Raw genomic sequence first — 144,179 nt, 5'->3', positions numbered from 1 at the left:
TGTTAAGGCAAAAAGTCATAGCTGTGATCAAATGCCATTCATAAAGCTTATTGGTATTTAAACTTCGCAATAGATCGCAATGTCTCAGAGGAAAATTATGCTTTAAAACCCTTTTTCAGTGGACATTCAAAATAGATTACCATTCACGATCCTTGTTTTATCATAAATACCCTTTGGAGAGATTTTTAAATTTTTTGTTGTAAGCCAATTTTCCTTCATATACATGACTTTCCTGATCAACTACGAGGAACCTCTGTTTCCTTGGGGGATATATGGTCATATTTTGGTTACTTCACAATATAAATTTAATCACTCTGAATATATCCTAGGGGATCCAGACCACCTTTCCAAATAACTATAGCTAGATATCTAAAGCTTTGTATGGTGAATACATGTAGTATTGTTTGTTAAGGTAACACAGTATAAAAAAAGATAAGAATTATAATTCACAATAAGATAAAATAAAACTTTCTGATGTCTAACCTTGGGTTCTTCAAATATTTTTGAGTAGATATCTTTCAATTCGTCTAAAGTTTGCCATGGTCCATCACCAAAAATCATCTCCCACGTCTTACCGGCCTTCAGAATGAGGGTTTTCTTCAGCAGATCAAACTGTGATTATGAACACATTATTTTATGAACATTTTATGAAATTCTCTCTATCTAAACTTCCATTTTAACCTGACAGAAAATATTGTTTATAGCTCTTGATCAGACTAATCTATGGCGTATGTGAAATGAATTCCTGTAGAGGATTTAAAGACTTTCTAAGTTCCTCTTACTTGGTACATATTTTTCATACCAAAGTAAAATGATACAACTATGTAAAATTATTTTTATTTGTATTAATCTTTACATTGTAAGAGTTGCAACATCGTATATTTAGAAAAATAAAGGAAAAAATGACTTAAGGAATATCACTCGTCATTAAAATAAAAAGGTTAGTTAGAGCCTTTAACTTCAAATCATTTATTGCAATTTAACATTTAATTTTTGCCCATAAAAACGTAAAAGAAACAAGATTTATGAGGGACTATTTCTTTTTTTGGAAGGATGTTTCAAAAGAAAATTCTTCAAACCTACACATATGTTTCATTTAATATCTTGGAACTTTAGCACTACATATTTTTACACTGGGTATTTTTTTCGTAATTATATGGTAAGGACTATTAAAAAGAGGTTTAAAATATTTTAATTTTTTTTTACACATTCAAATAATAGACCCCCCCCTCCCCCCAAAAAAATAAATTGAAAAAGTGCACATAAAATTTACATTGTTTGTTTGCCTGAAACTCGCATATTTTGATCAATATCTCAAAATTTACATCACTGGCCCCAACTTTTTCTTTCATTATTTTAAACTACACGATACGCTCAACCGATCAGCTCTAAAGTTATAAAAAGCTTTATACAAGAAATTGCTTTATTGCCGGTTTAGATTTCCCATACCCCCAATATGAATTTTAGTGCAAAAAGGTCACACAATACTTAACACGCATATTTTTGCATATTTTTAAAAAAAAAAAATCATAAATATTATTCAAACTATTTTACATAATATAAGATTATATTTATTGCCATGATCACATCTGGTAAAATACGAAAAAGGTTAAAGTGATTAACTTAAAAGTTACAATTTAAGTGCAAAAAGGTCAAGTTAATTGCATCCTTGCTCACTAAGATGCACACTGACCCCCATTTTTTCTCTGCAACTGAGTCATGCTATACGAGTAGTTAACTAAAATATACATCTCAAAAAAAATCCTTGATATCACTTATGTCAAGAGTGACATAAATTAATGATTTTATTTACAGCTTATGGATCCATGCAGTCGAAAGCCTTCAGTATAGGAGATTTATGATAATTAGTAAAGGCCATAAGGAAAAAGGGAAAGGTATCACCCATTTGAATAATGTTCAGATTGTCAAGGAAGAAGTATGACGTCACCTACCTTGTGACAAAAAGAAAACTCCTCGTCATCAGGGACGTTTTTAACCTAATAAAATAGCAATCAATTAATAACATAGCAAAACAATCAATTAATAACATAGCAATCAGTTATTAACATATCAATCAATTATTAACGTAGCAATCAATCAATAACATAGCAATCAATTTATAACATAACAGTCAATTAATAGAGAACGACTAACACACACGCACACACCCTCACACACCACCCGATCCTTACACTTATCACCTTTTACTAAAAGAAATTTATCATCATACTTTGTCTGTTAGCAGAAGGCCATGGAATTCCTTCCTTCCGTACGGATTGATAAAATACTGTTAGAAAAAGGATTTTGTATGTATAATGATAATCTATGAGAAACACAAGAGGATGATAAATCCTTTTACTAAGTGATGTTTATCTCCCAGCATTATCATATAGGAAAGGTTTTAACTCTGAACTACATTATTAGCATAATAAACCACTTCCTCGATTTTTCTGAAGGAAAAAATATATTTAAATCCGATTATATTTATTTTTCTTTTAATTTCTTATAATATTTTCACTCAATTCAAAAAAGAAAATATTAAAGTTTGCAAGCATCTCATGAATCATGACGTCATTCTTGGAGAGTATAAAGCGAGGGAAATGACGAATGACCAAACATCGCGTTACAAGGTGCGCGCACGAGTGTTGGCAAATCAATTGTAAACCATATAGTTTTGTTGGGATTTATAACTGTACCAAGGTATGTATTAATAAGCTTTGTTTTATAGTCTGAAGTGTACATATGATATGACGTGCGTCAATCCTTCTTAACACCTCCCATAAAGTCATCTACCTGAAACTTATTTCGAATTTCCTCAGTCGCATTTTCGATCATAAGGAAAATTGAGAAGGGCCTATACTTCAAATTAATTACCCAGAACAAAGTTGAAACAAAGCGGAAAGATATACCATGTTACCGTGTCTACTTTCGCTTTAGTTAAGACAGATTCTAGAGAAATTGTTTTATTTTGCTTGCACATAAAATTATGTATATAATTTTATACAATTTTGAAAATACATGTAACATGTATGCCCCTACAAACTTGATAATTATATAGGGATCTATATTTTATATACATTACAAAACTTCCTAGTATATACGTCCCTGCATGAAGTAAATATTTCAGTGCCTAAATTTTAAAATATTTTCGTTAAATTTGCCTTTTGGATTAGATGGCATTCTTGTGACCCTTGTTATCAAAACATTCTGGCTCCAAACCATAAACTGAGAACAGACTTAATTCAAAATTTCATATCAATATAACTTTTAATAATCAAACAATATTTTCTTCGGATGTTTGTATTTGAATATTACACAAAACTACAATTTTTAAAACAGACATGCAAAATTAATATTAAGATAGTATAAAAAATTTTACTTAAGTCTATATTCTCAGGTTATGGTCTTTAAAATTTGATATAATACAAAAATGTTGTTTGTGTTGTATGTTTTTTATTATTAGTGATGCTGAAATTATTTCTGTCCTTGAATGCTTACATAAATTTCTATTTAATTAATGTGATGAACTGCTAGCCAAACCTAACCAAGATTGATGACCATTGCCCATCTCAAATTGTTACCAGATATTCAAAATGCTGAATTAAAGTTAAATCATCTCAACTGGCCTAAGGAATTATGATTCCGACAAAGTCCGTTAACTTTCAGCAATTTTAACAGATATATCAAGCAACATGTTTGTTTACAAGATTTCCGAGAACGAGAGACCCTTCGCATGCCATCTGTAAACATTATTGTGATTTTGAATGTTTCTTTTCATGATGCTATTTTTCAAATCCTTTTTTTTTTTTACACTTTTCACTCCGTATGCATTTAACTTTTCCGTAATAATTTATATTTTCTTTAATTAAAGTTTAAATAAAGTCTTAAAGAAACAATATAATATATTTATATATATAAAATATGTTTATATATACTAGTCCAAGTATACAATTAATATTACATTATTTTTTCTAAATATACTATTACTTAAATGTAAGAAACAATCAAAGTCACCAATCAAAACCACACATTTCATTTCTTGCACAAATTAAACTTATTTATGAACATTTGAAATTTCATACTTTTATGAACATCATAATATTACCCCTTAAAGAAGTTTTCGTTTTTACAAATCCTTATACATGTACATGCTGTTTGGGCAAGGTCCTCTTTCACAAATTTACGTCTCTGCATTTCAGGACAAGAAATATTAGCAATACACTGTACATGTAATTCCTCCTTATTTTCATACTGCTATACTTCTGACTACAAAGCAGTAAGAGATTGTTCCTTCAATATCAAACTGAACATTCATGAATTGCTCAAGGTTGATCAATTATTTTCCGTTAACTGTATGGATTTTTCTTTCTTACTCCTTCCTTTTTTTGCAATATGATCAAGCCTCCCATGTAATCGTACCTTGTTGGCTTAAAAGTTTTTGGCTGGTAGATCCCCCCTTTCCCACCACCACTACCACCACTAATTTCTAAGTTATGGAAATTAGAATTTTGTGAAACACTTTATTTCTTGGGGTGTTATAGTTGTTTCTTTTTTTCTTTTCAATTATCTATTTGGTTGCACCCACTTTTGAAGCGAAGTTGCGTGCCTGAAAAGTGAACTGTAGAGATTCAAAATATACAGAGCCAAGTAGACTGGTGCTTCAATGCATTACCTTGAAGTTTATATATATGAAATCTCTAGCATGGGTATATTTTTCATTGAAGTTTGCCAAAAAAGTCTGGGTCAAGTGCAGTATACGGTATTGTAGTTCCTGCGGATTTTCAGTTTTAACAAAATGAGTAAATAGTCCTCATATCTACCCTATTAAAGTAATGAATATTTATTGTAGTTACATATTTATTCATAACATTTACATAATATACATATTCATTAAATTTTGAATTAACAATAAATATGGGGAAACAGGTCGACAGGTAAACAGGTCGACAGGTAAGCAGGTCGACAGGTCAGCAGGTCGACATGTATAGATATTCACCACAAATATTCAATTAAACTTGACCCGTTCAAACTTGTTAAATTTCGTTATTTAAATTCTTACTATGGTATCAAAGTTATTTAGATTTAAGGATATCGCATATCATAAATCAAATTAATTTAAGTTGATATATTAATATACAACTGAAAGTTTAAATATATTTTTACCAAAATACCACTATTTCATTTGCATACTTGCTGGCTATTCCCGTGTCTGCCTAATAAAATTATTGACCTGCTGATTTGTCGACCTGCTGACATGTTCACCTGCTTACCTGTCGACCTGTACACATGTTTATTAGCTAATATGCCTACCTGTAGACCTGCTGACCTGTCGAGCTGCTAACCTGTCGACTTGTTGACCTGTCGACCTGCTGACCTGTCGACCCGCTGACTTGTTGACCTGTGCACATTTATTCACTAACCTGCTTACCTGTCGACTTGCTGACCTGTCGACCTGCTGACCTGTCGACCCGCTGACTTGTTGACCTGTGAACATTTATTCACTAACCTGCTTACCTGTCGACCTGCTGACCTGTCGATCTGCTTACCCTTTGACCTGCTTACCTTTTGACCTGCTGACTTGTCGACATGTATACCTGTTGACCCGCTGACTTGTTGGCCTGTACACGTTTATTTACTAACCTGCTTACCTGTTGACCTGCTTACCTGTCGACCTGTACACATGCTCATTTGCTAACTTGCTTATCTGTCGATCTGTCAACCTGTACACGTTTATTTGCTAACCTGCTGACCTGTCGACCTGCTGACCTGTCGACCTACTGACCTGCCTACTGTACACAAATTCATTAGCTTGCCTGCAATTCCCTCGACCTGTATTTTAAACTTTCAATAACAGTTACTGCTTATCTCTTTCACATTGATTTAATTTATTGTTTTAGTTAATACAAATTATTATTCAAATAATTTAAAAAAAAAATGAATACAAATTAACGTCACATTTTTTAAATAAATGCGCCATGTTCACCGGAACTACTTAAACATATAGTATACTTGGGCCAAAAGTCTCATAAAAAATCTGCAAATCTGGCATACCCTAATCACTCGAACATATGCATATGTACTATATGTATAACTGAAGCGTAATATTTATGTTGACGTCAAATATTATGTGTATGTCAAAATTACGCGTACACATTGTGACGTCACTTGTAACTAAACCTCTCTCTATATATATATATATATATTTGTACTATAGTTAGGTGAGATTTCTTAAGTTAAAAGTGTGGGTTTTCTGTACATAAGTCACACTTTTCTATAAAATCTGCCCATCGAGTTGGGACAAAAGAGCATTTCAAAGAACTAAGCCACACTTTTTTTTAAATCAAACAATCATTCAGAATAGGTATACCAAATTAAAGAGGGAAAAATTATAAATTTTAAAAAGCATTAGATAATCATTATCAGTAGAAAACTTGCATTTAAGAGTCTGAATGTCTTTAATAACAAATGAAAAACAAGTGCAGATATCGCTTGATATTTTTTTGATGTACTGAGACTGACCTATTAAAATTAACCCTACCCATTTTTTTCCCAGTACTTTAAATTTTTTATTTTTAGCTCACCTGAGCTGAAAGTAGTGAGCTTTTCTGAACACATTTTGTCTGGCATCCTCTGCCTGTCCATCTGTCTGTCTGTCTTTCCATAAACTTTTCACTTTTTTCAACCTTTTCTCCAGAACCACTGAGCCTATTTCAACCAAACTTGCCAGAAAGTATCCTTGGGTAAAGGGGATTCAAGGTTGTTCAAATGAAGGGCCATGCCCTCCTTCAAGGGTAGATAATGAAGAATAAGTGAATATTTGGTGTCATCTTTTGAAAATCGTCTTCTCAAGAACCATTCGGCCTGAGCAGTTATAACTTAGTTACATGAAACTTTCATTACATGGTGTTCAAATCATGACTTCCAGGGGAAGGGTGGGTTCACAATGGGGAATCAAAGTTTTACATAGTCATCAAATTATACAAGTATCCTCAGATAGTTAAGATTTAAGTTTGTTCAAATCATTTCACCGGGAGTAGCTTGGGGCCACAACAGGGGATCAAAGTCTAACATATGAATAGATAGGAGAAAAAAATCTGCCGATGATGAATGGCAGGGGATATTTACTCATGTGAGCATTGTGGCCCATGGGCCTCTTGTTTTTTCCTGGGTATCCAGGGAAATACAGATTGTTTTAATTTTAAAGTTAATTATTTCTTAGATGATTTTAGATGAAAAATGCTGGTCTGAGAACAAAGAAAAATATTTTTAATGATGGCCTAAGTATCTAGTGGACAAACAGAGTACAATATAATAGACAAGGGTATTTTAACCAGATACTGTGGAATTATTCTAATTTGTGGTGGGCCGATTTTGTGGGCAAACAAAATCATATATATATATATATATATATATATATATATATATATATATATATATATATATATATATATATATATATATATATATATATATATATATATGTATGTATGTATGTATGTATTATATATATGTTTGTTTGTTGGGATGTAATTTCGTGGTTAACTCATATATAAAGCAGATTCAATTAATATATATGTTGACAAAAAAATTGTTCATGGGGTTGTAAATTTGTGAGTAAGGCTGACCCACGGGATCCATGAACCCACAAACAATTTTCTGGAAATTCTTGAACACTTAGTCAAGTGTTCTGGTGCCGGGAAAGGCTCTATTAATTTGCATTTTTCTGAGAGAAGTTGTTCCCTTTTGCTATTCACCTATGATAATTAATCAAGTGCTGTAAATAACGATCAAGAAAGCTGTAAGAAAGGTCAATTGAAAAACGGTATTATACCAATCGCATCTTCTCAGGCCTTTTCAGTGAGCTTGGAAAAACACCTCAGATGTATTAACATCACCAGATGTTAAAATGTTATACAAAATGGAGTCACTACCTATTTATCAAAGTATTGGAAAAACAGAGTTGAGTGTAACATCTGTAGTATTTTTAAAGTCACCTGAATTTCTCTGGTGACCTATTGCTATCGGTTGTCATCCATTATGTGTGAACATTTGATTACATTTTCAGCTTCTTCTCATGAACCACTCAACCAATTTCAACTAATTTTAGCATATACAGCATCAATGAGTGAAGGAAAACAAAAATTTTGAATTTCATAGCCCTTGTCCCCTTTGGGCCTGAGAGGTGGGGCTAAAAGCTTCAACATCAATGAAATCTTTAAAAATCCTGGGAATTAAGCAAACTAACTAAATGCATGGTTATCATTAAAAATGTGTATCTTCCAAAATTGTGAATTTCAGGGCTCCCTGGGTCAGAGGTTCTGGTATTAGAATGTGGCTCTATTGAGTATATGGTGAAAATGCATCAATTGTTTGAAAATCTTCTCCTCTGCTCCTGGATATTATGCAGATGAACTAAGTTTATGGTTATGATAAGCAAGGGTGCCTCTTCCAAAATTTTGAATTTCAGAGCTTCTGCATCAGAGGTTTTGTTGTTAGGATGGGGCTCTTTTGATTCTATAGCAAAAATGCATCAATGCTCTGGAAATCTTCTCCCCTGTCCTGGATATTAAGCAAACAAACTAAAATGCATAATATGATGTACAAGGATGCCTCTTCCAAAATTATGAATTTCATGGTCAGAGGTTCTGATGCTAGTGCAGGGCTCTATTGATTATATAGTGAAAATGCATAATTCGTTGGAAATCTCCTCTTCTCTGCTCTTGGGAATCAAATTGATGAACTAAGTGCATGGTATGATGATCAAGGGTGCCTCTTCCAAAATTGTGAAATATGTGGCCCACCCTAACAAAAAAATACTACAGTTTACTATAGTATCAAAGTTTTTACTATAGTAAATCAAAGGTTTTACTAGATAGTAAATCAAAGTATTTTTACTATGGATTTCAGATTGTTATATTTTATGTTCTCCAATTCATACATACACGTTTTTTTTTTTTTATATTAGATGAGACTATTACTTGTATATTCACATATTTTTTCCAACTTTTACACCACTGTTATAATTATCAAGTTTTAGAGATTTTAAGAAGACTTAAAAATATTTCCAGTGTAAAGTGTCATAGTAGAGCTGAAACGAATGTTCGAATATTCGTGAATGAATAGTAAATGGCAAACATTCAAATGGAAATTTAGCATTTGAATATTCAATATCATGATTTATGCTTCAATGTTTACTTTGTTGGTTAAATTATATTGGTACTTAAACAATGAAAACTTATAGAATTAATTAATAAGGATTTAGCACTACTTTATCCTTTCCATGCTCCACATGAAAGCAACAATATTGATCAATATTAATTAATAACATACACTGGACATAACAACTAACAATTGATTTTACAGAAACATTTATTCCAAGTAAAACATGAGCAAATTAAAAATATTAAACCCTATCTCTTACAGGTTACAGTATATAAGATATGACAGACAGGCAAACAGACATGCAGACAAAGTGCAACAAAGAAAGCATGTTTTAAAGAACAGCAAGGTAATTATTCATTTACATGTAGGTATTCCATGATATGAAATGTATGATGTAGATGCATATATTTATTTGAATTATGGTCTCATGTGAAATGGACTTGAAAAGGATTTGGTGACAAGTTTTTACTAGGAATATTTTGAATTTCTTAAAAATTTCAAGCAAGATGGCTGCAATTTTGCAAATTGCATTAAAGCCTCAATTCAAATTTCTGAAATTTTGTGCTTTAGCAGTCTATGCTAAAGTCTTAAAATATTTACAGGACATAATATCTGGTAAAAATGTATATTTTACCAGACCAAGCATTTACTTACCAGACCAACCTTTTTTCTTTAAATTCAATCATACATCATTATGATACAGAGATTGAAAAAAAGGAGGGGGATTCTCACTGTTAAATTGAACTTCAAATAGATCCAGATTTGAGATTAAAAAAAATTATTGTCAAAGATTTTTTAAAAAATTAAAATGCACTTTAAAATATATTTATTTATTTTCTGAAGTAACTCATTACGGTTATTCTTGTTTATTAATGAAAATAATTTCGCCAAATCGAATCTATGTATGAGCTATCTGTAGATCTATACTCCATGACAGAGGAAATTTGAGTTAGAAATAAACGATCATGACAGGATTCATATAGATTAAAATTAATCATGTATTACTGCTAAATGGATCAAATAAAGGAAATGGTGGAGAATAAGACCATATATACATGTAAATTCAGATTTTTAGGCTTTAATTTTTCATCGGACAATTGGTCCTGTAACCTAAATTTTTTTACCGACCCGAATCAAATTTTACCGGTAAAAACCGATGGTCCAGTGACTTTCGCATAGACTGCTTTAGTCAGACCATAATTCTACATGGACATATTCTTATTTTTCGGAAACAAAATGTTGACTCAGTTGAGCATTAAATAAAACACATTGATTTCTATTTTTCTGTCACTTGTCCTTTACCAAACGTAGTCATCAATACTCTTGATATTCTGTCATTTTACTTAAATGTAGGCCTGCTGTAGGTCATCAATAATTTTGACCACCCTTCAAATGTGGTCATCAATGTTGAATTCAGCAAAAAAATTGAGTTTATATGCATAATCAAGCCCCATATATTTTGCCTATCCCAATTTTTTTTTTTATTCAGATCCATTAGATGCAAGGAGGTAAAACTTTTTTTTGAAGCTCTCAATAGCTCACCTGAGCAAAGGCTCAATGGAGATGTTCTTATCAAAGTTTGTTGTTTATCTATCCATCTGTGTGTTTGATTTTGACATTTTTTACTTCTTCTCCACAACCATTGGATTAATGTAACAGGAGAGGAGAAAAATGCAGGGGACCAGAATTGGATTCGAACCTGGGCCCCCTGAATCTCCAGTCAGGTGCTCTACCAACTGAGCTATCTGGCCACCGGCTATCGAACCCGTCTGACCGCCACACTCCTCCCTCCTTAAAGGTCTTTGGCCCCCCAAAGACTCCAACCCAGGCTCATCCATGGCAGGCCTCTCACCTGTCACTTCCAGGGCATGGCTCGGCACCAAATGTAACAGGAGAGGAGAAAAATGCAGCGGACCAGACCGGGATTTGAACCCGGGCCCCCTGAATCTCCAGTCAGGTGCATGCTCTACCAACTGAGCTATCTGGCCACCGGCGATCGAACCCGTCTGACCGCCACAGATTAATTTCAACACAACTTACCGGTAGTACAAAACATACTTGGGTAAAAGACATTTAAATTAGTTCAAATGAAAGGCCATTCCTCCATTTAAAATGAGATAATCAAGATAGACTAAAATAGGGTGTGGTCATTTAAAAATCTCAATAACCTCTGGGCCATAAAAGATTAAAGTATCTGGCATAGTGTAGATTCAAGTTGATCCAAATCATCTGGGATGGGTTGTGTCACAGCAGACAATTAAAGTTTTACAATATATTTAGACATGTTTAGGAAAATTCCTTTAAATCCTCTTCTCAAAAACAACAGGGCCAATAAGTAATTTTTTTAAAATCTTATCTCAAACTTTAAGGCCATATATTTTCATTATGTAACTCATGTTGATGTTGTTTCCTTATAAATTCTACCCAAGTAATCTATATCCGGAAATGACTTGCAAACCTCATAGGATTCACAACTGGATTTTTATGCCCCCGTATCGAAGATTTGGGGGTATATAGTTTTTGCCCTGTCTGTCCGTCTGTCTGTCTGTTTGTCCGCAAAAACTATAACCTTGCCCATAACTTCTGATTGGTTGGAGCTATGGCTTTCATACTTCACGTACATTTAATCCTTGTGACAAGACCTTTCTTTTGATACCAACAACTTTGGCCCTTTGACCTTGACCTCGGATTTTGACCTTCTTTTGGAAAACTTTAACCTTGGTCATAACTTTTGAATGATTGGTGCTTCGGCTTTCATATTTCACCTGCATATTTCTTGGGAGAAGGCCTTTCTTTGAGCACCATTAATTTTGACCATTTGACCTTGACCTTGATGTTTGACATACTTTTGAAAAAACTTTAACCTTTTTCATATCTATTCAATGGTTGCTGCTAGGGCTTTCATATTTCACAGGTTTATTTCTCAAAACAAGACCTTACTTTGGGTACTAACATATTTGATTTGCATTTGAGAAAGTTTAACCTTTGCTATAAGTTGCCATATGGGGGTCATCATTGTTTCACAAACACATCTTGCTTTCTTTTTAATTACAATTTTTCATCAAAATATAAATGAAAGTAAGTTATTTTACTCATGAATGGTGCTACTTGTAATTTATGCCACAGTGAATTCCTTTTATTTGTTTGGGAATGTACATTAATCACAAATACCTTGTAGTTTAAATTCAGGTTTTGTTAAATCATGACTTTTTGGGGCAACTATCACTACGGTAGATGTAGAATAGGCCAAATTTTTCATGAAATATTAAGAGGTTATGGTACTATCCTAAAGAACAGCGGGATCAGTTCTACTCATGTGAGCATTGTGGCCTTTGGGCCCTTTAGTTTTGAGCGTTGATTTATTTTTATTTTTTTTCAAAATATGGACCCTATAGAGCTGGACGGGCTTAAGTACATAGTTATGATGAGCAAGAGTGCCTCTTCCAAAATTGTGAATTTCATGGCCCCTGGGTCAGGGGTTTTGGTGAAGGAGGGGGGGGGGACTCTATTGATTATATAGTGAAAATGCATTAAATCTTTGAAAATCTTCTCCTTTGCTCCTGGGTAAGAAATAAGTATTTAAGTACATAGTTATAATGAGCATGGCTGCTTCTTCCAAAATTGTGAATTTCATGGCCTCTGGGTCAGGGGTTCTAGTGTTAGGGCGGGGCTCTATTGATAATAAGTGAAAATGCATTATATCTTTGAAAATCTTCTTCTCTGCTCATGAGTATTAAATAAATTAACTAAGTACATTGTTATGATCAACATAGCTGCTTCTCCCAAAATTGTGAATTTCATGGCCCCTGGGTCAGGGGTTCTGGCTTTAGGGTGGGGCTCTATTGATTATATAGTGAAAGTGCATTAAATCTTTGAAAATCTTCTCCTCTGCTCCTGAGTATAAAATAAAGTAACTTAGTACATAGTTATAATGAGCATGGCTGCCTCTCTCAAAATTGTGAATTTCATGGCCCCTGGGTCAGGGGTTCTAGTGTTAGGGCGGGGCTCTATTGATTATATAGTGAAAATGCATTATATCTTTGAAAATCTTCTTCTCTGCTCCTGGGTATGAAATAAACTAAGTAAGTACATTGTTATGATGATCAAGAGTGCCTCTTCCAAAATTGTGAATTTCATGGCCCCTGGGTCAGGGGTTCTGGTGAAGGGGGGAAGGGGACTCTATTGATTATATAGTGAAAATTCATAATTTCTTTCAAAATATTTTTTCTACTCCTGGTTATAAAGCAAAGAAACAAGTGTATAGTTATGATGAGCAAGGATGCTTTTACAAAATTTTTAAAACTTGTGGTCTCAGGGGTTCTGTTGTTTCTCTGAAGGGGGGGGGGGGGGGGCTCTATTTGATAATATAGTGAAAATGTGTGAATTCTTTGAAAATCTTCAACTAATTGCATAGTTATGATGATGAGGGTACCTCTTCCAAATTTGTAAATTTTCAACATCTGGACCATTTAGTCAAGTGTTCTGGTCCTGGCCAGGGCTCTATTAATTTGTATTCTATTGAGTGAAGTTATTCCCCTTTGCCATTCACTTTTGATAATTAATCACTGTAGATAATGTATTTGAAAGGTTAATAGAATAAGAGAATTATATGCAAGAACATTTATTGTATAATATAAAAAGTACTTTCATAGTTTTAATAATCAGGTAGACTTGGAAATAATAGATGAATAAAAATGAAACAAAAATAACCTATCTTCTTGAATGTTCTTCAAAGCCCAAGTGAGGCCAATGTGAGAGGTAATAATATAGACATTTTGTTGAAAGTCTGCATGGTAATAGTAATAAATGGGGAACAGATAGAAAGATACTAGACCAATTATTTTGTTGATCTTAATTGTACCAATTTTCTTGCTATTGGGCAACAATTAAAGCTTCATTTATCAGTTTTTGGATCCTCTAAATTGTTGAACTCAGGTGACCGTTAAGGCCCTTGGGCCTCTTGTTTATCATTGATCTTTGATTTCAGGTCATTTGATACAATTTTACAATTTGTCATTTGTGTGCATAGGTACTAACAACTTCAAATTAAAGCAATATCAATATTTTTTTTTTTAATTTTTGAATAGATTATGCTGAAAAAAAAATGTTTAAGCAAGTTTCCATACAATTAATTCTAATTCTTTGCCTGTCTTTGTATACTTGATTCTAATTATGTAACAAGTAACTTGCTATTTAATTTTAATCATAATTTAAGGAAAAGGAAGATACCCAGTAGTTTGTTCTTCTGCAAAATAATTATTTATGCCTAAAAAATGCATTATATTTTAATATTTCCATTGAGAAATCAATCTAATAATATGTTTTTTCCATATTTTTCAGGAACCTTATTCATGGATCTTGGTGCTTGGTTAGACCCTTTGAGAAAAATTATGGTGGAATTTTCAACAAAATATTAAGCTTACAAAAACAAATGTGTATGTGTGTGTTATCAGAGGCAGACTCTTGAAAATATGAACTCATCTGGTTCTACCAATTGAAGAATATCTTACTGGCACATTTGCATATAAAATATAAAATTAATAAAGAATTATAAATGGCTCATTTTTGTTTTTCATTTCTTTTTGCAAGAGCTTAAGGTTCACTCAAACAATTATTCCTTAACACTTGATTTTCCTAAAGAGATTTAATTTATAATTAAAATGCACACAATTTCAGCATACATTGCAGGGCAAAATTTGGTAGGAGTGGCCTGTTAACTCGACAATTTTTCAAAGGAATAATAGTCATGTATCCCAATGAGAGTTATTTCTCTTATCATAGAGTCAATGAACCTTAAACATGGAATAAAAGGAGTACATGTTCTGTGATATCATTTTAATTTGTAAGTGGTCAGTGTTCTTGGAAACGTAATTTGTGGGTACAGTGTAACTTGAAGGTTGAATGATTCAAAACGGTGATGTAAATTCATGGGTACAGGGTGACATGAATTCCACGAACATTGGTCCCCTACTACAAGTTCTCTTTTAGGCTAAATCTAGGAATTTTGTAAAAGATGGGTGCAACATTAAGAGAAAAAAAAGAGAAGTCAAACTGGGTGTCAGTCCACTTACTAGTACTAAGTTGCAGCCCCCCCCCCCCCCCCAGCTCTTTTGCCTATATTCTTATAATCAGTGTGAGGTAAATATGAATTTTTTAAACATTTATTTTAATTAACTATGTATTGCCATAGAGTTTATATGACCTCAAGATTTAACCATGCTTTGTGATTGGTTATACCCCGGGACCCTGGGAGGTGGCTGAAAAGAAATATGTTAATAAAAATCACACCAAATCACAAAATGTAATATTGTAATCTGCAATTGAGTAAACTGATAATGCTCACAAAAACGTCACTGAATTCACAAAGTATTTGTCTACCCATGTTATATTCTTCAAAGTTTATTAAATGTAATTATGTCATACTAGTATAGGAAATATTAAAAATTTAAATGCCAGTTATATTTTAAAGAAATATGAGCATCCATTAGGCATTTTCTATTTGATCAACAAATATATTTTAGAGCAAAAAAGCTATCGGTACCGAAGCATCCGGGAAAATAGCACTTCTAGTACTTATATGTGATATTTTGGCTATTTCTTTTAATTCTTGTAAAATATGTTGTATACTGTACATATCATTACAGTCAAGAAATCACAGATCACTCCCAATCTTATTCCATGCTTATATACAATCAGTGGCATAGAAGCCCAGTTTAAAGCAATTTCGTTTTCTATACAAAAAGAAAAGAAATTCTTAGAGAGTCCAAAGATTGAATCAGATTTCTTCCAAAATAAATAACATCAAGATGCATTTTGCAATAAAATGGAACTCCGACATATCTTGTAATTTGTCATCTACAAAAATATTTGATTAAAAATCATACTTATCGTACTCTGAAGTTGAATTGATATTAAAAAGATATGGTTGTCATTTACGTGTACATAATCTACGAAGTCTTTGGATATGAGGTCTTCCAACATATGTTGAAATTTTGGTGGACACTAATTATGCTCCTCCGTTATTTGATCTATTTTTGTACTCTTATGAAGCAGAAATTATTCAAAAAAAATTCTACGTGAAATCAAATCAACATTAATTTTACAGTCTGTAGATATACTGTACATGTACAAGTATCCAAGACGTTTTATCAATTAACATTAATTTGTCGACTCGATATATCCAAGTGAACTTAGAATAAAAACACCACCGAGTCTACCATATCTGTTTCATACATGAGTATTTACTGACACCAATGGCGATCAAACAGCTTAACTATATGACAAAGGGGACTCAGCTTTTCCGTCGTCATTTTCCCATATTTATGTGGTAATATTCCACTATAGCCTCTATATGATATTTATGTCTTCCAAGTGAATTGATACCTAGGAGCATGTTGTGAGTACGCTGAATTTTTAAACAAATTAGGCTATTTACAAATAAGCTGATTTCACAGGGCTTTCTACAATATCTTTTAAAGAAATTCTTTTACAAATTTTATGGTCTTATAAGATGAGCAACCTATCAATGGGTCGGATTTAGGCTATATTTTGACTATGGATTACCTCATCAATACAGAGTGCTCAAGGCGGCGGGTTTTACCAGTTCACAGGTGATGCTTACTCCTCCTAAGCACCTGTCAAAGATCTGTGTTTTTTCCTTTAACACCTTATGCATTATTAAAGGATTTATTCAGGTAAAAATTGGACTGACCATGGCCAGGAATTTGCGCACACTTGAAAAAGTAAAATGTCATTGATGCGACACATTAATTAGGTCCATGGGAAGCAATTTCAATGGAAAGGGGGGGGGGGCATTTTCAGTCAGAAGCACTTCCTTGACAAGCCAGCCAAAAATATGTCATCAGAGGTTAATACATGTACATGTGTATTGAGGGGACATGTGTTCGCAGATCCTACGCCTAAGATATTATGTGTTTGGATTTGGTAAATTATGCCTTGATATTATGGCTAGATCAGTCATTTGCAACAAAGTAATACATTTCTAAATTTACCATCTCTTGGTTATCCCTCCGCGATTTTAAAACGAATAAGCATGCGTAGATCTATGGGGAAGGGGACAGGTCCGGATTTTCTGCGATTTGCAGTTATTAATGTGCATGACAAATGAACTAAAAGATGACCTTGGACCTCCTTAGAAAGTGCAAGGAATGAAAGAGTCATTTATGAAGCTTAAGAAGTAACGGAACCCCCCCCCCCCCACACACACAAGAAATAGGTTTTTCACGTCTGGGAAAGGAGTTTTGGATTTTGTGCGATGTTTTGGTTCTATTCTGGCTTGGGTAATTTGCTTTTGTTTTTCGTAAACAGTTTAGTCATTTGTCACTTTGATTTTATACAAATTATTCATAATTTTAACCGAGATCAAAAGCAATTCTTCCAATCCACTGAAATTTTAATTGTTTTGAACTTATTTTACTGACAATAAGTTCCGAAAACTCCTCCCCCCCCCCCCCCCACACACACACACAAATTATTTTAATTCGTTTGCATTTAAGCTATCTTCTTTTATATCTGATAGCTGTTTATAATCATGTCGCACGTAACCTATATTACCGGAACTGTTAGATAAGCATGCTTACATAGCCTATATTTGTGGACAAGATATTTCAATGTGATGAAACGTTTTTCCATCTTCGTAGCTTTCCTAAAGTCTGCCCAACTGTGGTCAGCCGACCAAATCGCTTGCTTGACTTGGACGTTGATTCTTGCAGATTATACGTCAAACACGCCCCTCTTCTTTACTTTTAATGGATTATGCTAACGTACGTGGCCATTATTTCGAAAATAAGGAATTGTAAGTTTAAACAGTGATAAACACCACGTGCTTATGAAGCAAAATTTGTATATAAATGAAAATATATATTTTTATTGGATATATGTACATGTAGCCCTTAATACAGCCCTGTAGCGAATATCAACAATCTGTTGGAATTCCCATGGGTACCAATTGCGACCCGTTGTTAGCAGACTTATTTTGTATTAATAAGGAGCAGAATTTATTCTAAATCTTATACACGAGAAAAAGAGATCTCTCGCTGTGGCCTTCAGCTCGACATTTATATATATATCGACGATGTATTATCTATTAACAATAGTTATTTCCATTCATATGTCGACACGATATACCCCGGTGAGCTTGAAATAAAAGATCCCACAGAGCCTGACACATCTGTTTCATATTTGGATATTTTACCAGAAAAAGACGTTAATGGTAATTATATAACAACAAAGCTTTATGATAAACGTGATGACTTTAACTAATTCCCATACAAGTTTATGTAGCAATATACCCTTATCACCTGCATATGGGGTATACATATCTCAGTTGATTCGATATGCAAGAGCATGCTCTACGTATGTACAATTTCTAAAACGAGGTAAGTTATTGACAAACAAGTTGATGAAACAAGAATATCAACAGTCGTTTAAAGTCATCATTTCGTAAGTTCTATGATCAATACAAAGATCTTGTCAGCAAATACAATTTATCCTTAAGTCAGCAAATACAATCTATCATTAAGTCATATGCAGACTGACGTTTTCCATACTAATTGTTAGGCCATTATTTACACATTGAATTGTAGACGGATTTTTCCGTTATTTCCCGATCATGACACGGAGCACGGTCGGCAGGGGATGCTTACTCCTCCATGGCACCTTATCTCATCTCTGATGTTTTTGGAGGTCCGTATTTGCTCTGCTCCCGATTTGTATTGTTTTAATGGACTTTGAGCTTGAATACTGTTCGTTATCTCAATATTTCACAATAACCATTTACCGGTATCTTAATATATTTTCTTACTTAGTAACAGTGTTGTTCTTTTGTTTACTGATACTTATTTAAAAATTAAAATAAATACATGACTTTATTTAGTTGTTTACTTATTTTGATTTTCAGATAAAAATCAGTAATGACAAGGTGAAGATAACGGACAGTGATCGATCTCATAAAAATCTACAAACAATAGAAATTTGTGAGTAGGGCATAAAACACGGACTCCTGGAAATTCCAGATGTTGGATCAGGTGCCTAGGAGGAGTAAACATCCCCTGTTGACCGGTCACACCCGCCGTGAGCCCTAAGTATTGATCTGGTAGACGGAACATTCCGTAGTCAAATTTAGTATAAAAACAAAGACCTAACAATTGGTATGAAACACGTCAACCAAAATATGACCCAATAGCTAATAAAGTCGTTACAACAGCCATAGAATGTACGAAATGCTGACCTTAAACGAGGTTGTTCAAAGTATCCCTGTATCTTGTCTCGGTTTAAAAATTGATCGTACTTAGAGCATGCTTTTGAGTATCGAATAAGATGGAAGTCGTGAACACCGTATGCAGGGGATAGCGGAATGTTTCTACATAAAAAAAGGAAAGTTGACGATGGAAAAGGTGAAATCTCGTTTTCATACAATTTAGTTGCTAGTTGACCCCTATGTCTATAGTCAGTGAAACATCCAAATATGAATGAGATGTGGCAGACTCTGTGGTGTCTGGTAACTTGCATGTAGTAAGTTATTTTGAACTTAGAGATCTTTATTGATCAAATACATTCACATGCATACAAGTTGCATTTGTTTTTTTTGTTTTTTTTTTGTTTTTTTTCCCCTTAATGCAATAACCATGAGATTTGCAAACGATACATTTTGTTTTAATTTTCTTGATTTCAGGACATTTCAGACATTGTCTCTCCGCGAACTATTTGACCTACTGAATATGCTGAATGACCTTGAATACACCGCTATGATATAAAATTAAACAATAAAATGCTTTCTTTGCAATTGGTTGTTAGTATGGAAATTAATGTCGCAGCTATTGCAGAAAAATACATAACCCGCGTAAGCGGGTTATGTGAATTTTTTCTGCCATAGCTGCGACGTTAATTCCCGTACTAACAAACAAAGATAGGCATTTTTTGTTTATATTTATATCATTATAAAAAAAAAAAACATTCAAATTAAATTAAATATGTTAAATATTGTATTATAGATGTGTATGTCATTGTATGTATAATTGATGGAACAGCCATTGCTTAAGAAATCTATGCTGGTGGCTTCCTTAGTATTGTTTATGGACTGATTAACGGCAATGATTTTTATAAGACATAAAGGAAATTATATTCAGTGGATGTAAATATTGTACGTGTACTTGTACAATTCCTCTTGGCGTGATATCAAATTTCGCATTGCTAAGAAGGCAGGGAATCTAGATCTTTATCATAAAAAAAAGTTATGAAAAAGAGGCTTTAACAGTACTATGTCCGTGTATATATGATGGCGGCGTCATGAGACCAAAATTGTAATGCATTCATTAGATAATTATGATGGAACATTTTGTGACTACATCAAGATACAAAATTCATTGCATTTTTTTTATTTCGACAAACTATGTTGCCGTTATTACCTTTTTTTTGGGGGGGGGGGGGTCGGAGTTTACACTACATACATACATGTATATACTGGTTCAATAATCCCCTGTTTGGTTACCTCAAAGGTTCTAGCTCCCAAAGTTAAGCCCAGTCATTTTACCCTTTCCTGAAAGTACAAACGCCACAATGATATTTACACAAGATACCATATCACTGAACCTGTCCAAGTTGACTGTAAATACAGCGATTCAGTGTCTTGCTTAACGCAGTACACAGGTACACTTTATAAACCAAGTTTTTCACCATCTTTCATGCAAACTGACATTACATGTATTGAAAACAGAACATGTTACTAATTTTTTAAATCTGTGCAAGTTGGAGATTAGTTTCAATTGTTTTTGTTGCATCTATTATTAGTCTACCATACCTGCTCCAACCAAATAAGGATTACCCAGGTACATGTATTTACTTGTATATGCATGTACAGCGATTAACTTCTATCAAATATTCTGATCCTCTGCTTTTGGTAGTCATTTAAACCATGACTTTACAGACATGACATAGAAAATGTGAACTTGCTCTCGAGTTACTCAGTATTATATCAGATGCAATCGATGAAGTTAAACGTACAAGTTCCTACATTACTTTTTACTACAGTCTGTGAGTCAATTGATGAATGTGTTTGCAACTTTCAGTAAACTTGAAATTTCTGTTCAAGGGTCAATATTATACACACCAATTTAAAAAACAAATTACATGCCATAACAAATAACATGTCATGTATTTTACAATAATTTATTCCAAATCATCAGAGGGAAAATGGTTAAAATATTTCAGTAAAAGTTCAAACCATCTTTTCCAATACATTCTTCTGGTAAGTACATGTACTTTAATGAATGACTAAAAATTTTAACATCTATAAATATATCAAAAATGTTTCATTTATTGAAATGGCACAAATTATTTTGCACACAAATGTGTACATGTAACAGCTTTCAATCTCTATTCCTATGAGAAATAATATATTTTCAGCACCTTTCATACTATATTAAGATGTGTAATTACAGTTTACCTTTATATTTATGTAGTTTTAATTTAAATCAACCCTGCAGAAACAATTCTCAAAATTTTAGTAAAACAAAATTAAGTCCCAAATGAAGTTTAAACTACACGCCCATATGGGGAAAGGACAAACCACTATGAAAATGACTAACAAACCACTATCACAAACTACTTACAAATCATTTTAACAAAGTACTAACAATCCACTATGACAAAATACTAAAAAATCACTTAAACAATCTACTAAAAGATCACTTTAACAAACTAGTAACAAATCACTGATAAAATACTAAGAAATCTTTTTTAACAAACTAATAACAAACCACAGTAACAAACTTCTAAAAGTACCTAGAAATCATTTTAACAAACTACTAAGAAATCACATTAACAAACTTCTTACACTTTACTTTAACAAACCACAAAGAAATCACTTCAACAAACTACTTACAAATCCCTTTAACAAACAACTAACAAACCACTTTATATAACTGCTAACAAACCATTATAACAAAATACTAAGAAATCACTTCAACAAAATACTAACAAACCGCTTTAACAAACTACTACCAAATCACTATAACAAAATACTAACAAACCATTTCAATGAACTACTGTAACAAACTACTAAGAAATCACTTTAATAAACTAGTACTACTAAGAAATTGCTTTAACAAACTACATTCAAATCAATTTAACAAACTTATACGTACAAGCCAATTTAACAAATTACTAAGAAATTACTTTAACAACTTATTAACAAACCAGTATAACAAAATACATACAAAACACTTTAACAAACTACATACAAAACATTATAACAAACTACATACAAATCACTATAACAAAATACTTACAAATTACACTTACAAAATACTTACAAATTACACTTACAAACCATCAAGACATCACTTATGCAAACTACATACAAATCATTTTAACAAACTATTAAGAAACCACTTTAACAAACTTCTTAACCATTAACAAACCACAAAGAAATCACTTCAACAAACTTATACTTACAAATTCATTTAACAAACTACTACCAAACCATTTCAACAAACTACTTACAAATTCCTTTAACAAACTACTAACAAATTCCTTCAACAAACTACAAACAAACCACTATAACAAACTATGAAGAAATCATTTCAACAAACTATTAAGAAATCACTTTAACAAACTACTAAGAAATCACTTCAACAACTTAAATCACTTTCACAAACTACTAACAAACCAGTATAACAAACAAACTTCTAACAAACCACTATAACAAACTAACAAATCACTTTAACAAATACATACAAAACATTATACAAACTACTAACAAAGCACTATAACAAACTACTAACAAATCATTGGTAGGAAATCATCAACAAAACACTACATTTCTTAACAAAACAAGACTTTATTGGGTAAAAAATCACAAATCTTTGAAAAAACAGTTTTTAATTGTTACTAATATGCAGTCACTTTTAAAAATTTGAATTTAATTTCCTGTTTCAAAGTATTTTAAATTCCAGTACTGACAAGTTAATCAACAGCTCCAAATTCCAAAATTAAAACACTGAATTCACATTATACATGTAGAATATATTATTTTCTGCAGTTCTTCTGGCTAAGGAGATGGAATTCTCAAGTCATTGGTCACTAGTACATATATTGTGTTCTCCAATCACATCTTCATAGAAATATTCGCAAAGAGGATGTTTTCTTATGCTTTAATACATGTATAACAGTTTACTGATATTTAAATATATATTCCTTGCCTTGTATATTCATGCAATTATATCTTCAATATTCTGTTCTTAAAGTCATTTGAATTGTTCACTAATCCTTAATTGAGCTCCTGTTTTGGTTTAATTAGATTATTTGTTATGATTGTATTATATATAATAGCACATCACTTTATTTAACGTCTATAAGAGAACATTTCGGAATTCTTCTGCATCAGCTTATATCCTGCATTTGAAGACTTTATTTAACCTCTATAAGAGAACAGTTTGGAATTCTTCTGTGTCAGCTTATATCCTGCATTTGAAGACTTCCTGGACATTCTGAAACAGAATAAATAATTTTATTATCATAAAATAATAAAACATAATAATAAAACATTACCATGTTTTTAAACCAACTTGATTCTGGGATTATTTAGGTGATCAGAGATCTCCAAGCTTGCCTTGCAGAATAAAAGTAAACATAAATTTAAATCAATGTTCAGTATGAAATCAAATTTCTTTACATGTATTTATTAACTTCCTCATTAAAGGCGTTCCATTAAATAACTTAAAAATACGTCATTTACAGTCTTGATCAAAGTGGTTTAGTATAATAGATCTATCATAAGATAAAACAACCATACAAGTTTAGTCCTGGTAATACCTAATTATTTTAAGCAGATAATGTTAAATGATTCAATTAGCTCCAAAAAACTTTTCAACTGAATCAAACTTTCTAAAATAGAGTTAAGTGAATATTAAGCAAGTTCACAAAATTATAACACCCCTACCCCCTCCAAAGCAGATTCTTTTAAAGTGCCTAAATAAATTTTTGTAAGTGATCTTGAATTTACTACAATGAATCAACCTATGGTCATGAGTAATCTTATAGTGTGCAGTATGAATTTCAAATTTTTACCCAAAAGAAAATTATGGACCAGACATGAATTATACATTTTTTAGGCAAGTGTTACTGAATACACCAAAATGACCATTGATCAAAGTTATAATACATCCCTTTAAAACATTTCCATAAGAGAAATAGACTAGATTTGAATTTTATATTTCTTTTCTGGGTGACCTTGATCTAGATCAAATATCCTTGGGTGAAGGTCATAATACACTTTCAGGACATACTTAGAAATATAGTGCAGTGCATTGAACCTTGAGGACTGCTGATTTGTGTCCAGAGTGACATAACAATGTTTTTAATTTGCTTTATCCAACCAATCCAACCAACTGATCCAATGCTTTAGACCAATACTCTCACTACTTCACTAACAAATAGTAAAACTGGAACCACACTTTCTATTTCCGAAATGTGATTTTTGAACTATATTGGTTTGACTTTTACTTGACGTTTTAAATATCTGGTAATGATTTTGCTTTAAGTCAGTTTCATCAATAAACTTACAAACATTGACTATACAGTTTAACGAGAAATTAATTAAAAAGGGAAGACTGAAAATAACTTTCGGTTGACAGAGGCACAATTAGGTAATAAGGATATACATGCACATGATATATAAACGACATTTCTGAGGATGAGAATATGCCGATAACATGGACCATGAGTATGACGTCAGCGGACGAGTTTAAGCTAATACTGAAAATTTGCAAGAAAAGGAATTTCTACATTTTGATAGCAACAAATTTAATGAATTTTATTATTTCTAACATTACAATGTTTGTTTTGAATAATAATTATCACAGTCAATGCATAATACCCCCCCCCTTCTCCCCAAGCCCTGCAAACTCATCACAATGTAAAACTATCTTTGGAAAACTAGAAGATGAAAATGGTTGATTCACTTGCAGTACACTTACTTTCTGTAACTTGATCATTCAGTTTGTCAGAATAAGTCAATATGATTCATTGTCTCTAATAATTATAAACCAAATTGTTTTTTTCTCTTTTTTTAATGTAAAACAAAATAAATTTTAGAGACAATACCGGTAGATATTGGAGGTAAATAAATGTTTTTTAAAATATGTAAAACTGTTAATACAAATGTACACTCATGCAAACTACAATTGTATAGTAAAGTGTAAATGGCAAAATATTTTTTGGGGGAGAAAAATTTCATGGGGGTCAATTTAGTAAAGAGCTCATACCATCAAAAATGTTGCGTCAACATATATAATATTTTTTAGCTAATTCTTTTTCTTATATGTTACTTTGTAAAAAGAAACCAAGGTTTTGAAGACCGAGTCCATAAAAATATTTAAATATGATTGAGATTGACCTGTGAAGCAATTTTTTTGTACTACATTTTGATACCTTAGCCTAACAAAGTGCACACATTTGAAATAATTCATACAAAAGAATGTGATTATATATGGTTTATTAACATGTTTCGATTCTATTTTGTGTATTTAAGTTGACTTTAGATTTTAATTGTTATAGAAAGACAAATTTGTGGACAGGTACATTTTCATAAAGTTCAGTATTTAGCACTTCAGGATATGTACTGCTGAGAGGCAATAGCAAGAAATATATCTAGGAAAAATCTTTAAAAATCTTCTTCTCAAGAACAGCAAAGCCATGATTGGTCATATTTATATGGAAGCATCCTCAGGTGGTGTAGATTCAAGTTCGAATCATGACCCCCAGGAGGGGAGGGGGTGGGGGGCCACAATGGACGATCAAAGTTATACATAGGAGTATGTAATATATAGGAAACTTTTATAAAAATCTTCTCAAGAACAGCAAAGCCGTGATTGGTTATATTTATATTGAAGCATCCTCAGGTAAGGTAGATTCAAAGTTATTCAAATCATGACCCCCTGGGTTGGGTGGGGTCATAATGGACGTTCAAAGTTATACATGTATAGTAGTATAAATAGGAATTTTTTTTAAAAATCTTCTTCTCAAGAATAGCAAAGCCTGCAGAATTGATCATATTTATATCAAAGCATCCTCAGGTGATGTAGATTTAATTTTGTTCAGATCATGACCCCCAGGGTTAGGGTGGGGCCACAATGGGTGATCAAAGTAATACATAAGAATATGTAGGAAAAATCTTAAAAATTCTTTAATTGTTTAACTAGAACTGTCCAAAAGGGACAAATACCCCCCGCTGGGTTTTTCAGAGAAAGCACCAAACCACTAATGTTTTCTAGATGTGAGAGGTGTTCACAATTTGCTTAAACATTTACAGTGAAAATTTAATTACTCATTATATTTGCATCCTCATAAAGTGTAGATTCAAATTTGTTCAAATCATGACTCCCACAGGTAGGGTGGATCCATAATGAAATTTCAAACTTGTAGGGGAAAAATCACAGTTAGTCAAAGAAATATGTAAGCATCCTTAGTTAGTGAAGATTCAATGTAGGGGAAAAGTCACAGATAAGTGTAGTCAAAGAAATATGTAAGCATCCTTAGTTAATGTAGATTCAATTTTGTTCAAATCATACACCCCCCTCCCTTTTAGGGTTAGGTTGGGACCACTTATGCATTAAAGCTTTTCAATACTGAACTGATTTTTGCTTTTTTTCTAGCCACACTGCTCGGCTGAGCAATGTGGCCCACAGGTCTCTTGTTTAGGGGAACTTAGCAATAATTTGCAGTGATGTTGTGTCATAAAAACACTAGTCAGTGACCTTGAGGTTGTAAAATGACCTTGGGTCATTGATGAATAGATATTTGACATACATTTATATACATATTTCATAATTATGATATTAAAAGATATTCAAAAATGACTCAATTGGAACAGAGACCTATAAACTACTAGTACATATATATATGACTGATGCTAGGTTCTTTTGAAACTATTAATTCCCAGTGGATAGACAACCATGGTATACTAGGTACATGTATGTCCAGGTCATTTTTTTTTCACAGAAAATTATATGGGCAAACTGACTTATATGTTTTTCATATTTACTTGCTAAATCTACCTGCATTTAAATCAAGTAATCCTTATACTTGATCAGTATATTAGATCAAGCCTATGATATACTTCCATGTACATTCATCAAACTTTATTCACTTGCCCATGGGCAAGTACATGTACCTTTGCAAAAATTTGTCACTCCCTGGGTGTAAAGTATTAGTATGCTATGTTGCAGATCAGGACAGGAATATCTAAATGATCTCTAGTATAAAGATCATGGCATGTACACCTTAAAGAATTTTACAAGCATTCTTTGCAAGATGTACTGCATGTATGAACTTCCAATGTTTCTCCATTACGAAATTATAGCCTGCATGGGCCTAAGTGCACAGACAGCCAGAAATGGCGATATACAACAACTTTTTAAAAAAAAGTATATATATAATTGAAGAAAATTTTTGGCAATTATGATACCAATGCTTTTTAATTTAATTATTACCACATCAAAAAGATATTTACATGTAATTACCTGTAAAAAGTAATCTTTACATTTCATCCATTTAAGTTGACACTTGCTCAGAGGTTCATTGCTGCCAAGTTGACTGCAGTACAATGTATAACAACTTAATGGTTTTGAGTGGTCCAATTATTCTGGCTTTTTTTCAAATATTGAGCCATTATTCCAATTTAAGCATGAGAAGCACCTACAAAAAACATAGTTTACATGAATGTAGATGAATATACAGGTACTGAATTTTAAGGTCAGACAACATGTTCCTCAAAAATATATAATTTTTCACAAGATTTTGTGATTGAAATTTTGCTACTTTAAGGAGTTTCCTCACAAAAATTACCAAGCATTTGTGCAAGATTCCGAAAGTATTTCCTATATATATATTTCCTACAGATATTAGAGGAATGTGTTGTCTGACTTTACTACTTTCAACAGCTCAATTAATGAAACTCTTATATTTTCTGACGTTTGAAATGAGGTAACTGTGTTTGGTCAAAGCACCTCTGTGTGCCATAATCACAATATCCATATAAAGGTAGATTACTTGACCTGTTAAATTGGTATGCATCCTAGCCCAAGAAAGTCATACTGATTTGAATCACATTTTTATATCCAGATCTAAAAACCATATTTTGAATGAAAATTTCATGAGGATGCATACAAATAAAAGAAATAATTTTGAAATTGTTAATAAGCACTTTAAAATCTGCACTTATATACTGTTTTGCTCTGAATTCAATTGATACAGAGGCCCAAGGGCCTTTAAAGTCACCTGAGTAGGATACAAGACTAAGAAGGATCCATAGATTGAGTATAAAATAAAACAAAATGAACTGATAAATGAAGCTTTGTTTCCAAATTGCAAGAGAAATAGGATGATCATCAACAATATAATTAGTACTCCATAACAAATATTTTAAAAAGTAGATCATTTACTTGCCTGTACTTACCCCAATTTGTCACTTTCATCATGCAGACTAAACATGACAATAAAACTTGAGCACTTTTCATTGCTATTAGTACATCAAAGCTTTTCAGGTCTTAAAATCCAGGGCTCTCACTCAACTTTTTGGGAATGAGGCCAGGGCCGTAAAAATTGGGAAAATAGCGACTTTTTGGGAAATTTTGGGATAGCCATTTTGGGATAATCATGATGTATTGGGTTTCTGGTCTTTGTTATAAACTAAATTTTTGTTTTGCAATACAGAGGAAGCAAGTTTAGTTATTATATATCCAACTATAATTTTCTTTAATTTTGGGAGAAATTACCATTGAGAAAATTAACACATTCAATTGGGAAAAAAGGTACTTTTTTGAATTGGGAATGGGGCCCTTGAATGGCCCCAATTAAAGACAATTGAGAGCCCTGAAATCAAATGCCTGGGCTTCCCATTTGGGAAAAAAATTAGCTGTTTCTACTTTTGCAAGGCATTTATTGACTTAATATACATTCGGTCAATCTTTGTTATAAATCAATTTAATTTCCTGCTGTCATGAACTTAAGTTTTCTTTTTATAATATTTAGAATTATGTGACATTATGGAAAATGGCAGCCATTTTAGAGCATGTGTTTTTTTAAAGAATTTTCTTGAACACTGATCCTGATAGACATGTGACTGAGCTCGGCCAATTTTTTTAGCAATAAAGTTTCATATTGTCTTTTGGGAATTTTCTTTGATCAAATTGGGAAATTAAAGCACATATTCTTTTACATTGGGAATGGGGCCTAACAGCGGCCTCCTACCAAAAACCTGTAAACTCAGATTAGCCTCTATTGATCTTTAACTTACATTTAACATGTTTAATGTATTATACATGTTATGATAAGTATTATTTAAAAAGTTCCTATATGTAAATTTTTTATTCAATTGACCTTTCAATTATATTTTCTACTCTATAATATTTTTAATTATCAATCGATCTGCAAAGAAAACTTGCCCCCTTCCAAACACCTAATGAAGTACATGCTACTGATTATGTTGCTTTCAAGCATTTTCAAGCAAATCTATATGGAGTGATGAACAAATCTGTAAAAAATGACACCATTTAGGACAAAAAGTTGTCTGGTTATTTTTTTTAAATTTTTTTTTTTTTAATTTTTTAAAAGCTGCCTCCTTATTGAAACGAGAGGCCCATGGGTCACAATACTCATCTGAGTCAATATGGCCTTGATTCTAAACTATCTGAGGATGCTTCCATATTCATATGACTAATCATGGCTTTGCTGTTCTTAAGAAGAAGATTTTTAAAGATGTGTGCCATCCTACCTTGGGGGTCAACTGATTTAAATAAACTTGAATCTTACACTACCTGAGGATGCTTCTGTATCAATATGACCAGTGATGGATTTGCTATTCTTGAGAAAAAGATTATTAAAGATTTTTTTCATATACATGTATATTCCTATGTAAAACTTTGATCTATCATTTTGGCCCCATCCTAGCCCTGGGGGGTCATGATTTGAGCAAACTTAAATCTACACTACCTGAGGATGCTTCCAGACAAATATGAATTATCATGACTTTTCTGTACTTGAGAAGAAGAATTTTAAAGATTTTTCCTGTGCATTCCTATGTAAAACTTTGATTGCCCATATTGGCCCCACCATTCTCCCAGGGGGTCATGACTTGTACAAACTTGAATCTTACACTACCTGAGGATACTTCTTTATCAATGTGAGTGACTGGTAATGGCTTTGTTATTCCTGATTTGTTTGTATATGTTTGATTCTATGTTGTTTAATGTCCCATTCGAGAATTTTTCACTCGTATAAAGACGTCACTGGATGACGGTGAAGGGCTTCAAATTTAGACCTATATTCGGCATTCAAGGCCATTGAGCAGTGTGGGTTCTTTATCATGCCATCACCTACCCTGACATGGGACCTCAGTTTTTAAGGTCTCATCCGAAAGACCCTTGACTTTCACTTCTAGTGCTGAGCGCTTGGTGAAGGAACAGTCACTAGCTTTATTACGTCTTAGGTTTAACCCGAAGAAGTGAACCCTTGCCTCTCGTTTACGAAGCCAGCATCCTACCACTAGACTATGGTGACCAGTTCTGTTATCCTTGAGAAAAAGATTTTTAAAGATTGCTTCATATATATATTAATTTCATATGTAAACTTTTGATACCCATTTTGGCCACACCCTAGCCCTGGGGGTCTTGATTTGGACAAATTTAAATCTTACACTACCTGAGGATGCTTCCATATCAATATGACTAGTAATGACTTTGATATTCTTTGAAAAAAAAAAAGATTTTTAAAGATGTTTTCCTACATACTGTACATGTATTCCTATGTAAAACTCTGATCCCCCATTTTGGTCCCAAACTATCCCTGGGGGTCATGAAATTTGAATGTTCACTACCTGAGGGTGCTACCATATCATTATGATTAATCATTATAAGCTTTGTTGTTCTTGAGAAAAAGATTTATACAGATTTTTTCCAAAATATTCTTTGTAAAATTTGATCCCCCCATTGTGGTGCCACCCTGCCCCCAGGGGTGATGATTTGAACAAACTTAAATCTACACTACATGAGGATGCTTTCATATCGTTATGACTAAACATGGCTTTGTTGTTCTTGAGAAGAAGATTTTTAAATATTTTTCCTATATATTCCTATGTAAAACTTTGATCCCCATTTTGGCCCCATCCTACCCCCAGGGGTCATGATTTTAACAAACTTCAATCTATACTACCTGAGGATACCCTCATATCAATATGACTTATCATGGATTTGTTGTTCTTGAGAAGAAGATTTTTAAAAATTATCCCTATATATTCCTATGTAATTTAACATAGATTCACCATTGTAGCCCCATCCCTACCCCCAGGGGTCATGATTTGAACAAATTTAAATCTACACTACCTGGGGATGCATTCTGATCAGTATGATTAATCATGGCTTTGTTGTTCTTGAGGAGAAGATTTTCAAAAATTCTCCTTATATATTCCTATGTAAAACTTAGATCCCCAATTGTGGCCCCACCCTATCCCAGGGGGTCATGATTTGAATAAACTTGACCCCCTGGGATAGGATGGGGTCTAGTAAATTAAGGTTTCTGATAAGTTTCAACTTTTCTGGCTCAATTGTTCTTGAGAAGAAGATTTTCAAAAGATGACACCAAATAGACTAAATATGATCAGAAAAGCTCACTAGCTCAGATGAGCTAATAAGTTACACCCCTCCTTCCATTATCATGCTTATTGAGAAAATTTTAATGCCCCCCCCCCCCCCCCCAAAAAAAAACCGCTTTTGTCATTTAAAAAAAAAAAGTTTGATATATAATTTAGGATCGGTTTATGCATATGAATTGTGAAAATACATAGTTTTTAATCCTCTGGTTTGGTTTTTAATTTATTTTAACATGCCAGGACAGTAAAACCCTTCCTTTTGAGTGCACAAAGTATTTAAATAAAAATTTAAAGCATAATTTATGAAGGTTATCTTTGACAAATAGAAGCTGCAAAATGTCCAACAAAGACATGACTGGAAAGCACCATGCCAATTATCCTGACACTCTATTTGTTTTGTGCAAATTAACGAAGAAGTGAGAGAGAGCTAAGGATTCAGAATACATCAGTATTGTTCAGTATAGAAAGACAGACCCCCCCACCCCTCCCACCCCACCCCTTTCTGAAACTACTAGGTGGCAATTCCAATCAAACATTTTTTTAAGGATGGCATTTATTTAACATTTATTAATGCTTCAAAGAAAATTTTTCAGTATTTTTTTTTTCTGTGAAATAAATTAAAGCTGGTGAAAATACAGTCATTTGACCAGTTCTGAATTTTGATCAGTTCCGAATAATTAATAACTTAAGAACTGATAATTAGAAAATTCAAAAAAGTAAAAATAAATTTATACCTATGGTATGAAGGTCTATTTTTGAAGGTTTGAATTACGTGAAGTTTTTGATTTTTCGCCGACAGTTTGGGTTCGCTATCACACTTGAAACAGTCAACATATTTTTACAGTGCAACAAATCTGAATCACCATGACGTGTTTGTCTGCAGAAAAACCTCTGTAAAGACACCAATTTTTCACATAAAACAACATTCCAGCTATGAAAAGTAAGTTTGATATAATATATTTAATGAACACCAAAAGCTTGCCGAAAATAATCTTACAGTTAGATCACCAGAAGATATCAGAATATTTTCGTGTTGTCATTTTACTAGTTCCAAATACCCATTATAAACAGTAAAATATTTTTTGTTTTCTGTTGAATATAAAGCTGATATGGGTTTTTTTCTGGAAGTATAATAGTTTCTTTCAATTAAGATTTAAATTACTGGGATAATCTTGATGAAAGGAGTCTGTTTGAGCTTCATCTTATATGAATTCCTATTAATTATTTAAAATCAAGACAAGTCAAGTAAATTTTATTTAAAGTTGGCTTGTATCCCACTATAACAGATTCCAATATAACAGATTAACATGAGCTGTGATATAACTCTTTAACCGACAAAGAACTGATGCTTAAATGCAGATGATAACAAAAATAAGTTGCAACTAAAAACTTTGTGAAAATTTCAAATATAGGGTCTGTAAATGATTACATAATAAAAATTATAAGTGTGGATATAGTTAAGGTTTCTGCCTTGAGTATATTCCATACCTAAATATGACTGAGGAAATTCGAAATGTGTATCATCATGCAAATGTTATATTTCATCTCATGTATCATGATACAAGTGTTCTGAAAGAATAAAGAGCTTGAATATGTAGTTCTACATTGAAAACAAAGCTTGTTGATACATACCTCTGTAAAATCCTGTCAAAAATGAATGGTTAATTTGTCCACAATCACAAAATTATTTTCCCTCGTTTTGTACTCTCGAAAAATGACGTCATATGGGACGCAAATTTTTAACAGTTCTTATATTTCTGAAATGAAGACTTTAGAAATACAAGGAGAAGGGAATATATATAAATATATATTTTTTTTTTTCTAAAAAAAAAAAAATCATAAATTTTAGGTCACCAAAGGTGGTCCAGAGGGGTCAACTATAGGTCACCCCCCCCCCCCCCTTGTTTTCTTCTTGCGAGGAAAAACACACAGTTCAGTTATGAGCTCTATAGATCAATAGAAGAAGTCGTAAAATATGACAAAGAACACTCCCCTCCCCTTTACGTAAGGAGAGTCGTATGAAGGAAATAAAGCAGCCCCCCCCCCTCCCACAATATTTTTTTTTTTCGATTTTAGAGAAGTTGTTTCGGTTTTAGTTTTTTGCTTAGGCCTATCCAAAAATTTCAGACTAGGATACTTTTTTTAAGTGGGTGTGGACCCCCCCCCCCCCTCCACTCTTTTCCACCTCTTTGAAAAATTCCTGGATCCGCGTAAAGTCACAGGAAGTTTCCTATATGATAATGCTGGGAGATAAATATCACTTAGTAAAAGGATTTATCATCCTCTTGTGTTTCTCATAGATTATCATTATACATACAAAATCCTTTTTCTAACAGTATTTTATCAATCCGTACGGAAGGAAGGAATTCCATGGCCTTCTGCTAACAGACAAAGTATGATGATAAATTTCTTTTAGTAAAAAGTGTAAGGATCGGGTGCACACACACACATACACACCCTCACACACACACATATATATATATATATATATATATATATATATATATATATATATATATATATATATATATATATATATATACACACACACATAAAATTATTTATTTTGTGATGACAGAATATGAATATTAGATTTATATGTTGGGACGAGGGCAGATTATAGTATACAATTATGGACTTTAGTGTAGGTCGATATGTAGATATTAGGACCCTGTCATGTGATATTGACCAAATACGACGTCACTAGCATCTTCTTTTCTTTTGTGGGAAATGTGTCCACTGCGAAATCTCTATGCCGTTCTTGAGACGACTTGTTGAAAATTCTCCTTATTTACGGTATAAACATGATTAGCAATTATTCCCCTTTATGAAAGCAAACTGAATGGATCCAGTTCTCTGTTTTTCTCTAACATTACCTTCAGGTCATTTTCCAGAGATCTTGATTTATGTGTTGCTCTGAGCTCACAGATTCCTGCTTCTTCATCATAGTGATTGACTACAGATTCTATTACTGGTGCAGCTTTAGATATTCCAACAATACCATTAGAACCAAGTCCTCTGAAAAGCTTCTTTAAAAGTTTTACTTGATTCGCTTTTTCAATGTCTGCTGGTTTGTTTTTTCCAATGCGCCCACTTTTTTAATGAATGAAGCAGCTCTCACTTTAATGGACACCTTTGCAGAAAGCAGAATTTCAGTATTCAATGCCTTCTGAAAGATATGTTGATAGCTCTGAGTGACAGTAAAACAAAGAAATCATTTTTTGTGTGAAAGGCCAGAGGTGTTCCGGATGATGACGTCTTATGTTAGCGCCATTTCCATAAACGAAGTTTGAAAAGCGCATAATTTTAACAAAGAACGTTTAATTTAATTTATCTACTATCCGTATGCAACATCCATACAATCAAGGTGAGTTTATTTTTTTGTGATTTTTTTTATACACACACTTTCTAAAGAAAGTTCGGGTATATTGTTGTTACTCTGGTCCGTCCGTCCCTCTTACTCCTCCTTTATTTTAAGCTGTAACAATTAATTCTTTAGAATATGATAGGTGATGTCCTGTAGATGTGCAAAATGGTTTTAGAATTTCAATATAACCCTGGGGGTTAACTGGGTTAAAAAAAATGACGTTTTTTCTACAAAAGCCTGGTTCCCAGAACTCCTACATTCTACAGTAGCCTAATCATCTTTTGAAAGATGATTGGCGGTGTCCTGTAACATGGTTTCGGAATTTTCATTTTCACCCTAAGGGTCAAATGCGGGTCGAAAATGATGTTTATCTACCAAACTCTGGTTCCCAGAACTCCTCTTCCATTTTAAAGAGTAGCCAAATCTTCTTTTGGAAGATGATTGGTGGTGTCCTGTAAATGTGCAATAAGGTTTCGGAATTTTCATTTTTCATCCTTGGGGTCAAATAGAGGTCGAAAATGACTTTTATAAATACAAAAACACCCTATAGTTCCCAGAGCTCCTCTTACATTTTATGCAGTAGCCCATTTATCTTTTGAATGATGATTGTTGGTGTCTTGTAGATAAGCAATAAGTTATCGGAATTTTCATTCTCACACTGGGGGATCAAATGGCGATCGAAAAATAACTTTAAAATTTTTTACATTGTCCCCACGTTGGGCGCCATTTGTTACCGGGTTCACAAAGTAACAAATATTGTTGGTGTTTCAATCCTTTATATATCCAATATTCAATATTCAATATTCAACAGTCCAATATATGGTATCAGACCCTTGTTATATATACAGCAATTCAGCTACATGTACATCATATCAAGTGGATCTTCTATGGATAAATAAAGTCCAAGATCAATATATCACAAGAACTGAATGACCAAACTGATCATTCCAGACTCAATTTGAAAAATAATAATATTAATAGAAACTTCAAGATAAAAATCACATGACTTAAACTTTCAGCCAACCAAAACAAGAATTCAATGATCCATGAAAAACTGACCAGAACTGGTATGGAAATCCATTTCTGACATATTTAAATAGAATGAGAATAAATTTATGGAAAGCTGTTACTGTAAATGATAAATGTTTTAAATTAAATTTATTTTATAATCTGTTAAAATAAATCAACTCACACACTACTACATACTCCCCCTCGTTCAATAAATGACTTCCATGTCATTTCATGCTAATCATCCTGGTAAATGAAAACATTAAACATGATTTCCCTGAATTACATTTTGAAAAAAAAATGTTCATATATCAGCAAACATCCATTACGATTTTAAAATGATTTGTAAAATTGCATCGGTAGAATTTGGTGTCTCTAATTACACCACTCTTAATTAATTGCACAGCATAATCTGCTTTTTCTCTCCACTCACGATCTTTTGTTATAGAGGATTTCGACACAAATTCACCTGTAGTCATCCACTTTGGCTTTCCTTTCTTTCTGATTGAACGCCTAGGGACTACTTCCTCTTCATCAACTACTTCTGCTGCTTCAACTTCAGTGTCAGTTTTGACTGCAGAATCAATTTCCTCAGCCTCGGCTTCAACTTCAGTGTCAGTTTTGACTGCAGAATCAACTTCCTCAGCCTCGGCTTCATCTTCAGTGTCAGCTTTGACTGCAGAATCAACTTCCTCAGCCTCGGCTTCATGTAACTCATCATCATCAATATTCCCTTCATCAACATCTGTAGCACTGTCTTCATCTACAACAGTATCTTCAATACTATCTTCAACAGTGTCGTCCATACTCTTTTCAACACCGGTGTTTTCTGTTTCATCTATCTCACCAATTTCTGTATCTGAAGCGCTTCTTTCTAATTCTGTAACAACATCTTCTGTAGAAAACTGAACATCTTTGTCATGACTGGATGAAGTCAGACTATCCTCAGTAACTACAATGACTTCTTCTGAATCATCTTTTTCTGATGAGCTTTCATGAATTATAGCTTTAGATTTTGTTCTAGGCTTTGGAATTGGTCTTGTTTTCCTTTCTGTTTGTGTTGAAATCTTTGTGGAATTAACATTATCCTCCGATATGAATCCGATAGGAAATAAAAGGTTCCTGTGTAGTGTTCTTTCCTTGCCTTGACCATTCTGCTTCTTCACTGTATAAACAGGAATCTCTGGATTAGGCTGTTTTATCACTACATATATATCATCTTCCCATTTATTGGCCAGTTTATGCCTGCCATCAAATGCTACGATCTTTACAAGAACTTTATCACCAGGTTGTACCACTGTTCCTCTGGATCTTAAGTCATATCTGTCTTTTTGTTTCTTCTGCGCTCTCTGTATCTGTTCTGTGGCCACTCTGTATGCTTCCAATAGTCTCTCTCTTAAATCTTGAATATATTTGGTATTAGGTTTTTTATTTTCTTTTCTTGTTAAACCAAATGCGATATCCACTGGTAAATTTGGTTCTCGCCCAAACATGAGGAAATAAGGTGACTCTCTTGTAGATTCATGTTTAGTACAGTTGTAGGCATGTACCATAGTTGCAACATGTGATTTCCAGTTCTGTTTCTTGTTTGCATCTAAAGTTCCAAGCATATTTAATAGAGTGCGATTGAATCTCTCCGTCATGCCATTGCCAATCGGATGATAGGGAGTAGTTCTGGATTTATCAATTCCTGTTAAGTTACATAATTCTTTGATTAAGTTGCTCTCAAAATTTGCCCCCTGGTCCGAATGAATTCTTTGTGGTATTCCATAATTTACAATAAAATAGTTGAACAAAGTTTCTGCAGTAATTTTTGCTGTTTGGTTTCTGGTCGGTATAGCTTGCGCATATCTGGTGAAGTGATCTGTTATAACTAAAATGTTTTCATAGCCTCCTTTAGATTTTTCTAGCGAAAGAAAGTCAATACAAACAAGTTCTAGGGGTTGAGTTGTCTGAATGTTCACTAGTGGTGCAATACTAGGTTCCTTTTTCCTCTTGATACACTTTTGACAGTGGCTAATCCAGTTGTCGATGTCAGTTGTCATTCCAGGCCAATAGAATCTGTCACGAATAAGGCTGGTTGTTCTGTCTCGCCCTTGATAGCCCATTTCGTCATGTAATGCTTCTAGTACATTGTTAATATGTAGTGATGGCATCATGTCTCATATTCATCTGAAGATCTATCTCAGCTGGGCATAAAGTATTCTGCTCACAAGATATTGTTTCAATATATGGAATGCATATCCTATTACAAATAGATTTGATAGAATCTGCTGAAATGTGAGTACTATCTTTTGATGTGGGTAATCTTGATAAACTGTCTGCATCCACATTACTTTTTCCTGGCCTGTATATGATTTCAAAATTGTAGACTCCAAGAGCAGCTAGCCATCTATGTCCCGTAGCATCCAAATTAGCTGTGGTTAACACATAAGTTAATGGGTTGTTATCTGTGACTACCGTAAAGGTGTTTCCGTAGAGATAATCATGGAATTTATCACATAGAGCCCATTTTAACGCCAAGAATTCTAACTTATGTGCGGGATAGTGTTGTTCAGACTTTGATAAACTGCGGCTGGCATATGCAATAACCCTCTTTATCCCATTCTGCTCTTGATATAAAATGGCTCCAAGTCCTGAACTGCTAGCATCAGTGTGAATTTCAAATGGTCGATCATGATCTGGATAACTTAAAATTGGTGATGTTGAAAGTTTCTTCTTTAATGTTTCAAAAGCTGCTTGTTGTTCATTTCCCCAAATCCATTCTTTCTGCTTTACTGGTTTCTTCTTGGTTTTCTTCTTATTGTTGATTGGCATAAGTTCAGTAAGAGGTTTTGAAATTTGGCTGAAGTGTTGAATAAATCTTCGGTAATAACCTGCAAATCCAATGAACTTTCTGACTTCTTCAGGACTAGTTGGAGTAGGCCAATTGATGATCTTTTCAATCTTTTCTGGATCAGTCTCTACACCCTCTTCTGATATAATGTGTCCTACATATTTGACTTTGGTTTTAAAAAATGAGCATTTCTTTGGTGATAGTTTTAAGTTGGCATCTCTGATCCGATCAAACACTTGCTTCAGTCTTGTTAGGTGTTCTTCAAATGTAGATGAAAAGATGATAATGTCGTCTATGAATATGCAACAGATCTTCATGTGCAACTCTCCCAAAATATCCTGCATCAATCTTTGATAAGTGGCTGGCGCTCCTGTCAGACCAAATGGCATTCTGTTGAACTCGTACAGTCCAAGTGGGCCGACTGTAAAAGCAGTGCGTTCTTTATGAGGTTCGAAAATTTCTACTTGATGATATCCTGATTTCATATCGATGACTGAAAAGTATTTGTTGCCTGCCATGGAATCTAAAAGTTCTTCAATACGAGGTAGTGCATATGCATCTTTCTTTGTTCTCTTGTTTAACTGTCGAAAATCAATGCAAAAACGAAGAGAGTTGTCTTTCTTCTTGACTAATACAATGTTGGAAGACCATGGAGAATGAGATTTTCTAATAATGCCAGATTGTAGTAATAATTTCAGATGTTGTCTAACTTCGCCTATCATTGATGGTGGAATTCTTCGATAACGTTGCTGGAATGGATATTCATCCTCTAACTCAATCCTGTGTTGTACTGTTCTTATATGTCCAACATCAGTATCTCCTGTTGAAAATATATCTGCATAATTGTATATCATATTTCTTCCTCGAACAAGTTCTTCCTTTGTCAAAGTTTTCTCATCTATGGTGATTTTATCCATTTGTTGTAGTGATTCATTGTTAGTAGCATGGATGGAGTTCTGTACAATGGATACTGGTTGTATTTCACAGATAATAGCCTTCTCTGGTATTGATACAGTTCTGGTTGTTATATTGCTGATTTCTACTTCTATCAAGTTGCTGTCCATGTATCTGTACTCCATAAGAGATGGTACAATATCTAAATCCTCAGGTACTACTGATCTTTCTGTTCTCTGTAACATAGCTGCTGTATGGTGATAAGGAATCTTCTTGTCCAAATATCCTGTCAAAGTTATATTACTGTTTGGTGGAATAATGATTCTCTTTTGTGCATTTCTCACAATGGCCAACTTTGAACTGTTTCTCTGCAACTCTTTTTCTCGTAAGTGTATGGATCTAAATGTAAGGTACCATTCGGTTGTCAAGTTAGATTTCTGTAGATATTTTTCACCTTCTTGTTGTTGAAGTATTTCCATAATCACACCCAAGACATTCGTTCCAAGCAGTAGGGGTACTGAGTTGTTGTAATTACTCTCTGGAATGACTAATAAAATGGCACTAAATTTATGTCTGATTTTAGGTACTTCTAATTCAGCTTCAATGAATCCTTCATAGGGTAATGATTTTCCATCTGCACATTCAATATCAAGTAATAACTCTAATTTCTGGATAGGAATGTTGCTCAAATTTTCTTCATAAAACTTTCTGCTGATAGTCGAAACGGTTGATCCTGTGTCTAAAAGTGTTTGAGTTTCTATTTTGTTGATAATAATACTGGTTTCTGTAGGTTTACCGCATATTCCAGGTGGTAAATATTTAGCCATTTTTGCAATCAAAGGGTCCTTAGGTTGTTTGTCTACGGCCGACCCTAGCGCATAGACAGCATCTAGTTTAAATTCTTTCCATGGACATCAGTGTTGGCACGACATCCTCTCTCGATGTGTCCCTCTCTTCCACAACGTCTGCAGGTAATGCTAGGAAAAGTAAAATGTTCCTTACTGCTTTGCTTCGTTCGAGTAAAATCATTTCTCAATCCTCTACCCCTGTAGGTCTGATCTCGATACCGTGATCCTCTGAATGGTGTTCTAAATTTTGATCTACCTCGTTGTGCAGTCTCTAGATTTTCTAATCTGTGTGTAATTTGCTTTAATACTCCTTTTATCTCATCTGATGATGATGTATCTTCAACAATGGCCTTCTTTGATAGCTGTTTAGAAATTTTCCCTTCACTTTCTTGTTGATTTTCTTTATCAATTTTCCTCAATGCTACTCGAAGTGAATCAAATGAGTGGTATTTCTCTCGCTCATAGTGTGTAATGTCTTTCAAATCTGGTCTTAATCCTTTCCATAGCATATCATGTAGCATCTTGTCAGAACTGCTTTCAAAAACTTGACCTGTCATTATCGCTCTTCCCAGAATATCTTCCAATCTGCAGCTCCATTCTGTGATGTTTTCAGTCTGTTTCTGCCTTGCACCATAGAATTCACTAAGGATAGATTCTTTCTCATCTACGTCTCCATAAACACTTGTAAGTTTATCCAATATTTCTGGAATCTTTGCTTTAGGTCCAAGTCTCATTACAGTCCGTCCTGCCTCGCCCTTCAATGATTTTCTAATTGCCTGAGCAATTGCTTCTTGTGAATGGGTTTTCTCAATCATAAGACACTTGACTTCATACAGCCATAGGTCAAATGTAGTAGCACTCTTTCCTGTTGGATCTGTTCCTGAAAATGTACTAATGGCAGGAGGATGAATATAGGTAGTCGTTTTAGGAATGGCACCAGCATTCGCACCAGTTCCAGGTTCAATCTTGATTTCCACTTTCTCTTTTTCCAGGTACGCTTTCATCCAATTGATTAATTCTTCTTTAGAATCAGCTTTTGGTACTACTTCCATACCCTGAAGGGTTTCAACTAATTTCTGGTATTCCTCTGGCGTTCCCATTTTGTACAGTTATGTAGGGTTATTTCAAAAGTTGATATGGACAATTGTTCTTGAGGGTCTGGTGGTTAATATTGCTTTTACATTGCTATTTTAAATTGTATTTTACTCGACTAAATGTATTTAATTAAAGTTTAATTTATTTCAATTTAGTATAGCTATTTAAATTTTATTTTATATCCTGATAAATTTATTAATAGCTGTCTTTAAATTTAATTTGATTTACTATCAAGTTATTCCAAGTTCACTTAAATTTAACTAAGTTTTAAATCAACAATCAGTTTTCAATTGACACCAATTGAAAACTTATAAAAAAAAAAAAATAAACTCAATGTAAATGACACACCTCAGTTGGCAATAACCCAAATAAAAATAAACACCAACTGAACTAACTTTGTACTACTTAATTAATTCCTCTATATATGACACCTACAGACTGTATCTGATACTAAACTCTTATCAACACCTTGTAATTAAATAGCAATATTCTTCTTTGCTTGTAAAATATTTCTCAAGTGAAAAAAAATAAATTCTAATAATTGCTTTCTAAATATGTACAAGTTGGTTCTCAATCAGGAAATACCAGGCCTTTTGTCAATAATGTAAATTCAGGTTACTTCCGGTCAAGGTCACTCAACTTCAGAGTAGATAATCTTAGCATATAAACATGCTCATATTGCACCAAAAAGTTGTAAAACAGATGCTTATATATTATTACCTTCTAATGCACACACACACAAAAATATATCAGTTCATGCAAAAGAAAAATCAATCTATATGTATACAATATAGTGTAGACCAATATCTACACACACGGTCAAAGTGTATGCTAAATTATCAATATAAGAAATGTCAAATGACAAAGTCTTTCCTGCAAGTTTGCAAGCAAAAATCAAATATAGACAAAAAAAATAAATTTAAAAGTCTTGAACTTTATCCATAAGTTTAATCATTCGGTCTTGTTGTCCACCAGTTCACTTACGTTGTAACACACACTGTAAGTTAATAAAACAGTACCTCAAATTCAATGTGGTTCACAGTTTACATGTGGAACTTCCGGAAATTCAGCTAAAGGTCACTTCCGTTTGAAGACCATGGCGAATGACGTCACTTTGCGGGAAAACTCCTGGCGGATGAATACCGAAATGGCGATTCGTTCACAGTCGTAGTCGAAGTCGAGCCAAAGCCCCACGTTGGGCGCCATTTGTTACCGGGTTCACAAAGTAACAAATATTGTTGGTGTTTCAATCCTTTATATATCCAATATTCAATATTCAACAGTCCAATATATGGTATCAGACCCTTGTTATATATACAGCAATTCAGCTACATGTACATCATATCAAGTGGATCTTCTATGGATAAATAAAGTCCAAGATCAATATATCACAAGAACTGAATGACCAAACTGATCATTCCAGACTCAATTTGAAAAATAATAATATTAATAGAAACTTCAAGATAAAAATCACATGACTTAAACTTTCAGCCAACCAAAACAAGAATTCAATGATCCATGAAAAACTGACCAGAACTGGTATGGAAATCCATTTCTGACATATTTAAATAGAATGAGAATAAATTTATGGAAAGCTGTTACTGTAAATGATAAATGTTTTAAATTAAATTTATTTTATAATCTGTTAAAATAAATCAACTCACACACTACTACACAAAAACACAATGGTTCCACAGAGTTCTTGTTTCATTTTACGCAGTAGCCTAATCATCTTTTGGAAGATGATTGGTGGTGTCCTGTAGTTGTGCAATAAGGTTTCGGAATTTTCATTTTCATCCTAGAGCTTAAATAGGGTCGAAAAATGACGTTTTTTCTTTCTTTTTTACACAAAAACACCCTGGTTCGCAGAACTCCTCTTACATTTCATGCATTTGAATGATCATCTTTTGGATGGGTCAAAAAGTGACGTTTTTATTTTAAAACAAAAACACCCTGGTTCCCAGATTTCCTCATATATTTCATGCTGTAGCCTAATCGTCTTTTGGAAGATGATTGGTGGTGTCCTGTAGATGTGCAATAAGGTTTCATTTTCACCTTGGGAGTCAAATAGGGGTCGAAAAATGAGGTCATTTCTGCATTTTTAATCTATTTTTAGTAACCATGTCAACATCATTCATGAAAATCAAAAAGTGATAAAACCTGAGTTATGTATACTTTTTTAAGGCTGATTGCGCACAAAGTCATTGAAATTCAATCAAAAGTATAGGAGGAGTAGCGGTTTGAATGAATTTCACAAAAATATCTTTTTTACTTTTAAACCATGGCAACAGTGTTCAAGGAAATCAAACAATGGAATAAACAGAATTATGTATTTTAGTATAGTCTACTTGCGCTCGAAATATTAAGGTCAAGATCTAGTAAATGAAAGGTGCCTACAGATTTCTCAAATTTGAGCAATAAATTCCTTTACTGATGTTTTATAACTTAAGCTTTGTCAAATAGGGTGTTTCGGGACATAATTTGTAGGTAAACAAGATGAAAAATCATATTTTAAACTGTGATTTTCAATAAGAAATTAAGAAAACCAGTCATGAATATGGGAGTTTTTTGATTATCAGACAAAGGAAATGTATCCATATTGCCTACAGTCTCTCAGAAAACGGCAATTTGTATGTTCTTGGCCTCTTCTTTGAAATAATATCAAATTTAATATAGGTATCGGGATTACTTTTCATATGATTTCAAATTGAAATCCATGAAATACTTTATTTTCCTCATAATTCTATTAGAGCCGTAAAGTACGGGAAAAGGAAAGATGAAATGGATTATGACGTCATAATGGATCTAGCACCAAAATGTTAGTCTAAAGTCATTTACTAGATCTTGACCTTAATGAAATCCAGGATCAAAGCTGTAGTAGGAGTAGAGTTTTGAAAGAACAAGTTTGATTCTACACTATGATATGAAGCTTTCACATAAGTTTAATTATTTTTCTTGTCCAGTGGTTCTTGAGAAGATTTCTTTCTTATACATTCCCATGTAAAACTTTGATCCCCTATTGTGGCCCAACCCTACCCATGGAGCCATGATTTGAACAAACTTTAATTAACATTATGTGATGAATTTCACATAAGTTAAATCTTTTCTGGCCCTGTGGTTCAGGAGAGATTTTTGAAATATACCATTCAATGTTCAGCATTGGTATCTCCTCTTGAAAGAGGGTGTAATCTTTCATGTATAGAATTTTAAATCCCTTTCATCCATGAATACTTTGAGGCAATTTTATTTAAAATGTCACAGTTGTTCTTGAGAAGATGAAATTGAAAAAAAATTGAAAAAGAAAATTATATTTGATTATAAAAATTTCATGCATTGTTTTCAGAATATTTCAAAGCTGAAAATGTATACCAAGTCACCAAAGTGTGTTTTAAAAACTGCACATTTTAGAAACAGTGTGATTATAAATATCTATTTAAGATGTTTTGAAAAGGAAAAACAAGCTATACCGGTATAACTTATTCAGCCACAGAGCTCAATCAATTTTAAGATGCAAAACCTGTTCAATTTTTGAAGTATTTATATCATCATTCCTGATTCAAGGGAAAACTAGGAAAATGACCAAAAGTCTATATCTATTGACTTATAAACATATACATGTATGTTGTGAGAAGAGTAAATAATAAAGAATAAATAATAAAGTCAGAAGTAGGGTTAATATTTACAAATTTTAGGAGTTTTCAACAATTAAAACAAGCAGAGATAGCTCCTTCCCATTTCCCCAATTCCAAACACCCAGTTTGTTCATGTATGCAAACCAATACTTTGTTTTGATACAAAAAATGTGAATATATTTTCAATTTCAATTTCAATTCAATTTATTGATTCACCAAACATGTTGGCATACAACCATGTTACAAACAAAATGAAAAATACAGTGTGTTTTCAGATTACTAAAACATACTAAAGTACATACATACATGCAAGTGAACAAATCAGTGAAGTCAGCTACATTTACAACTTGAAGTTATACATAATCATTATGCAAATAGTATAAACAGTATAATATGGAAAGAGATAAACTAATTATATACAAGTTTAATGGTGAATCTCTCTTAATGATTTTCATTCCTAATTCCAGGAGGGTGGGTTGACCCAAAATCATTAATGAAATGTAATGCAATCTAAACATTGATGCACTTTTGAATTTCATGCAGGTCATATTGTGAACATTTCCAGTTCAAGGGTGTAAAGGATGACCCCAAGGGGTTCATAATCTTTATACCATTAAATATATAATTACACAAGAAACAAAATTATGAATGGTCAAGAGGAAATTTTTCAACCATTTTTGAGTTACATGATCATTTTTCATTTCAGGGACAGGGGTTGGCCAGGGAGACCTCGGGGTGGGGTGGGGGTGGGTGTAATGACCCCTTATACCATTTAATGTGTCATAATACAAGGAAGGCTTTGGGATTTCCAATTTCATTTAAAGCTATTTGTTTTCTTATCCAGGGAATGGGAATGACCCCCAGAGACTTGCTTCAATGTGTAACTTGCATGTGTCATGCGATGACCCCTTCATCGGTATATGGTGACGTCTCTATATGAGTGAAAAATTCTCGAATGGGACGTAAAACAAGATAAAATCAATCAATCCACGGTTACTAAAAATAGAAATATCTCTGAAATTCTTTCAAAACGCTACTCCTCCTACAGTTTCAATCCAATTTCAATATAACTTGGTACACTAAGATACATAATTCTATTTATCGTTTTTGATTTCGTTTAATGGTGAATCTCTCTTAATGATTTTCATTCCTAATTCCAGGAGGGTGGGTTGACCCAAAATCATTAATGAAATGTAATGCAATCTAAACATTGATGCACTTTTGAATTTCATGCAGGTCATATTGTGAACATTTCCAGTTCAAGGGTGTAAAGGATGACCCCAAGGGGTTCATAATCTTTATACCATTAAATATATAATTACACAAGAAACAAAATTATGAATGGTCAAGAGGAAATTTTTCAACCATTTTTGAGTTACATGATCATTTTTCATTTCAGGGACAGGGGTTGGCCAGGGAGACCTCGGGGTGGGGTGGGGGTGGGTGTAATGACCCCTTATACCATTTAATGTGTCATAATACAAGGAAGGCTTTGGGATTTCCAATTTCATTTAAAGCTATTTGTTTTCTTATCCAGGGAATGGGAATGACCCCCAGAGACTTGCTTCAATGTGTAACTTGCATGTGTCATGCGATGACCCCTTCATCGGTATATGGTGACGTCTCTATATGAGTGAAAAATTCTCGAATGGGACGTAAAACAAGATAAAATCAATCAATCCACGGTTACTAAAAATAGAAATATCTCTGAAATTCTTTCAAAACGCTACTCCTCCTACAGTTTCAATCCAATTTCAATATAACTTGGTACACTAAGATACATAATTCTATTTATCGTTTTTGATTTCGATGAACGGTGTTGCTTTGGTTACTAAATATAGAAATCTCTGTGAAATTCTTTCAAAATGCTACTTCTCCTTTGGTTTCAGACCGATTTCATTATAACTTGGTGCACAAGCGGAATGCAATAATATACATAATTCTGTATTACGTATTTTGATTTTCTTGAAAGGTTGCCATGGTTACTAAAATAAAAATCTCTGTGAAATTCTTTCAAAATGTTACTCCTACTACAGTTTTTGTCAAATTGCAATTAAGATTGACTCAGAAAGAGAATAAACAAAGGATCATTATTTTATTTATTGGTGTTGTCATTGTTTCAAGACCAGGTGCTACTTTCTCGATTTTTGTTAAGTTAAAAATCAGTAGAGCTACAGTCTCGTCAGAGACTGGTTAAACTGTTGTTACCACGAGAACGTAGTTAGCAGCGAGATGCATTCGCGTTACAATGTACATGTAGGTCTCGAGAAAACTGCAGAAAAAATCATTTGGATCAATGTATGTTGACTCACTATTACCTGAACGGGAAATCCCGGTCTTTTCTCCTCGTACTCATATAGTTGTCTTTTTTCATAAAGTTCAGCCCTGCGTTGTTCTGGTCGAGGATCAAACTGAGGCAGAAAGGCATCATATCGTCCAAATTAAAGGTCAACATCAGGACGAATCCATCGAAGTATTGGAAAAACAGAAGTATATCCGCTCTTCCTATTCGTTACTAGGATCTTTTCGACAAACCAATCGCTGAACGAACCCGCTTTGTCTCTCCGCAGTTTGATTTCAGTTACTTCAGGAATATCTGTTTTATCTTTTATGGTGAAGACATCTGTCAGGCATCTTTCAAAATCATTTCTAAACCTGTTATCAAGAGTGGCGGAATGCGTTTGCTTCCCAGCGCTACCCAGTAAAACTATCTCTACGTTGGCATCTGTACCCGCCCCCTGCACATCCCCGGTCTTCACCTTAATTTCGTAAGTGACCATTGTGGATCTTAATCAGTATATACTCAGGACTGAAAATTTATGTTATATAAATATATATAGGATATAGGGGACACAATTCCTATTTCTACATTGATACGTTGTAATCGCTCACTATCAAGGACTTACACAAGGAGCTACTTCCGTTATCTGTTGTCTGTTGTAAGCTTTGGCGTTCAGGAAATGAGAATCCAAATAAAGAGGCTTAATTAATTGTCTCTTTTCATTATATGTGCATCCAGAAATATTTAAGACAATCAAAAAATCAAGCTACAATTTGAGTTTGATGAAATATATATATATATATATATATATATATATATATATATATATATATATATATATATATATATATATATATATATATATATATATATATATATGACGCGTCATGAGTTTTTTGGCCCAAATGCGGCATTGATAAAACAGAGATCGAATTGACGTCATAAACAACGTACGTTTTTTTTCTCGGTTTCCCCCCATTTTTTACCACCGGTAAAAAAAAAAAATAAAACTGTCAAACATTATGGGCTTCCTGTGAACAAAATAAAGGAGAAAAATTCTGAATCTTTTTTCTTTATTATTTACTAATTTATACTATATGTTATTTGACAAGGAATTTTGTGAGAGATCATGACTTTGGTAGGTTCTTCTTTGGTAAAAGCACACAGGCACTTGTTTCGTATACGGGGCACCCCTACTTATTTTAACCACAAGGTACCTAACTCAATTTCAGGCACCCCAGCTTCAAGCTCGTATTTTGTTTATATAACAATCATTAACCTACTTTAAAATGACATCGTTCGCTTCGACTGACTTTTTTTCTTGTCAAATTAATCGTTTCGGACGTCTCTGGTCGAGCCTCTTTATTGTAAACCACTCATTTCTTCCTCGAAAATTATCTCAATACAAAATAAGACTTCGAATCGGATACTTAGACTTCCGGTTGGGTTATAAATGAAGGATAAAACCAGAGACCTCGGAAAGGAAAACTCGTACGTTTCATCATAAGTCGTAAATCTAAGCCTTAACTTAGGTGTACTTCCGGGGCTTACGCTATAATTTAGTCGGGCATAATTTGCATTTCACGAAGTGGCGTAAGTCTAGTCGTTAACGATACGCTTAGTCTCAGGACCATTCTATTTCCACAAACCCGTGGCTGTCTCCTACAAATTTCTCTCGTTCCCATGAATATTAATAACATACATTCAACCAATGGAATAACATCTGACGCTTCAAGTCATAAACAATGAAAATGATCAGTCTATCTTGTACTTGGATGTAACCATAACCACGAGCTGTACATCAACTTCGGTTCGAATTTCCTTTCTTAACGAGTAACGCTATTCAGCGTTCTCACACAACGTCTACATTCGAAACCCTGTATTTTAATGTAAAACTAAGTATTTTAGAATATACGTTACTCATCCCTGTTCTTCAGGATCTGTCGTATTTTTTTTTCAATAAATCTGCCACGCATAGCAAACATGATTTCATTATGGGCGCCGCCATTTAAGCGTACCAAAAATTGCTACAGAGTGATTTCATTGGTCAAGGTAAATCTGGCGTCACTTAATAAATATTCAATGATTTAGTCGCGAGAACGAGAGAATTTGGTATGAGGCAGTCACGGGTTTGTGGAAATAGAATGGACACAAAACCCGTGGCTTGCGACGATGGCATTTCACATGCGCAAAAAACGTACGTATTGTGAACAATGTATATAGAACAACACACATGAATATACATTAACCTAATGTAGATAACATGCTTTTTAAATCTAATTATTATAAAATATTAACTACTTACAACATACCATCTGATTATACTCCAAAATTAAAGGTCTTAGAAATAAACGATCTTGTAAATTTTTTTCCCGATAAAAAAGGCAGAAATTTATCATTCATTGTTAAAACATTAATATATTGTCATACATGGGCGTTATAATTGTAAAATTACAGTCATTTCCGAGTCAAGTTTCTCTGATAGATGATTCTCAGAACCATTCGAGTGACTTTGTTGCCCCCTAGTCCCTAAGGTAAAATCCTCTTTGATTTGTATTCAATATCAGGATATATTGACTTTCAAGTATATTCACGAATTAATGGAATCTTTTTCGTCTTTTGAACTTTTACAACTTTTTCTGGACGCAGGCAAGTCATTTTCATTTTTTACTTACTTAACTCTAGATTTGTACATAAATAACTCTGCAAATTGCAGCGAAGGGGACTGGACTCCCTCCCAACCCCCCTCTAGATCCATGCATGTGGACCTGGAGTATATAAGAGTTTTTGAGCACGATACTTTAAAAAAAAACGTACTTGGTCTTACGATGAGTTAAAAAATAATTTTAAAAAAAATATATAAATATTAAAGCTATATATGGCGTATCGGAGCTAAAAAATAAAAATACGAGATTGAGCTTAGATAAACATGATTTATGTTATTATGTTCAAATTAAAATTTCCACCGATCGCGATTTTGAACTTGAATAACCTCATGTTTCCCTAATTAAATTGACTTTAAACTGTGTCTGTTATTATTTAAATGCGGAGTCGGTACATAAATCGGTAATTGTTTTAAATTTCTAATATCTTTGAAACGTAACTGATTTAAATTGTGTAATTTACAGGAAAGTCTTTATACATAAAGTAATAAAACAAATAGAAAGATCTTTTTGATTTAATTTTGAGTTGGTCTGAACTTATAAAAAATACACCATATATGACTTTAACCAAAGCTAAACAAGATAACTGTGCTTTTGTGGAAAAATTACTTTTTTCAATAAAAATATGTTCGGAAAAATAGTTTTGTTTTTTTTTCAAAATAGACATTTTTAATAGGTTCCTTTTCAATGAATGACACAAAATGTATATCGTATAGTCGATTAACAATACCTCATACTCAAAATACAACAACCAAATGTGTATGAATGCAGTATTGTCAAAACTTAAGAGATGGTGTTAAAATGAATCCCTAATAAGGCAATCTTTTATAAAAAAAAAAAAATTATTAAAGTAGATTATGTAAATACTGCATGTCAACTTCCTCCCCTTTTTTTGTTTTTGATATTAAATAATTTAATTTTCTTTGTATTCTAGCCTCTGATTGGTTTATATCCAAAAAGGAACACAAATTATTTCTGTATAACCTGGTTTGGTATGGGGACCCCCCCCCCCCCGACAACTAGCTGAATCATTCATATCCATACAATCCTCTCATTTCCAGTCCTCGGGATTCATGGAAAATTCCAGATTTAATAAAAGTACCTTTTACTTCAAACAATAATTCGATCTACCACATGTAAACAAGCAACAAGGCTGCTAGGCCTATATATCAGTTTTTACCTCCCCTCGCTTCCCATCACGTCCGTTACTTCCGTTACTACGGTTGTATTATCGAGCGGCAAATTTGAACTAAAAAAAAAGCAAGGAAATTTTACACCCATAGTTATTTAATGATTTTAAAATTAAATTATAAGGAATGACTCTAATTCTTGGCCAAATTATTCGAGTATAACCTGGTTTGGGTCAGTTTACGCATTTGATTGGATAAAAAATTTAGAATATAGCGTATAACCTGGGTTGCCTACGTCACAATGACTTACGTCAAAAACGTATCAATCCGCTTGACGTTACATTTAAAATACGTACAATTTGAAGGCATTTTTGAAGGAGAAATTTTATTTTTTACACTTAATGATGGAAAATTAAATTATACGGAATGAATTTAATAGCTACCCAAGTAATACTGGTATAACCTGGGTTGGAACAGTTTACGCTTTTTTATAAACCGCTTCGCGGTTTATAAAGCGTAAACTGCCCCAACCAAGGTTATACCAGTATAACATGGGTAGCTATTAAATTCATTCCTTAAATAATTTGGCCAAGAATTAGAGTCATTCCTAAAATAATGCATCGTTTGTATTAAGGAAAGGCCATAGTTTTTCGCTTCCGGTTTTAAATTTTATACACCGACTCTAGACTTCCGGTTATGACTCGGCTTTGGCGCAAAACATTCAGTCTGGTCATTTATCATAAATTTCGTGTGATTATATAAAAATACAAGAATGCCCCGGTCTAAAAAAGGAACGTTCGTGAAAGCTTCGTTCCTCCGGAGACTTGAGGGTCTAAGGAGAGCAAGAGAAGCCCGTGCGTTAAAAGGTAAACAGGGTAAGTGTCTGTATTAATAATTATTTTGTAAGCGTTCTGCTATGGACTGTTGGAATATGTAGCAAAAGATTCAATCATTTATTGTGTAAATATTAGATGTTGAAAATGATGGCCTATGCTTGGAGAATGATTCTTCCCCTGTTCTACGAAGTGTTGAGTGTCAAAGTGCAGAAAGTTCATGGCGTGTTGGAAGACGAATTGTTGAACTTGGCACTCTTGTAGATAATCTGAAAAGAGGTTGCGCCATGTGTGGGAATGCACTTCAGCTTGTTAACACTATAGGTGAAAGGAAATTTGGACTAGGGCAGGTATTTATTATTTTTTATAATATTGTCAATGACTTTGTATTTCAAAGATTTGTTTTTAAAGATGTTGTATACCCTTTACATTAATTTTTGACCAAATGCAGGTTCTTCAGATAAAATGCACACATTCCACCTGTGCCCATGTTAATGACATACCCACGGGCAGTAAGCATAGGGTTAAAGCAGATATGAAGCAATATGCTTGGGATGTCAACACAAAACTTGCTGCAGGTATAAATCAAAAATTTTATTTTGTAAATAAGCAGATAAAAATAAATTATTTCCAGTTATACAAAAGTTTACATCTGAAAGAACTATTTTGTTTTCATTTTATTTCTGTGATATCTTAGGTATGCTAAATGGTGGTTATGGAATAACTCATGTAAATGCATTACTGGCTGCACTGAATATCCCAGGGATCACAAACAGGAGTCTAAAAAGCAGAGAAAGAGAGGTTGGGGAACACCTAGAGGAAATGGCAGGGCAGAGTTGTAATAAAGTTCTTCAAGAAGAAATGAAACTGTAATTTTATATACCAAATATTGATATTTAAATTTTGCTTTGTATTTACGTGTTATTTGTTAATATTTGCACATTTGTGTTAATTACTTTGTAGGAGTGATGGAGACATCACTGTGTCTTTTGATGGTGCCTGGCAGAAGAGAGGTACTGGTAGAGGATACAATAGTCTTACTGGTATGCCCTGGTGATAATGTTACATGTTTTGATTCTCCCTCCTCAAGAAGGATTGAGATTTCTTATAGAGTAACATATTTTAATACACATACATGTAGTTATGTACTAGCAGTATTTATCTTGTTACAGGTCATGCATCTCTAGTAGGAGAAAAAACTAAAAAGATAGTAAGTTTCTCGTCGAAGAGTAAAAAATGCAGAACCTGCTCAGCTGCATCAGGTAAAGGAGTTCCACCCAGAAAACACAACTGCCGAAGGAATTGGCATGGATCGGCAAAGGCAATGGAGCCAGCCATGGCCTGTGAAATGCTGATTGCAATCCAAGATGAAGGGTGCAAGGTAACTTTTCATTGAATGTCTGATTCTTATTAGAGCAATGCCAAATATGTCTGTAAAGTTGACTACATTATATATTAAAACTTTGCTGTTTTAATTAAAGTACATATTTCCAATGTATTTTACAGATAGGAACTTTAGTCATGGACAATGACTCAACAACTATTGCCCATGTAAAAGCCACTGTGGACCCAACCATCAACAAAAGAGCTGACAAAAACCACACAAAAAAAGGTTTCACAGGAGCTTTGATTGAGCTTGCCAATACTCACAAAATTTTGAAAAATCAAAAACTTAGAGGTCACATTGAAAGGTTTGTGTTTTTGAAGTGTAATATTTCAGTAAAATATCCCTTGATCAACTGTGGTCCAACAAAAACCTTGTTAATTGTAAGTGCGATAGCTAATTATTAAATAAGTATCTTTTCCTTCTTTGTTTTAGATGTTTTACATATTGTGTACAGCAAAACAGGGGCAAGGCTAAAGAGCTTGAAATTGAACTTGGCAAAATTGTTCCACATTTATATGGTAAGTGTATCAATAAAAAAGTCATTACAAAATTAGGAATGAAGAGTGAAAATATTTTAACTACTTTTTTTTTTTGAAGGTGAACACGAATACTGTGGAACTTGGTGCCAGAGTAAAAAGACTGACTATAAACCACGAAATTTGCCATATGGAAAGCCTCTCTCCTGCACCTTACTTCGAGAAGCTTTAGAAGGTCTATTCAAAAAGTATTGCTGTAAGGCAGAAGAGCTAGCCATGATGGGGTCCACCCAAGTCAATGAGAATTTCAACCATATGGTCTCCACTAAAGCCCCCAAAAGATTGTAAGTACTTTGGTTTATTTCTCTTTGTTTAAAACAAAAATTCTAGGTATAATCTTTTAAATTGAGTCTGAAATATGAGATTCAAATTGCAAAAATATGTGTTGTTAGGTTTTATGGAGGTTCAGAAAGTCTACATGCTAGACTCTCAGCCACTGTATGTCAAAAGAATATGGGTTATGGTTACATATCAGAGGTAGAAAAATGTGTTAAAAGTTTCAAGTTGATCATTTTTAAATTTGTTTTTCTCTACATTTATTGTTTGTTATGTTTTGTTTTCTTTCTTTTTTATAGCAAACCTAAGAAAGTTATGTTCACATGTGTTTAGTGTCCTAGAAGTTTATTTTGATTTTAATGGTTTTCCACAATAAATATTATAAACTATAAATACATGTAGCTTTTAAAAAAGATGTTTACAATCATGTTTATCTAAATAAACATGTACATAAAGTACATAAAGATATGGATTTACTAAGAAATTCACATTCAAAACTATAATCCCTGTTCTTATTAACCATTTGATTTGAATATGGAACACTCACAAAATTAAAAATTTACTGAAACATGAATTATATTTTACAGTTGAACAAGAAAATGGCATTGTCACCAGGCAATTTCACAATGAAACATACCATTAGACTTGCCAACAAGCTCAAACGGAAGCGTCTGATGCAGAGTTTACCCACCACAAAGAAACGTCGATTGGAATTAAAAGCTGCCAGGTTGTCTAAAGAAGCAGCGAGGAATGTACTAGAAGGTAGTGCTTCAGTTAAAACAGAATTGAATGTAATGTTTTACTTTGATTTATTGTGTATTTTTCACACCTTTAGAGAAGCCATTGCTAGTGGAATTTCAGTATTATTTACTTGAATTTTGTTTGTAACAGGTCAATCATATAAGTCAGATATTGGTCTTGAGGAGGATGTTGATCTTGATGACATTGATCCAGAGCCTCTTAGGATTTCTCCAGAGAGCAGCTGCTTGATGTATTTCGATTTAGAAACTACTGGACTTAGTAAGATTTTTTTTTAGTTTACCTTTTCCCTACTAACAAATATAAATATTCTTTTATTTTCGAGTTTGGTATAAAATATAATTAATAATTTTGCTTTCAGGTAGAACATCTGACATCATACAGATTGCTGCAGTTTGTGAAGATAGGTCAATCAATGTTTATCTCAACCCCAGTGTACCAATCTGTAAAGAAGCATCGGCTGCAACAGGTCTCAGATATGACATGGGACAGCTCACTCTTCATGGAGAGCCTGTGCCTTCAACAGATCAAGTCAGTGGTTTGACCCAGTTTGTAGACTTTACAACAGATTGTGCTTCAAAACCAGTCATTGTGGGCCATAATATTCAAAACTTTGATCTTCCAATTCTTCAATATCACTTGCAGCGACATGGTCTACTTAAACGATTTGATGAAAATGTTTTAGGTTTTTTGGATACATACAAACTTGCACAGAAAGTGTTTGACAAGAAAACAATGGGAAATTTTAAACAAGAAACATTGGTCAGATTGTGTTTAGGGAAAAGTTACGATGCACACAATGCTCTAGCTGATGTTTGTAGTTTACGAGAACTGTACGAGTCAAATTTAGCATTCAAATGTGAATCTTCAGATATATTTAATATGAATTATTATAATGTCAAGTCCTCACTAATTCCATTGATACAAAGCAAAGTAATTTCTACACTGATCTCTAAAAGGCTTACAGCTAACAATCTAAGCTTAAACAAGCTAAAACTCATACATAAGCGTGACCCCCATTGTGGGATTCAGACTGTCTTTAGTGAGGTTGTGTCTGGTTCAAAGACACCAAGAATTACGAAGTCTCAGAAGATCATTGGCAAAGTTGTGGAGTATTTGAACTCTTGTTAGTTCACATCATAATTATTTTCATTCAACAAAATTATTTGTTTATGAGCTATACTTGCTAGAATCTACATGTATGTTTGTTACACTACATTTATTCTCTTTATATGTATTAGATTATAAATTGTTAAGAATGTGTACTTGTATGTAAAAAAAAATTGTGAAAAAAGGAAGGGGTTGCCCCCCCCCCCCCCCCCCCACCACCACCACCCTACCCCTTAAGTTCTAAGTGTCTAGAAGGACCAAAATTTCAGTATTTTTTAATATTCCATTTGTATTTCATTCTAAGACTGTATTTGTTTGTTACATTTTGATATTTTTCACAGTGTGTAAAATATAACTGTAAAACATGCTATTACCAAAGTGGGGGTAGGGGTATTCGAGATATGATTTAATAAAATATCTCTGGTCTACTGTGATAAAATATGTTTTTTTGTTAACCTTAGATATAATTTTAGATATTTTTAAAGAAAAAATGGCATGTTAACAATATAAATTTTGGGACTTTTGAAAATAATGATATTTTGTGATTTTTTTTTCTGATGGATTTGAGCAGTATAAATGTTAAATGTGCATGTTTTCAATTGAATATCTCGAAAAATTCTCTTTGTAGTTAATTATCTATTAGATTTAATGAATTATAGCACAATACAGTGTGCTTTGGTGCATATTTGAATAAAATATGAAATTATACATCCTTGTGTTAGAATTTGGCTGTTGAAGTTGGGGGTATATGTGCTCTATAGCACATAGTATGAAAATAAGCGTGCAAAGGTATGTGTAATATGGGTTTTTTTGTTGGCTCAAGAGTTGTTTAAGATATTTAAATGAAAAAATAAATTGTTTGACAGAAAATTCTGATAGTATTTACCTACCTTAAAAAGACTTCTTAGAACCGTAATTCTTCTTAAGGAATGGCTAAATCGTTTTCAAATCAATAAACTTGCATTATTTTATGTTTACGCCCGAACTTACGCCTACCCATGAGTAGACGTAAAATTTTGACCTAACTTTAGTCCGGTGTAAAGATATGCTATTTAATGAAACGCAAATCTTGGTGCTAGTCCCGACTTTACTCCGGCGTAGCGCTACGACTGGGCATACGACCTTTGATGAAACGGGCCCCTGGTTTTTTTTCTCTGGGACAATTTTTTAGCTTTTCGAAAATTAAATTTATATTTATTGATTAGGAATACATGTATTATATTTAAGGTATGTCACTCGTCAGCCTTTTAGAAAAGTTCAGTCAGAACCTCTTACTTAAAAATTATTTATTACAATTCAATCTTTATAACATATTTCAATTAAACAATCTAAAATGTTCAACGTTCAATTAAAAAACTGCTCAAAAATTCATAAAGAAGCAAGATTTGTAAGGGACTATTTCTTGTGGTGGAAGGATATTAAGCAGAAAATTCTGCAAATCTACACATTTATTAAATCTAATATCTTGGAACTTTAGCCTCACATACTTTTACTCAGGGAATATTTTCCGTTATGATATGCCTGGAATATTAAATATAGGTCTCAATTTATATTTTTATAACAAAATTTTCACCTTCGCTCAACAAAATTTGCCAAAAAATGAAGATATATTAAAGAAGTCGAGATAAAAAATTACACAGTTTTTTGCCAGAAAATCCATATTTTGACCGATATTTCAAAATTTACATCACTGACCCCAACTTTTTCTTTCATTATTTTAAACTACTCGATACTTTTGACCGATCAGCACTTAAGTCGTAAAAAGTTTGATACAAGAAAATATTCTATTGCCTATTTAGAATTTTAATACCCCAAATATGAGACTTTTTTAGTGCAGAAAGGTCACACAATAATTTACGCGCATTAATTTGCATGATTTGTTCAATGATAAATATTATTCAAACTATTTTACGTAAAATAAGATTATGTTTATTGCCATGTCTACATCTGATAAAATATAATAACTGTTAAAGTGATTAACCAACGAGTTACAATTTAAGTGCAAAAAGGTCAACTTAATTGTACCGTAGCTCAGTTAGATGCACACTGACCCCCCATTTTCTCAGCGATTTTGAGTCATACTATATGAGAACTTATCCAAAATATACTTCTCAAAAAATCCTTGATATAACAAATTTCACGAGTGACATACCTTAAGATCTAAGATCATCTGTCTGGACCCACGTTTTTTTTTTTTTTTTTTTAAATTTGATTGATCTGCTTCTGTAATGTCTGAAAGTAAATGTGACGGTCAGACGTGTTCGATCGCCGGTAGGCAGATAGCTCAGTTGGTAGAGAACCTGCCTTGAGATTCAGAGGGCCTGGGTTCGAATCCTGTCTGGTTCGTCGCATTTTTCTCCTCTCCCATTACATGTCATATGGCAAGCAATAGAAAACGATAGGGAGCGGAAAGCAAATGTCATCTTTAACATCGATATCCTCTCTTTAAAATGAGTTCCAAACTATACTCAAGTATTTGGACCTCTCACTCTTAATTAAACTTAACGTTTGATTTCTAACCCTCCCCCCCCCCCCCCCCCAATGCATGTGTATATTCTCCTAAGCTAGGGCTTTGACTGGAAACTTTAAAACTAATGATATTATTTACTTAAGTTTGATTGATCATGATTTACGAATCATTTCCGCCATTAAATTTCATATTTAAGAATGTAAGTGCTGTTATAATAATGTCGTGCGAACGAGATAAATCGTGCAAATGACATGAAAAATAATTTTCTTTTCGAAATATACTCTCCTAGATCATTTAAAAAAAAAACAAAAAAAAAACATGTCTCTTCTTACCAAACTTAAGAGGGGTCCGTTGTTTTTGGAGGGAGGGGGAGGAGGGTGAAGCATGCAGGGATGCTTTGAAATCTAACTCTAGCATGTCTAGAGAGGCATGCTAAAACCACTTTCTTATTGAACAATGTAGATCATGCTGATACGAAAAAATTAACTTGTTTGATTTTAAATATATTAAAAATTCATTTTCATATTTTCTTTCCGTTTTTAGTTCCGGTTTCCGATCCGCGTTTTAGCAACACCCCACTACGATGTTATCTCCCTTATCAAAAAAGTCACTTCGTTGTCAAACTAAACAACCTTCTACTCGATTTTCCTTCGTAAATTGACATAATGAGTCAAAACATTATTGTGTTGAGTGCCAGTACAATTCCCTGTTAACAATGACGAGTGTAAGGAGTAAATTTATCTGATGAGTCAATAAAGTTAAGGGGAAGAAAATTTGTCCAAATATTTAGGAAAAAAATGTATCTCTGTTTGTGCTGTTGGGTGCGGGAGGGATTGGAAAGGTATCCCTCTATCAACCACCCTCTCTAGATCTTTGCTATGTATGTTTAACAAAAAAAATCTGTCTATTGTATACTTAATTGTGAAATAACCCAAATCATAACTTCTGAGGAAGCTGTATCACAAAATAGTGATGTATTGAAATGCATGAAAACAACAAATGGCCTTCATTAATCCTATTGTCGATTGTCCGAATAATCCAATTGTGACGTCATACCTGTATCTCTTAAAATAGTATGCATATGAGGGTAAAACTTCGTTTTAGTAATTTTGGACATCTAAGCTACAAGATTAAGTAGAAAATGTCATTTTTGAAAAATTCCTCATTTGGACCCAAAATCTCATGGCTGGTCACATATATATATGTGATCAGCCATGAGATTTTGGCTCCAAATGAGAAATTTTTCAAAAATGTCCATGGTATAGGTAGGTTATACATTAAAATTAAATCCAAAATAAACAAACAAGTTCACATTTAATTATAACACTTAGAGCTTTCGCCGTGAGGCTCTTCAGAGTGTAACAAAGTTTATAAAAACAATACACAGAATAACGATATGATACTGCCAGTATAAAAAGGCGTCACTTTTTTGAGTCTATAAGGGACACAGACTCGAAGAGTTCATTCGATGCCCCTCGGATAATCCTCAGGGATATTAAAAATTTGTCATATGTGCAGTCTTCAGATTCCCAGTTTTGGTATAAAACCGATAGTTCATACAAAAATTTGAAAGAATGTAAAGTTTCTATGAGAGACCTTTTCCGATCCTGTCTTCTATTACAAAATGTTCTGCGATAAACTATAAAACCTGTGACATTTTGATAACTAACACTTCTTTCACTAGTAGTCTTACTGGACAGAGCTCCCATACCAAAACTTGGGAAAATCTGTATTGAAAATCTTCTAATGTTGTCTACGGAATAGAATGTACACTTCGTGGACTTATTTATGTAGGTGAAACCATGGGTTCACTTCATTAAAGAATATCGGGTCACATATTTCAAATGAACAATGGGGGCCAGCAGCTTCTCTACAAGCACTTTAATTTACCTGATCATTCAATTTTGTCAATGAAAATTAGAATTCTATAAAAGATTTACCATCATACAAACAGTCCATTACTGAGTACGCCTTTTCGTAGACAACGAGAAGAATTAGGAAACTAGGGACGGCCTTTCCGTATGGATGCAGTGACAATGTCGATAGTGTTGGGAATCTTTCCACTCCACAGTGTAACATTGTCAATGTGATGGGACTTTTCAACCATACATAGAGACGTAAACGTATTAATGGACATCTGTCTTACAATAAACCTTTAATACACGATGTCTCTTTTGATTCGTTACTACCTTATCTAAACAACAGTTGGGTCTTCATCACATTCGCACCAAACTTTACTCTCTCTGTCCCTTTGAAACTTTTGAATAGTCTACTTGAAAAGGTCAAGGAAAGTCCATTTTTGGATTCCTCGACACCAGAATACAGGCTCGAATCTGTGATTATGGCTATGATTATGTATTTCTTATAAGAATACATCGAACTTTTTAATTACAAACAAACTCTACAATGCCTAGATATCGAACGTCTGATACATAATCCTCCTACGTGATCATGTTCTTCTTCACTCTACAACTATAGTCCTGCTGGACACGTCATTACTGGTGATATCAACATATTTAATAATGAGGACCTTAAATCCCTTATTTTAAAAGGGCCAAAATTTAGGGAACCCCGTTCTTTCAACTGGCGTCATAATTTTATAAATTTTATAATTTCTGCGGAAAATTACGCCAGGCGATGGGCCAAACACGAAAAAGAAAACCTTGACACTTTGTCAGAATGGATTAGGAGCATCTGATGGATGTTGAAATCTTGCATTAAGCGATTGAGGGGCTGTATGAAAACTATTTGTCCTTCTGTCTTTAATAATTCAGAAGTAAAAAAGGAATTACATAAATTACACGATCAGTATGTAATGTTCCCAGCTGAAAAAGCTGGTAACAACATAGTCTTTGTTTGTAAGGCTCATTATTTGAGTTGTATTTTAGAGGAATTAGGATTTACACTGTAATTCCACGGGTGGAAATCCAACTTTAACCATACCTCCCTTTCTAAGGAGGAAATTCTTCAAAATAATATGTCCGTTTTAGATAATCTTAATATTCCCAACAATCAAAATGAATTTGAATCACCATATCTTTACTGGATTCCGGAACTTCATAAAAATCCTAACAAACAAAGATACATAGGGGGTTCCAGTAAATGTTCTACCAAGCCTCTTTCTTTACTCCTCACTAAGATATTAACAGTAGTGAAGGAGAAACTTCAAGAGTACTGTGCAAAAATATATTCGAGAAGAGGTGTAAATCAGATGTGAATACTAAAAAATTCCAAGGAACTTTTGGAACATTTGAAATCACAAAGTTTTACCAAAATCAACAACATGAAAACTTACGAATTTTCAACTTCATATACACTATTTCTCACGATAAATTAAAGTCCAGACTTTCTGACATCGTTGACAACTGCTTTTCAATAAAAATGGAACTCGTAAATTTACTTACCTTGTCATTGGTCATTTGCAAAGTTACATTGTTAAAAAACAATATGATTGTACACACAAGTACTCTGAAGTTGACATTAATAAGATGTTCGAGTTTCTGATTGACAATATCTATGTGGTTTTTGGAGACCAGGTCTTCCAACCATCTGTTGGAATTCCCTTGGGTACCAATTGTGCCCCGTTATTATCAGACCTATTTTTGTATTCATATGAAGCAGAATTTATTCAGAATCTTTTACGTGAAAAGAAGAAAACACTTGCTGTTGCCTTCAACTCGACATTTAGATATATCGACGACGTATTATCAATTAACAATAGTTACTTTCATTCATATGTCGACTCGATATATCCCAGTGAGCTTGAAATAAAAGATACCACAGATTATGACACATCTGTTTCATATTTAGATATTTTACTAGAAAAAGACGTTAATGGTAACCTAATAACAAAGCTCTATGATAAACGTGATGACTTCAACTTTTCAATCGTTAGCTTCCCTTACTTATGTAGCAATATACCCTTATCACCTGCATATGGGGTTTATGTCTCTCAGCTGATTCGATATGCAAGAGCATGCTCTATGTATGAACAATTTCTAAAACGAGGCAAGGAATTGACAAACAAGTTGACGAAACAAGGATATCAACAGTATCGTTTTAAGTCATCTTTTTGCAAGTTTTTCGGTCGATACAATGACCTTGTCAGCACAAACAACATGTCATTGAGTTAAATGCTGACTGACGTTTTTTGTACGAATTGTTAGGCCATTGTTTACTCACTGAATTGTCGACAGATTTTTCCGTTATTTCTCGATCATGACAAGGAGCACACTGCGAGTGTGACCCATCGGCAGGGGATGCTCACTCCTCTATGGCACCTGATCCCACCTCTGATGGTTTAGAGGTCCGTGTTTGCTCTGCTCCTGATTTTTATTTTTTAATTGACTTTTGAGCTTGAATACTGTTCGTTATCTCCATATATTGCCTGTTTATTCTCAAAAACTCTAAAGAACTTTTAGAAACTTTAAAATCATCAATTTTTTTTTCTAAAGTACATTAAAACATACGAGTTTTCTTAATAACCAAATTTTTCACAAGTTTATTACAACAAAACTAACGACTTTTCAACTCTTTATACAACAACTCTTCAAGAGAAATTAAAATCTAGACTTTTTGATATCATAAAGAATTGCTTCTTCAATAAAAACGGAACTCGGAAATTTTCACACCTTGAGATTGGTCATCAGCAAACTTACTTCGTTAAAAACCAATCTGATTATACACACAAGTACTCTAAAGTTGATATTAAAAGGATGCTGGAGTTCCTCATTGACTTTAATGTAGTGTTCGGAGACCAAGTTTTCAAACAAACTGTTGGAATTTCGATGGGCACTAATTGTACTCCTTTATTAGCCGACTAATTTTTATATTTCCTATGAATTAGAATTAGAATTTATTCAAAAATTTCTACATGAGAAGAGGAAAATCACTTGCCATGGCCTTCAATTCTACATTCAGATATATTGACGATGTTTTTCAATTAAAGAGGCTCATTACACCCACAGTTTATTCTAGATTTCATTGCAGCACCACTTTTTATGAAGATTTCAAATATTCAAATGGAGGTTATGATATGATAAATATTTTTTAAAAGATTTTTTAATCTTTTTTCTGATTTTAGTAAGATGTTTTATTTCAAGTTTCTGATTAATAGTATTGCAGAAATCTCAGTGTCAAGAGATGGATATCAACTTCAGATATGTAAGAAATATAACAACACTTCATAATATTCAATATTATTTTTATAATTCTATAATTTTCTCCCAAAAAAGAATTAATGTGATTTTCTTCTTAATCTTTGCATGAATAATTTGGAAAATCAGTTACAAATAGACAAGAAATGTATATTAATGAATAACAAGTGACAAATTGAATGAAAAATGTTTTAAGGAAATGAAAATTCCAATCTATAAAATAATTGGAATAAAAAGTCCACTTGCAAGAGTTATCTTTCCTAACCCCCCCCCCCCCCCGACTCAAAACACTCAGGAACGGTTGAACATATCAGATTCAGAATAAGCTAAATTAAATTTCTAGAATAAATATACATTTTTCAAAAAAAGAAAGACAAGAACACAAACCAACAAGAGTATAGTTCTCTAAAAGTGCAAGTCAATTATAATTTATTTCAACTCGAATTTCCTCTATACATACATGCCAGTGGTAGAACTTGCTGCTTTCGCTATGACATTGTACACTACTTGGGTAGCGAAGATTTGACTGTCATTCTCTTTGGTCTCTACTTAAAAGTAACTCTTCTTCGTTCGAGATTTATTTATGAAAACGTTACCAAGTTCCCATTGTTTACAACATCGCATGTAGTCTATTTTTAGAGCGTTTTAAAGATTTAGATCATCAGTAAAGCGAACCTGTACAATTCGTCCCCAGGAGAAAACGGACGAAATAATGGAGGTTTATTTTTCTGTGTAGTACGTCATCAAAAAGTGGTGTAATGAGCCTCCTTAACAACACTTATTTTCATTCATATGTCGTTTCGATATATCCAAGTGAACTTGAAATAAAAGACACCATAGTCTGCCAAATCTGTTTCATATTTAGATGTTTTACTGACTAGAGAAAATATGGGCCAGCTAACAACTAAATTGTATGACAAACGATATAACTTCAGCTTTTCCATCGTCAACTTTCCTTATTTTTGAAGTAATATTCCACTACCAACTGCTTATTGTGTTCATGTCTCCAAACATTTGCTACTCAAGAGCTGACTCTGAGTACGATCAATTTTGAAAACGAGGCATGCTACTCACTGATTAGTTGATTTTACAGGGATTTCAACAACCTCGTTTAAAGTCAGCATTTCGTAAATTCTATGGTCGTTATAACGACCTTGTTCGCAAATATACCTTATCACTGGGTCGTATTTTGGCTGACTTGTTTCGCACTAAATGTTAGACATTTGTTTTTATACTAGATTTGACTACGCAATGCATCGTTGATTAATTTATAGGGCTTACGGCGGATGTGACCGGTCAACAGGGAGTCCTTACTCCTCCTAGGCACCTGATTTCACCTCAGACATTTCCAGGGGTCCGTGCTTCATGCCCGTTTCAGAGATTTATATTGTTCATAGATTTTTTGAAATCGATCACCGTTTGTTACCTTCACCTGTTACATAGTTCACAATATACTTCAAGATTTTTAAGAAAAGTATGCACATTATCACATTTCCATAAAACATGATTGTATTTTTGTTTCTTCTTCCAAATTGCAGAAAGAGCATAATTTATAATGAAATAAGAAGATAACAAACAGTATTCAAGCTCAAAGTCCTTTTAGACAATACAAATTGGGAGCAGAGCAAACCTTTTCATGATCGGGAAATAAGAGAAAAATCCGTCCACAATTAAGTGTGTAAATAATGGTCTAACAATTAGTATGAAAAACGTCAGTTAGCATTTGACTTAATGACAGGTTGTATTTACTGACAAGGTCATTGTATCGACCACAAAACTAGCGAAATGATGACTTCAAACGAGACTGTTGATATCCTTGTTTCATCAACTTGTTTGTCATTAGCTTGCCTCTTTTTAGAAATTGTTCATACGTAGAGTATGCTCTTGCGTTTCGAATCAACTGGGAGACAAAAACCCCATATGCAGGTGATAAGGGTATATTGCTACGTAAGTAAGGGAAGTTGACGATTGAAAAATTGAAGTCATCACGTTTATCATAAAGCTTTGTTATAAGGCTACCATTAAAATATTTTCTAGTAAAATATCCAAATATGAAAAAAATGTGTCAGACTCTTTGGTTTCTTTTATTTCAAACTCACTGGGATATATCGAGTAGACATATCAATGGAAATAACTATTTTTAATTAATACGTCGTCGATATATCTCAAAATCGAGTTGAAGGCCACAGCAAGTGTTTTCCTCTTCTCATCTAGAAGTTTTAAAATAAATTCTGCTTCATATGAATACTAAAATAGGTCTGCTAACAAGGATTTTTAATATAAATAACTGTCCCACCAATGACAATTTTAGGATCATAAAAAAAATGGCGCGTCTCCTGAAACCTCACAATGACTAAAGTGTTCATTATTTAATTCAGTCCACGGCTAAAAACACATCTTTCCAAAAACGTGTTTTTCAAATTCTTAAGGATAATTTTAATATATTCAATGCCACATGTTGATATTTTTTATCAAATCTATATCAGGTAAAAATTTTTGTAAACCTTTATCTGACAGAGTGAGCTGTCTCATCCAAAATAATTTTAGTCATGCAGTGAAAGCTCTAATATTTATCCTTTTTAGTCCGTCATCTTCAGATTTATTTCCGAAGACATCTTTCTTCACTCCGTGATATGGATCATTTCATACAAATGAAATAATTTTTTTTTCAAGTTCCTTCAAAACATTTTCTGATGGATTAGGAATAACCATTAGCAATGATGTAAAAGAGATAGAAATAGAGTTCTGAGAACAGTTATCTTCCCAACAGGTGTCAAATATCTCTTACTCCACTGGTTAATTGTGGCTTTTATATGTCTTGATTTGGGTTCATAATTGAGTCTTTCCATTTCATTCATGATCAAATCAACATCAAATTGAATTCCAAATAAGGTTACTCTTGTACATTCCCACTTAAGGTTATACTCATGACTAATTTGTTTTGGAACCAATCCAAACCGCATGGGATTTTGAACAATTGATATATATTAACCAGACATTTCTGAGAATTCTTTAATGTTTTCATCACTTCTATCAGTGAGTCCTTGCTACCACCTAACTGAAGTGTTATCCGCTTATTGTGTTATTTTTTTTCTTTTCCATGTTCTTCACAGTGATTCCCTTGTTTTTTTTCTTATCAGAATTGCTAAAATTTCTGCACACAAGATAAAGATTTAAGATGATAAAGGATCCACTTGTCTACAGCCTCTCTGAATATTGAAACGTTGTGAAAAGTTTATTATACTTCTGTAGCAAAGATACACAGTGGGATCTAGTAAATGTTCTATCAAGTCTTTCTCTACACATCGCAAAAATATTAAGTGAAGAATTCAAATAAAAAAATAATCCGATGGTTGACGGAAAGGGAAACCTATGCTGGTAAAAAAAAAACTAACAATTTTTCTTTTAAACATCAGTATTATAAAAAACAAACTCTCTGATAAGTTCCCATGTGTAAGTCAGCTAATCCGGACATATTCTGAATCCAGTTGATTTGGCTGTTGCTTTCTATTAGTATTTTGAATTTAACGTACTTGTTGAATAAAAGATGACGTAAATTCTGATACTATTTCCAGGTATATCATGTGCTCAGGTTATATCAGTTCTTGTGCATGACCCATAATCCATGTAAAAAATAAAGAAATATATGCAGTTGGACATAAAGTAAATGATATGTGTACAAGAAGCTAGCATTACTGTAAGATAAATAAGAAAAAATGTTGATCTCAGAGGAATTACATAAACAAATAATTTTGATTCTAAGGTTTTCAGTCTCCTACTTATGACCGAGAGTCACACTTTAAATAAAATCAAATTATAGATATTGGTTATATCAGATAAAACCTATGACCTTTAACAAAAATAGAATTTAATCTTTAATAAATACATTTTCTTTTGAAAAAAAAAAAAAAAAACCCAACACATTAATGGAACTCGTAAATATACTTACCTTGTTATTGGTCATTTGCAAAATTATTTTGTTAAAAAACATTCTGATTGTACACACAAGTACTCTGAAGGTGACATTAAAAAGATGCTTGAGTTTCTGATTGACAATATCTATGTGGTTTTTGGAGACCAGGTCTTCCAACAATCTATTGGAATTTCTATGGGAACCAATTGCGCCCCGTATTAGCAGACATTTTTTTGTATTCATATGAAGCAGAATTTGTCTCAAAACTTGTACGTGAAAAGAAGAAATCACTTGCTGTGGCGTTCAACTCGACATTAAGATATATCGACGACGTATTGTCAATTAACAATGGCTATTTTCATTCTTATGTCGATACGATATATCCTGGTGAACTTGAGATAAAAGATACCACAGAGTCCGACACATCTGTTTCATATTTGGATATTTTACTTGAAAAAGACGTTAATGGTAATCTAACAACCAAGTTTTATGATAAACGTGATGACTTTAACTTTTCAATCGTCAACTTCCCTTACTTATGCAGCAATATACCTTCATCACCTGCATACGGGGTATATATCTCTCAGTTGATTCGATACGCAAGAGCATGCTCTACGTATGTACAATTTCTAAAACGAGGTAAATTATTGACAAATAAGTTGATGAAACAAGAATATCAGCTGTCTCGTCTAAAGTCATCATTTCGTAAGTTCTATGGTCGATACAATGACCTTGTCAGCAAATACAATTAATCATTGAGTCAAATGCTGACTGACGTTTTTCATACTAATTGTTAGGCCATTATTTACACACTGAATTGTCGACAGATTTTTCCGTTATTTCCCGATCATGACAAGGAGCACACGGCGGGTGTGACCGGTCGGCAGGGGATACTCACTCCTCCATGGCACCTGATCCCACCTCTGATGTTTGGAGGTCCGTGTTCGCTCTGCTCCTATTTTGTATTGTATAATGGACTTTTGAGCTTGAATACTGTTCGTTATCTCCATATATTTCATTCACTTATAATTTCTTTAACATAATTTTATTTTTAGTGAATTATATTTTTTTTTAGCAGAGACTATAGATATGCGGTATATTCACTAATTATTTATGATAATGTCATACATACTTAACTCTCTTCTAAACCTTAACTTATTATTCTTCTTCGGTGAGTATGCTGTTAAATCACTTTTTTTCCTGGAGTCGGATTTTCGTGGTTTAAGAAAACCATATTAGTTCGGGGGATACAGTTTGATACAAAGAAAACAATGGAAATTAAATCACCACGAAAATAAGTGAGTTTATGGTAAACTAATGACATTATAAAATCTTACTATATTTATATCATATGAAAAGTATGTAAATAGAAAGCTTAAAAACACCAAGGAGAATCAATTGCTTGTGGAATTTGGTATTTTCTCTGGCAGAAGATAATCATACTTTCTAACCAACTTCTTGTTTCTATCACGAATCTTTGAACTGATGTTTTTCAAATTTTGTCTAAATCTGAAAAATAAAAAGCGTTTTCTACATTTAATCGACATCAAAATATTTCTCCATTTACTGATTATTTATTAATAAGATACGTTAAGACGACAAATGACTTTTTATAAATTTTGCACTCTGGTTTGAATTTACCTTTGAAATTCTAAGACAAGAATGGTATTTTGTAGTAAATTTACTATTTTTATGCCCCCTTATAGAAGATTCTCGGGTATGTACTTTTTGCCCTGTCCGTCCGTCTGTCTGTCTGTCTGTTTGTCTGCAAAAACTTTAACATTGCCCATCACTTTTAATTGGCTGGAGTTATTGCTTTCATATTTCACATGTGTATTTCTTGTGACAAGACCTTTCTTTGGGTACCATCATATTTGACCTTGACCCTGAGTTTGACCCATTTTAGCAAAATTTTATCCACCCTTAACCTTGGCCATAACTTTTGAAAAGATTGCTCTAGGGCTTTCATTCTTCACATGTGTAATCCTTGTGACAAGATCTTTCTTTGGATACCAACAACTTTGACCTTTTGACCTTGACCTAGGAGTTTGACCTACTTTTGAAAATCTTTAAACTTGGCCATAACTTTTGAACGGTTGGAGCTTGGGCTTTTATATTTCACATATGTAATCCTTGTGACAAGACCTTACTTTGGATATCAACAACTTTGACCTTTTGACCTTGACTTAGGAGTTTGACCTACTTTTGAAAAACTTTAACCTTGGACACAACTTTTGAAGAGTTGGTGCAAGGACATTCATATTTCACATGTCTATTCCTTGTGAAAAGACCTTTCTTTGGATACCAACAATTGTAATCCATTGACCTTGACCTTGGAGTTTGACGTACTTTTGAAAAACTTTAACGTTGGTCATAATTTTTGAACGATTTATGACTCGGCTTTCATATTTCACCTGTGTATTTCTTGTGAGAAGGCCTTTCCTTGATCACCATTAATTTTGATTATTTGACCTTGATGTTTGACATACTTTTGAAAAACTTTAACCTTTTTCATATCAATGGTTGCTTCTACGGCTTTCATATTTCACAGGTATATTCCTCGAGATAAGACTTTACTTTGGGTACCAACATATTTGATTTGCATTTGAAAAAGTTTAATCTTTGCTATAAGTTACCATACGGGGGCATCAGTGTTTCACAAACACATCTTGCTTTTTCTTTTAATAAAATTCATTCTGGGAACAAATATATTTCTGTATTGGATATAAAGTTGAATTACCGCCTATTGAAAATTTCTAGAAACATAAAGAACCAACAGCTATGATTTTTTTTCGATTTTTTCGATTTAATCATCTCTCTTTTGGAAACTTACGAACAGTCATGTTCATTAGTCGTCTATCAGCGTCTTTCGGTTGGGATCATGTGTCATGGAGGAATAAGCATCCTCAGTCGAGCGTGTGTCCATTGTCATGAAAAAATCTGTAAACTACTCAGTGTGAAAATGATGTCTGAGCATTTGTTTAAATGACTTCAGTAAACAATCGACCTAAAGACACTTAATATATACAAATTTAGTCATTTTATCGAGCATAGTATTTGCTAAATGCTGACTTTAAACGAGACTGTTGGTATTCTTTGATCATTTACTTAATTATTTGTCAATACCCTGCCTCTTTTAAAACCTGTTTACTCTCAAGTATTGAATCAACAAACATAAGTTCATAACAGACCAGTTAGAACTGTGAGATTCCGCCGAAGGAATTGGCTACCGTCAAGTCGTTAAGGTTTTGAATAATCATTAAAGTTTTCATTTAAAAACTGTTTCTTTAAAACATTATTCGCATTCACTAAGTAAAAGTTTCTTACTCCTTTACGATTTCTACTGCTGGTGGATCATATATGTAGTCCACTTCAAAGTCTCCCAGAGCGTTGGTGGACCGTTCACTCAAAATTGATACCACAGTCAAAACATCCAGTGCTGTGGACTTGTCAACTAGGGCCTTCACAACTTCCTCTTCCATCAAGGGCCTCTGAAAAGTAAAAATCAGGACCCCTTGTAACATAGATTCACTTCCTCATTATGAAACTGCATTAGACGGGTCATATATGAATAAAATCCTTCAATTTAATTGCAAAGGTTTTGACATTTTAAATAACATTTATGATGATATCTGCGAAAGTCTTAAACAACGACTGGTGCATGCATTTTATAGATATACTAGACAATCACTTCGATATTTTTATGTCTTGCCATTTAATAATAATGAAAAAAGGGTAAAGATAATGAATATTAATTGGTCTCCAAAATTCTACAAGCAATACAAATCTGTGAGCAGGCCATATAAAACGGGATCCCCGGAAATTTCAAAGGTGGGATTAGTTACCTATGAGGAGTAAGCATCGCCTGTTGATCGTCAGAAAATATACGACTATATCATAGGTTATATTTGTTGACAAGGTCATTATAACGACCATAGAATTCAGGAAATTCTGACTTAAAACAAAGTTTTTGAAATCCCTGTAACATCAGTTTCTCTGTTAGTAGCCTGTCTCGGTTAAACAATTGATCGTATTCAGATCATGCTTTTGAGAATAGCATAGGTACACATCCTATGTATGTGATAGCGGAATGTAACTACAAAAATAGGGAAAGCTGACGATGAAAAGCTGAAGTCATCTTGCTTGTCGTACAATTTTGTTGTTAATTGGCCCTTATTGTCTCCAGTCAGTAAAGTATCCAAATATGAAACAGATGTGACAGACTGTGTGGTATCTTTTATTTCGAGTTCAAGGGGACACATGTATATAGAATCAACGTAGGAATTAAAGTGAATATTGCTAATTGATAAAACGTCGTCGATATATCTGAATATCGAATTGAAGGCCACAATTAGTGCCCATCGGGATTCGAACAGTTTGTTGGAAGACCTAGTCTCCGAAGACTAATAAAAATACAAACTGTAGAAGGTAAAACTATTATAATGCTATACTATGACTGTTCACTCACTAGTTGACATGTTTAAACAATTCAACCTAAAACAAAGAGGTCTGAGAAAGCAAAGCAAAGTAAAGCAAAAAAAAAAAAAAAAAAAAAAAAAAGTTTAGGAGGGCTGGGTGGTTGTGGCCATTTTCAGACTATATTGATCTCCTTTAGAAGAAGAGGTCCATATAAAGATATACAAAAATGATCAAATTTTAAAACTAAAATGTATGAAATGTTTATTTGCCAAATGATAGTTGACAGCTTAAGATATCATATCTAAGAAATTAAGTTATATCTGATCTGATGGTTAATTTGTTGACCCCTTAACCTCCTTAAGATCATAAATGATACGTTTTATATTTTGTGAGATTTGAATATTTGTCCAAGTAGTATTTATATGTAAAGATATTTAAAAAAAAATGATACCTCATATTTTATTAATGCAATACTTACCTTATCTTTAGGAGGCGTTCCCTTGAGTTTGATCGGATAGTTAGGGGGGAAGCCGTACGTATCGTACTGAGGGAAATTGACAGCGGCATGTACAACACTACTGGTAAAAATAGCGGAAGTGAAAACGAGCGCCACCTGTTCCGCTGAACTAAACTTCCCGTCTTTGAGAGGAACACCCTAATGGTAATTAAAGAACAATGTCACTTTTTAAAGGATATATGTGGTGTGAATAATAAAATAAAAAAATATTTAAAACAGAATTATTAATGATAGATGAATAATAATTAGTGTTGTCAACGAGTACCCGGTTAACCGCCGAACTATGCGAATATCGGTTAGTAAAACTGCTACTCGGTTACTCGGATATTTAGATATAAGTAGAAAATAAATGATTTTTTGTGTAATGAATCTTTGAACATGTCACTATTTTTTTTTACCGTTATTCTCGATCTAACGTTTTACCTATACGTTTGTTTTGATTAGTTTTCGCAGTTTATCTAATTAAGGGCTTTGATTGCCAAGGGGTGTGCGTGTTTTGAAAACATGAGTTCATAATTACCTCATTAATAACCTGATTAAGATGCCACCCCCAGAAATCATAAGCATTAAGACATCTTAATAGAAAATAAAGCCTAAAAAATGCGCTTAATCGAGTAATTTCTGATATACGAATAGAGAGATATTCAAACTGATGGCAACTTGATATCTTGTTTGTACTGGGAAATCCTGATATTATGGATTTCGCCAATACATCCATATATAACCATGTACTAACAATCTTAATTAGCAAGTATACGTCATCCGCCCCCGACATTAGAGAGTACCCGCGTCAATGTCATTCTTTGCAACCCACGGAAAAAGATCCATAAATTAGATTTGAAAGAACTCAAGTAATGTTTGTAACTTTTGTCCAGTCCCCTTGATATAATGGTCAATAATTCTTTGAGTAAAGAAATCTTAAAGAAATGAAATAAGTACTCATGTAGCATACCAAAATTCCACAGCCTCCTTCGGATTTTGGGATTGACAATTCGCGTCCAAACTTTTGAATTTCATAGTCCTTGATAATTTTATCATTTGTGTCTGTGTCAATAAAGAAACATTTTAAATAATTACAAGTAAATCATCTCATTTGCTTTCTAAGAAGTTTTAATTTATTTCATGGAAATATAAATCAATGAATAAGAGAAAACTTGATACCCACCGTAATATAAAGTGGCGTATTTGCTGACGTAGCTGTGAATGGCTTCATACAAATCTAGTCTATCGTCACGCTGATAAAACGTTGGCAGAATTTTTCCATCCTTGCAATATAGCTGTGAACGGAGATTTAAAACGAAAAACACTTTTAATACTTAACCTTCTTTTATTCTCACCCAATTGAAAAAAAGCTTTTACACTTGTCATAACGACCACCATATGGCTCTAATTTACAGAAAGGTGTAACCAAAACATACTTGTCAATATTTATAGATGTGATATTTCACAATATGTAATAAGGAATAAAAAAAAAAACAAAAACAAATCAAATGATAAAAAAACCCATGAAAACATGTAGAATACTTAGAATGTTGAAATGAAATATTTGGAGATAATGAACAGTTTTCGAACTCAAAAGTCCATTCAAACAAAACAAAATAGGAGCAGAGCAAACACGGACCCCTAAAACATCAGAGGCGGGATCAGGTGCCATGGAGGAGTGAGTATCCCCTGCAGACGGGTCACACCCACCGTGTGCTTCTTGTCATGATCGGAAAATAACGGAAAAATCTGTCGACAATTCAATGGGTAAATAATGACCTTACAATTAGTATGAAAAACGTCAGTCAGCATTTGACTTAATAATAGATTGTATTGCAAACAAAGTCATTGTATCTACCATAGAACCAACAAAATGATGACTTTAAACAATACTGTTGATAATATTGTTTCATCAACTTGTTTGTCAATAACTTACCTCATTTTAGAAATTGTTCATACGTAGAGCATGCTTTTGCGTATCGAATCAACTGAGAGATATAAACCCCATATGCAGGTGATGAGGGTATATTGCTGCATAAGTAAGGGAAGTTGACGATTGAAAAGTTAAAGTAATCACGTTTATCATAAAGCTTAGTATAAAGCAAGTATAACTTTACACATTGCGAGGAACATTTGAAAAGTTCTGAGAACTAGTAGATAAAATATTAACCGTTTAGCGGAAATTATTGAGTTATATATCATTGGAAAGATCAGAAAAATTTACACATATTGTGATGTCACTTTGTAATATTTATGACGTAATAACTCCGAAAATGACGTCAGAAGCCTGTGTGTTTAGCATACTGACCATAAAAATGACGTAACAAGAGACACAATTTCAGCGAATTAAAATTTTAAAGTCGACCTTTGCTCATTACTCGGATGCACTCTAACGGACACAAATGCCTGTTGGGAGAATGTTTAAATAGACTACAGTCTATCATATGGTGTTTTATTTAGGAGATCCTATAATTCTGAGGGGGTTTAAGCGTGTGTCAAACATAAATTGTTATTATCGAATCTCGCTCAAAATATTGCGTAAAAAAGACCTAGCTGTGAGAAAATGACAAAGTTGACAACCAAAGGGGAATAGCGGACGGTGTTACAGCATTTCCTGGCATTAATTCGTCAGGTATTTTAACCAATTTTGTGGGAACAATTAAAGCTCAAGAGATTTTAAGTTTAGGATACCCCATATTTTTTCGTAAAAACCAAAATGGCGCCGGCGTAGTTGTAACCCCACCGTTACTCAATATATTCGAAAATTTTAATTCATGGAAAATAAATAAGATTGTACATGGCAATGTAACTCAGATTCATTTTTTTGAGCCGGAAGTCAAAAGCAATAGTGAGTTTTGGAGCGCCGAAGTTGAAATAATATGAAAAAAATATGCACAGAGACAAGTCCGGGGAAGACTTTTGTACGTTTTATTCCTAAACGGTAAGAGTTCTGTTACTCATGATTCATTTGTGGAAATCTGCATTGATACACTTCAGTTTTATACAGAACATGTTTTGTTTAATACAATGGAGAGCTATATAATAGACCGAAAGTCCAGCTGTATCACGTAATAAAAATCTTAAATGAATGTCTATGATAGCATAACCAGACATAAACCGTGTTTATAAACCAATCATTAAATGAAATTTGGAATTGCTGTTTAACATTACCATTCTTTCAGTCTTACTCTACCTCCATCTTTTCAAAAAAGCCTTTGACAGCACTTTTCCGATCTTCTCATGTGGACGAAAAACGCGACCTTTTAGTATGCTAAACATTCAAGATTCTGATGTCATTTTCGGAGTTATTACGTCATAAAAATAAGAAAGTGATATCAAAAAAAGTGCAAATTTTCCAGCTCTTTTCAGTGGTATCAAATTTATTAACTTCTATGAAAAGGTTAATATTTTATCAAACAATTCTCAAAACTTTTCAAATGCCCCTCGCATTGTAGACCATCTTTTTATTGATCACGACCATGCCATCGACACTTTGCAGGTGGAAGTGGCTCCACTCCAAATTGATGTCATCATGACCTACTTTTGGGTCGCAACACATTCTTTTACAAAAATGCATCAACTGACAATTAAGTTTTTATTGCCTCAGGTCTATTAGTGTGAAAATATTATTCAGACATAAAAAAGCCAACAAACGCAAAAGAGGACTCATGCCATAATGATAAAAATACCTTTGACCCGGATTCTGAATAAAAGTTTGACTTAAGTTGAAAAATAAATCGGTTTATTGGGTAAAACCACCTGAGGTAAAAGCACATATTTTGCTCGATAAAAGTACTTTGCAAAATAAATATCTAGCTCGTGATTAATCTCACCAAAGTAAGCTAATAAACACTCATATAATTTTTTTAAAAGGAAGATGTCATTGTGAAATTACATACACCTCTGTGTTTCAAAAATTCAGGATATGTTCCTTCTACATCCATTCTCCAGGGACTTGTTCTGGAAGTGAAATGAAAAGTAAAATTTAAAAAGAACACGACTAATGCAACAAGAAACAGCCAGGAAACAAGGAGACCGATGCTACCTGCTTTTAATAGTGCATTGAATGTGTAATTCAATAAATCTGATTAGTTTGTTTTCTACTCAGTTGATATGCATCTCTGTAAAGTCGATAGATGACATATAGATAAAACGAACAGTATTCAAGCTCATAAGTCCATTCCAACAATACAAATCAGGAGAATAGCAAACACGGACCTCTAAAAAATTAGAGATGGGATCAGGTGCCATGGAGGAGTGAGCACCCTCTGCCTAGCGGTCAAATCCGCCGTGTGTTCCTTGTCATGATCGGTAAATAACGGAAAAATCCTTAGACAATTCAATGTGTAATTAATGGTCTAACATTTAGTATGAAAAGCATCAGTCAGTATTTAAGTGAATGGTATATTGTATTTGCTGACAAAGTCATTGTATCGACCATTAAAATTGCAAAATGGTGACTTAAAACGAAACTGTTGATATTCCTGTTTCATCAACTTGTTTGTCAATAGCTTGCCTCATTTTAGAAATTGTTCATATGTAGAGCAGGCTCTAGCGTATCTAATCATCTGAGAAAAATAAACTCCATATTCAGGTGATAAGAGTATACTGTTACATAAGTAAGGGAAGTTGACGATTGAAAAGTTGAAGTCCTCACGTGTATCATAAAGCTTTGTTGTTAGGTTACCATTAACGTCTTTCCGAATGTGAGATGTGAGATGGTGAGATGCCACAAAAAGTGTTTTCTTCTCATGTTCAAAATTTGGAATAAATTCTGCTTCATATGAATACAAAAATAGGTGTGCTTATATCGGGGCGCAATTGGTACCCATGGGAATGACAGATTTTTGGGAGACCGGAACCCTAAAGGCTGCATAGATATGGTCAATCAGCAACTCAAGCATCTCATCCCCATAGAAGGGCTATAATTGTATAATATTTGTACCACAAATACTAGTGAAAGGTTAAAACGTGAACCCGTAATATAATCACCCTTTGGCAATGAGCTCCGCAGCACCCTTGCGTCCGACCGCTGTCAATATATCGAATACTCCTTCAGGCCCTATTAGTTTGACAAGACCGCGGCTGCAATTGTTTAAAATGTTATTAAAATCTCATTTAACATTTCTAAAAATGGAAAAACAAAACCGATTTAGCTCTGGATATCTCTAAATTTAATATGTGTTGCAAAAAAATAATGATAATAAAAATAAATAAATAATAATATAAAAGTAAAAGGCCCATGGGCCACATCGCTCACCTGGGCACTTCAGCTAGGAAAAAGCAGAAATCAGTTCAGTATTGAAAAGTTTAAAGAGATAAGTGTTCCCAACCTATTAAAGGATTGGGGGGGGGGGCATGATTTGAACAATCTAAAATTTACACTAACTGAGGATGCTTCAATATTTCTTTGACTTTTAATGGCTTTAAAAGATTTTTAAAGATAATATAATATAATTTGCTATTCTAGAGAAAAGGATTTTTAAAGATCTTTCTTTTAAATTCCTATGTAAAACTTTGAACCCCACTGTGGTTCCACTCTACCCCCGGGGTCATGATTTTAACAAACTTGATTTTACACTACCCGACGATGCTTCAATATTAATATGAATCAATAATTATGGCCTTGCTCTTCTTGAGAAGAAGATTTGTAAAGATTTTTCCTGATGTGTATTCCTATTTAATACTTTGATCATCCGTTGTGGCCCCATCCTACCCTTGGGGGTTATTATTTTATAAATGTTGAATTACCCGAGAATCTCCCATATAAATATGATCAATGAAAGCTTTGTGGTTCTTAAGAAAAGGATTTTTAATGATCTTTCCTATGTATTCCTATGTAAAACTGATCATCCATTGTGGTTCCACCCTACCACCTGGGGTCACCTTCGGGCTTTATGGAATTTGATCTCGTGACCAACCCGTATTTATATCCCGATAGATGTTTAAAAATGATACATTATTTCTTAAATAAATTGTTACATTTATCCTTGCTTATACATTGTATATGCATTTAATAATCAGTTTCTATGTTCTATGACACCCTGTATATAGTTTATTTAAAATTTTCCCTTGAGTTGAAACAATTTACAAAAATAAAATCAGCTATATTTTCTACGATCACTGCCTTACATGTACGAGTCCCGTTCGAGAATATTTCACTTATGCACAGATATCAGTGGATATATACTTATCATTTCTTAGCAAAGGTTAATATCTGTTTTAGTAAACAAGTCAGAATTTAAGTTTTGCATGTGCTCGCAGATAGGCAATGCTTTTTGGATATTAATACAGAATAATGTTTCTATATACAATTATACATGTAGGTCTGTCGATCTATAGTGATATTAAGAATATAAATATAAGAGGAGCATTTGGACACGACCCCTCCCATCCGATATTATCACTCATGTAGTAATTTATACCCCCAAGTTTATTGTTTCCTTTTTTTTAACATTATGTAAATATTACATGCAACCTTTATGTAATCGCTATTAAGTGTACATAAAATGCTATATATTGCCCCTTTTCTGACCATCTCGAGAAATGATGTGAAAAAATACTTTTATGTGATGTATAATGAATTTACGGATAATTTTTATGGAACTCTTCAAAAAAGGTAGCTGAAGTCATCGATAATATATATATGACAATCTAGATTATGTTCGGAACTGATCTACATAGCACATATTTTATACTGAGAGGCGCATTGTTAAATCTATTGTGATATTTTGCCAGGTTTGTATTCTATCTTGGAAACTTAGCCTCTAATTTTCACTATAATAGCTCAAAAAAAGTCATGTCCATGTACATTTTCCCAACAGGCCAAATAGATCGGCGAAACCATTGTGACGTCAATTTTCAAAAATGACGTATAAATTGTTTTATAATGTTCAGCTTGACATGATTATGGACACAGGCACTGGGTTATAAATAAACTAAGTGTAAAATAATAATTATATGACAATTCTAAATACTGATTTTTTTTCCTGAACTGCTACTTTTTTCAACCACCTAACGTCCAGATATCGTCTAACTCGGACAACTGTCGCTTTTAGTTAGTGGGCGCGGAAGTAAGATGCTAGATTTATAACGTTATACTAATATAGAGCACAATTTACATCTGTATCTGAATTCAAGCAACGTGTAAAGAATTAGTACAGAGCAGATCTTCATAACATTGATGTGATAATTTTATCCTTTATATTAAAGGATATTTAGCGATATGTGGCGATGTATATTCTCAATAATATTTAGATTTAGCAAAACACCGTCGAATGCATGTTTATTGTATGCTGTAAAATGAACACATTTTTAAAAAATAAACATGGTCCGCACAATATCACCATCGTGATTTTTTGCATATAAAATGCTTTCAAATCGATGTTTCATTTGTGAAAATTTCAGAGTGGTGATATAATGGGGACCTATCGAAAAATGCTTTTAAGTCTCTGATTTTTAACGAATTTTCCGGAAATACGCATTCCGTGCAAGATTTGACCAAGAATAAACAGTATACAGGGGCACATTCTCAAAGTTTGGATTTATTTTTTTAAAAAGCATAAATCCAACCTTTATTTTCAATGTAAAGTTTTGATTCAGCGTAAACTTTAATTTTTAGAACTTCTCAGGGCCAAATATTATATCAAATGAACCTTCAGAAAAGGGGATGGGACAATCCCTTCCTCTTCTCCAACTCTTTGAGCCTGAATATTATGTTCACTTAAGTGGAATTCAGATGTAGGTGAAATAACTTTCAGAGTTGTTTTCAAGCTATTTTTAGTTAAATGTAGGAAAAATAAATCATTCTATTCACCTGGAAGGGCAATCAAATTGTCTGTCTTTAATAATAAATTGAAAACATTAATCTACTTCAATATACACTGCATTGAAATGTTTCCATATTGATTTGACAAATGTATCACTGTTTTAAGTGGATTTTAGAAAAAAAAAATATTCCTCTTAAATGTATGTATCGTCTTCTCAGACGACCATGTTAACAGACTTTAATATACATTATACGATTGTATATATTTCAGACATGCAGAAATTTTATGTCCTTCTTATGTTTGCCACGTCTGCTTCATATTTGGACGATCTACTGACTATAGACGATAAGGACCAACTAACAACTAAATTGTCTAACAAACGGGATGACTTCAGCTTTTTCTATCGTCAACTTTCCTTATTTATGAAGTAATATTCCGGTATCATTAGCATTTAATGTTTACGTCTACCAACTTATTCGATACCCAATTGCACGATTAATTTTGAAATCGAGGCAGACTACTGACATATACATGTAAGTTGATGTTACAGGGGTTTCAACAACCTCGTTTAAAGTCAGCATTTCGTAAATTCAGTGGTCGTATCAATAACCCTGTCAACAAATATAACCTATAATTAGGTCAATTGTTTGGTCCTTGTTTTTATACTAAATTCGACAATGAAATGTCCCGTTTACCTGATTTATTCATATGGCTCAGGGCGGGTGTGACGGGTGAACAGGGGATGCTTACTCTTTCTAGGCACCTGATTCGACCTCTGCAAATTTCGGGGGTCCTTTTCTATGCCCTGTTAACAGAATTGTATTGTTTGTGGATATTTTAGAATCGTCACTGTTCGTTATCTTCACCTTTTTTTCATTAGGAAAGACATATATCCACAGTTTGTCGTTCGTACGAGATATTATGTCATTTTCGATACATTCTACCTCATTTGCACGACTTTTTATGTCATTCAAAATAAACATATATATTACATTACATAACTTTCCGTATTTATTTCCGAAAACTTATCTCATTTTTTTTTCCTTCAGTTTTTAAAAAAAACTTGATCCTACTCAAAGCATGCTGATTACTTTGGGAGACATGTTTACCAAAGAAAAGCCAGAACATCCCACTTGTCTGTTATTTATCTATGAATGTCTATATTCCGTCAAATATCCAAATATGAAACAAATGGAAGACAGTCATAAAAGGAAATTACGTTAAGAGTTATAACCAATAGTAGCCATTTTGCGATTTTCAATATGTGCTGAGAACACAGTAGGCTTAAAAGATAGAAATATGCATGTAAATGTAATGTTTTTTTAATTGCATTTTAATTGCGCGTTCGTCCAGTGTTGGTCAAAAAGGGCATAAAGAAGAATAATAAACATTGAGGTTCAAACCTTGGCATCAATCACCTACATGTATTATAAATTTTGTATCATGCACTCTGTTGGAAAAGGGGTCATTTTTTTTAACGGGGGGTCAATTCTTTATAGGACGCACACATAAAAAATGACCCCTAGGGCTCTTTTTCTACAAAAAGTCATTTTTTTCTACGGTTGGGGGTCATTTTTTGTCGTTGAAAAATAACCCCCGGTCATTTTTCTATGGGGGTCATTATTCGTCTTTACACTGGCCGACCACAGCTGGACAGACATTACAAAAGCTGCACATATAGGAAAAAATATTACATTACACTGAAATACCTTGCCAAAAAATTAATATTTAAGTTTGCTTATCTTAACAATTTAGATAACATGTGTAACATTTCACATTAATAAATAAACAGTTATCAAACAATAGGATGTAATAGGGTATAGTAAATTGCAAATGCATTTAAATGTATCAAAACCTCAGTGGATCAGAAGAATTGCACTTTGTTTCGATGAAACAGAATTTAATTTAATTTCAATTTTAAATTCTAGAAAAAAAATCAAATAAAGTCAATATTACCATAGACTTTTTTTTAATAAATAAACGCCCCAAGCAAGGATTTATCTATTCCTCAACGTCATGGTCAGATAACATACCTCTGCGCTGTCATCGCTACATACTGTAAGAACGTATGTTTAAAAACAACTATGAAGCAAAACATTTACACAATGTGATTTTTAAAAAAAAAAATTATTTTTTAATATTATCACAATTTCTTTTCATTCTTTTTTTAAACGAATGTTTAAAATGCACAAAAATACAGTTTTAAAATCGTGGAGCAAAAAGCCATAGATAGTTAATTTATATAGAAACGTGTGTAAAAATGTAACATTTTGTACCAAATGACGCATCTAGCCATAATTCATGGCGTATTTTAGCAAATCAAAACACAATATCGGGAAAATATTCCCCTTACTATATCACAAGAACCCTGTTCATCAATAGAATGCTAATATATCATGTGTCGCATCATTGAAATTTTCACTTTTCAACTGCGCCCAGATTCCTGCCGAATCCGAACATAAAGCTCCCTCGTTCTTTGTTTATGGTCTACAGAAGGATTTGGATCTCTTATATGTAAATCAGTATGTACACGTAATACCCACATACAAAATTCATTGTCATAAAAAAAGAATGAAAAATACCTACTCATTGATTGCAATAATGTAGAGAAGATGAGGGGCCAGCAGTTTAAACATGGGATGTGAAGGAGACAGACATCTATTGGCCGCTACACACACGCTCTCCAAAATTAGGTGTGTGCAACCTTAAAGTAAACCGAATATTGATATACATTTATAGATGTGTTGATGAACATTCATGCAAAGTTAGTTGGTACACCTTGAGCTTGTTCATCTTGATCGAAGAAAAAAATGCAACTGTATTTGACAATTTTATACAATTATAACAAGAATCAATTACAACTATTTTTGTTATTCTGTAAAACCAATCAATAAATATTCTAATGAATAGTGATAATTACGACCTTGTCTCCAATAATTATTGCTTTTAAAAATTTAGATTATTAACGCCTTATTTAATGATTTAATGCAAAGCAGTTAAACCAATGACAAAATGAATTATAACAAACAATTCATTTTATTTAATGCTTTACTTGCTATGATAATCTGATAATTACAAAGAATTTAATATCGGATATCTTTTTGCTGTCAAAAAATATAATAAATAAAAGAAACAAAGTTAACACAGCTTTACCTAGATGAACAACGGTTTGATGAAGACTTGAGTCCCCCACATTAAACCACATTTTGGCCATTAACCAGGTATATGGGGGATCAGTAGGCAAAAATACCTGAAATTCAATGACATATTTTAGTGCTTATCTTTTGTAGTTGTTCCAATAACCTCTTTGGCCAATTAAAAACGTCAGTAGTTAGCACAAGGGGATAAGACCTTACAGGGTTATCAGGTCCCTTCTGTTGAAAGAGTTGTATCGCTACTGGCATCAGCTGACCTCTAGCATCAACAAAGAAAAGGGCAATGGGTGTTGGACACTGCAAAAGTCAAAAAGGGACAAAATTTTGCACTTACAGGTTTTTATGAAATTTTTAACTCCCCTGCCAATAATTATTAAAGTGTGTTTTTAGATATATTTTTATTTTGATAAATGAGATACTAGTAAGTCTAACTGGTGTAAACTACTATTATTTCTTTATAAAACTGTCGCGTTTACAGGCCATTTCTGTCAAATTTTGCAAGGTATGCTGAGATGTGTGCATTTTAGCTATAAATAAGATTTGCTCTTGATGATCATAGCGTTAAGGAAAGATTTTATATGAGTAAGTAGAGGGATGGTAAACCTTAAATCGAATGTCATAGCTGAGAACTATTTAATTATGTAATTGTTTTTTTCATAGAATATTTCCCCAGTCTCCAACATTTAAAGTGGATGTATTTCAAACTGACAAATTGTGAATAAAAGTTATTAAGGAATGAATTCAATAGCTATCCAATTTATACGATGTAAAGTGGGTTTGGACAGTTTACGTGCTTTATAAACCGCGAAGCATTTTATAAAAAAAGCGTAAACTGTTCAAACCCGGTTTATACCGTATAAATTGCGTGGCTATTAAATTCATTCCTTATATGTTAATTTTCATTCATTTAGTGTAAGTAAATAAGATGATTGTCCTTTAAAATGTCTTCAAATTGTACGAAATTTAAATGTAACGTCAGTGGGCTTCGATACGATTTTGATGCAAAATCTTTGTGACGTGGGCAACCCAATTTATATTTATACGATAAAAAGTGCATTTTGTATCCAATCAAATTATTTTGTTTCGTTTTAGAAATTGTTCATACGTAGAGCATGCTCTTGCGTATCGAATCAATTGCTGCTTAAGCAATGGAAGTTGACGATTGAAAAGTTAAAGTCGCAATGTTTTCATAAAACTTGGTGTTAGATTATTTTTGATGTCTTTTTCTAGAAAAATATCCAAATATGAAACAGAAGTTTCAGTCTCTGTGGTATTTTTTATTTCAAGCTCACCGGGATATATCTTATCGACTTAAGAATGGAAATAACCATTGTTAATTGACAATACGTCTTCGATATATCTAAATGTCGAGTTGAAGGACACAGCAAGTGTTATTATAGGGATTTATTATTTATGTCATTTCTGTTCAAAATCAGTCAAGAAATATATATCAATCCAGGCATCAAATTTTTGTTTGTCAGTGTCATGTATCCTTTACAAGAAACAAAGGATAAGGACCTATATGGACATTGCTACGTATACATGTATTTGTTTTGGATTGTAAGTATATTTGTTTGTTTGTTTATTTATTGTTGTTTAACATCCCTTTCAAGATTTTTTTTCACTCATATGGAGACGCCACCACTTGCCGGTGGAGAGCTACAAATTTAAACCTATACTCGCCACTTAGGGCAATAGAGCAGCGAGGGACCTCTTTCGTGCCAGCATCTACTGCGACACGGGACCTCTTTTTATACGGTCTCATCCGAAGGACTGGTCTTCACGTCCCACAAATGGGTTCAAACCCGCGACGTTAGAATCAACCCCTTACTCTGCAACTCTAGAGCAAACGCTCTAACCACTTGAAAATATGAATCATCATCCTCATTTCTAACCGTTCTAAAAATTACTTTATCATGATTATAACATTAAGGGCATTTATCATTCATTTTCTGTAAGAAGATCACACCTTTTGCCTTTTCCACATGAAATATGGAGAAAACAAGCAATAATCAAGCTCAAAAGTCCATTGAAACAATAAAATCGAAAGCAGAGCACACACGGACCTCTAAAAACATCAGAGGTGGGATCAGGTATCATTGAGGAGTAAGCATCCCCTATCGACTGATCACACTCGCCGTGGGATTACGTGATACTGTACGTCGTTCTAATTCCACAATGTTAATATTTCACGATTTCTCAAAAAGTACCAATCGCGTTGGTTTTAATTTAACGCTGCAAGAAATTAATTTAAATTTCCTATAAGCATGTAAACGTTTTTAAAAACTAATGATTGCATTCAAGATGGGTCTAATTTGGCCGAAAAATGATGAATCGCGAACATAGTGAAATTAAAACCATCGTGATTATTTGCCAATCTACAGTATGGAGGGGTAAGTATACACTGTCGACCTGTTAAACCCGCCATGTGCTCCTTGTCATGATCGAGCAAACGGAAATTTCCAAGACAATTCAGTGTTCAAATAATGGTCTAACCATTATAATGAAAAACTTTAGTCAGCATCTGACTTACTGATAAATTTTATTTGCTGACAAAGTCATTGTATCGACTATAGAAATTGCAAAATAATAACTTTAAACGAAACTGCTGATATTCTTGTTTCATCATCTAGTTTGCCAATAGCCGCCTGCTCAACCGGAAGATATAAAACCTCATATACAGGTAATAAGGGTATTGCTAAATAAGTAAGGGAAGTTAACGATAAAACGATAAAAAAGTTGAGGTCATCACATTTATCAGAAAGTTTTGTTGTTAGGTTACCATAAACGTCCTGTTTGAATTATAATATCCAAATTTGAAACAGATGTGTCAGACTCTGTGGTATCTTTTGTTGAAATATATCTTGTCGAAATATGAATGGAATTAACTATTGTTAATTGATAATACGTGGTCGAAATATCTAAATGTCGATCTGAAGGCCATAACAATTGTCTTCTTTTTCTCATGTGTAAGTTTATGCTTTATATCAATACAAAAAATAAATAGTTAATGTCTTCTTCAGAGTACTTGTGTGTACAATCAGAATGTTTCTTAAGAAAATAATTTGCAAATGACCAATGACAAGGTAAGAAAATTTACGAGTTCCATTTTTATTGAAAAAGCAGCTGTCAATTAAGTCAAAAAGTCTGGAATTTAATTTATAGTGAGGAATTATTGTACATTTATAAAGTGTTGAAAAGCCGTATTTTTTGATGTTGTTGATTGTGGTTAAATTTTGTGATCTCATTTATAGCCCTAGGCCAGAAAGCCCCATTTAATATTTCTAAGTCAGAGAGAAACAACGATATAGCCCTCTATATTTTAGAGAAATCTCATTCAGTATTTCTAGATCAGTAATAAACAAACTTACCACATAGCCTTCGATAACAGAAATCCCATTCAGTATTTCTAAATCAGTGATGAACAAACGTTTATCCCTGATGGCTTGGAATATTGTCAGGCCCTCGAGGAAAGGTTTAATCATTTCTTCAGTCACACCAAATCTGAATTAATTTAAATGATTAGTTTTGATACTGACTTTTAATTACTTTAACATCAATCAAGGGTTATTTTTTTTTTGTCAACACGCACAATCTATAAAAATAATTTTGGTACTGATTATTAAATACGTATAATCTCTGCTACAAAGATAATTCTTGTTTTATTATATCTCTTTAGAAGAACAAATAAATTAATAACAAAACTTTACTTGTCCGGTAGATGGGTACAAAGACAAATCACGTTTGGATTGAGACCATTTAATCGCTGCCAGCCAAAACTAACATCACTCTCCCAACCCTGCATCCCCTGTTCAAAATAAGATACACACTCCATTAGTCGTAAGTTGACTCTCTTTATAGATAATTAGAATCAGATTATAATGATAATCATAATGTAACAAAATCAGTTTTAATTCAACATACAAATTTTAATTATTTTTCGCTTTGTCAATTGCTGTTTTTGGACTTAGAGGGTTTTTTTCTTCTGACCAAGTGCCAATTGTAAAGCTGATTGGTAAAATGATTCAAACTTCGCAATGGATTGCAATGTTTCCGAAGAAAATTGTGTTTAATTTAAAATCCTTTTTTTAGTGGACATTTATTATAGAATACATTGTGCATGTACCATTAACAATCCTTGTTTTATGAAAATACGTTATAAAATAATTTGGAGAACTTTTTGTAAGCTGGTTTTCTATCATATATATCGCTTTTCTTACCATTTACGAGGGGTCCATCGCTAACAAAAAGTACTATAATTTACTATAGTTAACTATAGTTTACTACAGGATCAAAGTTTTTTCACTATAGTAAATCAAAGTATTTTTACTATGGATTTCAGATCATTATATTTTTGGTCCTTCAATTCATACATGTACATTTTTTATATTAAACTGAAATATTATTTGTATATTCACATATGATTTCAAATTTTACCTTACTATTATCGAATTAAGAGATTTTAAGCTTTGAAATTTCAAAAAAGGTTCCAAAGTAAAGTTTCATAGTAAATCAAAGTATCAAAGTTTTTTTTGTTAGGGATATATGTTGGGGGGGGGGGGGTGTCCAAGGTTATTTCAGGTTACTTCACCATAAAATAACTCTGAATCTCCTAGAGGGTCCGAGTCTTCCTTCAAAATAGCTATGACAATTTTTTAAAGCTGTTTTGATGTATATTTATATAAGTTTTGTTTCGTTAAGGCAAACAGTATAAAAAAAAGAAAATAAGAATTATAATTCACAATAAGATAAAACTTTTGATTTCTTACCTTGGGCTCTTCAAATGTTTTCGAATAGATATCTGTCAAGTCGTCTAAAGTTTCCCAAGATTCGTCACCAAAAATCATCTCCTTCGCCTTATCAGCCTTCAGAGTGAGGTTCAACTTCACCAGATCAAACTAAAGTTATGAGAACATCATCTTATGTATATGAAATATGGAGATAAAGAACAGTATTCTTGAAGCTCAAAGTCAAATTAGACAATACAAATCAGGAGCAGAGGCAAACACGACCTCCAAAATCATCAGAAATGGGATCATGTGCCATGGAGGAGTGAGCTTCCCCTGCCGATCGGTCACACCCATTTTATAAAATTCTCGCTATCTGAACTTTCATTTTAACCTGATAGAAAATATTGTTTAGCTCTTGATCAGACTATTTCATGGAAATAATATCGAGCAGTTGAGGATTTAATGAATCTTTTCCTTTTTCCTGGGACTTATTTTTGATGCTAAAGTAAAATGATACAACTGTGTCAAATGATTTCTATTAATATTAATTATTACATCATAAGAGTTGCAACATCGTACATTAAAAAAGGGAAAAAGTGACGATGAAATTATGATGAGCTTATGACTCTATGCAGTTGATAGCTTTCTGTATAGAGATGGATGAAATAAGTAAAAAGTCATAATGAAATAAGGAAAGTTGTCTCCAATTTGAAATACAATGAAACTTGTCTATATTGTTGTATAATCCGAAATGTATGTATACATTGTCAAGGAAGACGCATGATGTCACCTACCTTGTGAGAAAAAGAAAACTCCTCGTCATTGGGGACGTTTTTAACCTAGTAAGATAGCAATCAATTAATGGAGAACGACCAATATATTTATATATAGTTCAAAGTATGTACACCTGAAGAAGGATTGTTAAATCCAGAAAGCGCTTGTGTTGAATGAAATTTGGAAACTGTGCATTTTCTTTTTTTATGATTATATATATATATATATATATATATATATATATATATATATATATATATATATATATATATATATATATATATATATATATATATATATATATATATATATATAGATATATATAGATATATATATATATATAGATATATATATATATATTTAGTAAACTAAAAAAACTATATATATATATATATATATATATATATATATATATATATATATATATATATATATATATATATATATATATATATATATATATAGTTTTTTTAGTGATGACAAACTATGAATTGAAGATTACAACCTGAACGGGAAATCCCGGTCTTTTCTGTTCATACTCGTATAGTTGTCTTTTCTCTTGAAGTTCAGCCCTGCGTTGTTCTGGTCGAGGATCAAACTGAGGCAGAGAGGCATCATATCGTCCAAAATAAAGGTCAACATTAGGAGGAATCCATCGGAGTATTGGAAAAACAGATATATATCCGCTCGTCCGATTGGTTACCTGGATCTTTTCGACAAACCAATCGCTGAAGGAACCCGCTTTGTCTCTTCGCAGCTTGATTTCAGTTACTTCAGGAATATCTGTTTTATCTTTTATGGTAAAGACATCTGTCCGGCATCTTTCAAAATCATTTCTAAACCTGTTATCAAGAGTGGCGGATTGTGTTTGCTTCCCAGAGCTACCCAGTAGAACTATCTCTACGTTGGCATCTGTACCCGCCCCCAGCACATCCCCGGTCTTCACTTTAATTTCGTAAGTGACCATTGAGGATCTTTAATCAGTAGATACACAATATTACTGGTAACTAAAGTAATAAATATAGGATATGGGGTGCACACCTCCTATTTCTATATTGATACGTTGTAATCGCTCACTATCAAGGACCTACACTAAGAACCACTTCCTTTATCTGTTGTTTGCTTTGGTATTCAGGAAATTGAGAATCCAAATATATATATATATATATATATATATATATATATATATATATATATATATATATATATATATATATATATATATATATATATATATATATATATATATATATACGAGGGTTGTCCCAGAAATACGCGAACATTTTCAATATCTTTTGTTTCACTGACACTATAAAGTTAAAAATTGGCATACATCATAATCAACATTTTTTTAATAATGCATACAAATTTGAATGAATTATCTGCAGAAATAAAATTTTCTCTCGGGTAAACGAATATTAAAAATCAGTTGTCGGCGCAACACTGACGACATCAAAACGTAGCTCGTGGCGTTTGTGAATTTGTCCTGGAAATGTGCTTCTGATAAAATTCGTTTAAGCATAAATAAATTCGGCACTGTATTCAATTTTCCTTCATTTACCAAGTTATACATCTCAAATACTAGTGTTACCAAAAGATTGCGGAATTAATGCTTTTAAAAGACAATTTCTCAATCCCGATAATAAACCTAACAGTTCGCATTGTTTAACGGCGGCCTTCACATAGGCCTTGGACGTCCAGTTCCTGACTTTGAGTTTGTCTTCATTTTTGGTGGTCTACAAAACGCCTCTTCTATTTGATAAGCAGTCAAGCCATCCTCAAACCTCTTCAACTAGGGATAAACCTGTGTCCGAGATTTATGTTTCTGTTTTTCCGTCGTTAACATATCTTTAATCGTATGGATAGGAGTCATATCCCACTCAACACAGTACTGCTTAATAATTTGGTGCTCCACGTTACCGCCAAACGTCACCATTTTTAACAATATCTAATTAAAAGTGTTTTGGCATAAAACGTCATATATTTGTCATTAATGATGTCAAATTAATGAATTTTTATACACGAGTTACACCAGATCGAAGAGTATTTATGGAGGTAAATTTTGTGATACTATATTTCCATATAGCCTGGTAATAAAGAAAACTTCATTGACAATACTACTTTTAAAATTCAAAAAAAAATTGCCGTGCTCCGACCACCGATATTTAATACCCTTTAAATGCTGTTTTTATATACTTATGACATCACAAGCCTAAAATATTTTGTCAAAATACCGAAAATATCATTTTCCAACAACGTTCAAAAAATTATTAGTTTTGGTCGAATAGTTTCTGAAATATTCACAAAGTTTGCGTTTTTCTGGGACAACCCTCGTATATATATATATTAAAAGTCCATGGTATAGGTAGGTTTTAAATTAAAACTTAATCCAAGATAAACAAGCAAGTTCACATTTAATTATTACACTGGCGCTTTCGCCGTGAGGCTCTTCAGAGTGTAATAAAGTTTATAAAAAGAATACTACTTGGTTGTTATGACGTCGTTATTGTGACGTCACAAAGGCAGCATTATACATTGGCGCAGGTAAATGTCAATAGGGCGCCAAACGTATAGAATTGAACACATGTACATTGTGATGAAATAGACTGCTACTTTTAAGATATAATGTTCAATTTACATTTAGTTTAGGTTTAAATAATATTACAAAGTAATCTTCCTTGGCTCTCCATAATTGTTCATTATTTTCTAGAACTTTATAAAATGGAAATATTAAAAAGTTCGCACATGAATAAAAATGTTCACTGCAAGGCGTATTCCTGACAGAGGGGTCCCGTATTTGTTGTTTATGGACTTTTACACTGTCAGCTAGTTTGTTGCCGGTCTGTCCAACGTAATTTTCCCCGCCTGAAGTACAAGTCATAAAGCATATCAAATTTTTAGATTTGCATGACATATTCGCATTAACGGTAAATGTTTTAACACTTTTAAAAGTAAACTTCTCTCCCGTTTTTAAATAAGGACAGGTTCCACTTAGGGGGTCCATACATTTGGCTACTGTGCGTACAATGTATGTCTTCATTTGACGAAAATTTGGCTCTTGTAAGGAGTTTCTTCAGGTTTGGGGGTTGGCGCCGGCTATAGATAATGCTCCTCAGGTCAATCAATTACTTTAGATTTTGGGATTGTTGTAGAATGGGGAAACACTGTTTTACGGAGTTAGACATTAAAAGGTTCCGGGGGTTATATGTAACGACAAGCGGGATTTCTTTATTGTATTCCTGGGTCCCTGGTCAGTGAAAATGAAAATTAAGACGAAGACTATTTTACGAAAGTTGGGACTAGATATGGATATCATCCTTCTTCAAGAATAAAAAAAAAATTATAAAGCGCATTTTGCTAAAAAATACAAGTGTATGAACGTACGTAAGTAGTCAGTATTTATTTTCATTATCTTTCAGAATGGAGAACGATGTGTCGTTGAACTTGACATGGTTGTCAGACAGCAGGAACGTCATCGTATCTCCCTCTAATGAAGACTTCCCAACGAACAACAAGCCAGATCACTATCTCTTGACTATACATCAATCGCAAAGGCCACTCACACACTGTATATTGTTAGAGATGTGTTCATAGAAATGAAAAAGGTGACGATAACGAACGGTGAACGATCCCAAAAATATCTACATATACAAACAATACAAATCTGTAAACAGGGCATTAAATCATGACCCCCCCCCCCCTGGAAATTCCACAGGTTGGATCAGGTTCCTAGGAGGAGTAAGCATCAACTGTTGACCAGTCACACCTGCCGTAATCCCTATGTATTGACCAGGTGGACGAAATATTTCTTAGTCAAATTAAGTATAAAAAAGCATAACAATTGGTATAAAACACGTCAGCCATAATTCGACCCCATGATAGGTTATGTTTGCTAACAAGGTCATTATAACAACCATAAAATTTACGAAATGCTGACTTTAAACGAGGTTGTTGAAATCCCTGTGACATCAACTTATCTGTTAGTTAAATGCCTCGGTTTTTAGTGAGACATATCCGTTATGATGAAGAGACTGAGATTGTTTACCCTCTCAAAGCAATCTTCTCGTCATAGGTTAGGTCGTGTGTTTACCGAAATGTTTGTGGCATGAATTCATTGATATTTTGAGTAGACTGGAAAATTTAATATTACAAAAGGTATAGACGAGTAAAAAAAAAATACCGAGAGTTTCGGATGAAGATTAAAGGCCTACAGAAAGAAAAAGGAACCATTGAGATTACTATTCTAGGCAGCTATCATAAAAAATCAACTTGAAAGTAGTTTTTCTGTATGTATAACTGCCACAGATTTAATACAGGTATGAAGATATTAGCTCTCTGCAAGTTTACATAAGAGAGAAATACCACAAATGTATATATCATTGTTCACAATACAAAACATACTACTTTTCCACACTTTATACATCAATTCTTCACGATAAATTAAAATCTAAACTTTTCGATATCATAAAGAATTGCTTCTTCAATAAAAACGGAACTCGGAAATTTTCACACCTTGAGATTGGTCATCTGCAAAATAACTTCGTTAAAAACCATTGTGTTTGTACACACAAGTACTCTGAAGTTGATATTAAAAGGATGCTGGAGTACCTCATTGACATTTATGTAGTGTTCGGAGACCGTTTTCAAACAAACTGTTGGAATTCCGATGGGCACTAATTGTACTCCTCTATTAACCGACTAGTTTTTATATTTCCTATGCAGCAGAATTTAAAAATTTCTACATGAGAAGAGGAAATCACTTGCCATGGCCTTCAATTCTACATTCAGATACATTGACGATGTTTTACCAATTAACAACAGTCATTTTTATTCATATGTCGTCTCGATATATCCCAGTGAACTTGAAATAAAAAACACCATAGAGTCTGCCACATCTGTTTCATATTTAGATGTTTTACTGACTATAGAAAATATGGGCCAGCTAACAACTAAATTGTATGACAAACGATATGACTTCAGCTTTTCCATCGTCAACTTTCCTTATTTTGAGGTAATATTCCACTACCAACTGCTTATTGTGTTCATGTCTCCAAACATTTGCTACTCAAGAGCTGGCTCTGAGTACTATCAAATTTTAAAACGAGGCATGCTACTCACTGATTAGCTGATTTTACAGGGATTTCAACAACCTCGTTTAATGTCAGCACTTCGTAAATTCTATGGTCGTTATAACGACCTTGTTCGCAAATATACCTTATCACTGGGTCGTATTTTGGCTGACTTGTATCGCACTAAATGTTAGACATTTCTTTTTATACTAGATTTGACTACGCAATGTATCCTTGATTAATTCAAAGGTCTTGCGGCGGGTGTGACCGGTCAACAGGGAGTCCTTACTCCTCCTAGGCACCTGATTCAACCTCTGGAATTTCCAGGGGTCCTTCTTTAATGCCCGCTTCACAGATTTATATTGTTTGTAGATTTTTTGAGATCGATCACCGTTCGTTTTTCTTCACCTGTTATATAGTCCACAATATAGTTCAAGATTTTTAAGAAAAGTATGCACATTATCACATTTCCATAAAACATGATTGTATTATTGTTTCTTCTTCCACATCGCAGAAAGAGCATAATTTATAATGAAATAAGAAGATAACAAACAGTATTCAAGCTCAAAGTCGTCCATTTAGACAATACAAATCGGGAGCAGAACAAAGAAAGATCTCTAAAAACATCAGAAGTAGGATCAGGTGGCATGGAGGAGTGAACATCCCCTGCCGACCGGTCACACCCGCTGTACGAGTGTGCTCCTTGTCATGATCGGGAAATAAGGGGAAAATCCGTCGACAATTCACTGTATAAATAATGGCCTGACAATTAGTATGAAAAATGTCTGTCAGCATTTGACTTAATGACAGGTTGTATTTACTGACAAGGTCATTGTATCGACCATAAAATTTGTCAAATGATGACTTCAAACGAGACTGTTGATATCCTTGTTTCATCAACTTGTTTGTCAATAGCTTGCCTCGTTTTTAGAAATTGTTCATACATGGAGCACGCTCTTGCGTATCGAATCAACTGGGAGTCAAAAACCCCGTATGCAGGTTATAAGGGTATATTGCTACGTAAGTAAAGGAAGTTGACGATTGAAAAATTGAAGTCAGTACGTTTATCATAAAGCTTTGTTATTAGGTTACCATTAAAATTTTTTCTAGTAAAATATCTAAATATGAAACAAATGTGTCAGACTCTTTGGTATCTTTTATTTTAAACTCACTCGGATATATCGAGTCGACTTAGGAATGGAAGTAACTATTTTTAATTGATAATACGTCGTCGATATATCTAAATATCGAGTTGAAGACTACAACAAGTGTTTTCCTCTTCTCATCTAAAAGTTTTAAAATAAATTCTGCCTCGGATGAATGCAAAAATAGGTCTGCTAACAAGGGTGCGCAATTGGTACCCATGGAAATTCCAACAGATTGTTGAAAGACCTGATTTTCAAAAACTACATAGATATTGTCAGTAAGAAACTCAATTACCTCTTTTCCTAAATTTAAAAAGATAGGAGTTTGTACCTAGTGTTTTATTCAAAATTTTATATTGAAACCATTGAAGTTGACTGTTTTTGCAATTTTTCATGGAAGTTTATAAATCATATTACTTTCCTTTTTCCTCAAATAAAACTATCATTTCATCTTTTCCCCCGTGGGTTCAACATCATTAACATTAATTATTTCATAAAACTGTTCTGCTTTCTTAATCTTTGAAAGAACTTGAGTGGTAGACAAAATATAAGGGTTTGGTAATTTTAAGGTGACATCATTGATTTTCATTGCCCTCATTCATGTTTTTACAGCATGTATTAGACCTGCAAATTTTAAGAAATTGAGACTTACATTTGGAAACATATCACAAAAATGGTAAAAGAAACCATTCTCATCTATAAGGTCATATATAAATCTAATATTCAGGTCATACATATTTTTAATATAAATAACTTTCCCATCAATGACAATTTTAGTTTTATAAAAAAACAAGAGGCCCATGGGCCTTGAATCGCTCTTCTGATAAACTGTACAACCTATCACTTCTATTTGAAGCCTCAAAGTATCCTGTATATTTACATAAACCCTTGAAATTCCAATTCACACTCTGAGAACCCAAGATGATTCTAAGCCAATTAGTACCTGAGAGTTGGTCATGGTGACCTACTTATCACTTGTCATTCTCTGAGGACCCATCAACTAAGTTTGATGATTCTAAGCCAATTAATACCTAAAATATTTTTAAAAATTATAATCATAAAATTTTATAAGTAGGTCAAAGTGACCTACTTTTCAATTGTTTTACTCCAAGGACCCAAGATGCATCAACTGACAAAGTTTGATGATTCTAAGCCAATTAGTACCTGTAATATTTAATTAAAGCCATAAATTTTCAAAAGTAGGTCACCGTGACCTACTTTTCAGTTGCTGTACTCCGAGGACCAAAGATACATCGACTGACAAAGTTTGATGATTCTAAGCCAATTAGTACCCGAAATATTTAATTATCGCCATAAATTTTGAAAAGTAGGTCACTGTGACCTACTTTTTAGTCGACCTACTCTGAAGACCCAAGATGCATCAACTGACAAAGTTTGATGATTCTAAGCCAATTAGTACCCGAAAAATATTTAATTAACGCCATAAATTTTCAAAAGTAGGTCACTGTGACCTACTTTTTAGTCGACCTACTCCGAAGACCCAAGATGCATCAACTGACAAAGTTTGATGATTCTAAGCCAATTAGTACCTGAAATATTTAATTATAGTCATATAAATTGAAAAGCAGGTCACGGTGACCTACTTTTCAGTTGACCTTTTTTGAGGACCCAAGATGCATCAACTTACAAAGTTTTATGATCATAGGACTTAAAATGTCCAAATTATGCCTCTAAAATGCTTTGAAATCGAATGCCTGCAAAGTTCAAAAAGTAGGTCACTGTGACCTACTTTTTAATTAATATGTTTTATGGCCCCAAGATGCATCATCTTACAAGATTTAATGATTCTAAGCCTCCCCGTATTCGAATTAATGACCTTAATTGTTTTAAAAAAGATTAGCCATAAAATTCAAAAAGTAGGTCAAGGTGACCTACTTTTTAGTTGACGTACTTTGAGGACCCAAGATGCATCAACTGACAAAGTTTGATGATCATAGGCCTTAAATTGTTCAAAATATGCCTCTAAATCATTTTGAAAAAGAATGGCCGCAAAATTTAAAAAGTAGGTCACCGTGACCTACTTTTGAGTCAACATGATATGAGGTCCTTAGATGCACCAACTGACAAGATTTGATGATCCTAGTCCTTATAGTAAGCAAAATATCAACATTTTAATAAAATGTAATTTTTGGTCAACTTTGAAGTGACCTTGAGACCACGCCCTTTGCCCCAGGGTAAATCCCCGTGCAAATTTTAATCTACAACATATCCTCATCCTTTTGTGTAAGTTTGGTGATAATCTGCCCAGTGGTTCTTGAGAAGAAGATTTTTTAGCAACCAGTACTTTTGTTTCTATTTTCCTAATTATCTCCCCTTGTTAAAGGGTCACAACCCCAGTTTTAGTATAAAAGGGAGCCCTTGGGCCAAGGATACCCTGTGACAAATTTGACAATAATTGGCCAAGGGGTTCTTGAGTTATGGCCCATATTCTAAAAAGTTTACGCACACCGCACAAATGGCCATAGCATTAGCTCTTTGAGCCTTTGGCTCAGAAGAGCTAAAAATGGTGCGTCTCCTGAAACCTCACAATGACTAAAGTGTTTATTATCTAATTCAGTCCACGGCTCAAAAACATCTTTCCAATAACTTGTTTTTCAAATTCTTAAGGATAATTTTAATATATTCAATGCCACATGTTGATATTTTTTATCAAATCTATATCCGGTAAAATATTTTGTAAATCTTTATCTGACAAAATGAGCCGTCTCATCCAAAATAATTTTAGTCATGCAGTAAAAGCTCTTATATCTATCATTTTTAGTCCGCCTTCTTCATATATTTTTTTACTAAGACATCTTTCTTCACTCTGTGATATGGATCATTCCATACAAATGAAATATTTTTTTAAGTTCCTTCAAAAAGTTTTCTGATGGATTAGGAATAACCATTAATAATGATGTAAAAGAGATAGAACTAGAGTTCTGAGAACGATATCTTCCCAACAGGTGTCAAATATCTCCTACTCCACTGGTTAATCGTGTCTTTTATATGTCTTAATTTGAGTTCACAGTTGAGTCTTTCCATTTCATTCAAATCGACATCAAATTCAATTCCAAATAGGGTAAATCTTGTACATCCCCACTTAAGGTTATACTCATGACTAATTTGTTTTGGAACCAATTTAAACCGCATGGGATTTTGAACAATTGATATATATTAACCAGACATTTCTGAGAATTTCTTTAATGTTTTCATCACTTCTATCAGTGATTCTTTGCTACCACCTAATTGAAGTGTTATCCGCTTATTGTGATATTTTCTTTTCCATGTTCTTCACAGTGATTCTCTTGGTTTTTTTTCTAATCAGAATTACTTAAATTACTGCATACAAGATAAAGATATAAGGTGATAAAGGATCCCCTTGTCTACAGCCTCTCTGAATATTGAAACGTTGTGAAAAGTGTTTTTTTTTTTTTTTTTTTTTTTTTTTTTTTTTTTTACTTTTGTAGCAAAGACACATAGTGGGATCTAATAAATGTTCTATCAAGCCTTCCTCTACTCATCGCAAAAATATTAAGTGAAGAATTCAAATAAAAAAATTTTCCTATGGTTGACGGAAAGGGAAAACTATGCTGGTGAAAAAACTAACAATTTTTCTTTTAAACATCAGTATTATAAAAAACAAACTCTCTGATAAGTTCCCATGTGTAAGTAAGCTAATCCGGACATATTCTGAATCCAGTTGATTTGGCTGTTGCTTTCTATTAGTATTTTGAATTTAACGTACTTGTTGAATAAAAGATGACGTAAATTCTGATACTATTTCCAGGTATATCATGTGCTCAGGTTATATCAGTTCTTGTGCATGACCCATAATCCATGTAAAAAATAAAGAAATATATGCAGTTGGACATAAAGTAAATGATATGTGTACAAGAAGCTAGCATTACTGTAAGATAAATAAGAAAAAATGTTGATCTCAGAGGAATTACATAAACAAATAATTTTGATTCTAAGGTTTTCAGTCTCCTACTTATGACCGAGAGTCACACTTTAAATAAAATCAAATTATAGATATTACTTTCTTCAGATAAAACTTATGATTTTTAACAAAATTAGAACATGATCTCTTATAAATACACATTTGTTTGAAAAAAAAAAACCACACACAAACACATTCATTCATAATTTTTTTAACATGATTTTATTTTTAGTAAATAATAATATATTTCTTTAGCAGAGAATTCTACTGATGACCGAAGGTAAATCAAATTATAGATATTGGTTTCATCAGATAAAATATAATATTTAACAAAAGTAGAACCAAATCTTTTATAAATACACATTTATTTGAAAAAAAAAAACCCCACACATTCATTTATAATTTCTTTAACATAATTTTACTTTTATTAAATTATAATATATTTATTTAGCGGACACTTGGTCTATTTACTAATTATTTATGATAATGTCATATATACGATCTTCTAAACTTTAACTTATTATTATCATTACGGTAATGTTTTGGTGAGTATAGGAGTCTTCACACTAGATTTAAAAGACATCCCTACATGCTGTAAAATCACTTATTTTTCTAGGGTCAGATTTTCGTGGTTAAAGGAAAACATATTAGTTTGGGGGGATTTGATACAACGAAAACAATGGAAATTAAACCACTACGAAAATAAGCAATTTCACAGTAAACTAATGACGTTACATTTATAGGGATGTCAACGAGTACCCGGTTAACCGGGTACTCGATCGAATGTCCGAGTATCGAATACTGAAAATGGTACTCGGTTACTCGGAAGTATATTTTTTTCTTATTTCAAAGTACATATTTTTATCAAAAACTTATCAAAAAATTATTAAATATTCATACGGTGATTAGCGTGTCGTCATCTACACCTGTAAAACACCCATTATTGCCTGTGGCTGTGTATATACAGTAATTAATGACCAATCACCTGGTACACAGCTTTTCTCACCTATTGTGGTCCTTAATTTTTGGATGGCTTCAATTATTGTTTTCAGTAAACATCGTTTAAGTATGGTCTATTATATTCAAATCGTTTTTAAATTATTTAATTAATATACGGTAGCGAAATCGGACATGCATAGAAATACCGCTACCCACTTCAAAAGTGAAGAAATATTTAGAAATACTAAAGATTTTTAAAAAAAAATTGAAAGTCAGTTTGCCTAGTGGGTTTAGTGGGAAACAACCAAATTATGAAATAATATTAGATTAGCAATCCCAACAATGTCTTTTCCTTCTCTTTCGTTTGTCTAACATCACAAAACTGCGTAACAGATTGTCCTTTTGCGTTGATGAAATAGATCCTAAACAAGAAATGTAAACCATTTTTATTTTTTTTTTATGTATTAATTGTGTCTTTTGAGTTTATTTAATAAATAAATTTGGTACCAAAAAATCATTTCCATTTGACTCAGTTGTTTATATACATTTATAAACATGATAAAACAGCTTTGGGATTAAACAGAGCTTAACCGGGCTTAAGAAAATTAACACACTGTCTTGTTTTTTTTCATTTTTACCGAGTACCCGGGTACTCGATCGGAAAAACGTTCGAGTAACCGATTATCAAAAATTGACCGATTTGACATCCCTAAAAATTTAACAATATTTATATCATATGAAGAGTATGTAAATAGAAAACTTAAAAACACCAAAGAGAATCAAATGCTGGTGGAATTTGGGATTTCCTCTGGCAGAAGATAGTCATACTTTCTAACCAACTTCTTATTTCTATCACGGATCTTTGAACTGATGTTTTTCAAATTTTGTCTGAATCTGAAAAATAAAAAAGCGTTTTCTGCGTTTAATCGACATTCAAAATTTGTCTGAAATTGAAAAAAAAAGAGTTTTCTACATTTAATCGAGACCAGAACATTTCACCATTTACTAATTGTTTATTATTAAGATACGTTAAGAAGACAGATTAACTTTCTATAAATTTTACACACAGGTTTGAACCTAGCTTTGAAATTCTAAGACAAGTTTGATATTTTGTAGTAAATTTACTTTTATTATAAAATTCATTCTGGGAACAAATATATTTTTGTATTAGATATGAAGTCGTATTACCACCTAGTTGAAAATTTCTAGAAACAAAAGGAACCAACAGCTATGAGTTATTTTTCCCTATTTAATCGTCTCTCTTTTGGAAACTTTCGAACAGTCATTGGTCGTTAGTCGTCTATCAGCGTCTTTCGGTTGGGATCTGGTGTCATGGAGGATATAGCATCCTCAGTCGACCGTTTGTCCATTGTCATGATTTGGTAAACGGAAAAATCCGTTCACTATTCAGTGTAAAAATGATGGCATAACAATTGTTTGAATGACCTGTCATTCGACCTAAAAACACGTTTTACATAAAATAAGGTCATTTTATAGACCATAGAAGTTGCGGAATGCTGACTTAAACGAGAATGTTGATATTCTTTTATCATTTATGTAATTATTTGTCAATAGCCTGCCTCGTTTTAAATCTTATTTGCTCCTAAGTATTGAATCAACAAACATTAGTTCATACCAGACCAGTTAAAACTGTGAGATTCCGCTTAAGAAATTGGCTACCTTCAAGTCGTTTAGGTTTTGAATAATCATTACAGTTTTCATGTAAAAAAGTTTTTAAACATTATTCCCATTGACTAAGTAACAGATTTCTTACTCCTTTACGATTTCTACTGCTGGTGGATCATATATATAGTCCACTTCAAAGTCTCCTAGAGCGTTGGTGACTCTTTCACTCAAAATTGATACAAAAATCAAGACTTCCAGTGCCGTAGACTTGTCAACTAGGGCCTTAACGACGTCCTCTTCCTTCAAGGGCCTCTAAAAAGTAAAAATCAGTACCCCTTGTAACATAGATTACACTTCCTCATTATGGAACTGCGTTAGACGGATCATATATTAATAGTTTTCTTCAATTTTTCAACCCAGTTCTAATTTTTTTAATAACATTTTTTATGATGATATCTGCGAAAGTCTTTAAAAACAACGACTGGTGCATGGATTTTATAGATTAACTAGACAGACACTTCTTCGATACTTTTATTTCTTGTCATTTAACAATAGTCAAAAGGGTACTCCAAAGGGATCGCCAAAATTCTACAAACAATACAAATCTGTGAGCAGGCCATAAAACACGGATCCCCGGAAATTCCAAAGGTGGGATCAGTTGCCTAAGAGAAGTTATCATCTCCTGTTGACCGATAACACCGGTGATGGGCCATTTACTTTGATCGGGTAAACGGAACATTCCGTAGTCAAATTTAGTAAAAAAAAAATGTCAAAAAAACAATTGGTATGAAACACGTCAGCCAATATACGACTATATCATAGGTATTTGTTGACAAGGTCATTATAAAGACCATAGAATTTACGAAATGCTGACTTAAATAGAGGTTGTTGAAATTCCTATAACATCAATTTCTCTGCCAGTAGCCTGCCTCAATTTAAAAATTGATCTTACTCAGATCTTGCTCTTGAGAATAGGTCAACTACACATCATATGCAGGTGATAGCGGAATAGTGCTACATAAATAGGGAAAGTTGACGATGGAAAAGCTGAAGTTATATTGCTTGTTATACAACTTTATTGTTACTTGGCCCGTATCATCTTAAGTCAGTAAAATAACCACATATGAAACAGATGTGGCATGTTTGTGGTTCTTTTATTTCGAGTTCAAGGGGATAGCTCGAATCAACGTAGGAATTAAAAAGAATATTGTTAATTGATAAAACGTCGTCGATATATCTGAATGTCGAATTGAAGATTGAAGACCACAGCGTTTTCTTCTTTTCAAGAAGTCTTTTAATAAATTCTGCTTCATAGGAATACAAAAACAGGCCAGCTAATAAAGGAGCGCAATTAGTGCCCATTGGATTTCCAAAAGTTTGTTGGAAGACCTAGTCTCCGAAGACTAATAAAAAAATACAAACTGTAGATTATAACATTCTTATAATACTATATTATGCTGCATTTGTTTAGTTGTAGTCACAATGGACACCATTATACAGTGATATCACTAATTACTTGACATGTTTAAACAATTTAACCTAAAACAAAGAGGTTTCAGAGAGCAAAGCCAGCAAAAAAATGAGTTTAAGCTCATAAATGAGCTTTTATATTTTGTGGGATTTGAACATGTGTCCAAGTAGTATTTACAAGTGTATAGATATATAAAAATGATACTTTATTTTTTATTAATGCAATACTTACCTTATCTATGGGAGGCTTTCCCTTGAGTTTGGTCGGATAGTTAGGGGGGAATCCGTACGTATCATACTGAGGAAAATTGATAGCGGCATGTACAACACTACTGGTAAAAATAACGGAAGTGAAGGCGAGCGCCACCTGGTCGGTTGAACTGAACTTCCCGTCTTTGAGAGGAACACCCTAATGGCAATTAAAGAATAATGGATGTCACTTTTTAAAGGATATATGGGTGTGAATAAAAATTGAAAAAAAAAATTTAAAAACAGAATTATTAATGATATAATTCTAATTGCCTAGTAAATTGTTTCTGATATTTTTATTATGATATTTTATTATGACCATTCTTTTTTTCTGATACACGAATAGAGAGATATTCAAACTGATGGCAACTTGATATATATGTACTGGGAAATCCTGATTCTATTTAACTTTGAATATAATATTATGGATTTTGCAAATGCATCCATAATAATGAATTAACAATCTTAATTAGCAAGTATACGCTTTTCATAACGTCGTCCGCCCCCGACATGACAGAATGTCCGCATCAACAACCTACATCAATCCACGGAAAAGGATTCATGAAATTTGTAGATAAAGAACAGTATTCAAGCTCAAAGTCCATTAAAACAATACAAATCGGGAGCAGAGCAAACATGGACTTCCAAAACAGAGCTGGGATCAGGTGCCATGGAAGAGAGAGCATCCCCTGCCGACCTGTCACACCCGCCCTGTGCTCCTTGTCATGATCGAGTAATAACGGAAAAATCTGTCGACAATTCAGTGTGTAAATAATGGCCTAACAATTAGTATGAAAAACGTCAGTCAGCATATGACTTAATGATAGATTGTATTTGATGACAAGGTCATTGTATTGACCATCCATAAATTAAAATGAAAAGAACTCAACTAATGTTTGTAAATTGAGTTCAATCCCCTTGATATAATGGTCAATAAATCTTTCAGAAAAAAAAATCTTAAAAGAAAAGAAATGCATGTAGCATACCAAAATTCCGCAACCTCCTTCAGACTTTGGGATTGACAATTCACGTCCAAACTTTTGAATTTCATCGTCCTCGATAATTTTATCATTAGTGTCTGTGTCAATAAAGAATTTAAAAAAAAAATAATTACAAAATAAATTATCTTATTTGATTTCTAAGAAGTTTTAATTTATTTCATGGAAATAACAATCAATAAATCAAAGACAACTAGATACCCACCATAATAGAAAGTGACGTAATACCAACCGTAATAGAGAGTGACGTAGATACCCACCGTAATAGAGAGTGACGTAGATACCCACCGCAATAGAGAGTGACGTAGATACCCACCATAACAGAGAGTGACGTAGATACCCACCGTAATAGAGAGTGATATAGATACCCACCGTAATAGAGAGTGATATAGATACCCACCGTAATAGAGAGTGACGTAATTGCTGACGTAGCTGTGAATGGCTTCATACAAATCTAGACTATCGTCACGCTGGTAAAACGTTTGCAGAATTTTTCCATCCTTGCAATATAGCTGTGAATAGTGATTAAAATGCAAACCACTTTTATTACTTTAGCATCTTCCAGTCATATGCAACCGTTAACCCCCCATCCCCCCCCCCCACCCCCCAAGATACCTGCATTCAGCGACTTTCTGTCTAACGCAACATGTAAATATCATTTTTCATTCTAAATGAAAGATTAAACCCCTCAATTTAGCGACTTTTGACCCTGGGATTTATAACAAAAGTATCAATTGCTTAGATTCAGCCCCTTCGATACCCCTATTTGCAGAAAGTTGTAACCAAAACATACTTATCAATATTTGTATATGTAATATTTCACAGTATGTAACAAGGAATAAAGAATAAGAAAAAAAAAAAAAATCAAAAGTATAAAAAAGGAACAGGAATGATTTTACTAGATTTTTCGTAGTCCTACTACAAAAATACAAATATTTATACCTAAGGGCAATATATAATTACACGGACAAATCCGTGATGTCATGTGGGAGACTTGTCAAGGAAGGTCTGGGTGATTTCAAAGTATTCTCTTTCTCAATTTGTTTCTCAAAATATCAAAAATTTTACCAGTGCTGCGCTAATCAATATCGAGTATTCATAAATTTTAACCTTAAAATATAATTTTACGCTTTATATTTCACAGAATGGATTTTTTTTCGTTTCTTCAGGTATTAGAGTTAACTTTCTTCCAAGATTTGATCCTTTATTTTTCGATTTTATTTTTAACTATTTAACTTTTTAACTTTCTCAACACTCAAGGATTTTAAAACCTTAATTCTAGAATACCCTCCAGATTTCTAAAATGCCTAATATAAGTAAATCTTGGGTGTAAACATAGTTATTTTTATACCCAAATATCTCACAAAGAAAGTTTATAATGATCATATCAAGATTAAATGATCTACATAAAATTATACCTTAATCCAAACAGACTATAACAGAGGCAGCAGTATTATGATATGTGCTCCTTCGCCAGCTTTCATCTTCATTTATAAAAGTGTATTTGCGATTGTCTGAGAATTTTTATTGTAAAAAAAAATAGGGGAGTTGGCATATCATTATGTTAAGACAACGAACATCAATCATGCTCAAATTACACAACATAAATTGAAAGCAGAGCAATAAAGGACCATGAATTCGAAAAAAAAGAATAGGATTAGGTGCCATACAGGGGTAAGCATCCCCAGTCAACTCAACTTCGTCAGGCCTTTATCGGTAAAACGATCGGTAAAACGAGTAGTCCGTGGTACGAAAATAAGGGCCTTACAAAGTTAAAAAATGCTAGTCAACATTTGACCTATTAACAGATTGTATTTGCTAACAAACTCAACGATTTTACAATAAGTTAATTTAAAAAAATATATATTTTTAAAGCAAGGGATTTCGACAAAAAGTGCAACGCTGGGCTACACTATGCGATCGTATGGAACTATATGGTACATTAGCGACGACATAAGTTGTGACCCTGTCATACGAATAACATATTACATCGGTATACATTTACCGTAACATACCCGAAGTTCTCAATTAACATAAAACCAAAAAAAAAATTCCAAAAGGAGCCACGGTGACCTTTTTCTGGTTCATAACACCCCTTTCCTCAAGGTATTTTAGGTTTTGAGAGTCCAGTACCTCATACGAACCGATGCATCAACTGTCAAGGTTTGATGCCTTTGGTCTCACAGAGTGCAAGCATGATTTTTCTAGGAACTGAACTCCAAATTGATGTCATCATGACCTACTTTTGGGTTCGCAACACATTCTTTTTACCAATATGCGTCAACAGACAATTAATGTTTTATTGTCTCAGGTCTGACAGTGTGAAAAATATCACTTAGACATGAAAAACTAACGAATGGATAAACGGACCCATGCCATAATGATAAAAAAAGATATTGACCGGGAGTGTAAATTAAAGTTTGACTTACAGTTGAAAAAATAAATCGGTTTATTGGGTGAAATCACAACACCTGAGGTAAAAGCACATATTTTGCTCGATAAAAGCACTTAGCAAAATAAATATATAGCTATAAGATTTATCTCACCAAAGTAAGCTTTAAAACACTCATATGTCTTTTAAAATGAAGAAGGAATTGTGACGTTACAAACCCCTCTGTGTTTCAAAAATTCTGGATATGTTCCTTCTACATCCATTCTCCAGGAACTTGTTCTGGAAGTGAAATGAAAAGTAAAACTTAAAATAAACATGACGAATGTAAAAAAAACTAGAAACAGTCAGGGAACAAGGAGACCGATGCTACCTGATTTCTAATAGTGCATTACATTATTTTTAATGTTTAATTCAATAAACCTGATTGGTTTGTTTTGTGCTCAGTCGATATGCTTCTCTGTAAAGTCGATAGATGAAATACGGAGATAACGAACAGTATTCAAGCTCATAAGTCAATTCAAACAATACATATCAGGAGCAGAGCAAACGCGGACCTCTATAACATCAGAGGTGGGATAGGTGCCATGGAGAAGTGAACATCCCCTGCCGACCGGTAACCCCCGCCGTGTTCTCCTTGTCGTGATCGGGAAAAACGGAAAATTCGTACACAATTCTATGTGTAAATAATGATCTAACAATTAGTATGAAAAGCATCAATGAGCATTTGAGTTAATTATATATTGTATTTGCTGACAAAGTCACTGTATCGACCATAGAAATTGCGAAATGGTGACTTAAAACGAGAGTGTTGATATTCATGTTTCATCAACATTTTTTTCAATAGGTTACCTCGTGTTAGAAATTGTTCGTACGCAGTGCATGCTCTTGCATATCAAATCAATTGAGAAAAATAAACTCCATATGCAGCTGATAAGAGAATATTGCTACATTAGCAAGGTAAGCTGACAATTGAAGTTGGAAAAAAAATCATAAAGCATTGTTGTTTTTTTTCTAGTAAATTATACAAAATAAAAAAGGTGTGTCAGACTCTGTGGTGTCTTTCATTTCAAGCTCACTGGGATATATGGATTCGACATATGAATGGAAGTAACTATTGTTAATTGATAAAAATGATTATTATAATAATTGATAATAAAAATGTCGAGTTGAAGGTCACAGCATGTGTTTTCTTCTTCAAATAAATTCTGCTTCATATGAATATAAAAATAGGTGATACCGGGGCGCAATTGTTGCCCATGGAAATTCCGACAGATTGTTGGAAGATCTGGTCTCCAAAATACTACATATATATTGTCAATCAGAAACTCAAACATCTAATTCGCATACAAGGACTATAACTGTATAATATTTGTACTGCAAATACTAATGAAAGGTAAAAAAATAAACCCCTATTATATTCACCCTTTGGCAATGAGCTCCGCACTACCCTTGCTTCCGATCACTGTCAATGTATTGAATATTCCTTCAGGCTCTAGAAGTACTTCAAGACCGCCGCTGGAAATTTTTAAAATTTCATGATCAAATTTCATTTAACATTTTTGAAAATGGAAAAACAAAATCGATTTAGCTCTGGATATATGAACCATCTCTAAATTATATGTGGCTAAAAAATTAATAATTAAAAAAAAAACAAAACAAAAAAACAAAAAACAAGAAGCCAATGGGCCACATCGCTCACTTGAGTACATTGGCTAAGCAAAAGCAGAAATCAGTACAGTATTGAAAAGTTTACGGCGGGGGATACAAACATAAATTTCCACTACTTCAGGATGCTTCCATAACGATATTATTAGTCATGTCTTTGCTGTTCTTGAGCAAGAGAATTTCAGAAAGTTTTTCCTATGTATCTCTATGTAAAACTCTGATCTCATTGTGGTCCGGCCCTACCCACCCTAAATTTGAATCTACACTACCTAAGGGTGTTTCTATATAATTATATGACTAATCATGACTTTGCTGTTCTTGAGCAGAAGATTTTTTCAAGATGATTCCTACATATTCGTATGTTAAACTTTGAACCTCTGTTGTGCTCCCCAACTCCTGGGGTCATAATTTGAACAAACTTGATTCTACAATACCAAAGGTTGCTTCTGCATAAATATGACTAAGATAGCTAAATTTTTCCTCAGAAGATTTTTAAAGATATTTCCTATATATTCCTATGTAAAAACGTGATCCCTGTTGTGGGTCCGCCCTACCCCCGTTGGTCATGATTTAAACAAATATGAATCTACATTACATGAGGATACTTCTATATTAATATGAATATTTGTGGATTAACTTTTCCTGAGAAGAAAGAAAATTTTTAAAGATATTTCCTTTATATTCCTATGTAAAACTTTGGACCCCTGTGCTCTATCACCAGGGGTCATTATTTGAACAAACTTAATCTACACTGCCTGAGGGTGCTTCCATATAAATATGAAAATATTGGCTAAGCTGTTCTTGAGAAGAAGATTTTTAATGATATTTCCTATATATTCCTATGGTAAACTTTGACTTCCTGTTGTGGCCCTGTCCTACCCCCCGGGGGACATGATTGGAACAAACTTGAATCTACTCTACCTTAGATACTTCTATAATAATATGACTAATCATGGCTTTCCTGTTCTCAAGAAGAAAATTTTTAGACATTTTCTATATATTCCTATGTAAAACTTCTACCCCTCTTAAAATTGTGGCCCTGCCCTACCCTCGGGGTTATAATATGAACAAATTTGAATCTAAACTATGTAATGAAGTTTTCACATACGTTTCATCTTTTCTTGTCCAGTGGTTCTTGAGAAGAAAATTTTTAAAAGATGCCACCAAATTTTCACGAATTCTTAATCATCTTCCCTTGAAAGAGGGCCTGACACTTCCTGTGAACAATTTAAATCCCCTTCGCCGAAGGATGCTTTGTGGCACGTTTGGTTGAAATTGACGTAGTGGGTTTTGAGAAGAAGTCGAAATTGTGAAAAGTTTAGAAGGACGACGACAGACAACGGACAAAGTTTGATCAGAAAAGCTCTCTTGAGCCTTCGGCTCAGGTGACCTAAAAAAAGGATGAAAAGCGATTCGCAATCCTTTTTAATTGCAGATTAAAGAAGATGGGCGTCTTTGGCGTGTAATCTGCAGAAATCATAAGTACGAATCATTCTTAGGTTAAATGCCCAAGTCAAACAGACGATATGGTCAGCTGATCACACCTGGACAGCCTTTACTAAAGCTGGACATATAGAAAAATATTACATTACATTAGAATACCTTGTCAAAAAGAATTAATATATGTTGCTTATCTTAACAGTTACAATAACATGTGTTACATTTCACATGATTAAATAAACAGTTAACAAATAATAGGGTAAAATAGGGTATAGTAAATAACAAATGTATTTAAATGTATTAAAACTTCAGTGGATCGGAAGAATTTTTTTGATCTCGATGAAACAGAATCAAATTCAATTTTATTTCAAATCAAAAAATAGAGTCAAAATGACTTTAGACTGTTTGCTTTTTTAAAAATAAATAAACGCCCCACGCAAGGATCGAACCAAATTTTTTCAACTCCTCAACGTCATGGTCAGGTAACATATCGCTGCGCTATCGTCGCTACATACTGTACGCGTGTTTTATTGTTTGTTTGTATATTGTTTGACGTCCCTCACGAGATTTTTCACTCATATGGAGACGCCAACATTTGCCGGTGGAGAGCTACAAATTTTGACCTATACTCGGCACTCAGGGCCATTGAGCAGTGAGGGATCTTTTTCGTGCCAGCACCTACTGCCAGCACCTACTGCGACACGGGACCTCGGTTTACACGGTCTCATCCGAAAGACCGGTCTCCACAGTGGGATTCGAACCCGCGATCAAGTCCTTACTCCGCAACTCTAGAGCGAACGCTCTAACCACTGTGCCATGCGGGCGACTACGCGTGTTTTAAAGCAACTATGAAGCGAATGCAACTATGAAGCGAAACATTTACACAATGTGATTAAAAAAAAAAAAAATTAATGGTCTCTGCGTCTTCTATCCATTTTCTTTATTATAAATGTTTGCTCTTTTCTTTGAGTTAAAATGCACAAAAATCACGTTTTAAAATCAAAAAGCGATGACCCAGAGATAGCTAATTTATATAAAAACATGTGTAAAATGTAACATTTTATACCAAATGACGCATCTAGCCATAATTCATGGCATATTTTAACAAATAAAAATACAATATCGGGAAAATATTTTCCTTCCTATATCACAAGAACCCTATTCATAAATAGAATGCTAATATATCAAATGTCGCATCATTGAAATGTTCACTTTTCGACTGGGCCCAGACTCCTGCCGAATCCAAATCTAAAGATCCCTCGTTCTTTGTTTATAGTCTACAGAAGGATTTGGATCTCTTACATTTATATGGAAATCAGTATGTACAAGTAATACCCACATACAAAATTCATTGTCATAAAAAAGAATGAAAAATACCTACTCATTGACTGCAATAATGTAGAGAAGATGAGGAGCCAACAGTTTAAACATGGGATGTGAAGGAGATAGACATCTATTGGCTGCTACACATTCACTCTCCAAAATTAGGTGTGTACAACCTTAAAGTAAACCGAATATTGATACACATTTATAGATGTGTTGATGAACATTCACGCAAACGTTAGTTGGTACGCAGTGAGCTTGTTTATTTTGATCGGAAAAAATACAACTGTATTTGACTATAACAAGAACCAATTACAACGATTTTTGTTCTGTAAAATCAATCAACATATATTCTAATGAATAGTGGTAATTATGATCTTGTCTCCAATAATTATTGCTTTTAAAAATTTAGATTATGAACGCCTTATTTAATGATTTAATGCAAAGCAGTTAAATCAATGACAAAATGAATAATTACAAAGTATTTAATACGGGATATCTTTTCGATGTAAAAAAATCTTTATAACATGGGAAAAAAACAAAATAGCTTTACCTAGATGAGCAATGGTTTGATGAAGATTTGAGTCCCCCACATTAAACCACATTTTGGCCATCGACCAGGTATATGGGGGATCACTAGGCAAAAATACCTGAAAATCAATGGCTTAATTTAGTGCTTAACTTTTATAGTTGTTCCAATAACCCCTTTGGCCAATTAAAAACATCAGTGGTTAGCACATGAGGATAAGACCTTACAGGGTTATCAGGTCCCTTCTGTTGAAAGAGTTGTATCGCTACTGGCATCAGTTGACCTCTAACATCAACAAAGAAAAGGCCAATGGGTGCTACACTGCAAAAGTCACAAAGGGACAAAATTTTTACACATACAGGTTTTTATTTTTAACTCCTCTGCCAATCATAATTAAAGTGTGCCTTAAGGTTTATTGTTACTCTGAAAAGAGAGATAACTCTAACAGGCATAATTACTATTATTTCTTGATAAAACTGTCAAATTTACAAGTCATTTTGTCAAATTTTGCAAAGGTATGTTGAAATTGTGTGCATTTTAGTTGTAAATAAGATTTCTTTTGGATCATCATAGCGTTAAGGAAATTAAAGAATTCATATGATCGAGTAGAGGGATGGTAAACCTTAAATCGAATGTCATTCAGAATGAGTTAACTTAACATTGATATCTTATGTGTGCATAATTTAGCCGAATTCATATTATGGTAGATTTATATGTAAATGTAGTTCATAATAGCATTTAAAACATCCCACCTGCAATTGTGCCAACTGCACCTGTGCTAAATTTGATTGCTGTAAACCAACGTTTTGCTTACGAGAACTAAGAGCTTAGTTTGGTGACCTTTTTTACACTTAATTATATCTCGCCGAGAACTATTTATGTTATTGTGTATTTACATAGAATATTTTCCTCCCGCCAACATTTGAAGTCATGGAAGTATTTCAAACTGACGAATTGTGAACAAAAGTTGTCGCAAATATTAGTTGGTTTACGTACAGTACCCAAATTTAGCAAGAAACAAAGGATTTCGACTTACATAGACATTTTTCTTCTGGATTAGAATATGAATCCTCGCTCATCTATAACCGTTCTAAAAAGTATTTTATTAGGATTATAGCAGTTACGGCATTTATTTATAATCATTGTTTGTAAAAAGATAAAGCAGTTCGCCCTTTGTACGTAGATATATAGATAGAGAACAATAATAATAAAAGACCATTGAAACAATAAAAATCGGGAGCAGAACAAACACGAACCTCTACAAAAATATCGGAAGTGGGATCAGGTGTCATGGAGGAGTAAGCATCCCCTGTCGACTGGTCACACCCGCCGTGCGATAATTGTCATGATCGGGCGAACGGAAAATTCCGTAGACAATTCAATGTTTAAAATATGGCCAAACAGTTAGAATGAAAAAAAACGTCAGTCAGCATACGATTTAATGATAGATTGTATTTGCTGGCAAGGTCATTGTATCGACCATAGAAATTGCGAAATGATATTTTTAAACGGGAGGTTGATATTCTTGTTTCATCAACTTCTTTGTCAATAGTTTGCCTCGTTTTAAATATGATTTGTTCCTGGAGCATGTTCTTGTGTATCGAATCGGGAGAAATAAATAAGTATATAATATTATATAAGATGATTATTTTCGTAATTTTCATTTGCTGAAAGGACGTAAGGTTATATTCGTCCTTTTGTGATATTGACGCAAAAGCGCGTCCGCGGACTATAATATCGCACGACTCACCGTTCGGTTGCACCAAAGTTACTTAGAACGTGACGTCATAATATAAGAATCATGTCTTTACCATTGTTAATATCACTTGACATGGGTACTCATAACCACAAATCGATCTATACTGAAGTCCATAAATGTATATAAGTTGACGATAGAAAATTTGAAGTCATCACGTTTATCAAAAAGCTTTGTTATTATGTTACCATTAACGTCTTTTTCTAGTTAAATATCCAAATATGAAGCAGATGTGTGTCAGAATCTGTGGTATCTTTCATTCAAGTTCACTGCGATATGTCGAGTCTACCTATGAATGGAAATAACTATTGTTAATTGATACTACGTCATCGATCTAAATGTCGATTTGAAAGCGACAGCAAATGTGTTCTTCTTCTCATGTTCATGATTTTGAATAAATTCTGCTTCATATGAATACAAAAATAGTTTTACTAATAACGCGGCGCACTTGGTTCCCAAGGAAAGTCCGAGAGATTGTTGGAAGACTTGATCTCCAAAAACTACTATATAGATAATGTCAATCAGAAACTAAAGCATCTCTTTGATATCTACTTCAGAGTACTTATGTGTACAATTAGAATGATTTTTACACAAAATAATTTTGCAAATGACCAATGACAAGGTAAGTAAATTTACGAGTTCCATTTGTATTGAAGAAGCAGCTGTCAATGATATCAAAAAGCCTGGACTTTAATTTATCGTGGGGAATGGTTGATCATGTATGAAGATAATATGATAGGAAATATGAAGATAACGAACAGTATTCGATCTCGGAAGTCTAATGAAACGATACAAATTTGGAGCAGAGCAAACACAGACCTCAAAATTTAGAGGTGGAATCAGGTGCCACGGAGTGAACATCCCCTGCCGACCGGCCGCCGTGTGCTCCTTGTCATGATCGGGAAACAAAAACCGGAAAAATCCGTAAACAGTTCAGTATATAGAAAATGGCCTAACAATTATTATGAAAAACGTCAGTCAGCATTTGACTCAATGATAGGTTGTATGTGCTGAGAAGGTCATTGTATGGACCGAAAAATGCGAAAAGATGACTTCAAACGAGATTGTTTAAATTGTTTAAATTGTTGAAAAGCAGTACGTTTTGAAGTTATTGATTTTGGTTAGAAAAATTGATTTTATGTATAGACGTAGCCAACAGAAATCCCAATGAGTATTTTTAAGTCATCAAGGAACAAAGTTATAGTCCTCAGCATTGATGAGAAATCCCATTCAGTATTTCTAGATCAGTAATGGACGAACTTACAACATAGCCTTCAACAAGTGAAATCCCATTCAGTATTAATTTTCTAGATCAGTAGTGAATAAACTTACAACATAGCCTTCAACAACAGAAATCCCATTCAGTGTTTCTAGATCAGTGAGGAACAAACGTTTATCCCTGATGGCTTGAGATATTGTAAGGCCCCCGAGGAAAGGTTTAACCATTTCTTCAGTCACACCAAATCTGAATTGAATATAAAAATATGTAAAAACGTTGATTTTGTAATTGATAGAACAATGATCAAGAGTCATCATTATAGCATTATTGTTTTCGTCAACACGTACGATCTCTACTATAAAGGTAGTTCTTGTTTTGATTATATATCTTTAGAAGAGCAAATAAATTAATAACAAAACTTTACTTGTCCGGTAAATGGGTACAAAGACGTATCATGTTTGGATTGAGACCATTTAATCGCTGCCAGCCAAAACTAATATCACTCTCCCAACCCTGCATCCCCTGTTCAAAATAAGATACACACTCCATTAGTCGTTAATTAGAATCTCTTTGTAGATAATAGGAATTAGGAGTATCGGCTGGGAATTTGGTATTACACTATAGTGCGATATCTAACTGTATTGCAATATTATTACAATATTTTCAACAGCAGTAAAGATGATTTTTTTTTCTTATTTAATCAATCAAAATGCAACCATACAACAGCAACCTTACTGTTTGGCATGATTGAAAACATTTCCGAAATTTTAAATTTCATATTTTTACTTAAGAAATCCCAAGCTAAGCCCAAGCATTTTCCAGGTATATCGGTACTGAAAAAATTGGATCACAGAGCGGTATTTTTTTTTGTCAACGAACCACGCCCTAATTGGAATCAAAATGTAATGGTAATCATGGTGTAACAAAATCGTTTTGTTTTACGAATCAATATTAATTTCTTTTCGCTTTGTCAATTGTCGTCTTTGGGATCAATGGGATGTGAATTTCTTCAGGAGAAAATTCTTAGCTCTGACAGAATGCCAATCATCAAGCTGATTAGTATTTAAACTTCGCAAAAGATTGCAATGTCTCCGAATATTGTACATGAATGAAAAGGGTGAAGATAACGAACAGTGATCGATCTCAATCTTGAAATACTACAAATCTGTGATGATGGCATAAACACGGACCCATGAAAATTTCAGAGGTGGGATCAGGTGCCTAGGAGGAGTAAGCTTCCCCTGTCGACCCGTCACACCCGCCGTGAGCCCTATGTATTGATCAGCTAGACGGAACATTCCGTAGACAAAATAAGTATAAAAACAAAAGCCTAACAATTTGTATGAAACAAGTCAGCCAAAACACGACCCAATGATTAGTTATATTTTCTAACAAGGTCATTATAACGACCATAGAATTAACGAAATGCTGACTTTAAACGAGGTTGTTAAATTTCTGTAACATCAACTTATCTGTCAATAGCCTGCCTCATTTTAAAAATTGATCGTACTCGGAGCATGCTCTTGAGTATCGTATAAGTTGGGAGATGCAGGTGAGAGCGCAATATTACTACAACAATAATATTACATACTTGAAATGAAATAAGGAGATAACAAATAGCGTTTAATCTTATAAGTCCATTCAAACATTACAAATCAGGAGCAGAGCTAACACCGACCTCTAAAACATCAGAGATGGGATCGGGTACCATTGAGGAATGAGCATCCCCTGCTAATCGGTCACAACTGCGTGTCCTCTTTGTCATGATCGGAAAAAGCGGAAAACCCGTAGCCAATTCAGTGTGTGAATAATAACCTTACAATCAGAATGAAGTACGTCAGTCAGCATTCGACTTCATGATAGAATGTACTTGCTGACAATGTCATTGTATCGACCATACACCTTGGGAAATGATGCCTTTAAACGAGACTGTTGATATCCTTGTTTCATCAACTTGTTTGTCAATAGGCTGTTTCGTTTTAGAAATTGTTCGTACGTATCTAGCATGCTCTTGCGTATCGAATCAACTGAGAGAAACTCTACATGCAAGTGATAAGGATATATTGCTACATAAGTAAGGGAAGTTGATGATTGAAAAGTTAAAGTAATCATATTTAGCATAAAGCTTTGTTGTTTGGTTACCATTAACGTCTTTTTTCTAGTAAAATATCCAAATATGAAACAGATGTGTTAGACTCTGTGGTATTTTTTATTTCAAGCTCACTGAGATATATAGAGTCGACATTGAATGGAAGTAACTATTGTTAATTGATAATACTTCGTCGACATATCTAAATGTCTAGTTGAAGCCACAGCAAAGATTTTGAATAAGATAAGTTCTGCTTCATATGAATACGAAAAAAGTCTGCTAACAATGGGGCGCAATTGGTACCCATGGGAATTTCGGAAGACTGTTGGAAGACCTGGTCTCCAAATACTACATAGATAGTGTCAATCAGAAACTCAAGCATCTTTTTTATATCTACTTCAGAGTACTTGTGTGCTCAGAGTGTTTTTTGAACAAAATAATTTTGCAAATGACCAAGTAAATAAATTCAAAAAGTAAAGTCAAAATTCCTGGACTTTAATTTATCGTCGGGAATGGTTGTATAATGTGATGAAAGATTGTACGTTTTGATGTTATTGATTTTGGTAAAATTTTGTGATTTCAAATTTTTAAGTTCCTTGTAATTTTTGAGAATGCATATCTGATTGCTGTGGTAAAATTTAGAAATTTATTTAAATATTAAGGATTATCTCCCTCTTGCATAGCATAGGTCCGGATCCCCCTTTCCAAATCTTGTAAACAGGGGAATTTTCTCCTCCGTTTTTTAAATCCCTTTCGCGCTACTCACAGGTTGGAACAATTAAAAGGGGGCGAATTCAAAATAACATAGTATAATTTCTTAAACAGAACTGTGACTGGGCGAATTTAAATCGGGGCAAAATTATTTGCAAGTGTGAAATGTCGAAAATAACATGGGGCGAAAATTACCCCTGTATACAGTAGCTTTAGCCAGTTATCTAAAGATATGTTTGTAAATAACTATATATGTTTTGTTTCTTTAATGTAAACAGTATAAAAAGAAACTAAAAATTATAATTCACAATAAGATAAAATAAAACTTTCTGATGTCTTACCTTGGGCTCTTCAAATATTTTCGAGTATATATCTTTCAAGTCGTCTAAAGTTTGCCACGGTCCATCACCAAAAATCATCTCCCACGCCTTACCGGCCTTCAGAGTAAGGGTTTTCTTCAGCAGATCAAACTGTGATTTTGAAGACATCATTTAATGAACATTTTATGAAATTCTCGCTATCTGAACTTTCATTTTGACAGAAAAATATTGCTTAGCTCTTGATCAGACTAATCTATGGAGCTGAAGAAATGAATTGAATTTGAGCCGTGAGCACTTTTTCCTGGTACATATTTTTGACACTAAAGTAAAATGATATAATTACGTAAAATGATATCTATTTAGATTAACGTTTGCATCGTGCATTAAGAAAAAAAAAAAAGAAAAAAAAAGACTTAATGATTTTATGTACAGCTCACGATCCATGCATTATCTTTATATAGGAGATTGATGATAATTAGTAAATGTCATTGGGAAAAAAAAGAAAGAAAGGTATCACCTATATGAAAAATGTATAGATTGGAAGAAGTATGACGTCACCTACCTTGTGAGAAAAAGAAAAATCCTCGTCCTCGGGGAAGTTTTTAACCTAATAACATAGCAATCAATTAATCAATTAATGGAGAAATAATTAACATTTATATATACCAGTAATATAATACATAAAATTATTCATTTAGTGATGACAGAATATGAATTATAGATTATTACCTGAACGGGAAATCCCGGTCTTTTCTCCTCATACTCATATAGTTGTCTTTTCTCATAAAGTTCAGCCCTGCGCTGTTCTGGTCGAGGATCAAACTGAGGCAGAGAGGCATCATATCGTCCAAAATAAAGGTCAACATCAGGACGAATCCATCGAAGTATTGGAAAAACAGAAGTATATCCGCTCTTCCAATTTGTTACTTGGATCTTTTCGACAAACCAATCGCTGAAGGAACCCGCTTTGTCTCTTCGCAGCTTGATTTCAGTTACTTCAGGAATATCTGTTTTATCTTTTATGGTGAAGACATCTGTCCGGCATCTTTCAAAATCATTTCTAAACCTGTTATCAAGAGTGGCGGATTGTGTTTGCTTCCCAGAGCTACCCAGTAGAACTATCTCTACGTTGGCATCTGTACCCGCCCCCTGCACATCCCCGGTCTTCACCTTAATTTCGTAAGTGACCATTGTGGATGTTAATCAGTATATACTCAGGACTGGTAAGAAATGTAATATATATAGGATATAGGGGACACAGTTCCTATTTCTACGTTGATACGTTGTTATCGCTTACAATCAAGGATTCACAGTTAAAACCACTTCCTTTATTTATCATTTCCATTGGTATTCAGGAAATAAGAATCCAAATAAAGAGGATTTAATCGTCTCTTAACATTATTTTTGCCTCTTGGAATTTTTGAGACAATAAATCAAGACAATTTGAGCTTGCTTTATTTGATACAATGTAGAGAAAACTAGTAAATAAATATTTATCTCATACTTTTCGGATATCACTACATGTAGATATTATTGCGCCGTTAGGTCACGTAATAACCTACGACGATTGGAAAAATTAATATTTGCTCTCAACATGTTTATATAACAAAGAAATGCCACAAATGTACGAGGGTTGTCCAAAAAGTTCGTGGACAATGGCGTTTTTGTCAAAATGAATGGTTCAAGATATACTTATTGTATACCAAAATATTAGTTATGAAATTCCAAGTCAGAATAGTTTGGCTTTTATTGTTTGAACTTAATATTTTTGTAAAAATCGTGGTCATTAGAGGTCGCCGATAGTGCGCACAGACTAGGGTTAAAATGCCATAAACTTTTTTAAAAAGTGCTCTGATTAAAATGATTATTTTCTTTATAAAACGAGTCAAAGCTTAATTCAAATTAAATGTGTCGCAAATAAAGCGTCTATCGTCATTTTCTGATATCTTTAGTATCGCTTACTAAATAGACAGTGAGAATATTAAGCAAAAACAAGAAGTACGTTTCAAAAATTGACAGAAAAAGCTGCCATCCGAACGGAACAGCGTCCAATCATACGATTATGGTTTAATATGGTTGAAACGAAATCAGACACAAAATATTTATTCAAACAACTTGAAATTATTGGAATTATTTAGTTCATTAATTTGTAATTGGTGTATACGATTTTTCAACGGTGTGTAAAATTTTTGTTTTTTTAAATTTTTTTTACATCGTTGGCTTCACTGCTTTCGAACTTCTGTTGTGCTATTTCTATTTTTTCTCTCATTTTTCTACATTTCTCCTTGATGTTGGCTGTTGAATAAATCGCTTTACGATTGAGTGTCGATTATGACATATCTTCCGTATTTTTGCTTCTGAATTTGTATACTCAAGAGCAAACTTTAAGGTATTATTCAGGTAAGTGATTTTCAGGGACCCCTTAAAGAAGAAAGATAAATACTGTAAAATCATTTATTTTCGTGGGGTCCGATTCTCTTGGTTTGAGGAAACTTACTGGTTCGAAGGGATATGATTTCGTGGTTAAAGGAGAAACGTTATATAGCAGTATGAAATTTTCAATTTCCTGGGAGATTTGAATTTGTGTATCTTTTTCATACCACGAAAATTAAACACTTTCATTAGTTCTTCTTGCTCATTACCTCAGGGCGGTGTTACAAGTCACATGAAACATCTCTCAAATGGGACATTTTTTTAAATACTTATACACACTTATATTTCAATGATTTTGCGCACTTTGCCATCCGAGTTTCTATAATCAACTGGTTTACTAATGCTACATATTAGTATACAGTTAAAATATATCATTGAGGGAGTTAGCGAGATTCCAGTTCCCCAAGGCCAGGACTATTTCCCGAGGCGAAGCCGAGGGAAATAGTCCTGGTCGAGGGGAACTGGAAACTTGTTAACTCTCTCAAAGATAGACTTTTAACTGTTTTATTATACCAATACAAACGTAAGCTTTAGAGGATTCAGATAGCGTGATTTCAAAGCAGGGATTAGCTCACTGAACTAACACACGGGGATTAGTCCATTCACATATCATACCAATGTAAAAGTAAAATTTAGAGGATTACGGATAACCGGGAATTAGCTTTCGTAACAGGGATTAGCTCACTTGACTAACGCACGGGGATTAGTCCATTCATAACGATTTCTAGGGAATTGGTCACATTTAACGATCTAATGATTATATAGGGAAAAATCAGTAGAGGTATAATAATTGTTTATAAAACGCAGCATCCAATTTTGATCCTGCTTTTATAGCCTTTGTAATAAGTTGATGAACAGTTTCCAGTTTGAATCACTGAAGAACAAGACTAAGTCAGGAAGTTAAATTTCATTTAATAAATAAATATATCTCCATTGAATATAAAACATAAAAGTCTTTGTATATAATCCCACATTGATACTGTTACAAACAAAAATAAAAATTACCGTAAATACTCATCTGAAGTAAAACTTTTAGAGAGAACAAATATAATTTAAGCTATCAGCTTTATGTAAAACTCCATATTGTAAATTTTATTTGATCATTTTTTTAAAAACTAGTCAAGCAGTTTATTCCCACGGTGCTAAACTAATGTATCTTTCAATGAAAACAAATGGTATGGAGGAAAGTATACAAACAAAATGAAACGATCACAGAAGCTGAGATGTAAAATTCTGTTAAAGCTCTTTTTTTTGTTCTTGTGAGTTTCTTTATCATTTAGAGGTAGGCCCTGTATAGGGTGTAACAAATATTTGGTAGAGATTTATCAAAGTTTTTCCGATAAACACAACAAGAGTAAGATGGCAATAAATACGAAAAAATTCAGAAAATTTTAAAACCACGAATAAAACAATATACAATACGTAAACCTCACCAAAGTACACTTAGTAAACCATTAACAGTACCTTGTGACACTGCACAATCGGAGACGTGTTCAGTGGGCAACTAAGTACAACAATGCAATATGTTCAAAGTGAAAGTACAAGCAATATGTTCAAAGTGAAAGTACAACAATGCAATGTAAGTTGGAAAGATCAAACAGTAATTGTCTTTGTTTCTGGACACATTAACGCTTAAGCCCGACAAGATTACGAACAGAAAATGAAAGGGGTGGGTCTGTTAATAAAAATAATAATTAAAAAAATGTATATAAACATGGTCAAAATATGGAGACACACTTCACAATGCTATTTTGGATGCTTAATTAAAACTTAGAGATACATTACTTATATTTGTAGCTTTTATAACCATATGTACAAGTGGAAGCTGAGGTTTGGATATTCCTCTTATACCTTTTACCAGGGCTCTCCATTGTCTATAATTGTTTAAGGGCCCCATTCCATATTCACAAAAGGTACCTATTTTTCCCAATTGAATGTGTTAATTTTGCCAATAGTCATTTCTTCCAAAAGTTAAAGAAAATACAGTTATATATATATAATATATATTATGTCTATAAGTAAACAAAATATCCGATATTTCAAAAATATAGCTGGATATATAACTAAACTGGCTAATCATATTCCTCTGTATTGCAAAACAAAAATTTAGTTGATAATAGTAATGTACCGATTAATCGATTATCTATCTAATCGAAATCAAAATATTAGTTAAAAGCAAATAATTCCTATGATTTCTTGATTCATTCTTCTTTGAACCAAATCCTAGATAATAACTTAATAAATACAACGATACAAAATATATCGATTTTGAAAAGTGTACTTTAGAAATTATTCCAGATTGTTTGTTTGTTTGTTTTTTTTTACCAATTTAATCTTCATTCAAAATAAACAAATTTGATACTTGAAATCAATTGATTATTAATCGATTATAGTGCATCCGATTATTCCGATAATGAATTATGGAAAAAATAATCTGATTGCCCATCACTAGTTGATAAAAAAAAAACCCAGAAACCCAATATATCATGATTTTAAAGGTAGTATAAATGGTTTCCCCCAAATTCCCCAATAGGTCGCTATTTTTCCAATCTTTACGGCACCGGCCCCATTCCCAAAAAGTGGTAAGAGAGCCCTGTGTAGTCACATCTTTTAAAACGATATATGGACAAATAAGGAATTTATATACGACTTATATAAGACATATAAATAAATTTCTGAGTATAAATATTACTTGAGATAAAATTATAGACTTTTAGCCTTCTGTTCGATTCTATATTTTTCCCCTCAAAATAAAGATTAAGATTTATTAAGTCAAACCTGCTAGAAACGACTAAAATCAACAAAGTGTAATAATATAATATCTATAATAAATGTACTGAGAGCATCTTATAATTATTTCAGCGAAAATACTCGGTATCGAGACAATAACAGTGAGTTTATGATATTTCATAATCCAATAAGACTGTTTTCGCGTGCAATAAATTTTCGAGATTTCTCGCTTAAGGGTTGTGAATAATTCTAATCGAAAACCAGTCGCGCATTTATCAATATTCATGGCAGTTTTGAAGTAGCAAAACATTTTCCATGGGAGATTTTGAAACCACAGAATATGCAAATAATAAGATGGTTTACTGCTGCAATCGATTGACCCCCCCCCCCCTGAAAAATGGAAAGATGCATTGAAATTCTTTAAATTTTATATTTAAAAAAATTTTGTATCACCTGCATAAACAACAAAAAACAAAACAAAACAAAAAAAACAAACCAAAAACAAAAACAAAAAAAAAAAAAAAAAAAAAAAAAAAAACGAAAAAAAACCCCCAAAAAACAAAACAAAAAAAAACAGGAACTGGTGAAATAGAGAAAAATAGGGGGAATAAAACTATTTTTTCAAATAATTGATAAATGAGAAGTCAAAAAATAATTTTTGTATATGTATATAGAAATGTAAACATATGATGTCCATTGGCTAATTTTCGCTAAAAAGCTAAATAAAGATGTTTACGTTCCTGTACAAACGAATCTTTGGGGACAAAAAAATCAGATGTTAGCTCAATACAGCAACTGTTTACATGAACTTATCAAAAAATAATTTGTGTAAAAGAAAGACTTTATAAAAATGAAAGCAATTTCGATAAAAATACGATTCTAAGTATTCATTTTATATCACATCAATAACTTAACTACTACAAGGGGAAAAACCCAATTTGGCGCACATGGATCACGTGTGGCCTACTGCTTTATTTTTAACCAAAGTATATTTGGTCTGTCAAAGAAGTTTACAGTATATATACTCAATTGTCCAAATGAGGAAATGCGAGAAATTAACGAAGAAATGTTTGAATCCATAGCATCAAAACTTTTTAAAAAAAAAATTCTAAAAAAAATATTTTGATTTTAAAAATGCAGATGAAGCACTGAAACTGATTTAGATTCCATAATGTTATTAAAGCAGTTGAAATGATTAATTGATTAGAGAAGTCTTCAAAATCGTAAATATTTTTGGCTAGTGGTCAAAATACTGGCAATTTAAACTATTTGTCAACCTTAAAGTACAACAATCTTATACAAAGCACCGTCTAAGTAAAGACAATATATCAGACAAAACATTGAAGCACCTTGTAAAGCAGCAATAAGAAATCATATATTGATGACAGAATGCCATTTTTTGGTTACACCCAGCATTTCCTCCCGAGACGTAATAATACTCTGAATAAAGAAACAACTCAAAATGCCCATAATTCCTGCCGTGATCATGTAGGACAGGACAGTTCCGGTCATGTGAACAACATATCCCATCATTCCAGAGAGGATTACCTGGGACAGGAAGTAGGCGGAGTCTAGTGTGGCAATGTCTGTTCCGATCCCCCGGAAGTTGTTCTTCCCACTCTCTGTCCGGAAGTATATCTACCAAAAGGCATCAATTTTATAATTAATGTTTACAAGACATTTAAAATAATTTTTCAAGTAACAGTAGTCAGTAAAATGTTAAAATATTGAAATAATGACTTGAAATTTACCCCCCCCCCCCTTCCAAATCTCATGAGAAAAGGAAATTTAACTCAATTCAACAACAGTTTGTCGGCCTTCATTGCTATAAACATATTTATGGAAGCAAATCATGCGAAAGCACATAAACAACAGGCTTATTTGAAATACTTTAAGGTATGAATTGGATTAAAACAGCAGCTGAGCTTCCATGCGACATATAAAATGTCGTTCAGTTAGGTTTTTCTTTTTCTTGAAACTGAGTGGCAGGCCCGTAGAACACGGGGAGCCCAGGGGGAGCACTTTTTTCGGTTAGTTAATTTTCCTTAAGAAGATGGTGGTTGCCCCCCCCCCCTTTAACCCCTTAATGTTGTAAGGTCGAGCACTGTCATATTCCAGGATTTAGACATGCAGTAAATAAACTTTCTTTTTTGCTTGTCAGATTTTTTTTTTTTGGAAAGTTGCCCCCCCCCCCCGCCCTTTTTAAACCGTTGATACGGGCCTGAGTGGTGCGTGGGCATTTAAAGTTTTTCCATGATAAATATCTTTACTCATCTTTTTTTTTAATCAGAGTTTTTACTTTTACAAACATTAAGGTATAATGCACGTACCTAAACGAGTCCTTTGAAATCTCTGATCTTTTTTTGTCAAAGTAATTATAAACAAGCCTGAGGCATATTAGTACTTGTGTCAGATAGATTATAGTAAAAAATTCGCAAAACTAAATCATTTCCGTAAATCAGTTAAAATAATACATTAGATTTAAAGAAATACATTGCAGATGCACCAACAGAGCTAAGTTTTTAAAAAAAAAAAAAAAAAAAAAAAAAAAAAGAATATATAGCATTTTTTAACTGACCTCTTTTTCTGAGTGGTATTTAGTGACAATAATGAAGGGGATAGTCGTGAGGGTCGCATACGCAAAACCAGTCAGTGCCGCCATAGTGTTCACAAAATAGATGTTCCGGAACATCACCATGCCCGCCATACACAAGGTAAAGGTCATCATCCCTGCAGCGTACGTCCGGCGGATCCCGACACGCTCCACTAAATTTTCAACAAAAAAGGCATAGATAGCGGAAGTGATGCAGTGAAACAGGAGTCCCCAAGACCCCATTCGAACACCCTCGTCATATCGAGCACGCAGATAGGAGTTCTCCTCGGCATTGGGATTCCCTTCGTAAACAGCCTGTCCTACAAAGTCTGTGAAGAAAAGGTTGAATCCCATCACTGCAGTCCAACTGCAGAAGTTCGCTATAGCCAGTTTCTGCAAAACGAGCGGGATATCTAACAGCAGTTTAACGGATTCTGGAAGCTTGTCTTGTATAGCTGCAAAAACTAGTCTGCCATAAAATTGCACGTATGAAAATATTCTAAAGCGTTTTAAAACAAAAATAAACGGCATACACAACAATAAAATAGGACGGAATTTTCTTTTGTGACGACGGGACCTTGATCGGGGCTTGCGGAGCACATTTGGCAAAGCGCCGTCGTCCGAGCCACTCGATTCGTACCCCGACTCCAAAGCCGGGCCACTGAACGCGGCAGGAGAGGACAAACCCTCTAATGGGGTTTTTATATCCGGGATATGAGAATTCTGGAGTGCGATTTGTGGCTCCTCTTTGGCTACAGCTACAGTCACAAACAACAAAAACACAAACAGGAAGACCAACACAGTGAACACAGTCCTTTCTTGACCACCAATCAGAGCACCGATAGGATTCGTATTCCAGTCCAGGGCTGTAATTAAATACCCCAGAAATCCCCCTAGCGACACCATCTGAGAGTACACCATGAAAACACGTTCTTGTTGATTGGTCTCCTTTGATGCATCGCTTAGCAATGCTTCACATGGTGTCAGACAGGCTTGACTAGTGAAATCGAGCAGAACGACCCCTACTGTTAAAATCAGCAGTGCACCTGTTTTACTCACTGTTCCTGGGCCAAATAAGGAAAGACTGATCCAATCGCAGTAAGGTATAATAATAAGAGCAAACATCAGAACTGATGAAATTCCCACTATGAATGGCCGTCTTCGACCCCAAGCACTAAAGCAGTTATCACTCGCGCGGCCTATTATTGGAACGAAGAAAAACCCAAGCAAGGGACCCATTCCTAAAATTATACTCATATTCTCCTCCGTGTAGCCCGCCTTTAACAGCATAGGAGGGATGTAGGTGAATCCAGCGCATGCGCAAATCTCAACGCCACATACCACAGCATTCAGGAGAATTATCTGAAGCAGTGATAATGATTTTCCTGTTGCCATGGTGACAGGTTTTTGGCGGGGATCCGGGTCGTCGTGGTGAATCACTTCCTGTAGTAGGCGCTCGTGGTCTCTGTCATCGTTGTCCGTCACTTCCGGTAGTGCGCTGTACTGCACAGAGGACCTACAACAACAAAGAAATCATTGTTTATTTTGAGGTTTTGAATACCAGCTTAAAATAGTAATAAACGGAAAAGCTCTACAGACAAAGGTTCTGGGCGGCGAATACTTAGGATTTTAACACTGTGCTCAAAAAGTAAGAGCAAGGGCGATCTTGTGTTGCAGCCATCAACATGATCAAACAAAAAACTGATACATTAAAGGCTTTGATGGTTTCTCACTGCAACTCTTTTTGAAATATTTTCTTACATATGAATCGGGGAATAGTAGATAGAAGTCTTTGTTACCCTTCAGTTCTATCATATTAACTACCACCGGTATACAAAGTACACGTAACACGTGTATCCCCCCCCCCCCCCCGCGCGCTTGGAGACTGCAGATTTCTGCACTGAAAATTAGAAAATAGTCTTAGTTTTTTAAATAATCCTTTAAAAAACAATGTATTAGGCAGCATTCGGAATTCAGCTCTTAACCTCCGCAGAAACGTACTTAATTTAAATAAAATAAATTTTAAACATCATGCAATCTATGACAACTGCTCCGTTACTCGAAGAAGCTTCACTAAAAGTTGTATACGTGCAAGTACTATAATGTAGTACTTACTATGAGCTTATTATTGTAGATTACTATATCTGTCTAATCATAATCAAAGTTTGATTATAAAAAGTTGTCGAGTTGTCCAAAAACATCAAAATGTACGTGCTGAAGAAAAAATTGTATTAATTGTTGACAACTGTTACTAAAGTATACCTTTTCTTCGTTCTTTTCACGTCTGAACATTTTACAGGAAATTTTGTTTCTCAAATGTCAACCTCCCCAACGACAAATATGAACGTTTAACGTTTAAATTTACTATTAGAACTTGGCTATGGTAAAAATGCCAAGGACTTGCAATTTCTTATTTAAATGACAGTTGTATCACAGAAACCTGCATATTGTAAATTCGTACATTAGATTCCCCTTCATGTGCCTCATTTTGTTAATTAGCAAAGCTAAAATGAGCACTTAATTGTCACGTGTTCTTCCTGACTGACGGGCATTTTATTTTAAGAAAATATTCATGACGAATTTAATGCACATTTTTAACAGAATCTATCAAGTCTAAAAATTCTTTAATTAAAAAAATTACAAGCATGTGTTCACGAATTCTTCACACGTAGCTCATACAAACGGAATATACTCAATGGTATACGTGTACTAGAGTGTGTTGAGAGAGAGAGAGAGAGAGAGAGAGAGAGAGAGAGAGAGAGAGAGAGAGAAATTATTTAAAAAATAAAACCATATTACATAAAATCGCGTTCCAAAATGGTTTGTATCGTTTTGAAATTTGAGCAGTTGTAAAAAATTAGCACTGACAGCATTGAGTACAGTCCGTCAATTTTAATTTTCGACTCATTGTAGTTAATCAAGTGATTCATTAAAAACATACCGACTAAAATAAATAGTAAAACGCATGTTGTAAAATTAAAATCATAATTTTTTTTTAGGTAATTAATCCACAGTTAAAAAAATGAGATGTGTGTGAATTAAATATGTAAGAAGAAATTATCAGGTTTATACAAGTTCATAATGTAACGTGTTCACATTTACATATTACACCTTCAGAATATAACAATACCGGTAATGAATAACCAGCAGCGATCATGCTTAGAAGTCCAATTAATTGAGGATCAATCCATTATTTCCTATATTTGGGAGATGAAGAAAATCTTTACCTGTATTTTAGAGCGATATCGTTATATTCCATTATTTTAACTCTAGCCCCCGTACTGACGGACCGAGGACGGTGCCACGAGCGTCACTTACAGTAAAGTGAGAGCTCTACACAGACAAGCAATTGTCAGACGGGACTCCCATTACAATAATACTGAATTAATATCGGGGGCCTCAAACAGGTGTCACTAATTAATTCCAAAGCTCAATTTCTCTAAGTCACTGTCTTACTCATAAATCCAGGCATTTCATGCTAATGGTGTAGAATTTCATTGATGTCATTTATATTTAAAAGCCATTAATTTTGATTTCAGGTATGCAATAAATCTTGAAATACAGGTATGTCTACTTTGTAAGACAGGAAAAGTAAAAGTCTCATACTATAGTGTTATCGTCTAAGTTTTCGGAACTATGGAGCTACAGCAGTTTGTCAGAGGGTTTTATTCGTGACTTTATGATGAGCTATCAATAATCATAAATATTTAGTAACATACATCAACAACAGAGATGAATCACATACACACATCAGCTAAAAATCTAAAAATGATCTTTTGTGATATTGTATAGACATTGTGTTTAAATGTTTAGAAATGATCACCTCCTATATCCAATGCTTATATAGCTCATCTGACAGGGTTATATTTTCTTTATGGCATTTTTTTAAATAACCTTTTCTAGTTCAACTCATTAAATAATTTTCACTCTAAATAATAATGTATTAAACGTATCAGGAAAAAAGTTTTTTTTAATCTTCTCCATAATAAAAAAAAATCTCTTGATAAAAACAATTGTTTTTTTTTTTAAGGATAAACAAATTAAACTTCTGTAAGATATATCTTTTAAAACTGTAAATACCTGATTTGATTCAGCAGTATCTTCACGAATTTTACTCTAATGTTGAGTGACTAACTTAAATATGTAATTATAATGATGTGAAAAAAATGTTGACTTCATCAATATCACATTGGATTAAAGGTTTGTGTAGACCCCATTGCTAAAATCAATGACAACTTTTGTAATGTGCAACATCTTGAGATGAACTGATTTAAGTTCTACAGCTGTTCAGTCAATAAGTTGTTTGTGTCTTATAATTTATCTTAGTTTACCTTTATACTGAACAGTCTGCTCAATACACAACACATGCTTTTTTAAATATTGGCTTGCACATCAATAAATGAAAAAAATGAAAATGTGTCCCCCCTTATATTGTAGATTGTGAATATCTGCTTTGCTGTTTGCCTACACCCCCCCCCCCCCCTTTATTGTAGATTGTGAAATATTGTCCTTGCTGTTTGCTTATCTACCTACAAAGATCCACCACACAAACTTCTAAATTCCCATTAAACAAGTGCCAACAAATTGTTCATCATAAAACAATTCATCTCCAGTTATCTTATACATGTACATTAAGAAAATTTCCATGAGAGAGTTCACCAGAATTACTTGTAATTAGCCATACCTTATAGGAACATTGATGCTCCTAGTTAGTGCCTTGTGAAAATGTTTCATTTCCAGAAATATTTGTACATGATACAGACAGGCAAACTCTCATCATTTAAATCCAACAAGTGATTAACAAGTTAATAGCTATTGTTTAAAGTACAGTTTATCAGTATTAAATATAACAAAACACTTGTATCACGAGTCCTAAACATTGTTATTAACAGGGACAACTGACTCAACTCCTCAGTAAAATTGGCATTGCTTTAGCCTTTCCTACACATTGAAATTATTCATCATTAATACTCAATTCTGAAATCCAGAAAAGTAAAATATTCTGTGCTAGATGCTGGCATGAGTTTCATTTCAGTTACTCAAGATTTTTATTACTCCTCAGATTTGAGACAATCAAACTGTACTACCGTATTCTCCCTATTAAACACCCATGCCCCTATAAAGGTCCCCTTTATAACCTTATCATATTATCCAAACCTAGAGGTCCTATCTTCAAAATTACACTGTAATAAAAAATCAGAATAAAAATGACCATGTCATCAGTCTGTGAGCCTGGATAGAGTCAGATGTACACAATCCAAAACATTATGTCTTGTCAGAAATCTTTTAATGGAACATCGTGGGAACATACAGGTTTTCTCTCCGTTACTACATTCAACGTAGTGTAACGAAGAAAAAACCTGTGGGTTCCTATGATGTTAATGGAAGAGCCAGAGCATAAAAAAGTTCATAGAAAAGATTTCTTTATAAATATAAAATAACTGCCCCTTTGAGTAATTTTCTAAGTGCCAGGGGCACTTCATACGGAGAATACAGTTTAAATAATTCAAAATAAACACATATATTGAGGTAATTTTCTGTAAAAAGAAATGATTAAATGTATTGCCCAAAGTTATATTCTGAATAAACTTGAATACAAGAAAAAAAAAAACAACAACAACAACAAACAAAACAAAAAAAAACCCCAAGACATATAATCACTGATAGTATGCTACATAGTTATTTTTCTTAGATTAATTAGATTTATATATGTTACAGTAATTATGTTTAAACAGAAATTTCGTGTATTTCCTGAACCGTTCAGTAAATACATGTATTTACTCGCTGTTTTAGGAAATACAAGTAATTACTGACAAGGAATTACATGTATTTACTGGAAATCTTAACGAGTTTTAGATGTTTCTACTGATCCTTAGTTGTAAAATGATAAACCTTGTAAAACCATAAGTGTACTAATCTATAAATTGAATACAATTTAAAATCATACAAGATTAAGTTTTATTTTAAAAAAAGATTAAGTTTTATTTGAAAAAGAGATTAAGTTTTATTTAAAAAAAATAATATGTTACAATTTTTTTAAACGGTTCTTTATGCTTCAAGGGACTTGCAAATTCAGCCATTCGTTTCAACTTTCAAGAATAGAAAACTTTGTTTACTGATGTTAGTGATTCATAATAAATCGATAATTCCCGTCTGACATACTCAAAACGATCAACGTTCAAAACGATCAACGCTCAAAACGGCATGTCAAAACGATCAACATGCACTCAACATGCTCTCTAGAATTGAACATTTTCTGCAAAATTGGTTGCACAACATTTCTGTTACAAGGATTTTTATTTTTGGAAGTTGACATTATTCACACATAAATTGAATAACTTGTTAGCATTGACAGTAATATTAGAATATTTTCTGCTAAGTTCTTTTAGCATTTTATCCCTTCCTGCATGATCCTGAGAATAATGTTATTTTCAATGATGTTAAAAGTTTCGTCAATGGAAAAAAAATATTTAACTGAATCTTCCTCCGATTTCCTTTTCTTTATTAATTTTTCATAATCTTCAATTTTTTAAAATACTTCAAATCTATAAACAGATTAAAGTGATGAAATATGGAGATAATGAACAATAATCAAGGCTCAAAATACAAATTTATATCAGAGCAAACACTGACATCTAAAAACATCAGGCCTGGAGGTTATAAAACTTTCTGAGTATGTACTCAGTGCTCAAACTCAAACTCTGTACTCCAAAACCATACTCATGCTCAAAATTCCTCTATAATTTATAGATAAATTTTGAAGAAGAGTTTGAGTTTGAGCACGTACTCAGAAAGTTTTATAACCAGGCCAGAGGTGGAATCAAGTAAACTTGTGAATCTGTAAAAGTTTTTCTTAGCATATGCACCTGAAATCTGCACATGTACTTTCTTTATTATGTTTTCCATCCTCCTATAACAAGTTTAGATCACAATGATAGCAAACTTCTTATACGGTGATCATTTATTTATGAGCAAATCTAGTACTCTCTGTCTTACAGAATTTTACTTATTCATATATAATGTTAACAAAGCAGACAGTACTCTATCATTATATACAAAATTACTGTCAATTATTTTAAAAAATCAAACACATGTGTACCTTGAAAATAGAAAATATTCATGGATCTCTTGTCTTTTTTGGATTCTGTTCAGTTTAGTGCATTTAGTCTTTCTTAACTCCATTTAACTTTTCTTTTGGTGATAAGAGCTTGTCTTACTTAAAATCCCCTCCTTTTCATCAACCATTTTAAATGGGAAGTGAATCAACCAAAGATCTGTAGGTTCTTTTTTTATTTTACATGTACACTGTACAACAACCTATTGAACTCTGCTCATCAATAATGACGATTCATGCATATAAATTATTTCACTAAAACACTGTCAGTAAATACGTGAAAAAAGTATTGAAAAAATAAGTAAAAAAGTGTATTTCCTAACTGATAACAGTAAATACATGTATTTCCTAAGCAGGTTAGGAATTTAACGCATTTCCTAAAATTCAGGAAAGACACGAAATTTCTGATTACATATATTTACTGTAATATATACATACTTTCATCACTTAAAAAAATAAGTCTCTGGCAAACCTGTAGCTCTACTATAGCTAGACTTAAAATGGGTGCTTTAAAATGATGCTTTGGATCAGCAGTACCCGTTACAAAAAATTGTAAATAACAATGAAATTTAAATTTCAGTGTGTGTGTGGCACAGTGTCATGAGCTCACAAACATGTGATATAAATGCTAGTTATCAAAACCCTGCCCCTTCCCCTCAAAATTCAAAAGATAACAAGTTAAATTAACAATCCAAAGTATTTTTGCAAAGTAGGTCAAAGGTCAAGTAGACTGTAATACTGGTATTTTTCTTTATATCTTATGATAAACAGTGACATGCTAATAGCATAAACTTAGCTTTTAAATGTTAAAAATATCCTGTTTATCGGCACTATGAACTATTTTTCAAAAGTAGGTGAAAGGTCAAGTACAAGGGTCATGAGGTCAGTAACCATATTTAACAAAAGCTACGGTGCCAAGCAATATATGTCCAAAAAATCAAATTTATACATATCAGGCTATCAAGTTCTTAGGATATGAGGTGTGACAGACGGACAGACGGATGCTAGGTAAAGTTGCTCTGCTCTGCAGGCAACTTAAAAAAAAAATACAACTGTTGGGAAACGCAGTGTGTTTAAAACTATAATATCATACAAAGGGACTGCCTCGTGACAGGATGTAATGCATTTATCTGTTTTACAATTTACATGGTTAAAGGTCAAGGACAAAAATCTGGGGGTAGTTTAATAAAGCAGAAACTTACTTTGTTCTATCTGCAGGGACTGCCATCCATGCTCCATCTACATCACTCAGTTCATGCTATAAAAAAAAAATATATATATATAAGAATGATTAACTCAGTGCAGTTGGTTGTTAATTGTACACTTACAAGAATACAACTACAGTCACATAAAACTGATTTCAGACAAAATTATTCTACTTCTTGATCAGTTGGAAGTATTTAAAGATTTTTTTCCTTAGATTGTATGCACCACAGTAGAACAATGTAGATATTAAAATATGCAGTGGTTGTCCATCCTAACACTGATCAAACTTGCATGATCATAGCATCTTACTGCATTGCCATTACAACTAAACCAATACTGAGGACATACAAGTTCACTATGATGTATTTCATGTATATGTGTACTGCTGTTACAACTGGCTCAGGGAACAGCGCAGCACGGCTACTAGTCTGAAATATATGACGTTTTCCCAGTTTTCATGATTTTGATATGTGCCAGGAAAATGCAAGAACCCATGCCATGAAAAATGGAAATTTCTCCTCCTCCAACCAGAGGCAATTCTTGATACTTGTAAACTGAGTTAAATGTCAAATTCACAATTTATCATAGCACAAAGCATCTAGTACTTACAAATATCACTTAATAAAAGAAAATATCTCTACATTTCGATAAAGGTCTCGTGATATTTCAAAATGTAAAAAATCAAGACATACCACAACAGTTTGATAAAAAGTTTTTACCTGTTTATACTATAAAAGAACCATAAAAGCAAGATTGTTGAGTACTAGAAGCATTGTGCTATTGATAAAGTTATGAGTTTGACAGTTAATTCAATTTGCAAGTATGAAAAATCGACCCTAAAATGCAACCGCCAAAACTTGCTTTTATTTTTATATTGCTGAAATATGTGTAAAAACTGTTGATGAACAGTCCAGTCACTAATTCATGTTGTCGCGATTTGACATCTTTAAGTCATTTGTGATAATAAGTACCCGTGTAAAATAAGGAATATACAGTATCTACATGACCTAGATATCTGTTGTCTCTTCAGAAACCTACCAGTAGCAGGGTTCTCAATCATTTCAAATTTTACTGTGGTGCACAACTTATGTGAAGTGCTAATATTCGCAATCAGTTAGCGATTGAATTCGTGAGGAAGCAAATGCATAACTGTTATGATTTTCCACAAGAAATGTATTTTATAAGTAAAATACAAACAATTATAGCCTAGCTTGCAGGGCAAAATCGGACAAAATAGACACTTTAACTTGTCAAATTTATAAAGGAATAATAGACATTTATGTCATTAAGAGTTATCTCTCTTATCAGAGTATTGATTAACCTTAATAAAAACAATTGATGGATATTGAGTAAACATAGTGTAAAACAAAAATTAGAATGTTTCCAATATATTGTGTAATGTGAAAAAAGACCCCCCTCACACACGCACACCAACCCACATACGTACTTATAAATAAACAAATATAGCTTACAATATCTAATAATAAAAGTAATATAATAGTAGCAGTAATAATAAGTGTTTAACAGTTTTACTCTGATATTTAGAAAAAAATAATTTAGTTTACAAAAGGTGTATATTATCATACAGCTTCAGTGTTCAATAAAGGACAGAGGAAATTCTGGTAGGTCACACAACCGAGCTTTCTTCTATATATTTCAATTTGCAATTAATGGTCTCGGTTGACTTAAGTATCTTAAAACTTGACGTGAATAAAAAAAAAACACTTTAGCAGTTTCAAGTCATTAAATACTATTTCGATGGATCCATCATTAATTCAATGCATGATTACGATACACCCACGATGTTTGACTCGTAGTGCCAATGCAATTTTAGAGACATGGTTATCAGTAATAAAGCTATAAAGTAATTAACTGGGTATTAAAAATTTCATTTGCAATTACCGTGTGAAAAAACAGCTTGTCTCCTTTCACTCATGCATATAGTCCAACTAGGTAGATAGAAGATAATTGATTGTGCAAGCAATTACAAAACAATGGATCTTAATTAGAGTAAGTTAACAGTTAAGCATTAGAAACTGAAAAAAGGTACATAATTTAGAGGTTCATTTTGAGGTTTATGAATTTATCTTTCTGATCGATGACGATCTTACTATCAGGCACTAATATTTCACTGTGGCGGAACCATGGCGCTGATTTTTTTAACTGTGGCACTAAGGAATTCAACTATGGAGGGGCCGCCATGTTAAACAGCCCATGGAGAACCCTGCAGTAAGGTGAATTACATGTAGGATTGTAGGTCACTCGGGCATCAGATTGGATATATCTGTGATCAGATCAGCCATTCAAAAACATAATTGTATCCATTCAGCTGTCAGAAAAACAAACTCCAAAGTCACTTCACTGCCACCAGTGTCTAAACATGTTGCAGGCAGCTAACCATATCCATTTTTAATCTACTGAATGGATACTAGAAAAGCTAGCTCACTAATGATGTTCAGCATTTTCAATAATAATGTTCCCTGGCATCAATATTATTTGGTAGTGTGTGATTCATGGCTTCCTACTAGCTTGGGTTAACCCTTTAGCTCAATTGGTAGAGCACTGGACTGGCATGCCAGAGGTTACGGGCTCAATCTCAAGCGGAGGCATAATACACGTCTCTGTTACATTTGGCACCCACGTTGGGAGCCGGGTAGTCTCTAGCTGGTGAAAGTGACTGCCTCCAGAACTTCGCCCGCAGGCGTCGGCACTCAAAAGAGATGAGGACGTGAATCACAAACTACCACAATTATATAAATGAAAAGTAATTTGTTGGACAGGCCTAGTATTGTTGAAAATTCTTTAATCAATATTATTCATAAAAGGTCTTGCAGCCTTTTATAAATGCCTACCTGAATTAATATTAAACAGTTAAAACCTATTATAAATATTCTTGCACTTTAAATAAGTTTTTTTTTTGATTTTTGTGTTTTTTTCCAATCATATTTTCCTTTTAGGGTTGGGTTAATTTTTCTTTATTATTTTTCTAATGAAGTCTGATTTAATCCTTCGAAAAAAAGAGTTATTTGTGCCACATAGCACTATAAACAATAAACACGATCCGAGGAAATTCGGCTAATCTGCCTACGTTGCACAGTGGACTAAGTATGAACTTTAAAAATTTGTCAAATATTGAGTAATTATGATTTAAATAACTTCTACACTGATTTTATCATACTGAACAACAAACCTCGCGTGGCCCCGCTCCCTCTCGCACCTGCTGAACTTTTTCGCTTTGTTTATCTAATATTGGTAGGGCTAATATCAGCAAATGACTGTCGATTTCATTGTCGTAAAGTCAAGAGAAGTCTGAGCTTAAAAACACTGTAAATGATAGTTACAATAACAGTAGAGTACTTTCAATAATTATTTCTTTTTTTGAGCTCTTATTTGTATCTATGTATATTTAATTGATTTTGAGGTCGTCTCTGAGGGATTCACTAAATTACGGAAGAAATTTTATGGAGTCCCAGAATAGCTATTACAAAATATATTTGATAGTCGAATAAGAGATTTTTAATTTTTTTCAACTAAATAGGAAAATTGACCAAATTCGAAAAACCTATTTCGTGCAGGCAGGTCCCTGGTGATGGTGGTGGTGGGGTTGGGGGTTGGTTGGTTGGTGAGGTTCCAACTTCTTTCATAACCAAATTTTATTCATAAATTAATACAATCACCCTGATTTGCCTTTACTGCAACAAAAAGTTGTGTGGTTTTTTTTTTTTTTTTGGGGGGGGGGGGGCAGCCTTCTAGTCTTTCAATAAATATTTTCAATAATAAAAAGTAATATTTGGGCAGGCCCCTTGCTCCCTGCCCCAACCCTATACTACGTGCCTGGATTTTTTTTTAGCCTTTTAAAGATTTATCAAATTATGTGGCGTTTGTTCTTTAAAAAATACCCAGATCTAAAACAATTCCACTGTGATTCAATTTGGTCGGTTGCAAAATTATTTTGTTAAAAAACATTCTGATTGTACATACATTAATAAGTACCCCGAAGTTGATACTAAAAAGATGCTTGATTTTCTCATTGACAGTATCCATGACAATATCCATGTAGTTTTTGGAGATCAAGTCTTCAAACATTCATTGGAATTTCCATGGGTGCTTATTGCGCTCCGTTATTAGCAGACCTATTTTTGTATTCATATGAAGCAGAATTTATTCAAAAACTTCTACATGAAAAAGAAAAAAAGTTTCTTACTGCGGCCTTCAATTCAACATATAGATATAGGACAAATGAACAATAACTTTTCGTGATTTCATCTGCTGAGACATTTTAATTTTAATTCTAACTTTACACAATCTCATCTGAGGGACTGGCCGATCTGCTTGTCCCGCAGTGGGATTCGAATCTGCGACTTTTAAAAGCTTAAGGATATGTGTAAAAGAGTGTCCATGAATAACTAATGATGGATCGCCAGACTGCATCTTAATTTATTTAATGAAAAAGGTAGGGATAACGAAGTGTTCATTCTCATTAATCCTATAAACAATACAAATTAAAAAAAAAATAGGACGACCCCCCCCCCCAAAAAAAAAAAACAGAGGATGGATCAGGAGAAATAAGCATCGATCCTTGTCATCCGATCACACACGCCGTGATCCCTCTGTACTGATCATGCAAACGGAGTAATCAACGGTAAAAAAAAAAAAACAAAAACAAAAACAAAAAAGAAAGAAACAAACAAACAAACTAAAAAACAAAAACTACAACAACAACTTTTAAGTCGAAATTCGATCCATTGATAGAATGTATTTACAAATACAGTCATTATACAGGTTATGTCCATAGAATTTGCGAAATGCTCACTTTTAATGCAACCATATAAATTCCTGTAACATTAACTTCATTGTCAGTGACCTGCATCAGTTTAAAAATTGATGGCACACGGAACATGCTCTTGCGTTCCAAATCAGTTGGGATGCAAAGACACAATATGCAGGTGATAATGAAATACATGTATTGCAACATAAATATGCATGAGAAGTTGACGATGGAAAAACTGAAGTCATCTCGTTTGTCATATACATATAGTTTAATTGTCAGTTGGCCATTAAAGATTTTTTACAATGTAAATTTTGTAGATGACTTAACACAAGATATGAATTTTTCCATGTTCCATATTTATTAAAGAAGCAGTTGCTTTTGATGTCTATAAGCCTGACCTTTAATACATTGTATGTCGCGAAGAATGGTTGTATAAAGTGTTATAAAATCATACATTTAATTTAAAAAAAGAAGATTTCGTATTGTATGAATTCTTTTGATTTTTTTTTATATGCACCACTTCTTGAATATGTTGAATGTGACTTTATACGTGTGAAGGTTCTCCTCCACAGCCGTTAATCTTTCTGTGAGCAGTAAAGATAGGGGTTTTGTTGAACATTTACTGGATCCTGCAATGTACCTTTGTTTTTAAGGTCGTATATGAAGCTTTAGAATCCAGTTTAGACACAGAAACTTAAATTGGCCGTTCACAGGGATGTTAAAAGTATAAAACGGAACGGAACGTAATTTTGAAGAAATTAAGAGCCATTCTCTGTAATGACTTGAACTTTTATATAGGAGCTGTAGCACGCATAGTCTCAGAATTTCTCCAAACTCTCTACGATAAAAGTCCTCGACACCGTAAACTCAAATCAGGTAAAAATTGGTTGCTACGTGTCATGGTTACCATAGCAACATGTCCTAAAGTTTGAAAAAATGGCATTTTTCAACATGTTCAGAGTCCCACAGTTAACGTTTGCAGCAAAGCAAACAAGTGGCAATGACTGTTTCTGAAAGTTGAAGGCATGGTGTCTTAAATGCATGATAAACATATTTGGTAAATCAACTATTGCATACGTTACTATGGAAACAAAGTATTCAAAAGTAATAATTTTGTTCATTTAATTTTATAAAGTCTTAAGAATAAAAACAATTATAGGTTGAAATGCAAGCAAATAATAGACAAGAGATCCTTGTAACACATACCAAGGACGGAATATGATATTTCTTATAGGTTGACAATGGTTGCCGTGGTTTTAATACCAAGAAGGGATTTTAAAGGATGACTGCACTTAAGGACATGCGAAAATTACGACAAAATAAACTTTCAAAACAAGCATTTTTCTTTTAATTGCAGGAATTGTCAACATGTAATCTACAACTTTACGTAATTACATTAAATAAAAGTATGTATTTACGAAGTACGAAGCTGTTTTCAAAGGTGGGGTGATCACAATAACTTGAATCTCCGTACGATAATGAGGACGCCCACTTTTTCACTGACTTTGTACATAGTCAGCGCATGTTTGTCTATTGTTCTCCGTTTAACAGTAGTTGTATATTTGCATTAATAATCAGGGATCGACATTAACGGTTGTCCGATTGCCCGGGACAAGTAAATTCTCAGTTCGGGCAAGTGAAATTGTCGACGTACTTGTCCGATCGGGCAAGTGAATTTTTCTTATACAAATGTACATATTTATTTAGTTTACATTAATTTATAAATAACACAATAAATTGAACACTTGATATCCACACGCACCTGGATGACAATGTTTTTGCATTCGGAATTCCTTGGTAGCGTTTCTGGTTTATACCGTTCATTTAAAAATCGGGTTCGTTATTTTCTTTCGTAGTAAATACGCTCTGCGTCTACTAACAAAATTTTGTTAACTTCTTAAATAGGAAATTAGATTATTTATTCACGCACAGAATATAAGTACAGTGTAACACGATGTATCCTGATCAAGATAAGATGTATGTTTCGTAGCAACTATCTTCCTTTAGCGTTGCTTCACAGTTATCTCCGAAAGTCACGATTCACAAAAGGATCCTACGGAAAATAATTTTTTAAAAATATGAATTTTATGAAAAGGAAACGGAAGGATATTGCTGCATGAAAGTGTGTGTTAAAAGGTTAAATTCACAAGTACAGTGGTATATATTTATGTACAGATGCAGCATCAAAATTTTTTTCAGGTAGCTCAACTTGCCAAATTGACAGTAGTGTATTTTGTCACATTTTTTCTTATCATAACATTTACAGTGATTAATAATTTTCTTTTTTTTTCAAAAGTTCATTTCTTATTCTGGGCAACAAAGTTTTGCATTCGGACAATTGCAAGTCAAAGTTTGAGATCACTTGCCCGAAGGGCAAGTGAATCTGAAAGTTAATGTCTATCCCTGATAATATTGTGTCAAAAGGAGACTAATAGACAAACATGCGCCCATGGTTTAAAAGAGAAAAAACTGCTTCTTCTTACATTCGCTCTCATTGTTGTAACCAAGGGCTACGGCGTGTTGAATATTATAATTCACCACGTGATGTCCTACCTTAGGTAACTCTGTGAATACTAAATTCCGTCACGTGACTTGTAAGATAGCATGTTTTGTGCAAACTAAGACACTCTTCTCGAACACGTTGAATTGTCAGGCATCGATTCAAAATATTCTTTACTTATATGTACGTGCTCATATTGTTAATTTCGTTTTGAAACTTTTGGAAATACTATAGTAGTGTACTTGTGCCATTAAGGATAAAGAGAGAGATGAGAAAGAGTGATCACGTATTTTAACACATGTCATTGTTATTTATCTAGTCTAATTTTAGAGACATTCTTACAATGTTAGCTCCACATCTCATGCATACCTAATGTTTAATCAAGGGCAGTTAAGTGTAAAATCTCTATATTTGGAAAGGATTCGGGACAAAAAACATAGAATTATTCGATTGTATCACAGTCTAAAATCATTTTAACATTTAAATTTGGTGTCGAATTGATAGAATTCCATAGTAAATATACAAAAGTGAAATAAGGTTAAGATATAAAAGCAGCAAAAGCGACGGGAAAAGACCCAAAACCCAGTGTTAAGTGCAGTTATCCTTTACTCGCTTAGTGTTTTAATCTTATCCTTTCTTTTTAAAAAGCATATTTCTATACAAGATACAAGATTTATTAGTCCAATTTGGGCCCCTGGAGGAGCAAATAAGATTTACAAACATGAAACAAAGAATTAAGGAGGAAGATCCAAATGATAGAACAAACATGATCTTAAATATAATGAGCAGTGCTTGATTGTATAATCATTGATAAATGCATCTACAAGAGATATATACGAGTATACACATTGTAATATAATAATAATATATAGTCAAGTAGCTGGAAAGATACATATATGCATATCAAAGAATAGAAGAGATGATATATTGCCATTCCTACATGTATATACATCCCCAAATATATTTAAATTTTTCAGTTAAGGTAGATTATCAAGGAATCTAGCAAGAGATCTTAGGATCTCAGGGTCTTCATTAGTCATGAGCCAATGAAATTGATTATCATATGATAGAGACTGAAAATTTTTACATTTATTATTACAAATATTTATGAGTTCAAGTCTTTGTACACTAAAATGAGGACATACAAGGAGAAAATGAATTTCATCCTGAATCTCCTTGTGATCACAAAGGGAACAAAATCGTTCATCTTTAGGTATTTTTTGATATCGTCCAATTTCAATTTTAAGCCTGTGAGCTGATATTCGTAACCTAGTTATGACTGATCTATGTTGATTGTTTGTTAAAATATCTAGATAGGGTTCAAAACAAAATTTAGTCTTTAGGCATGTGAAGGTAGATAATTTACCATCTTTATGCAAACTCCTGTCTTTTTCCCATGTAATTTTATAGAAGTTAAGTAATATTCTTTTCAAGTTTATTTTAAACTGTGGGAGTGACATACCTAAAACATCACTAAGTTTAATATCAATATGGTTAAGTAAGAAGTTAATATAAGAATACCATGAAGTAACTCCATTTTGGTGTAGTGTTTTGGAACATTTATAAGCCTCACTAAGTAAGGGAAATTCCCCATCTAGATTCTCTAATCTATGCCAATATAACAACATATTTTTGATGACATCAAAGTGTACATTCAGTCGTCCTAGCTCAGACCTTACAGCAAAGTTGCTGCTTTTACTATGAACCACTAATAAATGTTTGTAAAATTTAAGATGCAAACTTTCACCTTCTAAACTTTGGTATATTTTATCTAATGTTATATTTGGATTTCTCTTAAATTTGGAAATTGATGGGTCAAAAAAACCCATAACTCTGAACCGTACAGAATAATGGGTTTAATAGTGTGGTCAAGCACATTTAAAGCAGTTTTAACTGATGGATTAAATGAGAGAAAGTCTTTTTGAAGTTTGAAATAGGCTTTTTTTGCTTTATTACAACAATCATTTTTAGCGCTAGTTAGTGTTCCAGATGCATTAACTGTCAGACCCAAATACTTGTACTGTTTAACACATTCGATATTGTTGTTATTCAGATGGAAGGGGATTTTGATGTGCTTGCCAGATGAATTGAAGACTATAATTTTTGTTTTCTGTGTAATATTTTTGAGACACCAGTCCTTGCAGTATGTATTTAGTATATTGAGTTTTTCTTGTAGACCTTCAGCAGTGGGGGAGAGAAGCACCATGTCATCAGCATACATGAGACAATGAATAGATGTAGATGAATCATTGTTTAATTTTACAAAACTTTCAGAATTTGATAGATAATTAAGTAGATCATTAAGGTAAATCTTGAATAAGTTTGGACTCAAGTTATCGCCTTGTCTAACCCCATTGTATGTGTGAAAGTGACCAATTAATTTGTTACCCAGTTTAATAGACGAATAGCTTTTAGAATACATTTCCTTAACAACTGAGTAAAATTTTGTGCTGATACCTGCTTTTAATAGTTTAAGTTTCAAACCAGCATGGTTTATACTATCAAAGGCCTTATGAAAGTCAACGAAGCAAGCATATAGTTTCCCTTGTTTTGATTTGCAATATTTTTCAATAAGTGTTTTCAA

The 144,179-nt window shown here is 33.3% G+C and overlaps 7 protein-coding genes and 1 long non-coding RNA gene across 10 annotated transcripts in view; 2 read left to right on the top strand and 6 right to left on the bottom strand.

Annotated features, from left to right (window-relative positions):
• LOC133191582 (polyunsaturated fatty acid 5-lipoxygenase-like) overlaps positions 1 to 5,494 on the bottom strand; it is an 8,799-nt gene extending 3,305 nt beyond the window's left edge. Inside the window, exons 1-4 of the mRNA XM_061327329.1 lie at positions 5,327 to 5,494; positions 2,231 to 2,287; positions 1,953 to 1,997; positions 484 to 612 (exon numbers count right to left, since the gene is read on the bottom strand). Of these exons, the coding sequence (XP_061183313.1) occupies positions 484 to 612; positions 1,953 to 1,997; positions 2,231 to 2,287; positions 5,327 to 5,494 (399 nt within the window). The remainder of the gene's footprint in view (positions 1 to 483; positions 613 to 1,952; positions 1,998 to 2,230; positions 2,288 to 5,326) is intronic.
• A 17,722-nt stretch (positions 5,495 to 23,216) lies between these two features.
• On the bottom strand, positions 23,217 to 33,495 carry LOC133191332 (uncharacterized). The gene is made up of 4 exons (XR_009721674.1): positions 33,458 to 33,495; positions 27,702 to 27,876; positions 23,599 to 23,669; positions 23,217 to 23,293 (listed from the first exon to the last, which is right to left on the bottom strand). It is a non-coding gene; the product is annotated as an uncharacterized LOC133191332 (long non-coding RNA).
• Positions 33,496 to 40,819: 7,324 nt separating this feature from the next.
• LOC133191581 (uncharacterized) lies at positions 40,820 to 41,878 on the bottom strand. Its single transcript, XM_061327328.1, has one exon. The coding sequence runs from the start codon at positions 41,876 to 41,878 to the stop codon at positions 40,820 to 40,822; it is 1,059 nt and encodes a 352-aa protein (XP_061183312.1).
• Positions 41,879 to 52,243: 10,365 nt separating this feature from the next.
• LOC133191041 (uncharacterized) lies at positions 52,244 to 54,623 on the top strand. Its single transcript, XM_061326701.1, has 9 exons — positions 52,244 to 52,454; positions 52,551 to 52,762; positions 52,864 to 52,990; positions 53,110 to 53,281; positions 53,376 to 53,455; positions 53,585 to 53,793; positions 53,919 to 54,103; positions 54,232 to 54,317; positions 54,397 to 54,623. Exons 1-9 carry the CDS (start codon positions 52,352 to 52,354, stop codon positions 54,621 to 54,623), a joined length of 1,401 nt encoding a protein of 466 aa, XP_061182685.1. The 5' UTR covers positions 52,244 to 52,351.
• Positions 54,487 to 56,522, top strand: LOC133191040 (uncharacterized). 2 transcript variants are annotated; one of them, XM_061326700.1, is made up of 4 exons: positions 54,487 to 54,619; positions 55,208 to 55,373; positions 55,503 to 55,631; positions 55,732 to 56,522. In XM_061326700.1, the coding sequence occupies exons 2-4, from the start codon at positions 55,211 to 55,213 to the stop codon at positions 56,499 to 56,501; spliced, it is 1,062 nt and encodes a 353-aa protein (XP_061182684.1). In that variant the 5' UTR covers positions 54,487 to 54,619; positions 55,208 to 55,210; the 3' UTR covers positions 56,502 to 56,522. The 2 variants fall into 2 exon arrangements, with proteins under 2 accessions (XP_061182684.1, XP_061182683.1); XM_061326699.1 differs by having other exon boundaries at positions 54,495 to 54,619; positions 55,199 to 55,373.
• Positions 56,523 to 69,378: 12,856 nt separating this feature from the next.
• LOC133191043 (polyunsaturated fatty acid 5-lipoxygenase-like) lies at positions 69,379 to 90,332 on the bottom strand. The gene is made up of 15 exons (XM_061326704.1): positions 89,871 to 90,332; positions 89,386 to 89,430; positions 88,631 to 88,759; positions 87,572 to 87,669; positions 87,233 to 87,365; positions 84,063 to 84,158; positions 83,860 to 83,956; positions 83,293 to 83,410; positions 77,930 to 78,022; positions 76,837 to 76,897; positions 74,121 to 74,232; positions 73,908 to 73,999; positions 72,917 to 73,093; positions 71,347 to 71,510; positions 69,379 to 69,528 (listed from the first exon to the last, which is right to left on the bottom strand). Exons 1-15 carry the CDS (start codon positions 90,330 to 90,332, stop codon positions 69,414 to 69,416), a joined length of 1,992 nt encoding a protein of 663 aa, XP_061182688.1. The 3' UTR covers positions 69,379 to 69,413.
• Positions 90,333 to 101,105: 10,773 nt separating this feature from the next.
• Positions 101,106 to 119,439, bottom strand: LOC133191042 (polyunsaturated fatty acid 5-lipoxygenase-like). Its single transcript, XM_061326702.1, has 16 exons — positions 118,978 to 119,439; positions 118,811 to 118,855; positions 118,270 to 118,398; positions 115,553 to 115,650; positions 115,260 to 115,374; positions 112,987 to 113,003; positions 112,381 to 112,480; positions 112,178 to 112,274; positions 111,683 to 111,800; positions 108,619 to 108,711; positions 107,415 to 107,475; positions 105,205 to 105,316; positions 104,793 to 104,884; positions 103,790 to 103,966; positions 102,236 to 102,399; positions 101,106 to 101,355 (listed from the first exon to the last, which is right to left on the bottom strand). Exons 1-16 carry the CDS (start codon positions 119,437 to 119,439, stop codon positions 101,241 to 101,243), a joined length of 1,995 nt encoding a protein of 664 aa, XP_061182686.1. The 3' UTR covers positions 101,106 to 101,240.
• Positions 119,440 to 124,582: 5,143 nt separating this feature from the next.
• Positions 124,583 to 137,548, bottom strand: LOC133191039 (solute carrier family 45 member 3-like). 2 transcript variants are annotated; one of them, XM_061326698.1, is made up of 4 exons: positions 137,515 to 137,548; positions 134,321 to 134,376; positions 125,990 to 127,520; positions 124,583 to 125,049 (listed from the first exon to the last, which is right to left on the bottom strand). In XM_061326698.1, the coding sequence occupies exons 2-4, from the start codon at positions 134,344 to 134,346 to the stop codon at positions 124,783 to 124,785; spliced, it is 1,824 nt and encodes a 607-aa protein (XP_061182682.1). In that variant the 5' UTR covers positions 134,347 to 134,376; positions 137,515 to 137,548; the 3' UTR covers positions 124,583 to 124,782. The 2 variants fall into 2 exon arrangements, with proteins under 2 accessions (XP_061182682.1, XP_061182681.1); XM_061326697.1 differs by lacking the exons at positions 134,321 to 134,376; positions 137,515 to 137,548 and adding an exon at positions 129,232 to 129,340.
• Between the last annotated feature and the right edge of the window lie 6,631 nt (positions 137,549 to 144,179).

The sequence above is a fragment of the Saccostrea echinata genome, unplaced genomic scaffold (genome assembly GCF_033153115.1).
Source record: "Saccostrea echinata isolate AGI-Se365-2 ecotype Australia unplaced genomic scaffold, CSIRO_AGI_Sech_v1 ptg000023l, whole genome shotgun sequence".
NCBI classification, from domain to species: Eukaryota; Metazoa; Mollusca; class Bivalvia; order Ostreida; family Ostreidae; genus Saccostrea; species Saccostrea echinata.
Note: the sequence above shows the minus strand (reverse complement) of the source record. Positions and strands in the feature narration are given on the sequence as shown.

What these genes read in the sequence shown, in the direction of transcription:
- LOC133191040 (XM_061326700.1), top strand. Translation starts at nt 55,211, where the DNA reads ATGGCATTGTCACCAGGCAATTTCACAATGAAACATACCATTAGACTT. An exon ending in AGCGAGGAATGTACTAGAAG is followed by an intron (nt 55,374 to 55,502) that starts GTAGTGCTTCAG and finishes TGTTTGTAACAG; the next exon opens with GTCAATCATATAAGTCAGAT. An exon ending in TTTAGAAACTACTGGACTTA is followed by an intron (nt 55,632 to 55,731) that starts GTAAGATTTTTT and finishes TTTTGCTTTCAG; the next exon opens with GTAGAACATCTGACATCATA.
- LOC133191581 (XM_061327328.1), bottom strand. Translation starts at nt 41,878, where the DNA reads ATGGGAACGCCAGAGGAATACCAGAAATTAGTTGAAACCCTTCAGGGT.
- LOC133191039 (XM_061326697.1), bottom strand. Translation starts at nt 129,263, where the DNA reads ATGGAATATAACGATATCGCTCTAAAATACAG. An exon ending in GATATCGCTCTAAAATACAG is followed by an intron (nt 127,521 to 129,231) that starts GTAAAGATTTTC and finishes TTGTTGTTGTAG; the next exon opens with GTCCTCTGTGCAGTACAGCG. An exon ending in AATACCACTCAGAAAAAGAG is followed by an intron (nt 125,050 to 125,989) that starts GTCAGTTAAAAA and finishes GCCTTTTGGTAG; the next exon opens with ATATACTTCCGGACAGAGAG.
- LOC133191043 (XM_061326704.1), bottom strand. Translation starts at nt 90,332, where the DNA reads ATGGTCACTTACGAAATTAAAGTGAAGACCGGGGATGTGCTGGGGGCG. An exon ending in AGTTTTCTTTTTCTCACAAG is followed by an intron (nt 88,760 to 89,385) that starts GTAGGTGACATC and finishes TCATAACTTTAG; the next exon opens with TTTGATCTGGTGAAGTTGAA. An exon ending in AAACATTTGAAGAGCCCAAG is followed by an intron (nt 87,670 to 88,630) that starts GTAAGAAATCAA and finishes TATTTTGAACAG; the next exon opens with GGGATGCAGGGTTGGGAGAG.
- LOC133191042 (XM_061326702.1), bottom strand. Translation starts at nt 119,439, where the DNA reads ATGGTCACTTACGAAATTAAGGTGAAGACCGGGGATGTGCAGGGGGCG. An exon ending in AGAAGGGACCTGATAACCCT is followed by an intron (nt 112,275 to 112,380) that starts GTAAGGTCTTAT and finishes ATTGATTTTCAG; the next exon opens with GTATTTTTGCCTAGTGATCC. An exon ending in GAAAGCCTCCCATAGATAAG is followed by an intron (nt 102,400 to 103,789) that starts GTAAGTATTGCA and finishes TTTACTTTTTAG; the next exon opens with AGGCCCTTGAAGGAAGAGGA.
- LOC133191041 (XM_061326701.1), top strand. Translation starts at nt 52,352, where the DNA reads ATGCCCCGGTCTAAAAAAGGAACGTTCGTGAAAGCTTCGTTCCTCCGG. An exon ending in GGAAATTTGGACTAGGGCAG is followed by an intron (nt 52,763 to 52,863) that starts GTATTTATTATT and finishes GACCAAATGCAG; the next exon opens with GTTCTTCAGATAAAATGCAC. An exon ending in CTTCAAGAAGAAATGAAACT is followed by an intron (nt 53,282 to 53,375) that starts GTAATTTTATAT and finishes ATTACTTTGTAG; the next exon opens with GAGTGATGGAGACATCACTG.